This window comes from Chrysemys picta, chromosome 4 (assembly GCF_011386835.1).
Source record: "Chrysemys picta bellii isolate R12L10 chromosome 4, ASM1138683v2, whole genome shotgun sequence".
Taxonomy (NCBI): domain Eukaryota; kingdom Metazoa; phylum Chordata; order Testudines; family Emydidae; genus Chrysemys; species Chrysemys picta.
This window is the reverse complement of record NC_088794.1, coordinates 128,896,373-129,040,551: the sequence shown is the minus strand read 5'-3', so window position 1 is coordinate 129,040,551 and position 144,179 is coordinate 128,896,373. Positions and strand designations below refer to the sequence as shown.

At 41.3% G+C, this 144,179-nt stretch overlaps 1 protein-coding gene across 8 annotated transcripts; it reads right to left on the bottom strand.

Moving 5' to 3' along the window:
• Positions 1 to 60,284: 60,284 nt before the first annotated feature.
• PAPOLA (poly(A) polymerase alpha) lies at positions 60,285 to 143,045 on the bottom strand. 8 transcript variants are annotated; one of them, XM_005307015.5, is made up of 22 exons: positions 142,616 to 142,976; positions 124,502 to 124,675; positions 123,773 to 123,839; positions 121,576 to 121,657; positions 120,914 to 121,023; positions 120,462 to 120,515; positions 115,134 to 115,245; positions 112,466 to 112,555; positions 112,217 to 112,355; positions 110,295 to 110,367; positions 108,516 to 108,636; positions 107,452 to 107,536; positions 102,240 to 102,293; positions 101,240 to 101,359; positions 86,809 to 86,918; positions 75,450 to 75,571; positions 73,083 to 73,225; positions 71,826 to 71,926; positions 70,488 to 70,708; positions 66,912 to 66,974; positions 65,231 to 65,308; positions 60,285 to 62,484 (listed from the first exon to the last, which is right to left on the bottom strand). In XM_005307015.5, exons 1-22 carry the CDS (start codon positions 142,621 to 142,623, stop codon positions 62,389 to 62,391), a joined length of 2,223 nt encoding a protein of 740 aa, XP_005307072.2. In that variant the 5' UTR covers positions 142,624 to 142,976; the 3' UTR covers positions 60,285 to 62,388. The 8 variants fall into 8 exon arrangements, with proteins under 8 accessions (XP_005307072.2, XP_065449636.1, XP_042714621.2 ...); XM_065593564.1 differs by having other exon boundaries at positions 71,826 to 71,923; positions 142,616 to 142,887; XM_042858687.2 differs by lacking the exon at positions 142,616 to 142,976 and adding an exon at positions 140,769 to 141,688.
• Positions 143,046 to 144,179: the final 1,134 nt, after the last annotated feature.

Below are 144,179 nucleotides of genomic sequence, written 5' to 3'. Positions count from 1 at the left end.
CAATGCATGGAGCATTTCAGATCAAATACAGGGAAGAAAATACTTCTAAAAAATTACCAATTTCAGATTATTATTTTTTTGGGGAGGGAGTTTATTGGCCTGATTCTCCACTCCATCACTCGGTTTACACTGGTGAAAGTCCACTGGCTTAAAAGGAATAACAACAAAATAAAGCTGGTGTAACAGCATAGAATATCAGGGTTGGAATGGACCTCAGGTGGTCATCTAGTCTAACCCCCCGCTCAAAGCAGGACCAATTCCCAACTAAATCATCCCAGCCAGGGCTTTGTCAAGCCTGACCTTAAAAACCTCTAAGGAAGGAGATTCCACCACCTCCCTAGGTAACCTATTCCAGTGTTTCACCACCCTCCTAGTGAAATAATTTTTCCTAATATCCAACCTAAACCTCCCCCACTGCAACTTGAGACCATTACTCCTTGTTCTGTCATCTAGTACCACTGAGAACAGTCTAGATCCATCCTCTTTGGAACCCCCTTTCAGGTAGTTGAAAGCAGCTATCGAAGAGAACCAAGCTCAGTATCGCTGAAAGAGACTCACACCTAGATCCACTAGTAAAAGAATCCCCTATGCAGTCTAGCAAAATTCTACTTGCTCACTCATCCAGGGCAAGTGATTTTTTTTTTAAACAAGCAAGTGAAATACCATTTTTTTTCATAATCACTGGTCATCAGATTAAAGGGCAGATGAACGGATTTTGTGCCTGGGTTGTTACATTTTCAGTTTTACATAGGCAGCCCCGCAGTATCAGCCTCCCTGAAGCATATCTTCTATTCATACATACACACCAGATTCTGAGGGGAAGGACAGCTTTGCTAAGATTCATATAGTAGCAGCATATAGTAACAGGCATTTACCATCATGGTCAACTGTGCTTCAGTGGTGCTCTATTATATCCAGTTCTGAACGATTTTTCAAAAGACATAAATTAAACTTCAAAAACTCTCTAAAAGAAAAGTCTGCTTAAAAAAAGTTTGTTCCTGTTGCAGAGTATTATCTGTAAGTCCTCCAGCTAGTCTAAAAGCCTCTCCCACTGCTCCATGGGATTTCTAGTGAATTAATAATGTCACTGATGAATATTCAAAAGTAGGCAGCTATTGTGCCTCCAAGCACATAATTAATTATTCATTACACATTTTTATTCACTGAATTAAAAAACACAGGGTGCTCTGGGAAATGAAGTGTACTTCACTTCAGGGGCATGAAATTCTACACTGTCCCTTTAAGGATTATTACTCTGTATTTATAGTTGCCAAGCAACATAAATGCTGGGCAATTAGATCATGGGTTGTCCCTAAAGACTGATGGGATAATAAGCAGTAGTCAAGTATTAAGTTGACCCAGTAAGGGTCCCACATGAATAAACCTGGGGTAGGACCACAGCTGGCATCTTTCAAATGAAAATTTTACATTAAGACAGTACAAAAGGTGCTTCTTGTCAGGAATTTCACATAGGCAAAAATGCAAAGGCTGTGGAATGGGTTAACACCACTTTACGAGGCGGCAGGTTTAATGCATTTGTCCTTCAGACTAATCTTTGATTGCGAAGTTATGAGCATGCTGAGTCTGAGAAAGGCTTCAAAAACAGAGAGGAAGTCACTGGTTTACCTCCCAAGAGCTGCCTGCTCTCATGTTGACGTAAAATTCTACCCCTAATTATTCAACAACACTCATTAACAGGAAGAAAATACAGTTTTGTTCTTGGCTTTACAAAAAATCCGAAAGCATTGTTAAAAATTGTGAAGAGGTTACACTTCTCAACTGGAGATAAACAGGGCAGAGACAAAAGTGTCCTCAACAGAAAGACGGGGCAGAACAAACCTCTGAAAATTATTGCTTGCAATGGTGCCATAAGTAGCTATCGAATGGATCTCACTGGACAGTAATCCTGAAACATAGAACAAATGGGGTCAGAGTGATTTCCTTAACCAGCTCTTTCAGTTTTGTTGCAAACACAAACTTCAAATTGCTGCTGGCTACTAGCCATCTCTTTCTTCACAGAATTAATTTTTGCAAATCCTTCTACTTAATTTCAGACAATTCTCTTTTCTCTCAAAACTATTTTCAAGTAAAAAAAATCCATAAGAAAAAAACCCCTCACTCACTTCAATATTTTCCCATTAATATTTGTTATTTTTTTAAGCTAAATATGTTTCAGTATCCCCACTGGTGACACGAGATGATGGTTTTATTGTACTTTTAGATCATTAATTTTGTAGAGGAAAATGGGAAATCATAGCTTATCTCTGTCTGCAGACACTTTGCTATGCTAGAGCATGAAATAGTTCTCAGCTGGAAATACAGTAAGGCTTTCTAGAGTTTTGTAATACAAGGCAAAAAGTACAATTCCCAGGAAGTATCATACATCCCTTAGTGTAAGAGAAAAGAGAGTATGTGCATGTAAATTTAACCAAGCACACATCGATATACATCATGTTGCCCTAGACAGTCAGATGTGTGTGTGTGTGTGTGTGTGTGTGTGTGTGTGTGTGTGTGTGTGTGTGTGTGCGTGCGCTCATTCATTAAATTATGTTTATATATTGTATGCTTGATTAGTTTTGTAGTGAAAATATTTGGCAGAAAAGGCAAATGCACAAAAATAATTTTACTGACATGATATTATTTGCAAGGACACCCCAAAATTTTGCAAATGTTTTATTTTTGATGCTTTTAAGCATTTGAGGCAGAATTTGAACAGGAGATCAGAATAGATGTGAGCTCCAAAATAAATTAGGAGCATCACAAGTAATTCAATAGGTGATACCATTGACTATGCTCATTAATGGTTTGATCCTGCTCAATAATCTAGCCCCAGCTTAATAGAACCAATCATGTACTTGAACCTAAGCATGTGCTTAAGAGCAGTCACTGGATCAGAGCCAGAGAGTTCACCACCTTGCACAACTAAGCCCTAAAACTGTTCACAAAAATCTGTTTACAAGGATACCCCTAGAAATGGAAGAGGAAAAACAAATCTTATAAATATTGCAAAAAATAATTCAATGAATATTGCACTTAAAAGGGCACCTAAGGAAGAAGGAAAAAAGGAATGCGGGCAAGTGGGTGTGGCTCACCCATAAACACTCTCCCCTAATGTGTGGCTCATTCACCCAAGCAAGTGTTCCACCTGTGAGCTGGAATCAACTATATGTTTAGCATGACCAGCACAGCTCAGCTAGAGTGGTGTGAGTCATTTTGTTATCTGGCAGGAATGAGTTGTAGCCATGTGGGGCTCACCACCATCTAGTAGTGAAATCGCACATGGAGTCAGCCTGGCTTAGGGCACAATCTTAATGTTTCTTATATCACTTATCGTTGCATCCAGTGCATATTTCTCACTGACAAGTCAAGAGATGCCTGGGAATACTTCTAGGTGCTAGATTGTATTTTATATATGTATGCAGACGCTATATAATTGAAACTGTCTACTCTGAATTAATTTTGCTGCGTTCATCAATTTGAAAACTCAGCAAAAATTAATTTCCAGCAATTATTTTTAGCAACAGGTAAGTGGCACAAGAATAGGGGCGTGCAAAACTTGTATCCATTTGTTGGTTATACAAATGCAATAAACAGGGGAAAGTGGTTTTGGGGTATTGCAAAGTTTAGGACACCTTTAAGTAAAACTGTACATTCATTGTCTGTAATGTTCTGATATTGACATTCATAGATATCTACGGCCTCCAGCGCAGACTCATGGTTCCTCTGCTTGTGAGAGTTGCATGACCTCATGGCTTCGTTGATGGGTGAGCACTAGCAAGAAGAGTCCCGGGCACAAGCTCAGACACAACGGGATATGGATTTATTACTGGAAGAGGAGGCAGAGGCAGCTGCCCTCCTGCTGCTGATGCTGCAGATTGCAAGACACTTTCACTTTCCCTGGGCAGGTTCCACATCCAGGCGCCATCTTGAAGGGGTATGTCTTGGGTTAAGGATCCTTTCCCTCTGGAAGGAGATGCACTCTTTAGGGGCCATCTGTGCCACGCACACAGACCCAGCCAGCACAGTAACTGTTTCACTGCATTGGTTTGCCACCTAGGGTGACCAGATAGCAAGTGTGAAAAATCGGGACTAGGGTGAGGGGCTATAGGTGCCTATATAAGACAAAGCCCAGAATATCGGGACTGTCCCTATAAAATTGGGACATCTGGTCACCCTATGGCCCCATCTGGCTTGGGAATGGGGGTGGCGGGCTCTCCCTCTTTTCCCTGGGCAGACCTTCTGCCTGCAAATCAAGCCCATCAGCTGTTTTAGTTAATACTTATTTAGAAGTAACAACAGTGACCCCGCTTCCCCTGTGAGTCAGGTCAGACGTATCTCATCTTGACTGAAATCTCCTCAGGGCAGTCATGTTTGTTCTCTCTGCAGAGTGCCATGTACATCAAGGGAGTTCTATATCAATGCTAAATGACAATCATACCGCTGCGTGTACATGCCTGGGATTCAGAATTGTGATATTACACCCATGTTCTGCCATATTTTTCCCCTAGGGAAATAAAGAACATTCCAAAAGCCTGATATCCAAATTTAAGGGAAAATCCTGCCCCTCTTATGAGGATGCACAAGGCTCGAAGCACAGTGGAAGCAGCCCTGGCACTCGTGGAGACACAAGCCATAGAAAGACAACTCAGGGGGAATCTGCACTAGAGCAGAGCAGTAACTTTTTTTATGAAACATTTTTCCGTCTGAAAATCCTGATTCATCAAACACGGAAGTGTTTGTGGGAGTGCACTGGTTCAGAGGAACCTTTCCTCAGGAAGATTTCTTAGGTCCAGGATGGAATTCTTGTAGCTTGAGTGGGAAACCCTAATCCCTGTGTGGGAGCAAGGAATCTGCATTTTTTAAAGACATCATTTTAGTCACTGTATTTGGATGGAAGCCAAGTACTGGAATCAGCAAGAAGCTCTGCTGGGCCACTTAGCCCTGCTTCTGACCGCTGGGGAACTACTGCCCGCTGCCCATTTCCTGGAGTCAAGCTGTGCTGCTGGCAGAATTCTGAGAAAAAAAGTCAAGTTTTAGTTTGCATCAACAGATAAGGCGGTTGTAGAGGGCCAGTCACAAGACACACAGGATCAGAGGGAAGTACAGAGAATGGATGGCACTAAAAGGTAGTGCCTCTTGCTGTCCTTGGAGAGTTACCTCGAGAGGAGCCGTTTCCATGGCCACTGGTCCAGGAGATAAGAGGGACTCACCGATCATTTCTGCTAGGTCTGGAACAGGCTTGGGCTGCAGGGGCATCTGTAGTAGCTGAGCTGCTTCTGCATTGATAAAGTTGTCTGCTGCACCCAAATCAGTGAGGGCCTGCTGTGGAGGGAGTGGTTGGGGATGCCCCAGGATTCATAACTCAACTGGTGCTTGCAGGTGCAGTGCCAGTCAATGGGAACTGGTGCACATTCCAGTCAGAACCTCAGTTTGGGGTTTAAGGGGTTGCTCTGTCATGATGCCCAGCCTAGCCCCATTCTCCTAGCCTGGGCTAGATTCCTTTGGGCTGGGCTCCTCATGGGGCAACTGGAGATAGCATAGTCCAGCTCACCACAGTAGTAACACAGATTAAGGTATCACAGGCACTCTCTCCCTTCAGGGACAAGTTTCTGGTGGGCTACGTCTACCTTCATGGGCTCAGCGAATGGACTGGAATCTGAAAGCGGGGGAATGGTTGTGATGCCCCTCTTCTTTCTTCCCTTTGCTCGCTTAGATAACTGTTGATCTGGATAAGATCTACAAAAGCATCCAGATCTGCTGGTGTCTCAACTAGAGCCAGTTCATCCTGGACCTACCTCGTCCTGCAAGCCCGATAGGAATTGAAATAACTGGACCACCTCATTCCATTCGGTGGCTGATTTGAGACAGAAGAAGTGAGCTGCATAGGAAGTGGCAGTGCCCAATCCTGTTGGAGTTTCCTCGGGGCAGCCTCAGTGGAGATGGTGTGGCTGGGGTAATCATAGATGGTTGATATGCCCTGCTGAAAGGCATCTCAGCTCGACAGCACTGGACGATAGCTTCCAACTGTGGGGAGGCCCAGTTCAACACCTTTCCAAGTCAGCGTGTTGACTACCCGGCCTATCTTGGCCTGGTCGGAAGAGTATATCTGATGTCAAAGCAAGAACAAGTCTCCTGAAGCCTCAGAATTTGGAGCAACTTCCATCAAAGCAGTTAGGCAGAGGAATAGTGAGTCCCAGCTCAGATGACAGCATGGCTAGAGGGACCCAGAGCACAGCGTTCAGTGCTTGGAGTTGATAGGCTTGCTCCTGCAATGCCTGATTCTCAGCAGCCAGCTGTGTGTTCTGAGCCTGCAATGCCTGCCTGGAGTTGGATCGCCTGCTCGTGCAGTGCGAATGCCCCTTGTGGGGCAGGGAACTCCACTGGGGTCTATCCTCATTTGGGCTCCCTCGGAGGAGTAGTTAGGATCCGAGCAAGCTGTAAGGACTGGGGCATGAGTGGTCATGCCTAGTGGTTAGAGTTGGGAACTGGAGCTGGGAGTCAGAGATGGAAACAGTCAGGATTCAAGCCAAGGGTTGGAGCCAGAGTCGGGACAAATCAGGGAGTCAGAGTCAGGGCTGGGGTGCAAAAGCAGAGACCTGGAGTGATGCAGGAAAGCAGGTACCAGGGGCAGATGGGGATCTGGGATAGGGAGGGCAGGAACCAAGAGAAGACAGGGCTCAGGAGTCAAACAAGTAGGCAGGGTTGGCAATGGCAGCCAGTCAGGGATACACCTAGTTGCTTGGAGAACTTCCTGTGCCTGCCTCTAGCTGCAGTAGTGTGACCAAGTGAATCAGTGGGACCAGACATCTCCCCCAGTCAGGAGCTTTGTAGGCGGAGCCCCTGTTGAGCTAGAGAGCTGCTAGCCCCCTTCTCCACAGGTTCCACTGAGCTGCTGTCATAGCCACAGTCTGAGCACTGCCTGGGGACTCTCATGCTGGTCAGAAAACAAGAATTCAATTTCACAAAAAATGTCCAGGTTTGAAATGTGTTTTTGTGCCGCATTGGTATGAAACTTGACACCTTTTGGATTTTTTTTTTTTTTTTTTTGCAAAAAAAAACAAAACAAACCCCCCCATGAGACTGAGAGGCCTAAGGATAGTCAAGAGCATGTTGGTTAGGGCACTGGCCTGGGATGTGAGAGACTATGAGGCACCAATGTGATGCAGCCGTGAAAAAGGCAAATGCAATCCCAGTATGCATCAGGTGAGGTATTACCCATAGACATAACATAAGGAGATATTAATGCCATTGCACAAGGCACTGGTATGAGCTCATTTAGAATACTGTGTAGAATTCTGATCACCTATGTTCAAGAAAGATTAATTCAACCGGAACAGGTGCAGAGAAAGGCTACTAGGATAGTCAGGGGCCTGGGGAGCTGATTTTACAAGAGGAGACTAAAAGAGTTTGGCTTGTTTAGCCTAACAAAACAAAGGCTAAGAGGGAATATGACTGCTCTCTTGGAGCATATATATATGCCACATCTGAACCCGAACTAGCCACTCTGTGTACCTACTTTCAGCAGAACTTAGCCAAGGGCTTTATTTGTAAGTCCACCCACCCCCCCGCCCCTCCTCCCCCCCTTTTTTTTAAACAAACAGTCCACACATAGTTGGGATTAAATCTACCATCTGTTGGGCACTGAATCAGGTCACTATTAGATGCCAGTACCCATTGCCACTAATCCCCAAGCTAATGGACTGTGGGCACTGCTCGGGTATACACAAAGCTAGACCTCTGGGGGCGTACATCGTAGTACACATTAGAGCTGGGAACGAACAGAAGACTGCCTTTAGAACGCATAACAGTCATTCTGAGTATCTCACAATGTCTGTTAGCCTGACTAATGCACACACAACATTCCAACCTTTTATTAATGACGTACTCTAGGACATTCTGGAGCAATACGTGGTAGCTTTCCTGGAGGATGTACTTATTTTTTCAGACAATGCCAAACAACACATCAAGCATGTCCATTCCATCATGAAGAGGCCTCTGCACTACCTTAGAAAAACACACCTTTGATCAGTCTTCCATAGAATTCCTGGGGTTCATCCTATCCCCTGCTGGCATTGAAATAGACTCATGCAAGGTAAAGGCAATCCTCAAGTAGGCAGCACCCTGGAACATTCATGAACTACCCTTCCTGGGGTTCACAAACTTCTATCAGCAGGTCATCCCAAGGTTCTCAGAGTGGATCGCCCCTCTTACTGCCCTGCTCTGAAAAAACACCAGTTTCCTCTGGTCTCCAAAGGCCAGCAGCCTTTGAGTAATTAAAACTCATATTTACTACTGCTCCCATATTGCTCCACCCAGGCACCACACAAGCTTCCATCAAAGCAGATGCTTCCAACTTGCCGATTGGAGCAATGCTATCCCAAAGGCACGGTCCACAACAATTTGTACTTTCATGCACCTTATACTCCAGGAAACTCGCACCCATGGAACAAAATTACAAAATTTTGTACAAAGTACTCCTGGAAATTAAGACCACTTTTGAGGTTTGACACCACTATCCGGAAGGAGTCTGGTGCCCCTTCTGGGAGTACACTGATCATAAGAACCTGGAATATTTGCATAGGGTCAAAGCCCTCAACCAGTGACAACTTCAATGGGCCTATTCTTTTCACACTTTGATTTTGTAATCGCCTATTGTCCAGGAACCAAAAATAACAAGGCTGACGCTCTGTCCCAGAAGGAAGAATACTACTCTAATCTAAAGGACTTGAGCTCCAACCCTCCTGAATCCTCAAGCCTCTTAAGTTTCTGGGTGCAGCTCCCCAACAAGACCTGCTCACCCTCATACGATCAGCCTTGGTACGTGGGATCCCTCCTGACGAGCAGGGAGCCATAAGTAGAGAACCCCACAATGACTGAGACATGGTAACCTACAAGGGCATGTGTACGTTCCCCCTGTCTCTCTGAGGACTATAACCCTACAGGTATGCCATGATTCCTCCCTAGCAGTACATTTTCGCTGTGTTACACTCAACACTTAGTCTCTCATCTCTTCTGGTGGCCTTGTATGTGGGCCACAGCATGGGCCTATGTAGTCCCTTGCAACATATGCGCATGATCCAAGGTACCACACAATAAACCTCTTCAACTCTTGGAACCTCTCAAGACTCCACCCAGCCCCTGGACAGTGATTGCACTAGATTTTGTAGTAGAACTGCACAAATCCAATGGGTTCATTACCATTCTGACAGTCAGAGACCTCTTCACAAAGCTGGCATACTTCATCCTTTGCACTGGCTTACCTTCCCTCCCAGGAAACTGCATGGCTCTAAATGGATCAAGCCATCTGCCTCCATGGCCTCCTGGAGCACATCATCCCTGACCTCAGTGTGCAACTTATCTCCCACTTCTAGGAAGAAGCTCTCCAGAATTTGGCCATCTGCTCCTGTCTTTCTTCCACCTATCCTCCTCCACCCAGGCAAATGGTCAAGCAGAGAGAACCGACCACATCTTGAGTAGTATCTTTGATGCTACATAAACTTCCATCACAATGACTGATCCTTGCAGCAACACCAGGCAGACTTCACATACAATAACCAAGAACACACCTTTATGGGGAAAAGCCCCCCCCCTTTTTTTTATTAAACTGTAGGTTCCACCCTCAATTCTACCTGCAACTTCCCACAACCCAGCAGTCCTTGACTGCATACAATAAATATGTCAAACCCAAGAGGAACGAAAGGCTTACCTAGAGGACACTGAGAAATGCTACAAACAATATGGGGATCATCAACTACAGGAGAAGCCCACCTTTTCAGTAGGCAAACAGGAGGGGCCCACCCTTTCAGTAGGCAAGAGGCTATGGTTCTTGACAAAACATTTACACATAGACTACCAGTGCCTTGGTCCTAGCTAGCAAATTAACCCAGTCACTTTTGAACTTGACTTACTCCGTTCCCTCTGAATACACCCAGTTTTCCATATACCACCCCAGATCCCACACGTTCAGGACCTAATTCCCTCATTGCTCCCAACCACCACTGGTGCACTTTCAAGACCACGATGGTTATATTGTCCATGAGATCCTGGACACCAGAGTAAGACAGGATAGACTCTGGTATATTATGTATTAGGAAGGTTAGGGTCCTGAAGAGCGCTCCTGGGAACTGGCGGAGAAGATCCACGCCCCTGGCCTGATAAATACCTTCCACAAAAACCACCCTGCAAAACCCAGCCCACTACTACCTAGGGGGCTGTGATGTGAGGGATCACTGGTCTCAAACCCAGACCCATAGGTACCCAGGCAGTGGTCAGCCTGGCCATCATGAGCCAGCAGCTCATTGGAACTAGTGGAGAAGGAGGCTAGCAGAGTTCTCTCTCACCAAGGTCTCTGTCTACAAAGATCCTGATTGGGGGAGATGTCCGGCCCCACTGATTGGCCCAGAGACACTACTTAAATCAGAAGGCGGCATAGGAAGTTGTCTGAGCAATTAGGTGCATCCCTGGCTGGCTGCCACTGTGGAGCCTGCTTACTTGCCTCTTTCCTGAGCCCTGCCTTCTCTTGGTTCCTGCTTCCCAATCCATTTCTGTTCTCCTTATCCCAGATCCCCATCTGTCCCCAGTTCCTGCTTTCCTCCCTCACTCTAGGTCCCTGCTTCTATACCCTAACCTGACTGATTCTGGCTTGACCCCTTGCTCATCCCCCGACTCTGACTTCAGCCCTTGGCTTCACTCTTGACTACCTCCGGCTCTGATCCCTGGCTCCAGTTCCTGGCTCAAAACTCCAACTATTAGGGATAACTGCCCACACCCCAGTTCTTACAGCGAGTCCTGCCTCAGACCAGTACTTTGTAGTAGCTCTGTACATGGCAGCACAGTGGGAGGTTGTGTCCAGGCCAGGAAAAAAATAGAGGGAGTCTGTAAACTACATAGATTCACTGCTCAAACACACCATGTATGCGGAGTGTAGTGGGCCACAGTCGCTACTGCCACAGATTGTAGGGGGAAGGATTCCTTCTCCCTGAACTCTTACATAAGAGCCTCCAGAAAGCTCATTTCCCTCAGAGAGTCCAAAAGAAAGTGCATAGGGTTGGACATCAGGCTGTCCTGTGTTCTAATCCTGCCTCCACCACTAAATCACTGCAGGGCCTTGGGCACATCTCATCCCTCTTCCGGCTCAGTTTGCACACGAGACGGTAAAATGGGGGAAATAATACTTAACCACTATTCTCACAGGAATTATTAGTCCATGCCCGTACAGTGCTTTGAACATATAGAGTTAGACTCTCTAGTCTACTAAATACATTTTGCACTGTTTGAGAGGTGGATTAAACTGCCCATAAATGGCCAGTGAAGAATAACCCCTGGCTAGGGAACTCTCTGTTGGCAGAAAGCAGGCTGAGGTGGTGGCGCTGGTGTTGACTCCCCACTGTAAAGGGAAAGAGGGGAGGTGTCAGGGGCATGCCGAGGCTGGAGTGGGAGAAGGCTGGGGGTGGGAAGAGTCATGGCAGAGTAGAGCAGAGCTATGCCCCGTCCTCCACTGGTGTAAGATCACCGCTGGCTGTGGCACCCGTACGTTAGTGCTGCTCCTCAGCAGTTCTAACGTGTGACAACCATCTCCCTGCAGGCCCCACCCTCTCTACTCTGAGCAGAGCTCGGGCAGGGTGGAGAATCGAGCCCATCAAGTGCTAAGAACATGCTAAGCATTAATTACTATGACTTGGTCTTTGTGCAGGCGAAGCAGGTTTCGCCGTGATTTACCCGCTGAGTGAAAAGTGTGTAGGAGGTGGGTAGATAAAGCCCTTGTGGAGGATCTAAGGAATCTTGTCCTGGAAACGTGTTTCCAACATGACTGCCATTTGGTACAAGCTGATGATTCCAACAGCAAAAGGGAAACGCTCCCTGCAGAAGTGTCTGTTGTACTTCAGTCTCTACAGCATAAATGGTGTTAATTTCTAAGGGCCCTGCTCTCTCAGGAATTTTTCCCATAGATACAAAATAACCCTTGACTCCCTATTCACTAAAGAATTTTGAGAAAGACGTTAGTGGACTGGGGAAGGGGCAAGCTTAGAGAAAAGGGTCCTTCTGCCTTTAGTATTATTTTGCTAGGATTGTCAAGATCAAACCTGTTGAGAGGCTGAGATGGAGGGGAAATGAGAGATTGTGAGAGATGAGATGAGTGACAGTGTGTGAGATTTGATTTATCAATTATCTCTTTAAGTAGTAGACTCTGCTTCAGCAGCCTTTGCATGACCTGGACTGAGCAAGTAGCAAATACAGCATTTAGCAATAAAGCCAACCTACTTATCACAACAGGGGGGCAATTTTTCTCTCCTGGAGACCTCTGATGCTCCAGCTTGGTGAAAAGAATTCTGTCCTGTGTCTTACTGACTTGTCCCTCACATCTGTGCTACCTAGGTAGCATGGATCAGTGGATGAGCCTGGGACTGGAAGCCTGGCTTTGCTGATGGCAGTACATAAATGTAAAGGGTTATATCCATGCTAAATATCATTTGTCTGTTCAGAGGGCCTGGCCTCTTCTTTTCTCAGTGGCTGCTTGGCCACTGTATAATTGGTAATAATAGTAGATAACTAGACCCCCTGTTTGCCACAACTGAGTTTGGGCATCCAATTTGCTAAGCACTGTACCCAGAGATCGACCCATCCCCAAAGAGTTGCAATCTAAATAGACAAGATAGACGGGAGAAAGGAAGTATTATCATCTCCATTTTACCAATTTAGGAAGTAAGAAACCCAGATTAGGAGCCTTGCCCCACATCATACCGGGGATCAGTGGCAAAGCCAGGAATTGAATTCAAATCTTGTGGCCCTAGTTCAGTGCCATAACCACAAGACAAACCTTTACCCCCCTCGCATTGCTACAGCCTTCTGCAATATGCAAAGAGAACTCAACCTGTCAGCTTAGCTTTGGTTGTAGGCCCGTCAGCTTTGCCTCACTGAAGTCATCCTTGGTTTACAACAGCTGAGGATCTGGGGGGCCCTAAAACTATACTGGGAGTTTTCATTATCAATAAAAAAGGAAGGTAACAAGACAGTGGACACAACGACAGTCAGAGGGAGAAAGAAGGAGGCTTCTGAACAGGTATATCTGCCCCCAGGAGCAGGGCCGACTCCAGGCACCAGCTGAGCAAGCAGGTGCTTGGGGCGGCCAATGGGAAGGGGCGGCACGTTGGGCTCTTAGGCAGCGGGTCCCTGTCCCTCTCGGAGGGAAGGACCTGCCGCCGAATTGCCAGCAAAGAAGAAAGCGGCGCAGTGGAGACTGAAGGAAAAAGACAGCAAGGCTGACCCAAGAAGCAGTGGTGAGATGTCAAAGGAGGGCTGGTGACAGTCTATACTAGGAATTTACACTGACAAGCTACATCTCTCAGGGAGGTGAAAAAACCACACCGTTCAGAGTCATAGCTATGCCTTCCCAACCCCAGGTCCAGATAGTGCTAGGTTGATGGCAGAATTCTTCTGTCGACCTAGCTACCACCATGCTGATGGGAGACCGCTCCTGCTGGTGTAAGTAGTGTCTACACTGAAGCACTACAGTGGCACAGCTGCAGCACTGCATCTGTGCTGCAGTAGCATTTTAAGCATAGACATACCTGAAGACATGTTAGCGTGAGGTCTGATAGAGGATATGGCATTGAGCAGTGCGCTTTGAGGACTCGTAGAACGGACCCAAAGAAGTGCAGCTATACCAGAGGCTGGTAAAGCGAGAGGAGCTGAAAGCAAATGGCCTTTCTTATAACTCCCCGTCATGAATTATGACATACAGATAGACAGACAACAGAAAGACAGAGATAAAAGGGCGTACGTGCTTTCAAAGGGAACACAATTCCCTGGCTCTATAGAAAGTTCAGAGTTTTTGTACCAATAGAAGCTAGATAGTGATTCACAGAAAAGTGTTCACTTCACTGGAGGCTGCACACAGCATCTGACACAGAGGAAAGTTGTTCTGAATTCCTTCAGGCGAGTTGGAAGGCAGAGCTGACTTGAGTAATAAGAGGCCTGGGGGGCTTGCAGATGCCCTCTTTGCTGAAAACTTTTTTCTTAGAAAACAAACTTCATCTTCTCAACTTGTGTTTGGCAGAGAGGACAGGAATCCAGGCTTACCGTGCAAAATATTTCATTCTAGCATTAGTGGATGTAGCCCCAAAGAAATTAAGTTAATAGCCCCTTTCCTCCTTGGAGCCTTTCCTATCAAACTCTGCTAATCATCCACCCTACATTCCCATGACCTCCCTCTCACTCTGCCCACAACACTCAATCTCTTTCTCCCACCAACTCGTCTTCCATCTCCATCTTCCCACAATCTCTCTCTCTCTCCCCCCTCTTCTGATTCCCTGCAGATATTCTTCTCTGCCTTCAGGCAAAGCTGGTCAAGAAGACAAAAATTCCTTCTCTTCCCAATGTTGTGCCCAAGAAGGTTCAAGCTCATCTGTATGTGAGCAGAGATATGATAGCTGTCGAGATCACAGTGTGAGCCATGTACGCTTATTCAGAAACGTAAAAAGCTCATCAGGACAGGGAGCGTTTTTTCTTATGTATTTGTACAATGCCTGGCATTAATGGGATCCTATTTGAGACCTCTAGGCACTGTCCTACAAATAATTGTAAAGCACTTTTAGAAATTCAGTTGGTAGGACTGGAGCATCAGCATTAGGAATCTCTGGCTTTGCTAACAGGGTACTGATTGCATGACACCAATCACAGTCCACTCAAGATCAGTGCCAAGTTTCCGGTACTGGTTTTCAGTTGACTGAGACAATTTCTTTCAGTGCTGATATTAAAGGTCTGCTCTGTCATCATCTTAAGCCATGTCCATATTTTCTTTGGAGCAATAATTAAAATAACATATTCACCAGCTGTTTTTTTTCCCTAGATTTAATCTGCTCAGGCTCTGATTTACATATTAAAAACACTAATTAGCCCCTCAGAGTGTCTGAGCACGGATAGTGCAATAACTGGTCATGTAGTCACTGGAGACCTCTCCCTAGTGCTTTTGGTAAGATCTCATGTATACAGCCTCAGTCTCTGGATGGCAGTAATGGCCATGTGTAAAGGGTTGTCTGCTTTGTTTCACAGCATTGAGGGACTGTAATGCTGGATTGCTTCATTCTTGTATTTTTTCATCTCTTTGAAGTGTCGTGTTTGATCTGTCTGCCTGTCTGTCAATTTATCTTCCCCCGTTCCCTGCCTTTCCCCACCGAATCACGTGTCAGAGACAGAGAAAGGATGGACAGCCTTTGGCCAATGCAGATGCTGAAAATTCCAATCCAATCAAAGGCACAATGGTTTTTTCTCCTAGCTTTGATGCAGCATTCAAATAAATAAGAACTCTACTTTGAAAGAAAAAAAAAACCCCATCCAGTACGTCCTTTGAGTTATTCTTCCGGCTAAGGATATTTGAAGGAATAGTTTAATTTTCTTTGCATGTTTAAAAGTCATCTACAAAACTGTGTAATGCTGGCTCTGATTCAAATTGGCTCATTGGCCTGGAGGCAACACTAGGTAAGGGAGATAACCAGTTTGAATCCTGATTGTTCATTCCCCTATCTGGCTGGAGCTCTGAATCCAGTGGGGAACATAGAGTTCTGCACTTAGCTCCTAGGGTGCCTACCACAGCCACATCGGAGAACCGTGTTAAAACCAAAAATGCGCTCAAACTCCAAACTCTGGTTCCACATGTAATTTTGAACCCCAGCCAAGTTCCAGAGTGTACAGATCCAGAAGGGCCCATATCTTAAACAGATTAAAAACAAATCCGTGCCTTATTATGTAGCCAGTGTGTAGCATCAGGCATAATCCAGTGCGTAAAGTTAGCAGACTGAAACTGGGATTCTAATCCCAACTCTGTCATTCACTTACTGTATAAACCTGGGCACATCACTGCTGCCTATGATGACGTGTATGGCCCTCATTACCACAGTATCTGAGCATCTCACAGTTACTAATGTATTTATCCCCTCAGCACCCCTTAGGAGACACAGAACTTCTCCAATTCCCACCTTAGAGATGGGGAACTGAGGCACAAAGAGACTACGTGACTTGTGCAGGGTCACAAAAGGATTCACTAGCAGAGCATGAATTGAACCCAGGCAGGGGTGAAAGTAACTTCAAGGACTTACCGGTACGCCGGAGTCCTGAGTGGGGCCGTGGCCTCAACCGGAAGAGGCAGGGCCTTTAAATACCCAGGCCCTCTAAATCAAGATTTAAAGGCCCAGGGGATCCGGCTGCATCTGGGAGCCCCGAGGCCTTTAAATCACCCCCGGAGCTACCAGCTGCAGAGGTGGCTGGGAGCCCCAGGGCTCAGAGGTGATTTAAAGGGCCTGGGGCTCTGATCGCTGCTACCGCAGCGGAGCCCCGTGCCTTTTAAATCACCTCCGGAGCCCTGCCGCTGCTATCCCAGGACTCCGGCAGCGGGGCTCGAGCGGCGATTTAAAGGGCCCCGGGCTCCCCGCAGCAGCCGGAGCCCCGGGCCCTTTAAATCACCGCCGAAGCCCTGCCGCCGCTACCCCAGGGCTCCGGCAGCGGGGCTTGGGAGGCGATTTAAAGGGCCCAGGGCTCCGGCCGCTGTGGGGAGCCCTGGGCCCTTTAAATCACCAGCCTGGGGAAGCCAGTCCAGTCCAGCACGGCGTACTGGCTCTTGCTGGTATGCCGTACCGGACCGGCTTACTTTCACCTCTGAACCCAGGTGTCCCACAACTCAAGTTAGATCCATAGCCACAAGGCCATCCTTGCTCCTCTTCCAGTGATGTCGCCACTCTGTGCCTCATTTTCCCCCTTCTGTAATATGGGATTATTGATACTTGCCCACCTGTTACGGGGTGCTCTACTCACCACTGGAGCACCTCCTTCTGGCCACATCTGGGGATTAGCTCTGACAGTGTGACGTCCCTTCCTGAGTTTGCTCACTCCATCGCTCTCTCAGGATTCAACTGATCCTGCTTCGTGGTTTGGTCCTCCAGCCAGATCACCATAGTTTTCCCCTTCCAACAGTTGCGTGGGTATGGGTATATCAAAGTCTCTTGGGACTCACGGTCCCAGGCAGCCTTCTCTTACACTGCCTCTTAAAAGTGCCACTTCCCCAGTGGCTGGTAGGGGAACCCAGGCCCACCCTCTACACTGGGTTCCAGCCCAGGGACCCTGGAACAAGCAGTCAAGGTCTGCACAGTCCTAAACCTTACTGCTGTATTCCTGGACTGCTTCCTACCTTGTCTTCCCTCTTCCCTCACACTGAGTGACTGCAGCCTCTCTCTCTGCTGCCCCCTTCTGCTCTTAGCTACTGAGCATTATACAGGACCCCCCACCCGCCCTCGCTCCTGTCCAGTTGAGCTTCATCTCTAATTAGCCCTTGCTCCCTGGCTTCTTCTTAGGGTGACCAGATGTCCCGATTTTATAGGAATAGTCCCGATTTTTGGGTCTTTTTCTTATATAGGCTCCTATTACACCCCACCCCATCCCAATTTTTCACACTTGCTGTCTGGTCACCCTACTTCTCCTCCAGGTGCAGCCTAGGTAGTTAATTGGCCCACCTCACCACCTTAACCCCTTCAGCCCTTGTGTGGGGTGGACACCCCATCACACCTCCTTTGTAGAGTTTTGAGCTCTATGAATGAATAGCTTTTCATGGGGGAGCTAAGTATTATTAATAGCACCCACTGACTTCAATGATAGTTCCTCATATGCAGAGACTGCATAATCAGGTCCCAGATTTACAACAAACTACGGCTGGGGCTCTCTGGGATGTACCAGGGGGTCCACTCTACACCATGCTTTTTTAAAAAGTCTGTAGACGGCCTTGGTGAGACCAATACTGGAATACTGCCTACAGTTGTGGTGTCTACATTTACAGAGGCTGTAGAAAAATTGGAGAGGATGCAGAAAAGGGCCACAAATTGATCCAATGGCTGGAGAAAATACCTCATAGTGACAGATTTAAAGAGCGCAATCAGTTTAGCTTATCAAAAAGAAGATTGAGAGGTGATTTGATTGTGGTGTATAAGTACCATCATGGGGAGAAATACTGGGTACTAAAGGGCTCTTCATTCTAGTGAGGAAAGGCATAACAAGAACCAGTGGCTGGAAGCTGAAGCCTGACAAATTTAAACAGTAAGGGCAATTAACTATTGGAACAAACGATCCAGGGAATTGGTGGATTCTCCATATCTCAATACGTGTACCTCAAGACTGACTGCCTTTCTGAAAGATATGCTTTAGTCAAACACAAGTTATAGAACTCAATATGGGATAACTGGGTGAAATTTAATGTCCTGTGATATACAGGCAATCAGACTGGTTAATCTCTTGATCTCTTTTGGCCTTCAAATCTATGAATAAAACAGTTGCAACACAGGATTTAGATGGCTGAGGCCAATGGGCTCCAGGGCCAGCATTACAAGTAGGCTGCATAGGTGACCAGCTTGGCTTTGAATTTTTAGGTCATCCCCCATCCCCACCCGGCCTGCCAGGACTGCTATCAGCGTAGCAGTCTGTTTCTTTAAAGCACCAATTATCCTCACACTAGCAGGGGGTGAGAGCCACTACACCAACGTGGCTCTAGCCTGACTACCACCACCTCCACTCTCAGCCAGGATGACAGCTTTCAAGGCGGGGGCTTGTCTAGGCATCAAACTGTTGGATAGGACCGAGGAGGAGGAGGAGGAGGGTTACCGCACCAACACTCTACATAGACATCTGCTGGCTGGCCAAGGGGAATGAACATTGGTCAAAGCCAGAGGATGGTGATGAGTACACAAGGCATGTGTAGAAGAAAGCAAGACTGGGTGGAAGGGAAGAGGAGAAATACAGACTTCATGAAAAAGCAGTCCTGAGCAGAACGCACTGCTGTTCAAGTTACTGATTTTGATGGAGTTATGTTTCACCAGCCTGGAGGGGCCTCAGCACCTGGGAGGGATTGGGGGTGGGGGGGAGGAGGAGGGTTGTAATATCACAGAGGAAAGAGCCATATGGCTGTTATGTTGTAAGCACTAGAGGGTTTGGCCAAAAACCAAGGGGGAAGTTACCTTGGCTTTGACACCATCTTTTTGAGCTATTTACCTCCCTCTCGGACACTGTGTTTGTCCAATTTGATACAGAAGCTCCATTTTGTTACCTAGATCACAAAGCTCCCAGCAGCCAAAACTGCCAGGCAGCCTGAGAGCCTGTAAGTTTATGAACACGGCTGAGCTACTCTCTATTGGAGTTAAAGAACTGAAATGATTCAGCAGGACGTCAGAGCAGAGTGGTGCTCACCTGATGTCAGAGTGAGGCACCCTCCAATTCCAGCAGACACACACCTTGGGGGGCACTTTATAAACTTCATATGAAGCATGAAACATTAACAATGAAATTGAACCAGAGGTCAACAAAATTCATGTCATTTGAACTAAGTACTCCCCACTCTTCCACGGGTGTAACCAAATGGACTTGCCCCTTACTTGCACTGATGACTGAGGTAAGAGCTGCTTGCATGATGCTGGCACTGTGAGACTCCCTCTCTTCAAAATTTAGAGGGTGGAATGCTCTGCCAAACATCTGCTCTGATTAGCAGCTTTGTAATTACAACAAAGCCTTCATTATTTGACCTTCACCCATCCCAGATGCATTACTCAGGGACTTCAGGTAAGTGAGGCTCAGCTATGCAGCTGGCCAGCTTCCCCAAAATTGGTTGACTTAGCAGAAGTGTGGTCCTACTTCCCCTTCTTAGGAATGCTACAGCAGCAAACCTTCAGCTCCAAGCAGACCTTCTCTTTAGCTGGTGAGATGGCTGGGGAGAAGGAAGAAATCTGAGCAGAAGCTTATACTTCTCCCCCAAATCTTCACAAGTGAGGCTCTATTTACTTGGGTTAAAATAACTGAGAAGACTATAGGGTAGCCTGGGCTTGAACTCAAGCTGCTATCCCAAATTAAAAGTCAAGTTGCCATGTCTTCACTGCTATTTTAACCTGAGTTAGCTAACCCTGAGTTAAGATCATAAGAATATAAGAATGGCCCTTCTGGGTCAGACCAAAGGTCCATCTAGCCCACTATCCTGTCTTCTGACAGTGGCCAGTACCAGGTGCCCCAGAGGGAATGAACAGAACAGGTTATCATCAAATGATCCACCTCCTGTCGCCCATTCCCAGCTTCTGGCAAACAGAGGCTAGGGACACCCATCCTGGCTAATAGCCATTGACGGACCTATCCTCCATGAACGTACCTAATTCTTTTGGGAACCCTATTATAGTCTTGGCCTTCACAACATCCTCTGGCAAGGAGTTCCACAGGTTGACTGTGCGTTGTGTGAAGAAATACTTCCTTTTATTTGTTTTAAACCTGCTGCCTATTAATTTCATTTGGCCCCTTGTTCTTGTGTTATGAGAAGTAGTAAACACTTCCTTATCTACTTTCTTTACACCAGTCATGATTTTATAGACCTCAATCATATCTCCCCTTAGTGGTCTCATTTCCAAGCTGAAAAGTCCCAGTCTTATTAATTCCATACCCCTAATCATTTTTGTTGCCCTTTTCTGAACCTTTTCCAATGCCAATATATGTTTTTCGAGATGGGGCGACCACATCTGCACACAGTATTCAAGATATGGGCATACCATGGATTTATATAGAGACAACATGATATTTTCTGTCCAACAATCTATCCCTTTCTTAATTATTCCCAGCATTCTGTTCGCTTTTTTGACTGCTGCTGCACACTGAGTGGATGTTTTCAGAGAACTATCCATGATGACTCCAAGATCTCTTTCTTGAGTGGTAACAGCTAATTTACACCCACACCTTTTCTTGCAGTGTAGACATATCCTAGGATACACAGGAGCTCCATAGGAGCAGAGACCTTCATTCCTTCAATCAAGGGAACCATCCCTCATTTTCAAGCACCAAGTCCAAAGCCTGCTGTCCACCTCCCCTTATTATCTGAACCCCCAGTCCCCTGATCACTGGGGCCATACTGTACGTTTTGACACAGATTCTCCCAAATAAAGGGATTTGGCAGGAAATGCAACAGGAGCCAACACTTCCTGTCGACTGGAGACTGACAACCAATCATAGCCCATAACATTCAGATCCACCTTTAGGATTTGGGGTGACATGCAGTAAGATTGGTTTGGAGGGCTCCAAAGGTGTGATGCTACTTAACAACACAGTGGCTCCAAAACCCACACAAATAAATACCATTCAAGCTAATCAGACTTGCTCACTTTACAGGCTGTGTACAGTCTTAGGCGCTATTGAGTATAAATCATAAACAACTTAACCAGCCCCTAAAACAAGTACAGCCCACATGCAGAAGTACCCAGGTCATTACAGTCACTTGAAAGCCTTGGTTGGCTGTAAACATTACAGTTGGGTGAACGTAGGCGATATGGGACTGTAGGGGGTCGTAGGTGCATTGTCTCCTCTTGCACTTTGCATGGGAACGGCATCTTCTGGCATTACTTTGTATTTTACATTCCAGCCCTTCACTGTCGCTAACACCTCAGAACAAACCTCAGCTGCAGCCACAGAATCCCTACTGTTCCTGTGTCTAAGCCACGTAACACTGAGTTTTGAATGGACAGTTTCCTCCCAGAACCCATCAAGCAGCCCCAGATTCACACAGAAGGGTCGCAAACCCTTTCAGTGAAGCTGGCCTGAGTTTGAGGTTTGTAACAAAACTTAGATCCAGGTGAGTAGTGTACAGTTTGGCCATTGCTGTGAATACTTCCCCCAGCTCATCAGCTTTGTGGTCTCTCATGTTGTTTACCAGGGTCAATATTGTATTATGAGCATTGACATTTCTTATACTGTAGCTGATGAACATTTTAACAGCTTTCTTACCTAGGGAGTGAAATCTTGCTATCCATTGCACAGGCATAAATCCAGTGCAACTCCATTAACATCCACGGTGTAACCAAGTGCTGAATTTGGCCCAGAGTCTGTTATTCAGCTGTGAAGTTTTCTGCTTGATATTAATCTCAGAAGAACCCAATTCTTCCTCTTGAGCAGAGGCTGCTACTTGTACTGCATTGTGTGTTGGTTTTTTTAAATAATTTTTAAATTGCTACAGCTGCTAAGTGCAGGTTAAGAGGGGGCCTCGCAGTAATAAATAGGGCACATCTTTTCTCTTCCTGCAGCAGGCCTGATTCAATAGCTTGCATTTAGAATCAAGTCAATTTGCAAGCTCACAAAGCAGTCCTTACCAAGCAGGCCAAAGTCCACAGTTCTGCGTTTCAGTAGCAGAAAGATGTTGCTGAAAATAATTGGGCCTGGCAGCACTGGATTTGTTTCCAAAACCAGTCCAGGAGTTCCAAGGCTCCCTGAATCTTTGGTTGCTCTGTAAATCAGCCACATGCCTAGATATTGTGCCCAATTAATCTGGAATGAGTTTGACTATAATAACATACATTTGCAACAAGCTGCTTCTGTGGGGGACGTGGGGAGGGTGAGGGGAAGTGGCTCTAGTCCTTCTTTTCAGCCCAGCTCCACCCTTTTCCCTTTCTGTTGTCAGCAGCATGGCTGCCAGTGCCCACAGGGATTCCACAGGGATGTGGGAAGAGACAAAGCACAATTGGCCTAATGACAACGGAGAGCTGTCATGCTGTTAGCCATTGACTAGAGCACCGTATTGCTGGAATACATTCTCTCCAGAGAAAGCCATCCTCAGAACTCACTACTGGTGCTGAAATGTTCCCAGATCTCACTGCACTTCGGGGGTTTTCTTTTTAAAAACACATTCTGAGCACCAGGGAGCCAGGCGAGAATTGTGAGTTTAACATTGTTGGAAATAGCGCAATACACATGCCACTATATTCTCCCGCATTCACTTCTGGAGTGTTTTTTCTCCCCTTTGTGTTGCATCCCCATCACCACCAACATTAATTGGCACAGGCTGAGAAGGTTCCAAATTAATGGTTTGTCCTTCCATTTTAATTTAAGACATCACGCCCATGAGAGGAATGAACTGAATTCATCAGTCATGCAAACTCAGATAAATGCAACAGAGCCAGCATCTTATTGTTGTTTCCCAATGCCTTCTCTTTGCTTGCTCTAGTGTTCTCCAGCATGTGCTGCATTTAATCATGCCTTGCTCTGTTCCACTAGCATTAGATACACCACCTACCTCCATATTTGGAAGGGCAAGGAATGGCAAAGATATCCTTCCATTCTACCCAGCAGCATTCTACCTTCCTTAGAATCCAAGGACCACACTGGTTACACCAATGTAACTCCTGGGCCACTCCACTGAAGCCAATGGAATTAGTAACTCAGAGCAGAATATGGCTCCTCCTAACATCCAGCACAGTGGGCCGAACTGATGGCTAGCTTGCTGGCTAGCGTCCATCTCAGTTGTTTCTCTTTCCCAGGAATTGTTTGAAGAAGTGAGCTAGGACTCAGTGAAAACACCAGCACAAAAGATGGTCTCTGTGAAGAACACCCGCATCATAACTGTATGGCTGTGAGCAGCAGGGAGGTTGAGGTTTCAGCTATTTGCTTTTATTAAACTATTATAATGATAACATAACAGAAGAAATCAGATTTAGTGTCTTACTCAGAGACCCCAAACTCTGTCTCCATGTCTCTCTCTAATCTACTTTCCCTTGCCTTGTTAGCTACAAGTAGGGGCCACAAGATAGCACTACGCCACATGAATGGAGGTGAATTAGGGAAATAACACAAGAAAGAGTTAACGTCCTGTGCCTCATGGAGATTCACAGCTTTGTATTAGCATATGCAATACCCTCTTCTACTAGTTTTGTAGGAAAGGGGCTGTATTCAAACACAAGTGTGCAAGTACAAACAGCCAAGTCTCTGTTTCTGAGCGAGCATTATCCCCTCTCTTTCGATGCTTGAAGGCATCAGCTAGATTGTCTACTTCCAACTCCTTTTCCTGCTGAACAGCTCCCCTCCTTCCCTTCCAAGAGACAGCGTCTGGAACCGGGGGGGGGGGGGGGGGAGGGTTGGCGTCCATCTTTTGGCTCCCACCCCAGCCAAAAGAGACAATGCAGAGGGAGCACTTACCACCTGCTGGGGTCTTCTTCCCCTTCCCTAAGCCCCTCCCCAAACGGCGTATCATTCAACCCCCGAGGACAGCTCACATTTCTGACCAGATTGAGCACTGGGTTCCAACAGTCGCCTGGAAAGTCACTCCAGCAATTAAGTCTTGGTAGCAATCTTTTTTTTTTTTTTTTTTTTAAAGTATGAAGGATATGCCCCACTGTGCGGGGTATTGCAACCACCCTCCCTGTCAGGCCGTTTCACAGTAGTATTGTGGCGCCATGGAGAGGAGCTAATTGGATTTGTTGTCACCTCCCGAAGCTGCCAGGAGCTCACGTCTGCTCTGGTTACAGATGAAGACATCACGGTGACAGGCCTAGAGATGGCTCAGCTGGCATCCTAGGGCCACTAATAGAGCCATGTTGATTTAATGTCCGAGTGGAGAGGTGCGGACAAGCTGTTCAAGTTTTCTATTCCAAACAAAGCAGAGATCTGTTATCAGTTGTCTGCCGGATCAGTAAATAAACTTCCATGTGGCTCTCGCAGCACCTAACCGTTGCTACAGAAGAATGACAAAGTATTTTAACATTGAGATGGTGCTTTTAAATGAGAGCACTGTCTCTATGGTTTATATTGCCCTGAGGGAAATCAGTTAATTCCTTCATACATAAATTTTACTTAACTATGTAATTATGGATGAATCCTATTAGTCTTTAAATTGCTCACTAGTTAAAAGGTGTGTGTGTGTTTTCTATGTCTCTTTTTGTGGAATTTACAGATCATCTGCACTTATGAAGATTAAAAGCCTATTTGCGGGATGGGTTCCCCCCACACCCTTCTTCTTCCCAAAGGGAAAGCACAGAATTTATCCAAGGAACATCGCATGCTTCCCCTTACTGGGATACTGCTCTTTGCACCGAGTACCATTCAGGTTGTGTTTTCTTTATTTCTAGCTCTTTAGGCTTCTGTTGTTAAACATTCCTCTGGCCTGTAGCTAAATTATAGCTCTGGGGCCTGATTCTTTGCTGCCCTGTACCTACAACGGTCATTTACACCAGTACAACGTGGAGGTGAAAGGCAATGGCTCGGAATAGTATCCTTGTAAACCCACTTTGCAGTGCTCTAAAAGCCAAGTCTTCGACAGAGCTCGAGGCCAGGTGGTCAAGTGCTCGGCTCTCAAAACTGCACCAGATTGTCAACAGAGCTCCATTCCCACTTAGGCACCTACGGGGCCAAGTTTTCAAAAGTGGTTGAAATCCCGCAGCTCCCACTGTGACACATTATGGCCAGACTGTCCTAAGAGCTCACCACACTATGGCTCTGATTCAGGTGTCTAAATGGGAACTGGGTTCTTTTGAAAACTTAGTCCTAAATAACTGCACACGATGCCTTGGCGAATCAGGTCCATGGTTATTGGAAATAACATTTCTATAGCACCTTCCATTCAGCAATCTCAAAGTGCTGGTTAAGCCACATCCCCCAGGACAGGTTAGCAATAATTACTCTGCCTTTTTCCAGATGGGGGACACCAAGGGTTTAAACAAGTTACCCAAGGTCACATAGCAAGTCTGTGGTAGAACAGTAAGCAGCTCTCCTGAATCATTTCCCCTCCACATGGTGCTATAAAGGCTCCCAGTGTCTTAGAACAAAGCCCCATCTCTGCTCCAAGCAACATACATTACTACCTGGCAACACACAAAAATAAACATGTGAGGGGTTTTGTGCCCTCCTTATTTAATAACTACCTGACTATAGCATTTTTTACCCATAGGACTTAAACTGCTTTATCATGCTCCCCATTTTACAGATGGAACAGAAGTAAAGTGACTTCCCCAAGGTCACTGCAGGTCAGTAGCAGAGCCAGGAACAGAACCAGGGATCCCAGACCAGTGCCCTCTGCCCTAGACCACACTGCCTCCCCTTTAAACACGGTTAGTCCCAGCTCACTTTTATTTGAAGTGTGGACTGGACCTTTGCAATACATAGAGCACATTGCACAGTGAAAACAAAGCAAAAACTATCACCGAAGACTAAGCGCACAAAACCATTCTTACGGCATTCAGCTTCCCAGGTCTTCCTCCCCTGTGTGTGGGGGCTGGGAGCACTGTGGACCTAGCATGCTCTCAGTTCAGCCTTCAGGAACTCTAAAGGGAATGTTAGCCAGCCTTGATTGGGCAGAGGGGCCCACCATGCAAAAAAATCAAGACGTTTCTCAGCTAAAGGCTGGCACAGTCTCTTAACTGGCCCCGCTGTACGGGGCTTTGCAATGTGCCAGCTCAGTATGTCTAGTGACATGCTACAGCAATACATGTAAGACAAGTGAAGGATGGAGTGCAGGCCCTTACTCCCAGCTTCAGTGTTACCTACCTGGAGATTTGGGGGCATGGCTTCCAGGACTCAGCTGGAGGAGAATGGGGGTCGGGGGGGACGCACACAGGTGTCCTTGACCATGTATTAGTTGAATTCGGTGCTAATCAATCATGGTCCATGAATCATGAATGGTTTGCAGAAGCCTTCCTGGTGGCACAGACAAAGAAAGGGTTTTAGAGCCAAATGGCAGAGGCCTGAGGTATTGGGAAAGGAGGGAATTGTCCTCTTCTGGGAGCCGTCTCCTTCATATAGGGAAATTCTATTCTAGATAGGTTAACTCATCGCCGCAGCAGCCAAGTTGGAGGACAACTGGTTTGAGAAACCGAGGGAGATGACAGAGGGGTCCTCTTGTCACATATTCACAATCTGTGCCCTGGTTAATACTGTAGCCTAAGATTTTCAAAGGTGGCTCAGGGAGTTAGGAGCCCAAATATCACTAATTCAATGGGAGTTGGGCACGTGTCTCCCTTAGGAGCCTTTGAGAATTCCAGTCTTAGTGTCTAAGCATATGAAGAGTGAAATCCGTCCCAGAGGTGGAGGTGTTCTTGATAGGGAGGTGTATGGAGTCGGGGGGAGAATCATTTGTCCCTGGACAATCCCTCAGTGGTCTGAGTTGTTACAGCTCCAAAATTTTTTAAAACAATGCTTTAGACAGATTCACTTTGCTCTCATGTGAAAAATGTCCATCTCCTCTTCTAAGAAATCTCCTCCTTCCAGACCTCGCGGTGGCACAATGCACAGAACAACATTGTGCTGGCCTAACTCCTGGAGAGCAGTACTCTTTCTTCTCCTCAGCCTTTTGCCGATGAGCTTGGGTAATTTCGGTTTAATATTCAGGAGTGAAAGTAATATTAAACACTTACCGGTACAGGGCCCCGGCTCTAGGCCCCCCGAAGAGGCAGGGCCTCGGGCAGAAGGGGCAGGGCTGGGAGCCAGCCTCCCCAGCCAGCCCGCCCATCCGTGCTGCCTGGCCTGCGCCGCCCGGGGCTCCGGCGGCAATGTAAAAGGGCTGTTGCCATGGTAGTACTTTCACCCATTAATATTAGACACATTCTTGATCAGAAGACTACAGCTTAGTGGGCTTGATGAACTTTTCGGTCTCTTCATACTAGGCTCTGACTCCAGCTGCTTTCGATGTTCTCTCCAGAGGCTTTCAGGACAAATGATTCAAAGTGCATTTCTATTCACTCATACAAAATGAGCAAACTTGCTCACAATACACCTCCTGACCTAGTTAAAGAAAGCCACCCGGCTGGAAAAGCAGCTGCAGGACTCTGGGTTCTTCAAGCTGACCGCTTCGTATAACAATGAATTTTTGGATTGAGATCTTGATTAGCAGAATTAGAAGAGCTCTGATCCCCGAAGACTAGGTGTGAGGCTGCTTCTCCTCAGGGATGAGAGAAAGTGAAAGTTAAAAGAAAACAATATACAGAGTAACTAAATCCTGACTGAAGTAGCTGGAAGGAAGAACATGGCTAAATGCAGCACTTAAAGGCTAAATGACCACTCTAAATGCTGGCTGTCTAGCAGATTTAAAGGGCCAGCCAGGAGAGCTATTAATAGTGTAAACCTACCTGAGAAGTACAGTAGATGCCACGCAGTCAGTATGTAGTGGACTCTGAATTCAAATCTTTCTTTGGGCCAGGAATCTGTAAAAGAGTCAGATTTCCAGAACAGTAGCCTCCTCTAAGATATGTGAGCTAGTTGCATCTGTCTTGTTTTGTTCTGACAGACAAGTTAATACATATCCAATCCCTTTTGGGCATCAGTTGCTTCTTTTGATAGGGTCTCACCATCCCATTAATAGCTGGCATAAGAACAGCCATGCTGGGTCAGACCAAAAGTCCATCTAGCCCAGTATCCTGTCTTCTGACGGTGGCCAATGCCAGGTGCCCCAGAGGGAACGAACAGAACAGGTAATCATCAAGTGATCCATCCCGTCGCCCATTCCCAGCTTCTGGCAAACAGAGGATAGGGCAGTAGTCTCCAACCTTTTTACGGCCAAGATCACTTTTTGAATCTAAGTACAACTCAGGATCTACCCCGCCCCTTCCCCAAAGCCCCCCCCCATTCCCTCCCCCCGTCACTTGCTCTCCCCCCCTCACTCACTTTCACTGGGCTGGGGCAGGGTGTTGGGATTTGGGAGGGGGTGCGGGCTCTGGGATGGGGCTGAGGGGTTCGCAGTGTGAGAGGGGGCTCTGGTTGCAGGAGGGATTGAGAGGAGCAAGTGGGGGCTCTGGTCTGGGGCACAGTGTTGGGGAACAGGAGGGGGCTCCAGGCTGGGGCAAAGTTGGGGGTGCAGGACGGGGTACAGGGTGCTGGCTCTGGGAGGGGTATTGGGGTGCTGGCTCCGGAAGGGGGCTCAGAGCTGGGGTTTGGGGCGCAGGAGGGGGCTTGGGGTGCTGGCTCTGGGAGGGGGCTCAGGGATGGGGTGCGGCCTCCCGCCAGGCAGCACTTATCTCCAGTGGCTCCTGGTCTGTGGCAGGCGCAGTGAGGCTAAGGCAGGCTCCCTGCCTACCCTGCCCCCACACTGCTCCCAGAAGGTGCCAACATACCCCTGGGGTGGGGAGGGGGGGGCACGTGGCTCTGTGCGCTGCCCCTGTCTGCAAGCACTGCCACCACAGCTCCCTCAGCCAATGGGAGCTGCGCAGGCGGTGCTTGCAGGCAGGAGCAGTGCACATGGAGAGCTGCACTGGCCACATCCAGGAGCGGTGTGGGGACGGGGTAGCCTTAGTAGCAGCCACACTACACTGCCACTGGAGATCGCGTTCGACTGGGAGTTCCTCTAGGATCGACCAGTCGATCGCGATCCACAGGTTGGTGGCCACTGGGCTAGGGACTCCAACACTGCCTGATTAGTTCACTTTGGTCTATCAGAATACTCTTCATATTGGACAAGTGGCTAGCTTACTACCAGTTAGAGAAGGGCCAGATTTTGTTGTGTGTTATGCTGGCATGTGTGGAGTTGCACTGAGGTATGACTGGCGAGACTGAAATCAGAATCTGGCCTGAACTTTTCGACTTCAGAGAGAGAGAAAAATGAAGACTGAACACATCAAACTGGCGGGGTCTATAATTTGGTCTTTAACCAAACTGAAATGAAGATACCAGTAAGAAACCAGGGCATGAGGAACTGAATGCAAAAGAACATACATTCTCATATACAGTACTGTGTGTTGCATCATCACGTTTACTGTAATTATTGGGAGTGTCAGCTGTAAAAAGGGGCTGAGCAATCTGCAAACAAAACCCTACCCCTTTCCACTGGCTTTACAAAGTGGAAGGATGGGACAGATCCAAAGCTGAACTGGTAGCAATTCTCTCTTGTCAAATTTCCTACATTCCCCCCCCCCCCCCCCCCAGCTGGACTGTGTAGCTGTAGGGCTTTTCTAAAGGAATCAGTCTCAAAGAAGTTTGGTTTGGAATATGCGCTTTTATTTCCATTGGCAGGTGGGTTGCAAAGAATCAAATGCAGACTGTTCTACTCCCTGCTTCTGTGTTCTAGCCAGCAGCATTTGCCAAGAGGGCTCTAACAGCCAAGCTATTAGGATGCCCACTTAAAATTCCATATTCCCTCCCTCCATCTAGTTACCACTCTGTCCCTGCATTTCGAAGGCTAAGCAGTCTTTGCTGAGCCAGGGCCAAATCTGTACAGCGCATATTTGCTATTCACACATCCAGCTTAAATGAGCGAGCTGGGGTGTGTATTCACGCCCGAATTCAACAAACCCAACAGGGCACATGCATTCTGCAGATTTGGCTCTGGAAGGTTACTCTGGAGCCAGAAGTACTAAGAAGGCTGCTTCTTGTGAATAGTAACGTCTCCTCTGCCCCATCCTGCTGCCTCAGACTTAGGGCTTAATCCAGCAGCCACCAAAGCCAGTGGAAAGACTCACATTGACTTTAACAGGCATTGAATCAAGCCCTGAGAGGACTCTTCTAACAAACTTGGCCACGCATATGCAGACACCAAGGTAGTCAGTGAGGGAATCCAACCTGGGATTTTCAACACTCAAAGCACTCTAGCTATTGAGTTAATGCAGTACCTGTTAGCTGTGAACAAGAAGCAGGCTGTTACAGTCACTCAGAAAGAGGTGATCACTCATATTAAACCAGTGCATTATACACTCAAACCCCAACAGTTCATAATCTGGGAGTCCTCAAGATGGACTCAAATCCAGGTCTGCAAGTGGTGGTGGAAGGCCCTGCCTGTTGACCCATTAGGCTGTCCAAGTATAGGTGGGTTTGATAATAATGATGAGTGGCATTAAAATTGCACCTTTAATTTAAGATCCCAAATTGCTCAGCAAGCTGATTATTAAATTTTAAATACATATAATTCACCCATCACTGAAATGAAGTCACTAATGGTATGGAAGACCGGCAACCTTTGAACAAAGCAAATCAGCATGAATTAGCAGCTCAGAACAGACAGTGAAGATCACCATGTGCAACTGGAAACACAGGGGGAAGCTTTAGGTATGCAGAACACAGTTATCCAACCTGAAAGTGACCAGGAGAATAGAGTAAACATCCTTACTCTTTCAGATAGAACCATAGGCCCACAAGTGGTAAGGACTCTGGTTTCACACCTTACACCACTGTCAGCGGCTCCAGAGTCCCTCTTCACTATGATTAGGCAATATGGACACCGAGGGAAGAGTGCCTCCTACTGAGTCATCAAAACCAGTGGCTGCAATCTGGTTTTCCCTTGAAGTCGTTCTCTTGACTTGCCCTACTTTGTTTGTGAGAGGTGACCAGGTCATAACACGGGGCACTATCACTGCATCAAGTAAATTCCAGCTCAGGTTTCCTCCAGTGCAGACTTTCTATCCAGCCATTGTTAAAATGTTGATTTTTATCTCCTAAGAAATAAGTACAAATTCTTCACATTTGGAGGATTTAAATATAATTGAGTCATCAAATAATTTACATGCATTAGGAGGTGATAATGTTCAGAGCCAGCAACCCTGAAAGAATAGAAGAAAGACCTTATGCTGCTGCTGCTGTTTCTTTTTACAGAACACTTTTAGCAAAGTTCACTAATGACACTTCAAAGTGAAAAACACAGTGCTGGCATTAGCACTCTCGCCTCCGGACCAGAAGGTCCTACCTTCGCAATGGGCTCACACGCAGTGCTGACAGTGTAGTGACATACAAGATAAGTGCGGTACTCACCTTCACAGGGCCAACCTGAGAACATACAGGCCTCCTGTGAACATCAAAACAGTGGCCTTTTGCCTCCAGAAGAATACTCCGGGTTTCAAAGCCTGTTCTCAGTGAGGAGACCCTGCTAATTTGGAGCTGTGGGTATGCAGCTATGAAACCATGAAGGCTTTGTTTTCTGCATGCTCTTTGCACAGGGAGACAGAGCAAGGCCTTCTGTGGTTGCAGGACTCACAGGTGTGTCTGCTTTGGCTGACGTTAAACCAAGCTCTTCCCTGCCCAGCTCAGCTCTGCTGTCCAGGTGGAAGGACCCATCTCCCTTCTGGAAAAGGGCAGAGAGAACCCTGGTATCCTGCCCCAGCAGTTCCTCCCTCAGTAATCAAGTACTTTCCCAGAGAGACCAGCCTAACACAGCTGACTCTACCCTGCTAACTCCTCTCAGGCTTAATCAATGAAGGGGAAAAAACAGAACCTATTGCCTCTTCTTGTCCCAGGGAAAGTGGGTTCAGTTTTCTTCCCACTGTGAAAGCTTTTTTTAATTACATCACTCAGAATCTGCTTACTTTGCCCTGTGGGTCCAAATGCACTTCTGCAGCTCCTCAGATTGGTGATATTCACTCAGGTATGGAGGGCCCATGCAAGCACCCATACTGGAAATGCATGGAGACAGTGCTTGGGTGCAGAAACTATGCACCTGCTCTACACCACAGACAGGGTGTCAGCCTTGCATAGGCTGAGACACCAGCTATGTGGGTGGACCTAGATAGGAGCCATTTATATGCACGGACCCCAACATGCCACACAAGGCATGTAGAGCTCCAGCAGGTGCTATAGCCCATTGACTAGAATAGCAGCCATGCAGGGTACTGCACTGAAACCTTGCTTCTGGGTGGGGTGGAGGATGGATTTCACCTCCCTAAGGCCTGCACTTCAGACACACACCCCCCCAAATCCAACTAGCTCATTCCTTAGTAGGGTGAAATTAATGTCCCCTGGGGGTGCAAGCAAACCTGGGCTGATTTTAAGGGGATATCTAGGAAATTAATACAATAAAACCAAACTAATGTACTAACACATGAATTAACCCTCTCTCTCCCATATAGAACCATAGAAATGTAGGACTGGAAGGTACCTCAGTAGGTCATCTAGTCCTGTCCCCTGCACTGAGGCAGGACTGAGTATTATCCAGACCATCCCTGACAGGTGTTTGTCTAACCTGTTCTTAACATTTCCAATGATGGAGATTCCACAACCTCCCGAAGTAATTTGTTCCGGTGCTTAAACTACCCTTCTCTCCAGGAACATAATACTTCTGTTTATGCAGAGATTCCAGTTAACCATACACTATAAAGGTTTTGAATCAAACTCTTCCCTCAGCTGCAACTGTCAATGGAAAGCCACAGCTGTCAGGAACAAAATCTGACCCGGAATTCATTGAATGTGTTGATATTTGTAACTGTAAGTGAAACCCTTTTAAAGTAACAGCCCATCCAGCTGCCCCTGCTCTGCTGATACAATACCAGTTTTTCAGGGTTGGTACCAAGTACATTAGTAAATTCACCAGTTTCCCAGTAACCTCATGGTGGGTTCCTGACAAAGACTCCATTGCCTCTCTCCTCTAGTCCTTTATTAACTCTCCGGACCCTCCTTATCTTCCCAATGTTATTGACGTTCAGGGTTGTCCTATTTGAATTGCATCCATTTCTCTCTCCTGCTTGAATGCTGGAGGGTCTGGAGTAATTGCTATAAGCATTAAAGTTATCATGCAAATAAAACGTCTGCTGCAAAAGGCTTTCTCGTGCCTTCACTCTTCAGTGGGTTTCCCTCAGCTAGAGGAAGTGCTTTTGCTTTCAGTAGTACATATACTCTTGGCAAAGTTCTGTTTTCCATGCTTTGCTGAACTCCTGAACACAGATGTCCCATTTGTGTTTCATTAGTACATCAGCCTCTCTGAGGCTTTCGACCTCTGCACTAGGCAATAATTACCTGGCTCAGACCCATTCCCTCACCAGCTGGCCTGGGAGCTGCTCTGCTCAGACCAGGGCTCTCTCTGCTGTCAGCCCTTTCCAGTCAACTGGACAGCTCAATCAGCAGAAAATATCAAATATGGTCATTGTTTGAGCTCAGCCAGCATTGTTTCTGCTTGATCTGACAATGCATCTCCAAAGAAAGATTATGCTTCCCAAAGTCGAGACAAGGGAAAGTGGAACTGGGGCATCAAGAGCTGAGAGCGGTTTGCTGAATTTGGAAAACTGTTTCTTCAGGCAGCTTGTTTTAAACACCTCCTCCCTGACCACTTCCGCTTCCCTTCCCCCCTGTCCAAAGATATAAGATTCTAGACTGGAAGGAGCTCTTATTTCACTTTAGCAATGCCAGGAGAAATGGCTAACATGGGTGGCAAAAGACAGATGACAATATTTTTATTTCGTAAAGAGGATTGCAGGGAAAAAAGTCTGGAAAGAAACTAGTTGTAAGAGACCAGCATAGGTCACATTAACACTTTTCTTTGGGCTGCATTGATCACAGGCTGGGAAAGCCCGATTGGCAAGGTTTGATTTAAACAGTCACATTCTCAATGCGGGCTGCCAACTGCCAGCTGGCCTAAGAGACAAGGATTCTGTTCCTGACTTTGCTGCAGACTCACTGTGTCTCCTTGGACAAGTCACTTAACCCAGTTTCCCTATCTATAAAATGTGGATAAAATGCATCTCTACCTACTTCCCGGTGGCATTCTGAAGCTTAGTATTTGTAAAGGACTTTGAGATCCTTATAAAGACAGAACTGACGTTCATGTGGACAGCCACGTGGTATTGTTATTTTATACTTGCTTCTTCAAGGCAAAGAAAGAGGGCAGCAGCTCCTTCACCAAGACAACATAGAAGTCAGTAATTCTCAGCTCTGTGCCCAGAACGGGAAAGGATACTCCTGGTCTCTACACCCCAGGTTACTAGACAGTGCCTCCAGCTGAAGGGCTTCTGCTAACTTGTGCAAGCTCTGTTGGTGCAGATGACAGTGGACTTCAAATCGGGACCAATTTTCATGCAGATGAAATGCAGAGTCCCTGCAGTCGCTGTTCCAGCCTACAGACCCAAGTAGTGGCCATGGCCTCTTTACACCACTTGTGCAGGGTATTGGAGCCCCTGGAAAAATGTGACTCCTGGGACTTTCTCACCTCGCCCACCTTCTCTGTGCTGTCCCACGGCACAGGGCCACCATTTATGGCCTCACTGCTAACAGCTGCCTTCACATGCTCCCAAGTCAGGGGACACTAAGGGTGGGAGGATCTCATGCAGGCCAGAGCAAAATTCATCTTAGAAATCACCTTGATCGATGGTTCTTCAGCCCTCCTATAGATCGCGCCAATCACAACATGTCTTCTATTCTTCTTGTATCCTGGCCTTCCTTCTCCATGTGCAGCCATGTCTTTTCACGATGAAATCTTCCCATCTCTTTGGAGGTCAGCTGAATGGTCATTTCCGTTCCCGTGGGTACCACTCAGCGACAGCTGCAGTCCATTGATTGTCAGTGAGCCTCGCTATACGCCCGGCCTATCACATTTTATTGTACTGGCTTTCAACAACGATGTCCTGCACCCCACTCTGCTGTCTGATCACTTCATTGGGGACTCTGTCGTGGATTGAAATCCCCAGAATTCTTCTTTCCATCGCCCTCTCCATGACAGACTGTTGTTGCTCCTCTATCTTGGTCAGCGCCCATGTTTCGCTGCCATACAACATTGCCGGCAGTCCTGTTTAGTTGAAGAGGTTGGCGCGTGTTGCCTTGTTGATTTTTCCTTGGAGGATATCCTTGATTGAATTGAATGCTTATATCTTAGAAATGCTTAGGTTTAAAATCGATATAATAGAAACACACCTCAGTTACATTCTCCATATACAATAACTATCTTAATGAACCTACATTAAGGGCAACTGGAGTGTCTCACAAAGCAAAGGATGAAGGAGATAGAAGAATGTGGCAGGTAACAAAGAGGAAAATTTGGCTGTTCAAACCTAGATTTCGGCAAACACCCAAAAGCTATGCTGCTCATGAGTTAGAGGATGATCATAGTGAGAAGAAGCCACAGACAGAAGATCAACCAACTAGTGGTATAAAGACACGAGGATATGACCAGTGATCCGATTGCCAGGAGCGAGCAGCACAGTCCTGGATCTCTCTGATTTGGATAAAGAAAACAGCATGGTTGGTTGGTTCCTAAATCAATGGCAGATGTTAGAAGAAGAGCACCCAGATGCTCTGGAAGAATGCTGAGGAATTTCTATTTGTCAGAGTACTCTATAGTCCCATGTAGTCCCAGAAAGAAAGGGCATGAGTCGATGTATATGATAGAATGAGACTACTTTAGGAACCGGTAAAGAAAAGAGAAGATAGAGTTGACACTAACGATCCTGTAAGTGCCTTGGACAAATGAAGAAGCTAGAAAACTATTCTGGAGACCAAACAATGGTGGGGAATCATATATCATTGGAATGTCTTTTGTGATGAGGTAACTGCTTAGAGTGGATGGTTGCCACTTAAGCGGATGGAGTACCAGGTTGCTGGCTTCAAAAGCAGCATGCATCTAAAAGTGGGATTTCTTCTAGGTACAAAGGAGTGAGGTTCTCATCTCACTAAAAAAATCCTCCAGGGTCTTTACTTTTAAAAATGAGAAAAGATGTTCTGCAACAAATGATGAATAATAATTTTTGAAGGAATATTAACATACAGGATGCAAGTGCCTATTCACAAATGGAAGAATGTGGGAAATAAGCCAGAACAGCTATAAAGGATAGTGAGTGATGGATAATATGATCTTGTGGGCCTAATGGAAACTTGGTGGGATGAGTGTCATAATTGGAATGTCAGTATTGATGGGTTCAATCTATGCAGGATAAAACAACAACAATACTTAGCAATGGTACAGGGCTTTTCATCTTCAAAGCTCATTAACTAATTAATCTGCACAACACCATTGTGAGGCAGGTAAGTCTTATTGTTATTATCCTATAGGAGAAGGCAAGCACAGGAAGAAGAGGGGGAAGGTGGTACCATGAGCCAGAAGTGTTTACAAAACCAGTGAGCTGTAATTTGATATAATGGAGTGGGTGGGGGCAAAATCAATTCCGTGAATGCAGCACAAGGGATGGGGCATCCTAAAAGGCACCACAATTCAGGCACAACAAACTAATTCCACTCTAAATGGAAAAAATCCAGGAGTAAGAAATACAAGAGCAAGGAATTTGGTCCTCCTTCTAGATCAGAGGACAAATCAAGAACAGAAGGGATAAGGATCCAAGCAATAGACAGTGGGGTCTGGTTTGCATTAGAAAGAAAAGGGCAGCAAAAAAGCACAGCAGACTAAGTTAATTCCAGCCAAGTGGAGCTAAAAGGAATAAGATGGGATTTCACAAACATACCTGATAGGAAAACTCTACCAGAGAGATATAGCAGGCTTATGCACACATTGAAGCTAAGGGCCAGAGACCAGGGGCATTCATTCTAAAATGACTGAGCTATTAAATTGGACTTTAACAAGAAAAAATGAAGACCAGATCTATGGACAATTAAGAACTAGCAAAAACCTTGTCAGCAGAGCTAGTGATAAAATTTGGAATGCAAGGATGAAACTTGGATCAATTGTATATATAAATAGTGACTGGCTCATGTCACATGAACCCCTTGAACTTGAGTGAATCAGCTAAGGAAATTACTGAATTATTAGCTGTTACCTTTTAAGTGCCCAGCACTGCTGGAAATTTCATCTCAGGAGTTTCAAGTTGGAGCGTCAAAAATCCAGAATCATAAAATTATTGGGTATTTCAGAAGATGGTGACTGTAACCTTTCCATTTCTCCATCTGTAAAATGGGGGTACGCTCACACTTGTGAAAGGCCCTATACAACTGCAAAGTATTAAGTATTATTAGATAATAAATCTTGTTGAGATTCATATATAGACACAAGGATAATTTGTCCCTGAGCCCAGCCTATATTACAGAATAATGGCATTATAACAACATCTTTATAGTTTTATCTTCCAAAAGGGAAGCCAGGCAGATGATGGTAAGAAAGGCCAGTGGCAGAAGAACTAAAGGGAAATAATCAGGGGTGAGGAGCCTCGAAGGCTGTAAATTCTCTACCAGCTTGGGCCTAGATTTTGTGATAAAACTGTCCCCCATTTGGACCCTAAGTGGAGTTGCAGATTCTCTCTGTTTGGGAGTGTAGAGGTTCAGCTGTGAAGCATTTCTCAGAGAGCTGGCTTTGCATTTTTGGTTTGATCCACAAAAAACATTTTTTATCACCTTTCCCCTCCCAAATTTAGCAGTTTCCCTTCCCACCCCCACCCTGCATCACAACACTGTGGACAGAGGCAGCCTAAGAATTTTGGGGAAGATTAGCAAGCTGATGCTCGGGGATACACCCCACATGTAATAGATCTATTTTACACATGAATCATGTGTAATGACATTTTTGTGTTCTCCTCCGCCGGCTGCTTTGGAGGGGGAACCCACTTACTTGTACCTTTCAACCCTTGAAATCAGCTCTTACACTTGTTTATGTTTTCCGGGCTATTTTTGCAAGGAAAGGGGTGAGAAACTTGCTTTTGGATTTTAAATGAAAAGTGAGTCTCCTTTCCATGTCTAGTTCCCCCAAATCTGGGAGGAACTGGGGCCTGGGCTCTGTAGGGCTTGAGAGCTACCTCTGCTTTTGCAACACAAAATGAAAGCCGCTCCACAGAATTAGCCAATAGCATAGGATGTTTTCAAGATCCATGTGTTTTTTCTCACTGGAGTGACCTTTATGGAGCTACCAAAGCTGCTGCAAACTTGCTGCTGCAAGTGTCCCCTTCAACTACATTATAATTTCACACCGAGTCTGTCCATTATCAGCAGATAGCACACAAGGGATTGCCACAGCAATTACACAGATTTAAAAGGTGCATAAAAAGCATGCAACTTGTCCCCTGCTGCTTCCTCTGGGCTGCATGATGCATCCACTTGTGCTCTGTAGTATTTGGAAAACATTGTTGTATATCCATACAGAAGGTACTAAATCAGGAAGGGGAGTGTCTAATGCCATGTGAGGAGTTCTATGGCACAATTTGCCACCTTCTCTAACCTTGATAAATTGATGCTGTCTCAAGGGCAGTAGTATTCGGCCCCCTCTAACCATGATGGTAAATTGCACACACTGGGTGCTATAGACTCAGTCACATTACTTTCTGATACAATAAGACAGCCATGTTGGATAGATGCTTTCAAATAAAACATTGCATGCTGAAGTGTGTAGTCTTCCTCAAACCACACCTACACGAAAAATGAAGGCAGATACAAACTGGCCTGTTTTATACATATTAGGTATGGCCCTCACTGTGGCAAAGTGTGGACACCTGGATAGTTCCGATAGGAAAGAAAGCCCTCTTTGCCTTATTACATAATTGAGAAGTCTTTACTTACACATTATGGGAAAGGCTTATCAATTTAATAAACTGCTTCACTACTGTGGAAAAAAAAAATCAGATCTTCTCCTTGGGGAGAAAAATGCCTTTTCTGTGCTTTTCCTTGAGTGAACTGTATAGATGAACCATGTGTAGGTTGATCTGAGTAATCTTTAAAAAAAAAAAAAAAGATTGAGACCCGAATTTCAGAGTATGTGCTTTCGTGCTATTCAATACCACTGATACAGACGGGTAAGGTTGAAGTTCAAGGCCAGCATGCAGAAGTGTAATTTCTCCCTGCACAGTCACAACTAAAATAAGGTTCAGCTCTACAGGATTAAATTAATTAAAGATGGATCTTGTGCTTGATGGTAGTTGATAGAACTGGAGTTTGTAGTGCTTGTATCATGAACATAAGTGGACATCTCTAGTGGTTAGCTAGTATTTTCTTTATACTCCTGAGTGTTTGCTATGGCACACAAATGTTAACTGGTTTTATCACACAGTCATCATATCTCCTTTCTTTCTACTATTCAAGGTGTCGCTATTGCAAGATGATTTTACTATCAGCTCAAGATCCGATCTGCTTTATTGGGGGTGGTGTATGTGGAAGGCTAGCTCTCTGTTATCTATGCTGTTTACCGTTAGTCTCTCCAGTCCTCAAAACACCAGAATTTTTTTTTTTTTTTTAAAGCTGCATGTTAAAAATTGCAAGCAAGAAATAGCCACACATTTCCTTGAATAAACTGTGAACAGCTTGCAAGGAAATACATGCAGTGTGAGTGTTTATCTGGAAATTCAGACCTTATGACATGCACCATAAGATTAAGCAAAGAGTCTTCCAAAGGTGTCTTTAAAGTTGAAACCATAAGATTTAATCTAACCTAAAAATGAAACAATTTTCCCAAGAGCTGCAAAGTTTGTATTGCTGTTCAAAGCAAGGACATTTCCTCAAGCATGTTCTGAACACTAGTGTTTCCTATACAAGGGGGACTGGGGATACTGGAACCATACAAATAAATGCCTGTTAACTTTTCTTCTTCTCCCTTGTTTCTGAATAAATATTAAGAGAAAAAGATTTTTTCCTCCTTTTAAAATACAAGAATCCATTTGAGAGTTTCATTTGTAGCCTCACAGTGTTTAGTAACTAACATTAAGGGGGTCTGGCATTTGGAAGGTTAATTTTCTTATCAAAACTGTACGAAATCCTAATTTTGCAGAGTAGCAATTTGGAAAAAAAAATCAGCAATGGGAAAATGTTGGTTATGCAGCACTAGACATTCAGTACTCAGGGGATCAATTATAAAAACACTCATTCAGCTATTTCTATTCAAATGAACACCTGAAGAGGAGGTCTCAATGGTTTTAAAAGTGTGTGGATATTACTGGATAAATGTTAGTCCAATAAAAGAGATCATCATCTGCTATTTGTGTGCATTTAAGTTGACACTAAAAAGATCTTTGTGGAGTATTGCTGCTTCTTTTTCTTTTTGTGTGTGCATCTTTTATCTCATATTCCCTTAACACTTTATGAACTGAAGAAAACAGACCAAATGAGCTGTTCTTTAAGATTAAAGGGGCAGCATTTAGTTGAACACACCTGAATGTGGAAGGAGTCTGTTTCCCTCACACTTATGAATATGTAATGATGTGCTTGGAGGCACAGTCACGAACCCCTAATAAGAATTCACGAGTCTGTGTTTGAAAACAGGCATTTGCATTTGCCCTCTGGTCACAGTACATGGGTCATTCTTATTCAAAAATTTATTTGCCTTATTTTTACATTCTCAACTCCTTCTCTCTGCCACCTCAAACTATTTTCTCATTTCTAGGTTTTATTCTGAGCAAAATTAAGAAGATGGATAAAACCACCAGAACAGTCAATATTCAATTAGAGAGTGCTTATTCAGGAATGTATATATTTATACATGCAAGTGGAATGTATATTCCATTGTTTGCTTGCCTTGAAATGAGAATGTTTGTCTATTTCATGAAGCTTACAAAAATCTCTGAAAAGGGCTTAGGTAAAAAGCAACATGGGCACATAAAACACAGAATTTACCAAAAAACAAACAAACAAAGCCAAAAATAGAACTGTCAAGGAAATGATATAAATCAATCTAGACTTAGGATATACTTTTTAAATTTGTGTAAATACACTGAGAACAGTATCATCCAAAGACAAATCCACAGAGTATCATAAATGTTAACATAGTGTGCTAATATGTAATATACCAGGCTACCAGCTTTGAAGATATGGTAATCCAGGTGGGGGAATAGCAGGCTGTTAAGACTGGCACTTAATGAGAATATTGTATTTCAATTATAAATTTCTTGCATAAATAGCTTTCAATGTGTCATTGTGAAATATATACATGAAGGCATTATTTTGGTTTTTGCACTTTCAGGACCAACACATGATAGTTCTATAAGGGGATAGGGGAAGAAAGCTTGTTTAATTATTTGAAGCTGTAGGAATAGATTTAAGACATGTTTTTTTAATTATTGTTTTTTTCAATCCCCCCCCTTCCTCCCCTCTGCTTTCTAATAGAAATATGTTACCTATCATCTGATAGGCTTGATTCTTCTGTCAGAGTTCATATTGTATGTGTAAGTATGAGCCAAACACTATAAGAAAAGAATAGAATGTATTTGTATACAATCACATGACTGGGCTATTGTAAATTACTGTAAACAATTTCAGATGTTCAGTATCAAATCACCACGTTAATGTTTACACATTCTAACACCCTACTGCAGATTGCACCATCACTTTGCTAAGGGTCAGCAGATGTTAAATACCAATTCCAAATCAGGGGGGATTTTGAAACATTTTGTCTAAAAGTAGTACGTCTAACTACATTCAACTTTACTTGTAGAAATGCTGAGTTAGTGCCTGACATGTATTTATGTCTACTCATATATAAAACAATACACACACACACCCCATTTATCCATAGATATATAAGGAGGGGTCTAATTATAATTTTGTACATCTTGTAGACTTTGCATTGCTATCACAAGTATGACTTTGGTAGGAGAAAGATTCCATTGTGACAGCAATAGTTAAAGAGCAAACCTTTATTTCAAATCTAATAGTGACACCTGCAGTTGAGCCGAACACACTGACATGCAAACATCTTAAATTAAAAACATATAGACATATTCTGAATCAAACTGTTCCAGCCGTACACATCTCCTGCTTAATTACACTGATGTACCTAAAATTTGCCTCTCCCAATTGGCAGCACTATCAGCATCCACCAGCATGATTCAGCTTTTCTCCTGTAAAGCAAACAGCCTGCCATAATGTGTATAAATAGACTAAAAAACCTTCCCATGGCTGCTCAGGGGGAGGATAGCTACCCATGCACACACATACCCACAGATTCTTCCTGAAGAAACATTCATTTAAGAAACAGTCAATTGTATTCTCCACCTAAATTCACTGCCTATACAAACTAGACATTTAATCATCTTTTTGTGTAGTGCAATATAAAATGATTGTGTTTGGTCTGAAAAAGAACTGTGGGTTTTGATGACAAGATGATTCTCCTGCACTTACCCCCCGCCCTTATTTTTGGTGACAGTAGGGTGACCAGACAGCAACTGTGAAAAATCGGGATGGGGGTGCGGGGGTAATAGGCTTCTATATAAGAAAAAGCCTCAAATATCGGGACTGTCCCTATAAAATCGGGACATCTGGTCACCCTAGGTGACAGAAGCCCACCAGTGTCAGTAAGTGTGGCCTCTGTCTCTGCTCCCCTCCTCTTTCCCAGATGCTCCAAGGACAGTGGATTTTTACCCACTCACTCATTTCTTTTCCACCTATTGTTTAAAGTGTACAAGAAAGCTAAAAGGAAGAAAATCCTATTAAAGCTCTTATTTTTCATTGTTGTTTTAGAGACTATTGCTAAGGGGGCCTGGATTCACATATGAATAAAAACTAGAAGGTAAACCTTGATCTATTTGTTTTCCTCTTTCACTGTTGTTTATTATTATTCTGCTTCATCACAAAGCCTGTGATAGAGAACATGCACCTCTCTCAACAGCTTAAAAGCAGACATCGCAAGTGAAAGCAAAGCCTCCACTTTGCTACAGAATAAGCATATTCCTTTTTTACTATCAATCTTATTGACCCACTTTCACGCAACAGAAAGATTCTAACAAAGTTCAATATTCCCCCCCCCTCCAAAAAAAAACACTGTATGAATGAATTTGATTCTCTCCTTATGGATTTGCTTTACGGCTCTTATATCCATTTCTTCCTGCATGTAAATGTCTGCAAGTTTGTGTTTATGTGCGTGTGAGAATGAACAAAAAGATTTCTTTATAACTTTTCTCAATATTCTGCTGATTGCTAGTTCAGTAGCAGATGTGCTATGCTTAATGGTGCATATACAAGAAGCATTCCCTAATCCCTAAATGAACTTCTTATCTCTAAATAGATACAGGACAAGCTATATAAACTCAATTTAGTCACTAGGCTATTAAATCTACCAGAACTGAAAAGTGATAAAATATTGTTAAAGCCAAGCACCTGTTAGCAAATACTTAACATATTAATAAAATTAAACAAAACCTTGATGACCACAAGTCAAAACAAAGCAGTTACAAGCCCACAGATTCATTTCTACTATCATTTGCACCCCATTTACTAGTAACAGAAATGCATATATGCAGTTCCAAGCAAATTCTCCTGGGTTTGCTAGCGCCACAGTGTGTCAGTCATAATTCATTGCCAAAAAATGAACTGTCTTTAGATTAGCCTTCCTAGCTTTGCATGAATGCAGATGGGTCTATTACAGGATTTAAGAGAAATGCACAACGACAGGAAGCGTCATCTACTGGTTGGAGCTCAAAACTAGGAAGCCCAACTCTGATAATTCCAGCTGCGACACTGACTTTCTTTGTGACTTAGGGCAAGTCATTTAACATCTGCACATCTGTTTCCTTTAAGAATGAGAATATTCATCTACCTTATAGCGGTGCCCCCAAGATCTGTGCACAATGGTCTTTATCTCACAGAAGGATATGGTTTGCCTGTCAGACACACCTGCAACAACATTCCGTCCTTTCCCTGTACCCTGCAGAGGAGTAAGTAGCCCCAGGGCAGTGCCGGGAAATGCCTGTCATATTCCCCAATGGCCCTGCAAAGATTCCCTCAAAAAGATAATGAATCCCAGAACACTATCATATTGAGATTAGAAATGGCCCTTAACATGAGACCCCAAGGGTACCTGCCAGCTAGAGAAGCCCTATCAGCATGGTTCCAGTGGAGCCACAGCAGTAGAGAAGAGGGGACACCAGTGACCCCAGAGTTTCCACGCAGACAGCCCTGACCTATTGCTAGTCTCCCAGCATTACAGCTTATTCCATGGGTGGGGCACACTCCAATCCCGATGGAAGAACTGCAGGGAAGCTGTACGAAATAGAGATTTCCTCCTCTATAGTCCCCTTCCATAGATTTTTTTGCAGGAATGGTAAATCAGGTCCAGAGTATTGAAAGGCTGGATTCCTTAATCTTTGCACTGAGATCCAATACAAGGAGAGAGGCGTCCACTCAAAACATACACACACACCCTGTGTGCTCATCAGAAAATGAGCACTGCAGTCTTGTCTTGAACTCCATTGTTATGCCCTGTGCCATCTTGAGAGAGAGAAGGTGGTGGTTGTGGTGGGGGGGGAGGGATTAGCACTGACTTTTCCTATCATAAGAGTAGTTATAAACTAAGTTGTAAGAATATGCAGAGAGCACACAGTAATGGGTTAAACTTAAATGGGCCCCTTTGTTTAGACTGTATCTAGACCCCACTAAATAACAAATTCGTGTTCACAGCATTCCTGGTTCCTGATGCTACCTTCTCCCCAGTCTCCATGGCAGATTCCACCACACTGTCCCAGAAAAGGAGTCTCTGATTCAGGCTTTGTGGGTTCATAGACCCCTAGACCTGGATCTACTTTAATCAACGTGCAGGTAGTGAAGTAGCACTAGCAACTTTTATCAGTGCAGACCTGGGTTTGAAGGTGACCTAATTCCCAAGCGAAATTAGTTGATGGCTTCCCCGGAGACAACTGTGCATGTAACAAGCGAATCATGAAGATGACCACACCTCAGCACAAAAGGAAGGCCCCAGTGCTGGGACAGGAAGAGGGAGTTGCAGGTGAGTGCTGAGGTGCATGTTTAAGAGTATCACACAGCTCCTGCCCACATGATGCTCAGCTCTGGCCCATGTTAATGTCTTGTCACCTTGGCTAAACATTAAAAAAAACATTTAAAAGAAAAGTCTTATGCATATGCAAAATGGATTCAAATACTTTCAGATTACACCATAGAAAAGCTGTGGCCTAGTTTTTGAAATACACATTTCACTTTATGTTGCACACAGCTGGGTTTATATTGGCACTCACACTAATATGCAAAATGCAGTATCTTGTGTTCATAATGACTCTTTATAAAATGCCAGGAAGGCACCTGTCTTCTTTTAAGTCTACATCATGACAAATAAAAAGCATTTATTAATGGTCAACTTCCAGCTCTGACCATAGCCTAAGACGATATATGCCAGCTAGGTCTGAAAGAGTGTTTGAAGTAAGCACTGTCCCCTGGTCAAAAGGAGCTACATACACTTTGTGGAAAAAGAGACTTGTTAATTAGAAGCAGAGTGTTGGAGAGGGAGTGTTTGTCAAAGTTGACCGCGTATGGAGCAATTATGGAGAAGTGTATTCAAACTCATACACATAGTAGACACAGTTTGATCACCTGTGTGAAATGATATGAGGAGACTTGGTTCAATCAGATTAAGCATATAAACAAAAATTAATTGTATGCAGATCAACAGATGCAGCAAAACATCTGCATTCAGTGGTTATCGGTGTTCACATAGCTACCAAAAAAAAAAAAAAACAGGCAAATTACCATGAGTAACCTGGAAAAATTGGTAGGATTTCCTATCTTAAGAGTCAAATATTAAGTGTCTCATCCCAGTACTTTCAAAGGAAAAGAACTGGTAGCAAGGTATTTGACATGACGGGCCCTCATCATGGGAAATTACTCCACTCACCTTCCCATTTGATGGAGCCTGGATGTTTTTATCTTCAGGTCATGATACAAGGCTCATCAATTTTCCAGGATTTTTACTGAGAAGATGGGTTGCAGTATATGAAATAATTTGACAAAGAAAGCTGGTTTTTGAAAGCTTGATTAAATGGGCAATTTTTATTTTAAGAGATGGATTGAACAGCCAAGTCTCTGCAATGGGGGCATTTAACGTCTGGCTTTGTACACTGTTCAATGTTTGTACAAGCACCTAGAGCCACAGATAGTATATATTAATTTATTTTAAAAGCCCCTAACATTGCATCACCCGTAGCATACCAGCCAGTGTCTCTCAAAAGTGCAGTGCCTTTATCATTCATTTGATTTATTTCACAAGGTTTAGGAAGGCAGAGTTCTATTCTCCGGGATGAAGTATTTCTTTTGAAATTTATAATTATATTTGAATTGTAGTTAACCACTTTCAATGCCTGATGCTATTGGAGGCAGCCTCACTACGAGCAGCAGAATCAGGCTGCACCACTGTCCCATCTTTTGTCACATCTGAACAAGTACTTCACATTGGTAAATCACTTAGAGATAAAAGTCATCCATAGCAAGAGCTCTGCCTAGAAATATTTGCATACAAGAGAAATGCACAGCAACAGCACAGGAGAAGCGGGCCTCATATGTGGTATCTCAACAACTCCCCTCGCTAGCCTTTGTTCTTCCCTGAAGTTTGCCATCAGATCATTAATTGCTACCATAGCGCCTCTTCCTCTTTGCTTTTAATTCAGCATACTAAAGATATCAAATCATGGAAATCAAAGATGGAAAAGACCAAATAGGCCATGTAGAGACTGCAGTACAGGATTGTGCCATACAATGTGTTTTCTATCTTTTTTTATCTAAATTACTTTTAAAGGTTGCCCTTTAAAAAAAAATTATACTAACCAAGGACATTACAAGCTCAACTCCCAGCAGGATCAGCATAGACCACCATCCTTCCACAATAGGTAGGGTACCATAAGGTCAGGTAAGATCTTATGTTAACTCCTAGTTGTGCTTTAGTCAGGACATTAATGACCCCATCCAGGGCAATTTTCCCTCACTGCTGTGCAGCACTGTGTGCACTACTTGGCTGCCATACCAGAAATAAGTGACAGAGTCCTGTGGCACCTTATAGACCAGTGGTTCCCAAAGTGGGGTTCGCAGAACGTTTCAGGGGGTTCGCAAGAAAAGTTTCATTAATGGCGGCCAGAGGACTCTGCTGGGACCCGTTGCCGGGCAGACAGCCCGAGCCCCAGGGTGAGCGAGGCCGGGCAGTTTGAGCGGGCAGCCCAAGCCCCTCCCCTGTCAGTCAGGGAACCGGCAGCCCAAGCCTCGTGGAGCATGGGCACTTTGAGCCGGCAGCCCCAGCCCTCCCCTGTCAGCGGCGAAGCCAGCAGCCCCGAACCCCAGCACTCCATGCGGGGTGCAGGTGGCAACTCGGATCCCTGTCCTTGTCAGGCAGGGGAAGTTTGCATCCAGGGCAGTCAGCAGGGGGCCACGCTGAACGTGGGGGGTGGTCCAAGCTAATTTGTCCCTCCCAGGGCACCTTCCTCGGCGGAAGAAAAGCTGTTTGCGAGCCAAACCAGCCAGAAGCACGTTGTAGCCAGTGTAGGAGTGTTAAGGTGTCTCAGTAATTGTCCTTCTCTCTGGAGTGCTGATTTGCTTCAGTGAGTGAATCTTCTCAGTTTCTAGGTTGTTAGCAGTCTCTCTCTGTTATTTTTATTAGAACTTTTGTACACAAGTTCAATGGATAAGTGGCTGAAAAAGGAAAGTGTAAAGACACTGGAATCAGCTAGTGTTTCCTCAAGTCCACACTGTGGAAAATCTAAGTCTAGTGATCATGATGGTCCTGGAAAGTCACTTACAAAGAAAAGAAAATATGACGATTATATAAAATATGGCTTTACATGCATTGGTGATCAAGAACGTCCAAAACCACTGTGTGTGATTTGTGGTGACGTTCTAGCAAACAGCAGCCTCAAACCTTCTCTACTTCGGCGCCATTTAGAAACTAGGCATCCTGCACAACTCGACAAGCCTGTTGATTTTTTCAAGCGAAAATTAGCTGAGAAGAAAAGTGACATTACCAGTTTTATATCCAAAGCAAGTACTGATAATGAAAATGCACTTAAAGCATCATACCGCATGAGCTACCAAGTAGCAAAAGCATCAGAAGCCCATACCATAGCAGAGAGCTTGATTGGTCCATGTATAAAAGACGTAGTTCATTGCATGCTCTGAGAAAAGGCTGCAAAAAGGATTGACATGGTACCTTTGTCCAAAAATACGTTGTCACGAAGAATTAATGACATGTCAAATAATGTAGAGACCACAATTGTACATAGAGTGAAAAATAGTCCATATTATGCTATACAGTTGGATGAATCAACTGATGTAGCTAATCTAGCTATTTTGCTACTGTTTGTACGTTATGTGAATGAAGGTATGGTTGAAGACTACTTGTTGTTTTGCCGACCATTGGAAGAATGTACAACTGGAGAAGATATCTTCAATCTGACTAATGCATATTTTCAAGAAAAGGAAATAGATTGGTCTCGTTGCCTAGGCATTTGCACTGATGGGGCCACATCAATGACGGGGAAGTATACTGGATTTGTAGCTTGAACAAAAAAGGTTGCATCAAAAGTCTCTTGGACTCATTGCAGTATCCATAGACAAGCCCTTGCAACAAAACACATGCCAGAGGGACTGAAGAAAGTGCTGGACAATGTAGTGAAAATGGTGAATTTCATAAAATCATGGCCAACAAATTCCAGAATATTTCACATACTTTGTGACAAAATGGATAGTATACACGTCTGTGAGTTGACCCATACTGAAGTTAGATGGCTCTCAAGGGGTAAAATCCTTGAGCGCTTGTTTGAGGTTAGAATGGAAATCCTAGGTTTTTTTTGTTTTTTTTTCCCAACAGCCACCCTTTCCACCCTCCCAGCTGTATGGAAAATAATGTCTGGCTCCCGAGCCTCGCTTATTTAGCAGGTATTTCCTCAAAAATTAATGACCTAAATTTATCTCTTCAAGGCCTCAATATAACAGTTTTCAATGTGCAAGAGCGAGTTGAATCCCTGATAAAGAAGTTGCAGTTCTGGGGAAGTTGTTTGGAAAACAATCAAACTGAGTGTTTCAGTAATCTTCATGACTTCCTAGCAGAACATAAACCTTCAGTTGGATCAGTGCACTAAAACCAATATAACTGCACACCTAAAAGGACTTTGCACAACTTTCAGGGAATACTTTCCAGCTATGTCAGGCGATGACTGAATTCGCAACCCTTTTGATGATACCACTTTCTCAACACAGACATTAAACACCAAGGAAAAAGAACAGGAGTACTTGTGGCACCTTAGAGACTAACCAATTTATTAGACGAAAGCTTATGCTCTAATAAATTTGTTAGTCTCTAAGGTGCCACAAGTACTCCTGTTCTTTTTGCGGATACAGACTAACACGGCTGCTACTCTGAAACAAGGAAAAAGAGAAATTGATTGAGATCTCCTGTAATTACGAACTGAAAAGGAGTTTCAGAAATCTATCATTGATCAACTTTTAGCTGAGTTTAAGAAACGAATACCCTTCTGGCAGAAAAAGCTGCTGCAGTTTTGTTACCATTTTCAACAACATACTTCTGTGAGAAAGCATTTTCCTCGTATGCACATCTGAAAACCAAAATACAGAAACAGACTTGATGCTGAACCAGACCTGAGACTTTATCTTTCTCCAGTGGTTCCAGACTTCCAAGAGCTATGCAGAGCAAAGCAAGTGAATCCATCACACTGAGGAAATTTAAACTTAAATCCCTGGAAATATTCATTTTTAGGAGGGGGTTCACGAGATGTCACAATTTAGTGAAAGGGGTTCGCGGGCTGTTAAAGTTTGGGAATCACTGTTATAGACTAACACCTTATAGACTGTTAGTCTATAAGGTGCCACAGGACTCTTGTCGCTTTTTACAGATCCAGACTAACAGGGCTACCCCTCTGATACTTGATACCAGAAATAGCTGTATTTCACTAATGATTATTTATGTATATATAAATGATATAGTATGTATGTGTGTGTGTGTGTGTGTGTGTGTGTATATATACACACACACACACACATTATATATTGCCAAGTATCAAAACAAAAGAAGTCTGTCATCTTCTAAAAATGGAGAAGATCGTGTACAATCCTGATGTAAGGCAGCAACTGCTTGTGCAGTGTTATCTAATGTTCATTAAAGGAATCTCGCTGTGATCACACTATAACTGACACACTCATGTTTAATAAAATAAGCAACCTCAGGGCAGCTCTGGGACAAAGTCCCTGCCCTCAGGCCATGACCTGCTTCCTGGACCAAGGAAGGAACAGGATAGGTGAGAGGAGGTGGGACAGGATTGGTTGCAGGCAGCAACTCAGCAGCTTCTCTTACCAACTGTCACTGAACTCTCCTTTCTCATTGCCGCAATGCTTTACAGTGGCCTAACAGCCCAGATGTTAGCCAGTTTCCAGGTTATATTCCCTGTGTAGATCAGTGGGCATAAAAGCAATAACCAGAAGCTTTGTGGGGTTAATATAATAAGGCGCCTGGAAATTCCTGGGTAAAAGATGTAAGTAAAAAAAATGCATTTAATTCTACAATACTTACAAAAGCCTGCTTTAAAAGGGAACATGAGGAGACAGGAGATGTTAACAATTAGCTATAATCTAATAAAGGGTCTTTTGACATTGATGCAGGGAGTGTGAATTTTATGTTGATCAATTAGGCTAACTGTCTCGGTTAACCATTTTACTGATAACAAGAACAGTCAGGGTCAAAGCCTACAATGAGGGATATATAAAATATAATACCCCCCCCCCACCTCCAAAAAAAACTATTATGCTACAAGGACTCCCAAAAAGGAAGGATAAGATGAGGACTTTTAAGAAGGGCAGTGTGCTATAAAGGTGGTAGAGTAAAGATACTGCTTTAGTTTCATTTCGTAGTGAGCCATCATTCTGCTAAACGGGATGTGCTCTTTTTATAACTAACATATGACAAGGTCTGCCCAGTACAGAATTAGATACAGAACAAGAAAATTTCATATGTAAAACATCTGTTTAAACAACAACTATAGTCATCTTACATGGGCCTTCATTTTCCTATTTATTTCCCCCATTCCCAATTACTGCTAATCCAATTCCTGACTCAGATTATATTTAAATTGCAGTATCTCTCTTTTCTGCATTCAGTAAAGACAATAATCAGAAATAGAAGGGAGACTGTGCTGTCAAAAAACAGAATGCATCAAAACAAGAACGGTTTGCTCTTCCATTATAGTTGGTATATAAACTGGGTAAAACATGTGGGGTTGTTATTTTAACAGAGGCTACAAACAGCAAGGATTCACAGAGCTCTACATGATTAAGAGCTACATTCATTGCCAGCATTTGGACCACAGAAATTTGCTGATATGACTTTTCCCAATATGAACGACTGGTCATTGGCTGTAACAATCCAGGGGATATAAAAGATCTAGTGGTTAGAAATTAGGAGTAAGTGATCACTTATATTTTCAGCTCTACTGCTGAATCACTGGGTGACCTTGGGCAGGACATAACCTCTATCTTTATTTACCCATCTAATATATGCGTCTACTACTATATTTATTTAGCTCATAGGGGCGTCATGAGACTTAATGTCTGCTCAAAGCTTTGAGATCACCAGATGAAAGGTGCTTATATAAAATATTATAAAGACAATGAGAAAAATGGATCAGTGCCAAGGCAGTCAATTGGACAAACGGCTTCTCATATCAGCATTGTCCATATTTCAGTTTCTAGTTTATCAGTGGAAATATACATGGCTGTTTAAATAAAAACTCATACATATTCAACTGTGTACAGACCCAGTCACCACAGTTTATAGCTTGAAAATCATTAGAAAGCTTTAAGAGAACTGTTAGCAAGACATATATTGTACCTTGAGTCCTAGCCATAAATAGTCCATCTTACAGTTTGTACACACTAAGGGGAAATTTCCTATGGCAGCTACCAGCAGGTACGTGGGGTTTAAGTAAAGATTTTTTTTATATACTGTAATATTTGATCAATGAGCACTGGAATTGCTTTCCCTTGACTGTTTTATGGGCAAGAGCTTGAATTTAGTATCTGCCAAGCACATCACCAATGCCTAAATAAATAAGAATCTTTTACTTCTCCGAGGATACCCATGTCTTAGTATTGAGACTACAGGCATTAATCTTTTACCAAAGGACTGGAGGGAGGAACTCCTTTCAGTGCCTTAATGGGCTGGAGGGATCACTGATTAATGGAAGACCATCTCCTATGCTTCTCCCCCAATTTGGTGATGGGTAACCATAACTGATTAAACAGCATTCAAAGCCCCGCTGGTACTGTAATCCAAAACGCAGGCCATAAAATAGGTGAATCTCATGCCTGAACAGATGTAATATGGTTCTGACCCCTCAGTCCTTAGCAGAAATAGCCTCATGCCTCACTACTATAGATAGGGCTGGTTCAGCCAAAGGTGCCAAAACTGCAGCTGCAGGGGTCCTCCTATTTCTGGTATGATCACTGCTCATGCTCCCGTGGTACATGGGGCTAAGCATGAGCTACTTTTTACCCAATTCCAATGAGCTCTATAACATGGAAGTAGTTCCACTCACAACAGTGGAAAGATGATCTGTTGACAGCAACATATTTCCTTGTTTCTTCATTGCTGTCTTTTGTAAAATAAATACGTGGCTTTTTGTCCACAGATTTCAAAGTGCTCTACAACATAGTCAAAGATGATATTTACGGTACAGATAGGGAAACTGAAGTGCAGTCAGGTTAAGAGCCTGAAAACGTAATAGCAGATTTTTTTAAAAAATTGCTATGTAGTTGTGCTCCAGAACTAAACTTTTCCCAAAATTAAAGCAGTTACCGTACAAATGTGAACCATGTCCAGTAACACCTGCCTGAGGGCTTGTCTACACTTAAACCGCTATAGTGGCACAGCTGAATCGCTGTAGCACTTCAGCGTAGACAGTACCACGCCAACGGGAGAGATTCTCCCATCAGCGTAAGTAATCCACCTCCCCAACAGACAGTAGCTGGGTCATCGAAAGAATTCTTCCACCATTCTGCTGTCTACACTGGGAATTAGGTTGGTATTGCTACGTCTCTCAAGGGCATGGATTTTTCACACCCAAGACACATAGCTATATTGATGTAAATTACCAGTGTAGACCAGGCCTGAGTCTGCAGACAGCATGACACTTCAGCATTAAAACTCACTGGTTTCTGGACTGAGTTTTGCTTCTTCCTAGTCCTTTGGGGTAGGTCAACACAGCAAAGAAACCCCCCTAACTGGCACGGGCCAGCTGACTCAGGCTCAGGGACCCTGTAGGGTGGGAGGGTCCCACGCCTGGAAGTCTACACAGCAATGAAACAACCCTGTACCTTAGCCAGAGTCAACAGGCACAGGCCAGCCACAGGTTTTTCTTTGCTGTGTAGACATACCCCCAAGAGCCTAGATCAACATGACACCAAGCAAAAGTTTTGTACTAATGGGAAGCCATCCTCACTGCAGTCACTTACCAGACACTGCCCAAACTTCAGTATTTTTGACTTTCAGGAAAGTTACATTTACTTGACAACCAAGACAACATTCTACTCCCTTCAGCCCCTCACCATCCTCTTCAGTCTACAGAGTATACCTTGTAAATAGAAACTTGTCCTAATAAAGTGTGGCATAAAATAATTCCCCACCCATCCCTGTAAGGTCAGACCGATACCTTAAGAACAAAGCATCACCAAAAAGGAAATCTTAGATCCATCTGGGTGTTCATGGAGCTGGAAGAGTGGATTCACTATCTGGAATACAGCAGAAAGCCCTGCCTCCAGTACATTGAAAACTGTATGTCTCACCATGTAATACGTCTACAGAAGCATGATAGTTGTATACTCCAAATTAATTCTGAGAAGTACAATTAGTATATTGTACCATGCCAAAACCCCCACACTTTTATACATTGATGAAAACATGAGGAAAAACCTGCTTAGATGTGGTTTCACAATATAAAAATGTGATTTAAAATAATCTATATTTTATTACAGCAGCACCCCCAGTAAGGCTGAAATTTAAGATTACAGATACACAAAAGGAAGGAATACAACATCAGACTAAACAATTCAGGTGGTAATTGACTATAGTGGTAACTAAAAATTAACTAGTGTTATTTATCTAAAGAACTCTAGCTTAACTTCAAGATCTCACCTGAAAGGCGAAAACAGCCATGAGATACGGCTGAGCTGTGATTTAACGAACACCAAGGTAAAGCAGTACTGAATTGGCCAATCTCAGTTTTTATCTTCTCTGGGAGGATGTACCTATTATTCATATATCAGATGACACACACCTGAATTTACAGATACAAAACCAGGTAAATCTAAGACTACAGAGCCCCTACTGGTGTGTATTACATGTACAGTAGGGTTCAAATAATAATTTTACAGCATCTTCCTTATGAAGATTCTCAAAATGCTTCACAAATATTAGACCTCAACATTCTTGTGAGGAAGGTCTGAAACATTATTCTCATTTTACTGATGGAGAAACTGAGGAAAAAGATCAAGTGACCCAGTCAAGCTTATATGTTCGTGCCCATCTCCGGACTAGATTCCCCCCCCCCCCAATCTCCTGACGCAGTGTTGTGCACTGATCATTAGAAAATGCTGCTTCCCAGTGAAAGTAGGGAATCCAAAGAAATGTTTAAATTTTGATAGTACACACACATTTTAAGTCACTTTTGCCCCCAGATGTAAGGCATGGCATAGCATGGCATCCAACATATTTTGAACCCTGAAACAAAAATTTAACTTTTATTCACACAGAATTTGAACAATCAGCTACTTCTGAAGAGACTACACACATTTCTATAGACAAAACTGCATAAGAGGAAAGTTACACCGTGCAAAGAAAAGCTGACGCAGCTGAGAAATGTACAGAATTTTTGCTAAAACACTGACAATTAGTTGACTGCCCCATAGATAAAATTAAACACTTAACAAAATGTATCAATATAAATTATAGAAATTAAAAGTTACCCATATTTGGATATCAAGAGGTTTGAGTCCAGATTCTAAGTTTTAGCATCTACTATATGTATGACTAAATGAAACAAATAATGTGACAGAACCTAAATTAACACACAAAAACATAAGTTATAAACAAATAAGTAAATAAATTCCTCACTTTACATAAATAACCCCAAACTAGAAACTTATTTTTGAGAAAATACTCAATTTAATGTTAATCTTTTAATGACTGTTGGGCCAGACAGTAAAAGCAACTGTGCGCTGTGGCTGTAAAGACTCAAACTGTGAATTTCATGCATCATTATTTTTTTTAAATACACCCCACAGTAATCAAATCAAAGTATTCTCACTGCTCAAAAAGAAACCAATGGTGAGGAGACCAAACTTGCTGTTTAGACTTTATCTGCAAAAGGGAGAACATCTGGTGCACTTCTGGCTAGACAGGTTTTAGGGGCAACAACACTGGAGAATACAATGCAGATCCCAGATCTCCAAAGGACAGATAAGTGTACAAATGAGAATCATATAGCCACAATAGAAAAAATTCCTTGCGTTTCTTTAGTCTTATAGCAGGTGATTGGTAGAACCTCAGTAAGTAAAGCTGAGATTCTTGGGACTCAAACCTGTTTTCACATGCTCAAAGATTTCTGAAATGTTTTCTTGGAGCTAAGACTTCACATGATTGATCCTAGCCAAGATGTAAAATACAGAAACTTAAGAACGAAATCCTTTCAGCCATATTGAACTATTGCAAAAAGGAATTCATTGGGATTTTTCTGAGGACTAAAGAGAAAAATGTAAATTTTCTTTTTTGCCAGCCTATAAATCAAAAAAAGTACATGCTTCAAACTTTACGTGCACACAATCCTTTTGTAGAAATCGTAACTGTTAGCGGGTTAGGAAGAAGTGTACAAGGATGTAATTGCAAAAAATCACTTCTGGGCATGCTTAGTAGGAATCTACAGTTTTTTTTTTTTTAAGCAGACTACTAAATCTTTGCCCCCCTTTGTGCGATCATAATGTATATTTTCCAAGTCAGGGCTAGGCTCTCCTGTTAGGATAACATTAGAATACTTCTGTCTTATGTTATTTGTGCCATTCTGTCTCAAAGAATGAGTTTCCACCGCTCAAAGTAGGTTAGCACAAAAACCGGAAGAACATAAAGACGCTCCCTCCTGCAAACAAAAAAGACAACACACTAAATAAGATTGGAAGTGGGTATAATAACCCTTGACTAATTATTCCTGAAAATAAGGAAAGTAGATTTCTCCTCAGATGGTTACAATATATACTGTAAAAATATTCCTAGCAGAGACACTGCTTCTAGTAGTCAGAATAATTTGATCACGAATGAACACAAAGCCTGTGCCCTCCTCAGAGTGAAGATTAAGAACAGCTAGAAATACCATTAGTACACAAACATAAGGCTGCACAAACATGGACAAACTAGCAAATGTTATATCAGTCTTGCCATTCTTATATTGTGATGGATTAAAATTATTCACAATAAACTGTGGCTAAGACACTGAGCACATCCATCCATCATTCTAGGCTACTCTTATTCCAACCATGTCATCGAGTTGAATCAAGCTTATGACACATCTCGGCAGGGAGATTCCTAAGGAAGCTAATATCTAGATTGAGTACATGAATAATGCATTTTTCCATAAAAGCCCAAAATGTTGGCTTAAGCCTTAACAAGGTAACAGAGTTTTACTTCACTGAACAGGACCAAAATGGAAAATTCTTAAAGTCCTAACAGAGCAACCTCATATTTGAAACTAAATTTTCTCTCATGCCATTAAATAAAAACCAGTGTGTGAAAAATAGCCCAAATTAAAATGGATGCCAGAAAGTTAAAAGCTTGATAGAAATCCTGTAGTATAGCTGAAGATTCTTCTCTCCTCGTGCACCTAACAGTCTTGGCACAGTGTCCAGGCATGGCCGGCTCGCTGCTGGGGGCAGCATTCTTGGCTGTGAAGGTAGAGCATGCCCTCTGTCACTCATGAGGAGCAGTCCCATCCAACTGTCTCTTTTCAACAACTTTATCATCAATCTCTTTATTAACAGCTCCACTGCAGACTGAGAACATAAACAAGGACCAATGCTCATGCCATATTTCTGGAAGGCAAAGAGTACCAGGCACCATGCAATGTGCAAGTTTGTAAAGAGGGTATTTGAGCAGAAGAAACTGAATCCATTAAAAACTGCTTTTGTTTAATGTATTAAAAATATACATTTTATCATGCCGAAGGTCTTAATTTAGGAGCAATCTAAAATTGACTGATTTTGGAAAAAAAAATCAATTAAAGAATATTCCTCAACTTCAAACTCCAGAAACTTCCCTCAATTGATTTCATTTTGCAGCTCAAATTGAACTGTCATATTAGTCAGGGCTACATGATCTAATATACCTTTCAACTTTAATAATTCACCATTCATGCAAAGAAAGTATTTTATGTTTTAAATGCCTTAGGACTGCATATTATTACTATAGAAGCAAACTTATACCATAATATGAAGATAATTGTTTTCAGTGAACTCTAATAAATCTGTGTATCAATTAAAACAATTGAAGATTTTTTTTGAACTACATAAAATCTGACCCAGAGTAGCCTTATCAGGAAAAATTATTTTTAAAAGGACAAACGTAAAATGTATTCATAAAATGAGAACTGCTAGCTTGTAAATAAGACATACAAATTAGAGGAAAGAGGCAAATAAGATATGCTAGCTTGTGAGATGTCGTGTCTGTATGGGTCACTGGAATTATGGGGCTGTTTAAATGTACTGGCTATTTTTCTATGTTAAAAAAAAATATTCAGCTTACTTAGCCAACTAAGTCTGAATTTTTACCTTCATACATTAATAGCATTTTGCTTTATTATTCTTTTCCATTACAGCTGAAAGTCTCATCTGGGTACAAAGTCTTATTTAAAACAGTAATTTACTGGAACACTGAGTTTGAGAATATCTGCATATACCATTAAGCACAGTTTTTTCATCCATCAAGAGGTGGTTTTATTTGAATTAGTTCTCTCATTCAATATCTTTAAAAGCTTATTTTGTTAGTTTTTCATTAAAACACATGTAGGAGCTTCTTACTTTCACTTAGATAATTAGAAACATTTGACTACAATATTAGACGTATGTATATACAGACATGCAGAATAATTTTAGTGAATGTGACTTGACCCAATTTTCTAGATGTAAAACCTCCACCCAGCCCAAAAAACTGCATTATAGAATATAGTGAAAATAGAATATGACTAAACTTTATTAAAAAGCCATTAGTTTAAAGATCCAAACAAACAGATGGGACATTCAGCAGTTCACTGTATTGTTTTTTAAATAATAATGCATGCTCTCTGAAGTTTGATATCAAAGTTAACATTTTTTGGTGATGACAGTGACAGATGTTTGATGTTTATAGATATTTCAAATATTAGTTTGAACCTTGTACACATATGAAATTGCATCCGTCTCTATCAACAAATCCATGCTTTATTTTTAGTGAACAGTTAAAAAAATATTTAAAGATGATTAAATAAAAAATGGTTATTACTGCTATGTTCTATAGCCTGAACATTGGGATCCTATAGGGCGTATTCTTTATTATTTTTATGGAAGAGTGTAGAAGTGGAGATTTACTTAATTCCATGACTTCCAATGAATTGTTTGTTCACCTGTAGTAATGGTCACAAGATGCTTTTCAAGTGGACAACTCCAAGGAATTAAAATGATTAAGCTGTAGTGACCATTTGAACATATGAGAATTTTTATAAGTAGTCACATATTTTCCAAGAATGTAAAGGGAAGAAAATAAACTAAAGGAACAAATATTTACATACCAAAAAGCTATTTTCCTTTCACTGTTAAATTTAGTTGGGATTTGAGTATGGACAAGTGTAGCTTTTGGTTTAAAGTGAAATCCAGTGTACTCTCTCACAAGTTTGTTTTGTTATTTCAGCTGTAGAACTGTTCAGCCTTTTTTTTATTTAAACATAGCACTTACAATGAAGCACAAGAACAGTTAGATTTTTCAGGGTACATTTAGTTATTTTCTTTTTATATTCCGATTACTACTTGAAGCTACTGTTCACTTACCACCAGAGGCAATGCTTTGCAGTTCTTGGAGGAGCAAAAGGTGTGATAAGAAATAGTGTAAAATAGGGGTCTAGAGCACTCACTGATCCACAATATAAAAACAAAATTTTAGCCAACAATCACTAGTTCAGTGAAGCCTAACTCAAACTAACATACCCAAAAGCATACTAGCTGTGGAAATTAGGAGCTATTTTTATTAAAAGCACAGTAGTAACAGTACAAATTTAAGTCAAATTTTGGTCACATTTCTAAATGTTTGCTGGATTGGGCCCGCAAGCTAATAAGATCAATCAAGTGATGCACAGCTACTGGCACCTTTTGAATTTGTAGTTTCAGTGCATACTGGAGTCAGTGGAAGAAAAACAAGAGAAACAGTGCCATCTGCTGATCATTTATATAATGAACTGCTTCCAAGACAGGAAGCATGGTGAGTTTTACGGAGTATACCATGACTGTTTCAATTAATATTTTTACTTAGAGCAGTGATGGGCAACCTGCGGCCCATCAGCGTGCTGGCTGCCGCTTCCTACAGCTCTCATTGGCCCGGAACAGTGGACGGCACCCACTGGGAGCTGCGGGGGGCCATGCCAGGGGATGGTCAACATCAGTAAAATGTCTCGTGGCCTGCAATCAGGATTACCCTGATGGACCACATGTGGCCTGTAGGCTGCAGGTTGCCCACCACTACCTTAGAGGATAAAAAGTTAGATCAAGCTTTTAAAAAAAAAAATAATAGTCTACATAAACTGATTATATATGTTATTTTTCTAGCTTTGCCTACCCCAGTCTTTAAGATTTTGAGGCAGGCACCCAAGTCAGGGAACAAGAACAGGCTGCTATTCAAATGGATTTGTTCTTTTTAAAACTAAGCAACGACAGAAAATAGCAATTTACATTTTTCTTCTAAAAACAGACTAAAATTTAGCATGCTGCTAAATGCCATTTTTTAAATCCAGACAATTTAAAAGTGCATTGTTCTTTTCAGGCAGCATTGCATTCTATATCAGCAGAAACAATTAAGTAATTTAACTGACAAGTCTGGAATAAAAACAAACAGGAAAAGCAATTTTGGACATTTGAAGAAAATCAGGCAAATGTGGGATTGTGCTGTTTTTTATTGTGTTTTCAATGGAGAAATACATCATCTGTTTACAAAATAGCTCTTGAAAAATACAAGGAGTACAGATACTATAAAACAAAGCAAACTCCAGTCATGAGACACTACGTACATCATGCGAAAGCAACAGTCTGATCTCCAGGTTATGAAAACTAGAATTAAAAAGTCACTATACAGAAAGATTCCAAGTTCCCAGCTTGGCAAAACTTGGGTGCAGTTACATGAAATGTTTAATAAAATGAAAAAAAGATTTCCCAATGTGTAAACAAAATGACAAAACTAAATTTGTGCCTGGCAATTTCGATCTAAACTCCATAACTACACAAAATACACAGACACCTTGTACACTTCAATTGTTAGTATAACCTTTTTTGAGGTGGATGACAGCAGGCTGCACAGGGCAAGGGAAAGAGAAATATTGTATACTAGACATCTTAGACAAATGGCAAAAAGAAAAACCTCAGTTTTGCACAGCCTAAGAAAAAAAGTAAGCTACACTCTGACTTTGGAAAATTAATTTAGAAGGATATGGGGAGAGAGAGTGTAAGTAATTTAATTTTAACATGAAAGAAGCACATGTAGTAGGATGGTGCACAATGGGAGGAGGAAATTCATAAAACATGCTAATCAGAAAGTATGGGAAGGATGATTTTTACCATCCCAGTTATTTCAGACTAAGTAATAATAACAAAGTTTGTTATCTACATCCGGTATTATCACCAACATCCCTCATGTTTCCTAAACACTGATGTTCTGCTGCTTAATCATGAGAGATTCAGTTCTTTTAAAGAAAAGCTTTGCTGCTAATCCTTTTTTGCTAGGACTACAGAACAAAAAGTAGGAGGAGTAAAGAGAGCTTGCTAGATGTCAAGTGCTTTCTAGAAATATGATTGTTAAAAATTCAGTGTTGTTCAGTATGTAAAACTACTATTTTTGATAAGCCATCTAGAAATAAAAAAAGATTAAAATCGTTGGGGAATTTTTTTTGCCTTTATATTTAAAATTTGAAATGTTTTAATGCAGACAGGACTTTTATGGAGTGTACAAAAATTATCTTATATTTAGTGGTCAAAAGGCCATCAAGACAGGTGTTATGCTTCACAGGCACAGTTTATTCACTCTGAAGTTTTAGCCACAGGACAAAATTTGGTTTTTGTGCCTTTGGGCCCCGAAGTATTGGGTTTATCTAATATCATGAGTTTAGGTTCTTAAAAAAACAAAACAAAAAACAAAACAAAACAAAAACGTTTGTTTTTGATCTTTGTCCTATTTTGTGCATACAAGCTGCAAAAAACATTAAACACAAAAGCTTTTTCCAAGAAATATGGCAAGGGGATCAGCAAGGGAGTAAGGAGTTTGATTAGGTCAAAGGAAAGTGTATTTGCTGTTTGATCGCTGATCTGTATGCACCATAAAATAATCCTATAAATAAAAATAGATCACATCTTAATCATGTCCCATCAAATACCAAATGCTTCCCAATTATTTTCTCAACATATGTCATATAACCTCAAGATTTGACATTTTATTTTAAAGGTTTACTGCTGCTTGATGGTAATTTAACTAGATATACTGTACACTTTGTCTTCAATGCACAGTATATCATAGAATGTTATCCAATTCGCAGATTACTAGTACTGAAGAATCTCTTCAATAAAAATGAAAGAATATCAGTTGAATATCTAAAATTAGTCATACTCCAATAAAAAAAGGTACATAAAAGTGCATTCAAGGGATTCTTATGCCAGTTTTAGCTCAAAATTTTTAAACAATGCATCAAACATAAATCCAATCAGAATGTCAATTATGGCTACAAATAGTGTTCATGTTTGTTTTTAAAGGCAGTAATCCTTCGAAATATTTAATGCAACTGTTGCTAACACATTAAAAGTACTCCTGGCTTCACATACTAACCTGGACTTCCAAAGAGGTGGTGATTACAGCCCAGTCAGGGAAGTGCACAAAATATACCTAAATCCATTTGCAGTCATGTTCTAGTCTTGCACCCTCCATTCTCCTTTTTTAGCATTAGAAGACAACAGGTTGAGTTGGCAGATATTGTTTATGGACCCCTGAGGTTGTTTTTACCGATTCAATCTCAGTTTTATTGAATTCTTGATAACAGGAATAGGATTTGCAGGGAGAGCAGGGATATCTGAAAGGTCTGTACTGGGTGTTTTCTGACATGAAAGAGGAAAAAGGAAAAATGTTACATGTATTTTAAATTCTCCAAAAATATTAGTTTAACAAGAAGCAAATATCTGAGCACCAGGTTTTAAAGATTTATGTTGTAATATATTTTGATAAGAGTATTCAGAAATATGTACCAAAAATAACGTTAATTACAACTTTTAGCCAACAGAAAACGTGATAGTTAAGGAAAGAATGTTTATAATAGTCCCTCTCATAGCATGCATTTAGTTTTCTACAAGTTGATGAAATAGGAAAAATAGAGCTCAACAATAACACTTGAAAAATTCCCACACATAGGTTTATTGCACAAGTCCTACAAATGCTATCTGAATTTTCATTCTTCTTTAGGATGATTTTAAACTATTTGATATCTGAGATCCCATCTTGTGGAGGCGCAACGAAGTACAACTGTAACCTATTTATCATAATTTCCTATTTCAGAAATAGGAATCTACACAGCTGATACTGATAAAGTTACAGGATTTTGTAGTTTGTTCATGAAACCAAACTAAACTGCACACTTGAAAAATGCTCATACTGCGAGTAAGAATTTAAAAACGGTTTACATCTAAAAATTCTAATTGATTATATTGTGTCCATATTTAAAAGATTTGCCAAAAAGTTTGTGCTACCAACAACTGCCTAACATCAGTTAGGCTTTCCATATTTAAGAACTGCAAATAGTATACTACTGTTTGATGGCAATAAGAAAATTTCTAACGCTCAAAACTGGACTCAGAGAAAAAGATGAACCAAGTTGGCTTCTCCTCATTTGTGGGGAAAAAATGAAAAATATTAAAGAAAGTTAAAACTAATGCAGCACAACTCATTAGTATAAAACAAAACAAGGGAGCAAAACAAAGAACACGGGACTCCAAAGATTTATTATGAACAAAAAGGATACAAATTACCAATATGCTTAAGAAACCCTTTATTTTCTATACTTAATTGTCAAATTTTTATTTAAAATAATTTTCAGCTGCCCCTCTCCTGACCATATCGCTTTAGACATCATGGTGATCAAATTATTTTGTACTGCCTTTCAGAATTTATTAGGAAAGTTTATTTCTCATATGTACGGATGGTCAAAATTCACACAAGCTTTTTCGTGCACAGGGAAAAACAGTGCACAGTACGATGACTACTGTGTTTACTGACCTTCCCCTATAAATGAACTGAGGTAATAGTGATGGATATGGCAGTGAGTGTAACAGAAACAGAACTCAGACAGTACACAATAGCTGTTGTATCTTTATTCACTTCAAACATTTTCTTGTGCTTTTCCCTCAGTTTACTCCTATGTTCTGGCTCCTGGTAGCCAAACTTCTAGAGCTTTTGAATTATTGACAGGAATAAGCAGGAGCACACTTCTATGACTTACTCTGTGCAGATAAAACTGGGAAATGTGGTGACAGATGCAGCAAGACCTAGATCAGTGGTGGGAAACCTATGGCCCGCAGCCCGTCAGGGTAATCTGCTGGCGAGCCGCGAGACAGTTTGTTCACATTGATCATCCGCAGACACAGCGGTCCACAGCTCCCAGTGGCCGTGGTTTGCCATTCCCAGCCAATGCGAGATGCGGGAAGCGGCGGCCAGCATGTGACTGCGGCTCACGCTGCTTCCTGCAGGTCTTATTGGCCGCAAACCACGGCCACTGGATGCTACGGATAGCTGTGCCTGCGGATTGTCAACGTGAACAAACTGTCTCTCAGCCCGCCAGCGGATTACTTTGACAGGCCGCAGGTTGCCCACTACAGACCTAGATACAGCCCACCAGAATTTTGCAACATCCAAACTGCATCTCTGCCATGATTGCAACAAATCATTTTCTGAGATGTCAGAACTACAGAAACTTAATAAAGAACATAGGTCTTGGACAACTGAAACCTTTCGTTTATTTCAATATTTGTTACTAAGTGAGCTATAAAGATGCTGATTTCTGTGAAGCAAACCATTTTATCTTTTTTTGCTGAGCATCTATAATACATAAAACCTAGTTTGTAACAAATTATGTAGGTGCCAAGACTGTTTGTTTACTGCTTACCCCATTTCAAATCAAGTTAAGTGACCTATGCAGCAGTGCAGCTATTTAAAAAAGTACATGTCTACAAGAGGTTTGCCATGGTGCAGCTACATTAATGGAGTAACAATAGTGCATTAAAACCCCAGTGTAGACTAAGCCTTGTTTTAGAACTGAAATTCTGTATTATTTGTAAACAAAGGAAAAACTTAATTATGATGCTAGATAACTGTATAGTTGAAGACTCATTCTTTTCAGGGTATCTATTGAGAAGCAACATGGTAGAACATGTGAAGTTCTCTTTTTAACATATAGTTGAGAGCCTTAAGCAGCTATCTCTGAATAGCAATTCGTTAACTGACTTGTTTGGTTTTAAAACAGAAGTCCTCCCCCTCTTAGATTACATCATAAAGGGCAGAACAAAGAAAAAAAAGTGAGCCATACTTTAAGTTGTCAAACACAACTGAGAAAAGATAAGAGTTAGTCCAGCTTTTCTAACAAGCAACACAGGCACTAAGAAATAAAATACATATGTAAGATGTGAATGTTGTGAAGTAAGCACAAGCAACCTGCCATACAGATATCTATATGAAAATATTCCATTATATAGTTCTTTGCTGTCATTATTTTTAACATTTGTATTTACTTTAATCTCAGTATTAGGTCATCATGATTAGAATATTCACAATATGACACTTCTTTAATGTCAGTACCTGAGGAGCTTGCAGAGATGCCACTGTCTGAACAGTTTCTGTTTGAGAAGAAATATTTGCTTCTGCATCAAGTTGTTCCTTTGAAAAAAAACAAAAATAAAAAAACCAAATGCTCGTATATATCCCTTAGAAGCTACACAAACAACATTCTAAATATAGCCCAATGTATCCCAGAATGAGCTGCACACAGGCAGTCTCCACCAAAACCAGAGTGGCTCTGCACTGGTATAAGTATCTGTCTATGTACATCTCAGTGCAGGATCAGGCATATGTATATTATACAGAAGCAGATAGGACTATCCAGTGCATCACTAAACATTTTTGTACAACAAAAAAATTCATTGGTTACCTATTAGAATGCCCTGTAGCTCGCCTAATTTACATAGTTCCTGATTTGTCACTTACAACTTTTCCAGGAATCTTTCACATTTGGATCCATGTGGGTGGAAATCTTTAAACAAGAAATTATCTCAGCATTTTTTTGGTCCAACTCAAAATAAAGTGTTAAGGATTTTTTTTCCATATTCTATTTAGCATATCATAAAGCTCCTTGATCTGTAAAAAGTACACTATAAGCAAAGGAACATGTAAAGTCACAGCATTTGCCGCAGATTCTATTCTTTGCTCTAGCCCTTTTCCATTGAAGAGAAAACTTTAAAAACATTAACCAAATGTAAAACATGGCAGTATTATCTTCCAAAGTTTGCAAACAGGCTGAAATAATAGCTCTGAGATGTGAAATGTCCTCAATGGGAGAACTTTGAAAAATGGAGATGTTAGTTTCCATTGTAGTAGTAATACCAGTCAATATGCTTTCACCTCAACCCCAAACTATTGTACAAAATTCTAATAATTCCCTATCCACCCTGGTATCTTATGGTACAGTTATATATAGTCAATAAAAATCTTCAGCATGTTAAAAGAGAAAATTGGAGGACAGAATAAATTAATTTCAATTTATCATCAAAACAGGGTCTTCTGTACCAATTATTTAATCCATTAACGACCTTGATTTTTCACTTTAAATGAAGCATCTGAAGAACCTCCGATCTGACGTATAAGACTGCCAATGGAACGCAGGGGCCAAGAAACAGAGTTTAGACCAGTTTACTGTGGATTATATGGGAGCCTGGTTGTAAATCAAGTAAAGCATACATGCCACCTATATTGTCTGTTCCATTTATGATGCAAAACATTTTAAAAATTCCAACTTGAAGTCACAAATTACACTGTGTACAGCCAGTTGTTGGCACAGAACCATGGAACCAGCTAGTCCTAATACCTAATAGACTAAGCAACACTGGCATCTGAATGAAAATCAACATGTACTGCCATGTCAGAATTAAATGGAACAAAATGTAAGAGGCAGCTTTAGGGCTAGGTGGTGCAATGAGTTATTTATATTGCAGTAGCAGAGTTTTCAGCCGTAACTGAAAGGTGTTTGAATTTAACTTAGACTAAAGTGGAATATTAAAAATATAACGCAATTGAAAATTAGTGCAATATCAGCATTTGCTTGCAAGCAACCCAGGAGCTTTTAAATGAACACTGCCTTATGGAAGAAGCCTGCACAACACCACCTGCCAACACTAACAGCAATGGCTAGAAATATGCATAGTCTAACTTGTATGGGCAACACAATATATTCCACTCTGTTAAAAAATTTAAGAGTCATATATACCTTAGTTTCCATTTTATCATGATCACTCGTATCAAGACAACTAGCATCTTCATTTATTTCATCCTGTTAAAACAAAACCTTTTAGTAAAGTACATTAAAATAGGCAGAAAAATAAAGTGACAAGAAGAAAACTTAACGGAACTCAAGATAAACTAGTTTCACAAGCAGAATTTACAAACACCGGTGGTAAAATTGTGTGTTCTTAAAGACAAAGTGTGGCATGTGTTTAGTATGTGTGTTATTGTTTGGTGTATAACAAATGACCTAAGAAATTTTTGGCTTCAAACAATTCTGATTTCACTACTGTTGATTTCGGATTCTGTGACTATCTAGGTCTCCATGTCCCTTCCCGAGAACATCTAGTCCACTCTGTCACACTGAGGCAGGATTATGCACATCTAGACTGCCCCTGACAGATGTTTGTCTAGCCTGCTCTTAAAAACCTGTAATTATGGACATTCCACAACCTCCCTTGGCAACCTGTACCATTCCTGAACTATTCTTATAGCTAGAAAGTTTTTCCTAATATCTCACCTAACTCTTTCTTGCTGTAAATTAAGGCAATTACTTCTTGTCCTACCCTCAATGGACAAGGAGAACAATTAACCACTGTCCTCTTCATGAGGACTTTTTACTTATTTGAAGACTTGTCTCCCCCTCAATCTTGCCTCCTCTAGACTAAACATGCACAATTTTTTCAACCTTTCCTCCTGGGTCATACTTTCTAAACCCTTTGTCACTGTTGTTGTTCTCTAAACTCTCTCAGATTTGTCCACATCTTTCTTCAATTGTGGTGCCCAAAACTGAACACAGTACTCCACTTGAGACCTCACCAGTGCCAACTAGAGCAGAACAATTACCTCCCATGTCTTTCATCTGACAGTCCTGTTAATACATCACTGAATGATGTATTGCCCTTTTTGCACTAGCACATTGTTGACTCATGCAATTTGTGATCCACTCTATCCCCAGACCCTTTACTACAGTATCACTGCCAAACCAGTTATTCCACACTTTGTATTTGTGCATTTAATTTTTCCTTCCTGGAGTGCAGTACTTCGCACTTGTCTTTATTGAATTTCATCTTGTTGATTTCAGACCAAGTCTCCAATCTGTCAATATCTTTTTGAACTCTAATCCCATCCTCAAAAGTGCTTGTAACCCCTCCGCAGTTTGGTGACATCTGAAAATGTTATAAGTGTACTCTTCACTCCATCTTCCAAATCGTTAATGAAAATATTGAATAGTACCAGACCCAGAACAGACTCCTGCAAGACACCACTTGAAATGCCTTCCCTGTTTGACAACAAACCATTGATAACTACTCTAAATATAGTTTTTCCTCTTGTGTACCCACCTTACAGAAATTTCATCTAGACCAGTGGGGTTTCAAGGGGTCCTCCAAGCAGGGCCAGCGTTAGACTCACTGCAGCTGAAGCTAAAGCCTGAGCAACTTACCTTCACGGGGGCCCCTGTGGCATAGAGCCTCAGGCAATTGCCGCGCTTGCCTAATGCTGGCCCTGGCTTTTATATGCAGAAAACCAGTTATAGTGGCACAGATGGGCCGTGGAGTTTTTATAGCATCTTGGGGAGCCTCAGAAAAAGGTTGAGAACCCCTGATCTAGACCACATTTCCTTAGTTTGCTTATGAGAATGTCATGTGGGACTGTGTCAACAGCCTTATTAAAATCAAGATGCATCACATGTACAGCTTCCCCTCCCATCCACTAGGCCAGTAACTGTATTAAAGAAAGAAATTAGGCTGGTTCAGCAAGATTTGTTCTTAACAAATCTATGTTGGCTATTACTTATCACCCGATTATCCTCAAAGTGCTTAGAAATTGATTGTTTAATCATTTGTTCTATCATCTTTCTGGATATGGAAGTTACCATGACTGGTCTGTAATTCCCTGGATCTTCCTTTCTCTTCTTTACAATGTAATCTCCCCCAAACCATCAAGGCTAATGAACACTATACCCCAATGGACAGATATAATTCTCCACTTTCAATGGGGGTACAGAATTTGATCCTAGGCCTGGAAAGTCTCAAGCCATCAGACCTGCAATTTCTGAAGTTCTTTCCAAAGGTCCTGTATAATTAGAATCATGGTAAAGGCAGTCTGGTTAACAGGTAGAGGGAGATAAAACTGCTGTTGATACTTCTTCCTCAAATAAGTAAAATGTTTGAAAAACATTTTCTATAGAATATGTCACATACACCTCTACCTCGATATAACGCTGTCCTCGGGAGCCAAAAAATCTTACCGCGTTATAGGTGAAACCACGTTATATTGAACTTGCTTTGACCCACCAGAGTACGCAGCCGCCCCCCGAGCACTGCTTTACCACGTTATATCCGCATTTGTGTTACATCGGGTTGCGTTATATCGGGGTAGAGGTGTATATAGCATGTTTGAAGGGATAGTATAAGAGATTTATTAGCAATTGCATGGGATGACTTCACTCATAGCTCTGCCACTTGTAGGTAATGGGGACACCCCAAACTTATGCAGATACCACCTTTAACATACAAATGTATTCTATTGACAAAATAAATTATTCAGTTACATTTGGTGCCCTTTGCCATAGCGTTGAAGCCCCATGCAAAGTTTAAAAAAAACCAGACTTTAAAATGGGTGAAATCTTGCACAAAATTATCACATTTAAATTTCTTTTGTCCTTAAATATTTATTCCCTTACACTGAGATTTTCAAAAGACCCAAGCAGGTATAGGCATCCAAATCTCACTGAAATGCAGAGCTAACTCCCTTAGGCTCTTTTGAAAATCTCTGCCTTAATTCTTAAAATAGGCAGTAAACAGGATGTTAAAACTCTTGATAACTGCACTCCTAAAAATGTAGAAAGTGTCTCTCTTACTTTGGAAACAACAAAAGTGTGTTTGTTCATGCATTCGTAAGTATATTTTAAACTACTGACTTAACAATTAAGAATAATAGTCAATAAAAGTGATAGTTGCATGGCAAAGTTCAGTTTATTATTTAACTTTAAACAAAGTAATTAAGAAAATTACTTAGAACTTTTTTAGGTAATTCCTTTTCTGTCAATGTTGCTTATCTTTTAAAAAAAGATTTTGTTGAACTATTTTCTGTCAAATTGCAGAAATAAGCTAAATACATTTTGACCAATCATATAAAGTCTGTGTAATGGGTAATAAAAAATGAACTCAAGACTGAGTATGCTTTTAAGTTATCACAATTCAAATCTGCAACTCACTATTGTCAGAATCGCAAAATGCAGGGCCGGATTCAACTGATTACCTTCTATCCTTTACCCTTGGTTCTGTTTTTATTGTGAAGTGCCTTGAAATACATTAGCATAAAGTACATGTATGAAACAAGTTCTTCAAGTTCATTTAACACTAACACCATAAAGATGGCCTTCCGACACTTAACAGAACTGATTTATTTTACATGTTCTTATTAAGGGTTATCCAGCCAGAGCAGAAAGATGAACACAATTTAACAAGATGTCTCACATGTACCAACTCTCTGAGCTGGCAACGATAATACTAATATTTCTTATGCATGGATACAATTACGATCAAGGATAAAATACCTCTTCTGTTTTTATTTTCTTGGGAGACTCTTCTTTATGAGGGGAAGATGTCCTCTTCACCCCTACGACAGGGCTAGGTATTTTTGTTGCTGTGTTCCCTGATGGTCTTGGTGATTGGTTTGCCAGACGTGTTGAGGAAACAACTCTAGAAATGGTAGGCTTTGGTGGTGGAGAAATGGCTGGCTGTGTGGCAGTTTGAGGAATGCTTTCACTTGAAGTACCTATGAAATGAATAGGATACATTTTAAAATAGTTTCAACGTTTACATTTAAGTTAGACATCAGTTCCACAGTAGTTTGTTTTCTTGATTTCTGTATCTGACCCCACTGGCACTGAGTGAGTTGAACAAATAGCTTGGTGTCTGAGCATCAGATTTGGAACACAGACTACCTGAAACCACAGGTTTAAAATCAAAGCCTAATTAAAATTTTGACTTTATCAGTCTAACTAGATAAATTGAACATCCTGCAGTTTACTGTGTCTGAGTTTGGAGAAAACCTTAAAGGAGACTGGAAGGTCTCTGTTGTGTAAGAACATTACGAGTAGGCATTCATGAGAAAAAAAATGCCCCTTTCTCTCAGTGTTGTATCACATGCAGTGAACTAATTAGCTGACTCAATCTGATAACCAAAGATGGTTGCACATATGCAGTTGGTGTAGCTCTCTGGGCATCTTTAGAATGACAAGCTAAGTATAAAATTATAAGAGTGACTGCTCATCGGCATGAATGGGTCACACCACATAGCTGATTGAGATGCGTGAATTAGCAAATCAGGACTGTTCTTGTTTAGATCTTTTTTCAAAATCCAGAGTAGCGTCACACCGACTAGCTCTAGCACTGGCTAAAGCCAAGGTTGCTTACATTGGAGGCAATTGTGATTTATGACGCAGGAAAAAGTGGTGAAGTCAGGTCATCCTCATTCAAGTTTTAATTGTACTAGGGAGTAGAAGTACCCAAGAAAGTGGCACTGTTAGGGCTTTAGCCAGTACCTAGCCATTCTCTCCTTCACTGGTATAACTGGGAGCACAGCCATCATCTATACTGGGTTTGCCCTGAGCAAACTGTGTCGCTATTATGAACAGCGAACGTGAATCTCCATTTTTAGAGGATTTGCAACTGACAAATGTAGATTACTGAAATTCTAGTACATTATGGCTATTTTGATCATTATATCAAAATATCCTGAATCCTACAGGACATGGTTAATGTGAAATCAGTTCAATGAAATAAGGATACAACATGCAGTAAATTTAAATCTTCCAAATTACGATGATACATCTTTAGTAAGATACTCTCTAGAAATCAATGCTAACAATATAGTATGGAATTTTCCCTACCCCCTGAGCTTTCACTGGAAATGGTTGGTGGCACAGTGACTTCAGAAGCCTGTATGTTGGTCACGGATGCTGCTGTTACAGCTGGAGCAGGACTGCTTCTGCTAAAACATTGAAAAGGGCAAAATGGATAACACTGACAATTAAAATATGCATATGGTATCATACTATTCGCTTTTCATCATATAGCATCAGCACTGCCAAAGACTTGCATTGACATGATTTAGCCAATAGCATCATCACTACCATGTTAGAAAAGGCCAAACTATATCATTGCAATTTTATGAAATATAATGTGAGGATAAGCAAAACAGTGTTAGCAACATTACTGTTATAAACCTGTTCTATGTGAAATACTACAGGAGATGGATTATTTCATATAAAATTAATCAAGTTTCAATTAAGTTTTAAAGCTATTTGAAAGGGAAGAAAAAAAATAATGCCCTCCAAATTTTTTTTTTTTAAATCTATCATCCCCTTTATCTTCACAATAGAGCAAGCCAAGTGGAGAAGGCTGGCATGATAAGCATGTGTTAACATCCCATATCATCACATGCACATCATCATTACAAACTCAGTCCATGGATTGCCTAATCAAGAAATTGGGATTTTAGCAGGACTGCAGCCTTGGTTTTGGCATTATAATGAATTTTGCTATGTCGAAAAGGATGGGGGCATGATGTGTTAAAAACCAAAATTTAGGCTACATTAGATTTCAGCCCTGAGAACCATGACAGTATGCTTAACTATACACTTTCTCCCCCCCCCCCCCCCCCTTCAAGAAGAGTGCTCAGTAATGTAGAAATCCTGGGAATAGTTTAACAAATGAGAATGATTAAAGAGCAGCTGTCCCAGGCATTAAGAAAAGCTACCTACTTTTTTTCTAAATCATACTCAATGTTTTACAATTCAATTTGTATATTGCATAGCTGTAGAGAGTCCACATTATCATCAGATATTTTGCAAATTAACATAAGGATATGAAAGTGACCATGTTGTCAAACAAAAAGCAAGAGACTGGAAAAGAGTGTATCATTAGAAATGGAATCTAACAGAGCAAATGAAAAAGCTTTTTATTAGCTGTAGACATGAAGACATAGTGCAGTGATATTTCCCTCCCCCCCCACAGATAAGTTAAGTCTAAGATAAACAATGATAATATGTCCTCTTGTAACATACATGGTAAACACACGTTCTAACTTATGTAACTTTCAGAGGATCATAAACTCGAATATCGAAGGTTAAGATTAAAATCATTACCCCTGAGAGCTTCCAGAACTGTTCAATGGACTTGTCTTCATAGCACTAGTAGGAGAAGGCACAGACGTGCTGTTATCACTGTCCATAGATAAGTCTAAGCTGCTGTCATTCAGGACTGTCAGTCTGACCCCTTCTGTTGAATGCTACAGCCAATCAGACAATAAATCACAGGTGTTACTTATCCCATTAAAGACTGAGAATCAGTTGCAAGTCAATGAAGCAGTATTTCAATTATACTGATAATTTTGTGAAAATTAATTAGCTTGAGCTCAAACTGACGATATCTAAAAAAAATGTAAGATTAATTGTCTTGACATCAGTTGTATAGATAAAGAGCATTTTTAGAGAAAAATAGCATTGATAAGTTCTAGAAGGCACACGAAAGAAGCAAACCAAAACCAACTACATTGAGTGGCTTGAACCTAAAATACAAAGGCTTCTAAAAGTCATACAAAATAGAGATGTGCAGAGTCCTCAGACTTTTCTACATGCAAAGGTTCCACTGGCCTGCTACCAGAACCTCTTAATTCCTATGTTCAAAATGAAGGCCAGAACTTGAATGATCCATCACCTGCGCCCAGATAATGTAACATACAAGACCAATTTTTCCTGTACTACCTGTGTATCTAGAATTCCAGCTTCATTTCAAGTTTCTTTGATTTTGTGGAATGATAATATCTCAGTTTCAATCAATACAAGTGTACAGAATCAAGAACTCAAAGAAATTAGGAAGTTGACCTGTGGTCTGGGTCATTTTTATCTATCAACAAGGCTATCAATCCTCATGCTGATCACCAAGTTTCTGTTCATGCTCCAGAACTGCCTAATTAGATGCATTGTGTGAGGTTTATATTTTCCTCTGAAGCAGCCAGCATTGGCTAATGTTGGAGACAAGATACCAACCAACTAGATTCCTACTGGATTTGTTTCAGTCTACCATATGCAAACTTTGCTACACAATTTAAAGAGATTTTTAAATGGTGACAATGGCTTTAAAGGATACGAATCGTATATTGGGTTATTTATATGAATGCAGACAAGAAAACAGCAATACATAACCATGACATGCATGTTTCCAAAAAGACTTATTTTCAAGTCAGCTTTAATATACGATTGCTCTTAGACTACATTCAAAGAATGAGGCAGGGACTTTTTTGCATTAGTTACTTGGCCCATAAACACTCTTTCCTGTTGCAATTAATCATGCTCAAACTAACCAAATAGCTTGATCTTAAATTGCTGCTGCCCTTCATGAAATGCTGTTTTGCAGGCTGCCCTTCTTCTGATATATGATCACATAGGATTGCCATGCATTTAAGGGGAAAACAACTTTAGACAGAAAACAGCTCCTTACTAAAAATTTGCTGTACAAGTATAGCAGCCAATTTTCAAGATTCATTAACTGTCATTTAAATCTTTCCCATCCAGGAGTAAAAGGTTATATCTAAGACAGAAAAAACTGTCAAGTGGAGACCCTTTTCAAGTTTTAGGCCAGAGCATATAGTCAGTCACATTAACTGTTGAAAGCATTCTCTAACCCACAGCTTTAGTTATACGAACAAATATGTGTATGTTAGCTACAAAGGGCAGCAGCAAAGCATTCAACATTCTACTGAGTCATAAGAGTAATTTAGTAATTGTGTACACGCCATAAAATCTCAAAACTATTAGTACAACAGGGAGATGTTAGAAAACAAACCAAATTCTTAAATTTGTGTGCATCAGATAATCTTTGTTAATCATGGAAGTGCTGTGTTATAAATATTTCCCTAATTTGGCTTCCAAATCACACTAGCAAAATAGCTTTGAATTCTCTAAATCAGTGTTTCCCAAACATGGGATGCCACTTGTGTAGGGAAAGCCCCTGGCAGGCCGGGACGGTTTACCTTCCCTGTCTGCAGGTCCGGCCGATCGCAGCTCCCACTGGCCACGGTTCGCTGCTCCAGGCCAATGGGAGCTGCTGGAAGCGGCACGGGCCGCCAGGTGCTTTCCCTACACAAGCGGCGTCCTAAGTTTGGGAAACACTGCTCTAAATTAATCAAACTTAAAAATCTGTTTAATCTAGTATATCAAAAAAAAATCATCATGTCATACCTGCATGATTTTAAGGAGATGAGATGAAATCAGAAGCAGATACTTTCAGGAGGTAGGAAGAAAGACATGCACGAAACATATGTACAAATAATACAGTATTAATTGTACCAGATAGTTAGAAAGTTTCTGTAGGTTACACAAGTAAAACTGCTCTTTTAAAGTGGGTTTTAGTTATTTTGTTAGCACACCAAAGACCTTTGGGAATCACTAAATTATAATGTAATTAATTATATTATAACATTAGTTATGTTTGTCAGTAATTTGTAGGTTTACCTTTTTCTTTTTCTGAAGCACATGATTAGGTAGTAGTTGATGAAGTTGCTTTCGTTTTACATGCATTGCAGCAATTTTCATATCCATCTCAAACATCTTGCTGTTTATTGCTTGCCTATAAACTACACAATTAGAAGAATAAGACGACATATTGAAACATTGTGGAAAATGCTGTTACGTGCCCTGGAAGAAAGGACTGGCATTCCAGAGTATCACTTAACAAGAAGGCTAATATTTCCTCAGTCTTGAGAAAAAACAACAGCCCTTCCTCCTGCACTGACAATTGCATCACATCTGATAAGAAAGTAAAGTATTTGAGTTTGCTTATTTTTAAAAAAAGGAAAATCCATTAAAATGTAAATTTCCTCTCTGAAATATGGGACTGAAAAAGTATTTTAAAAGTATGTGAGCTCCTTATTGAATTTATGGAAGAATAAATTCAAAGATGGAACCAAGTAGAGTCAAGAGGTTTCTCGTCTAACTAGATATGAATTAAAGTTAAGACATTTATTTTGCTCTTCATATTGTTATTGTGTTTGTATCAGTGCCTGATACTGATGGGCCTTGATAAATGATCGGGGCCATTAGGTGCTGCTGTGATTATTGGGCCTAAAAATTTACCCTAATTGTAAGTTCAACTGTAAAAAGTATGTGAAAGTTCATAAGATGTCACAATAATAAATTTTTGCCTGCTTGGGAATTAACCATGAAAAATAGATCAAGCTGTTTTCAGTAATGAATGCTATGAACAAGTGCAAGAAAACCAGACAGACTGAATTAGTCCAAACAAAAAGAGGCCTACTGACATGATTCAAGGACTGTGCTGAGGTTGAACTTAATAAACAAGAGATATTGGTCCTGAAATTAATGGACCAAAATTGTTATAGCAGATAGTAGGCCTAATTGATGGACAAAATAATGAAGGGATGAAATAAGACGCCCATGTTTTTTAAAAATCTCAAAAGAGTCGAGACATTCCCCCCCCCTCCCCCCCGCTCCAACTCAATGCATCCCAGAGCTCTCATCTTGTTCCATCTCATCAATGCACCTCATCTTCCCCAACCCCAAGACAGAGGGAACAAACCTGACAGAAAGATTCATTCCCAAGGAAGCAGGCTGTGATGGGGAGGCCACCTTACACTGGTGGGGTTAACAAAGCCCTACAGAGAATGTGCAGGAAGCAGCCAATAAAAGAGAGGCTGTGAGAAGCAGCCAAATCAAGGCCCAGCAGGCTCATATAAAACAAGCAGCAGGCCAGAGCAGGGTCAGTTACTCCCTGGAACTCAAGGAGGGAGGAACTGAGTGCCTTGCAGGCACAAGGAAGCTAGCACCCTGGACAGAGAAGTGCTGGACAGGAACAGGGGAGCCAGAGGAAGCTCCTGGCAGGCTGCTAGGACTGGCAGGCTGAAGGCCCTAAGGCAAGGGTGAAGAATGTACTGGAACCATGGGAAAGTGGTACAGGTAAATATACTGAAGAGTTGGAGGGGATGCGGTACGTGGCTAACCCCTACAAGGTCCTTGGCCTAGTACCTGGACTAGTGGGCGGGCCCGGGTATCCCCCACACTTGCCACTCAGTGTATTTTCTGAAATGTACCCAAATCAGGATCTTAAACATGAGATCCTCTCTCTACTCTTCCAATCATCTACCTTACTGACTATCCATCCTATGCATTCAATAAGGGAAGGGTCCTATAGAACAAATTCTTTAATTACATGGTCACAGTATTAAAATGGATATTTATAAAGGGGCTGAAATTAAAGTTGTATATTGAGGGGGATGACTGTAGTGCTCCACTAATTCTTGGCTATGGAGAAGCCCATATGCTGTTGTGTAAGCATGGCTCTAATGTATGCAGCCTATCTTATTCCAAGGGCTGCACTGGTCCCTGAAGTAGCCCAAATTCTAGGAGACACAAAGTTTGCCTACAGCCATTTGCAACCCCTCCTCCCACTCTCCTCCTGTGAGGTGTAGTACAGAGTCTGGCTTCTGGATTCTATTGCTTTACTAGAAGTGAACTTTTGCAACCCTGCTGTTACCTCATCTATTAAAAGAATTGGAAGGAATGACATTCTCCCACCTCTAGATTAAGGTTATTACATCTTGCATAACAAGTGCTAAGAAGTGCACTGAATTACTAACACCAGTTCGTGGAAGAGAGACTAGAACTAGATAAGTTCATGGAGGATAGGTCCATCAATGGCTATTCGCTCGTATGGGCAGGGATGGTGTCCCTAGCCTCTATTTACCAGAAGCTGGGAATGGGCGAAGGGGATGGATCACCTGATGATTACCTGTTCAGTCATTCCCTCTGGGGCACCTCGCATTGGCTACTGTCGGAAGACAGGATATTGGGCTAGATGGACCTTTGGTCTGACCCAGTATGGCCGTTATGTTCCCCACTGATCAAAGCAGATAAACACAAGTGGAAGCAGTTAAGGAGGCGAGGGAGCTGCAAAGGCGTACTGCTCTCCCAAACCTGGGAGAAGGGAAGGAGCTCTTTCTCTGCTTTTAGTAGAGGAGGGGAAACTGAGCTCCTCTTTAATATATGCCTTCTCTTAGGCTAATCTTTCACCTAGGTAAAGGTGTGATTGCAGCAGTTGCTGCTACTGTTGCTTCATCATCCTGTCCGTAAGGATCTCTAGCTGTGCTTAGGAACATGCATAATGAGGCTGGCACTAGGGAAATTCACTGGGGTGGAGCATGCTCAGTGCAGATGGACTCTTCAGAGGTTCAGCAGAAGTCACTAACAAGCTCTGAGCATATGCAAATAGCAATTTTTAGTGGCTTATAACTTGGTCATATGTAGGTGTATTTTCATAAGAAAAGCAAAAAGGACCTCCTGACACCACGACTATGTCCCTCACAAATTTCAATTCCAAATCCTGAGCTCTTCAAATAATATTTTATATATATTAAACACTGCAAAACCTACCTATTTCCCTCTAACCTCATTCCTGGAAATAGCTGAACTTTTTTTTTTTTTTTTTTTTAAAGTTTAAAGCAAAAAGAGGCAGAGAGCAAGCATAGAAAGTTCCAGCAAAAATGGTTGTGTGGCAAAGTTATAACAACCAAAGATAGTGGTTTATAACAAAATGTCACAATCTTAACATTAGGCTCAGTAATGATGATGTCGTCCGGGGAAGGATTTGATGATACCCTTAGATTCCTGGGTGAATTGTGGTGTGAGATAGTCTTATAGCAGGTAGTGTTGGAGTGATGTTGTTTGGCCTCATTAATGTAATGTCACGGTTGAGAACTATGATGGCATCCCCTTTGTCTGCTGGTTTGATCAGTAGCTGGTGGTTGATTTCAGGGACTCTCAGCAGTGGAGCAATTGCGCCGGATGTGATGTTTGTTAAGGATTTCACTGTTGATTTTTTCCCCTGAAGTAATCAACGTAATGATCAAATGTGTGGCTTTTTCCACTGTGGGATGTTCAGTAAGATGATTCTTTTTTCTTATGACTGTCGGTGGGGACTTGGTAGTTGTGGGTGGCGAATTCATTGTTGTGAAAGAATTATTCGAAGCAGAGTTGGTAAAAGAATCTTCTAGTTCAGTATGGTAGTATGGTATCAGGTTCTGTGCAGCAGTTCAATCCCTGGGACCGTACAGATAATTCAGCTCTGGTTAAGAGTAGTCTTGACAAATTGATGATGCTGGGGTGTGCGTAGTGTCCATGTGGTAAGGTCCTTGTGAAATGGTTTCTCCTGGGGATTGTGGTAGTTAGTTCCACTTTTTGATTCTGGATTGAATGGCTGTCAGATTTTTTTGTTTTGTTTGTTTTTAAAATAGTTGTTTTGGGTTTCTTGAATGATCTCCAGGTAGGTTTCCTGATTTTTTCCTTCCGGTGTGTGGGACTTTGTGGCTCCCTTTTTGAGAACTTGAGGTACAGAAAATAGTTCCTCGGTTTTTCTGAAATCCTCCTTCAGAGCTGTTTGGCATGTATGGAGTTTTATGTAGTGGTCAGAAAGTTATAGAGCGAGAGTATTCTGGGGATGTTTTATTTCTTGCATTTGCTCAGGAAGCAGATGTCGCTGGTAAGTTTTTCCTCCTTTCTCTTCATGTTGTGGAGTTGCTATTTCAGATGGCAAAATAGGATATCCTCCATTGTTGTTTGCAGTTTTGTTGTACCCATGTTGGCCACAGGATATTAGAAAGAGAAGGTGGGTGAAGCAATACCTTTTATTGGACCAATTTCTACTGGGGAAAGAGACAAGCTTTCAAGCTACACAGAGCTCTTCATGTTTGGGAAAGGTACTCAGCGAGTCAGATAAATGCTAGGTGGAACAGATTGTTTTCCAGTAAGTAGTTTACACATACTGTAACAGACCACTGAAGTGGCCAGTTAACACCTCTATAGTCATCGAACAAAAAACGGAAGTTAGGTGGGTTAAGGATTGTTGTAGTAAGACATTAATCCTATGTCTTTATTAAGACCATGATTTTTAGTGTCTAGCGAAGTTATAAATTTAAGCACCCAACTTCATCTTTTGAAGGTGTTGTGCAGGTTTCCTTTGAGATGAGGACTGAAAGATCAGATATAAAGTGATTGTTTTGTGAAAGGTGTGTGCCCACAGGTGATATGATGTTTCCAAATTGTCCATTTACTTTTAAAATGTTTTTTTTGTGGTGGCTCATATCTGCAAAATGTTTTTACTTCCGAACTCCAGATTTGTTTTGTTTGCTTTGTTGAGTGCCATTTAATTTTTTTTTCGGGGGTGGGGTGGGGTGGGGGAGGAAGGGGATGGCAGCTAATGGTTGATTGATAAAAGTTTATACAAACATATAGAGCGATGTTTAAAAAAGTATAAATATCTGCAAACAGCAATATTTATAAAAAATCCTATTGGTAGCACCAGGGAGCTGGTGTAAGGTAGAGGGGTCTGGGGTTTTATTTGGGAGGGTGTGTAGGGAGTGTTGACAAAGGAGATGGACTGATGAATGGGAGCACTGGTAGGAAACCGGGAGAGAGAGAAAAAAGTCAAGAAGCAGGAGTTCATGGCATAGGAGAGCATGGAGACATTCTCCCTAGTCTGACAATGGGGGAAGGGGCAAAGGTTATGGACAGTATACTAGTAGAGTCTTTTCTATAATAGAGATTTAAGTGTTTGAAAAAATTCAAGAAAAAATTCAAGTGCTTAAAATTTTACAGATGGATATAAAACTACCTCTTCCACGCCAAACAAATTTAATTCCCATCCTCCCATAGGCTTGTTTAAGTCTACAGGAGTGGCCCCCTGCTTCAGTGAGCCTCACTGTGTGTGTTTGCAAGGGTAGCCAATGAGGCTCTTTTACAGTTAAAGTGCAGCTCGCAGAGCCCTCCATGCCTCGCCCCCATTCTTCACCTACCAGACTTGGGGTGAGAGTGGAAGCTTGGGGCTTCTATCCTGCGGCAGGAAGGTGACGCTAGGGGCTTCTGCCCAATGGGGAGGAGGGGGTCCTCAGGCGCCTCCCATGGGGCAGAATTCTCTAGCCCCACCACCCTGCTGTAGAGCTGAAGCTCTGAACCCTGACAGGCACGCCTGACTCTCGAACTGCTGAAGATTATTGTATGTGGCTCAGAGGGTCGGTAAGTTTGACCTGGTGTATTGAAGAGGGTTCCCCTTCTGCAGACCTTAATGAAAACCTAATTTAAACTTCTGGTGCTCCTTCAAAAGACAAAGGAAACACCACAAAAGAAAAAATATTCTAAAAAAAAGAGTTAAGCTTGAGAGTATATTACATTATTGTCCAGCTAAAAACCCTCCCAAATTACACTTTGACAAGGAGTCTACAGCTTCAGAAAAAAAAAAATATATATATATTAGAAGCCATGGTAATTAACAGTTTAGGGATCCAGTATAGTAGGAGTTGGGCATGACGGACCATATAAGTATAGGCAGCAATGTGGCCTAGCAACCTTAGGCAAGTGCAGGCAATGGTGAGCGGGTGGCCCCTTACATGGGAAGTTACATCTGACATGGCTCAGAAACGGGCCTCCAGAAGGAATGCCCTGTCCTGCATGGAATCAAGGACCACTCTGATGAACTCTATCCATTGCACTGGTATGAGGCTCAATTTCTTTTTGTTCACTAACAGGCCTAGGGAGCAGCAGGTAGAACATACCAGATCTAGGCTGCTCGGCCCTTGATCCTGCCATCTGCCCTTGATAAGTCAATCGTCAAGATAAGGATAAACCTGGACTCCCCGATGCCTCAGGTAAGTAGCTACTAGGGTCATACATTTTGTAAATACCTGCTGGACTGAGGAGAGGCCAAAGGGAAGTGCCGTGAACTGGAAATGGCGCTGGCCACCATAAAATGGAGGAACTGTTTGTGTCCTTGGAAAATAGAGATATGGAAATAAGCGTCTTTCAAGTCGAGAGTGGCGTACCAGTCTCCCGGATCCAAGGAGGGGATGATGGAGGCCAGTGAAACCATGCGAAACTTCAACTTCTTAAGTCGTCACAGGTCCAGAATGGGTCTTAGACCCCCTTTTGCTTTTGGGATCAGGAAACAATGGGAGTAGAAACCTTACCCTGTCATTTCCTGAGGGACCTCCTCTACTGCCCCCAGCTGTAGGAGGTTGTCTACCTTCTGAATGAGGAGTTGCTCATAAGAAGGGTCCCTGAAGAGGGATGGGAAAGAGGCGGGGGATGGGAAGGAGGGTGGCTGAAAACTGGAGGGTGTAGCCCAGTGACAATCTCTAGCACCCAGTGGTCCGAGGTGACTCTTGACTAGGCCGAATGGTAGGGACGGAAGTGGTTGAGAAAAAGATGGGGCAGATCCGGGGAGGTGACCAGGGTGTTGCTCTCAAGCGCACCCTCAAAACGCCCGCTTCTGGTCCCCGTGGTGTCTCGCTGGGCCAGGCTGCGCAGGTGACCGGGAGGAGGAAGGGCAGAGGTGACTAAAACCAGTGTCCCTTCTTGTAGTAGATACTTGCTGAGGCTGCCAAGGCTTTGGCGGCGGGGGCAGCCAGAATTGCTTCCTCACTAACAGACGTATGCAACCCCAAGTGTCCTTCAGACTGTGCAACCTTGCACCCCATTTGTTCTGCAAACAGCCCAACTTCATCAAACAGGAGATCTTGTATCGAGGACTACATCTCCTGGAATAGGCCTGCGGTCTGAAGCCAGGAACTGCACCTCATGTCCACTGCTGAGGTGACCACCGAATTGGCCGCATCTCAGGCAGAGATGGGGGCATCAGCATAACCGGCGCGCCCCAGGCATTCCAGTAAGACCATTGCGCTGGACGCTGGCCCTGCTGCGAGGATGGCATCACTGAGGTGGATGCAACTTCAAGAGCCCAGTCTCGACGGTGCTGTTTTATGAGGGGCTGGACTCCCTCTCCATGCCAGAAGAATCCTCCTCCGGTGACCAGGGCAGGTGAGTAGGGGGAGCGGCACTCTATTGGGGAGTGTCCCTGAGGTCCGGTGACAGTGATTGTCGGTGTGGAGAGGGTCTGCGCAAAGTTGACTGGTGCCGACTATATGGCGACCGGCGCTTCCCTCTGGGCGTGACTTGATGCGAGGGCGGAAACTGGGAGTGCAGTGCTGGCGATCTGTGGCAGTGAACCGGTGACCTGGGCTAATGCAGAGACCAGAGATGTGGTGACAAAGGGCTCTGCCTCGGCTCCGGAGACCGGCAGGGCTCACTCGCCTTCTGGGAGGTTTTCAGGGCTGGCTTGCCCTTGTAGGGAGCCTTTGCTGGGTCCATCGCTGATGCGGTGCCGGCTGCAGTGGGAGAGTCCTTTGCTCTCTGGGCGCTGGGAAGACGTTGACTCCGACATCAGTCTGGATCCCCTACCACTCCCCGAAGTCGGTGGCGGATCCCTTAGGGGGGTAGGAGGTCCCCTTGGGGATGTGCCCCCTTTCAGCTCTGGCGTGGGCAGGTGGCCCTGGCAGGATCCTTTGTACAATGCCCCTTGGTCCATCTTGCTCGGTGCCAGGTCCCACTTCTTGGTCATCAGCGAAGGGGATTGGTGTGGGGTAGAGCCTAGTGCTGGGGGTGTGCTACACACTGAGGCCTAAGTGTTGGGCGTTGTGTCTGGCCAGGCTGGCTCCGAGGCTGGCCGAAGAACAGCCTCCATGAGGAGGGCCCTCAAGTAAATGTCATGTTCCTTCTGTGTCCTGGGACGAAAGTTCTTACAGATGCGACACTTAACGTGGGATTCCCCCAGGCACTTCAGACAGCTACCATGCGGGTCACTAACAGGCATAGGCCTATTACAGTCAGCGCAGGGCTTAAAACTCGCGACCAGGGCATGTCCTGCCTGGGGCAAAGTCCCTGCTGGAACCCTAACTGACTAACTACAGTACTTAACAGCTACTTACTAACTAATCTACAATAAAACAAAACTATTTACAGATGGAACACCAAGTTCGAACAGGAAAGAAACCACTGACCACTTGTGATGCAAGGGAGAGAGATGCGCCGACCAACCACCACGCGCAGTAAGAAGGAACTGAGAGAGGGCTTAGGGCCGGTGGTGCCTGATATACTGACGCATGAGTGCGGCACAAAAGGGGGTGCCACAGCCAACCCTACGGATACTGTTAAGGCAAAAGTCTCTGACAACTGTGCATGTGGGTGCACATGCACCTAGAATGGAATCAACATGAGTAAACGCTCGAAGAAGAATGTATCTTTAGTCTGTATTCCTATCAAAAATAATGTAAAAGTTACATAAAATCAATATACACCCAATAGCATATTACCAACAGATAATAAGAAAGGAATAAATTCAAAGCTGAAATTGGTAGTGTATGTCAGGTGGGATGAGTACTGAAAGTAAGCACAGAAAGGTTATACAGCAATGGGGAGCTGGATGTCTCTCTTTGCTGTTCATTTCCAGATTAACATCTGGTTAAAAATCCCCATACCTAGGAAAGGAACATTTTTGGAGATATTTGTTAAAATGCTAACTAAAAGTTTTGATTTGGATATAGTCTATAAATTCTACATATAGACCTCCATGTTTGACACCTGAGATATTCAGAGAACATTCAGAAATGTAAGTCTTGAATGCTGTTTTCATAGCGATAAGAATTTAGGATCTATTTGTAAAGAGTATGTTTGCCATTCCAGTTGAGGGCAGAGCTTTTAGATTAGTTTTTAGATTGTAAAGCAAGAAAATTAAAAACTCAAAGTAGGAAGAGTGCTAATCAGCCTGTCTACATTCTCTAGTCAAATCAAACAAGTGTAGCATTCGCTATCTTTAATCAAGTAGGTTATATTCACTGGTTTGGGAGAGCAAAAGTAATTTCCTTTTGATTGAGAACAGATGTTACCTGCACATAGAAGCACCAAGATTTTCAAACAACTCCCTTCAAAAAATGTATGAAATCTAAATAAAATTGCTCATTTTTTTTTTAAAAGGAGGAAGGACAGGGAAACAAAGGGAAGAGTAATTAAGGGATTACAGAACGCAAGTCATTACACAAATATCTCAAATCAAACTAGTTTAATGTTTAAACTAGAGATTTTAAACATTTTTATGTTGGACTGGGAGAAACATCCAGAGGTACATTTACAAATGGCTGAATCTTACATTTCATATTGGGGTGTGTGGCTTCTCTCCCTCCCACATTTAAGACAACTTCATTACATTATTTTAGTCCAGTTTAAGATATTTTTCCACATTTTATATTTAACACTCACTGAAACTATATTACTGTATGCCAAACTCATAGTATTCACTAAATAAGCCTCAACTTGGGAACCCATAGACAGAAGTTTGTTAAGAAATGCTTTATCGCACACACCATGGAAGTTGTGAAACTATACTTAAATCTTTGTCATATTGCTTCAAAATAACACTGTCAATACATCTAATCAGTCTTCCACAGAACACTGCCATATTCTTAATTTTACTCTCCAGATGTTATGTTGCAAATTTCCACCAATGTTGTCCTTTTTGGTTTGTTAAAAGTATTTTAAATAGATTGTGAAGTTAGCATGTCTTGTTTATTTGTGTTGTGTAACATCTCTGAATATAGTCATACAACACTAGGAATGAATTAAACTTACTAGTTAGTATGAGCTCCAACATATTGGATTAACCGCAGCAATGCACAAGGTATATTGCCTAGGTTCTACTATTAATCTGTTTTCAGTAACAGATATAAACACGGAAAAAGATTTAGACTGAGGGCTTGTCTATACTTACCGCGCTGGTTCGGCGGCAGGCAATCGAACTTCTGGGTTCGATTTATCGCGTCTAGTCTGGACGCGCTAAATCGAACTCAGAAGTGCTCCCCGTTGTTGCGGAGTGTGGGGGAGTCAGGGCCCTGCACCCCTCTTCCTGAGATTCACTGCGACTCTCAACCAGCCAGTAAAGCAGAAGGTTTATTCAAGGACAGGAACACAGTCTCAAGCAGAGCGTGTAGGTACGACCAGACCCCCTCAATTAGGTCCCTCTGGGAAGTTCAGGGAGCTTAGACCCCAGCTTGGGGTTCCCTGTGTTGCACCACCCAGCCCAACCTGAAACTAAAACTCAAAACTCCTCCTGCAGCTCCTCTCTTCCCCCTCCCCCCAGCTCCTCCTCTCCTTTGTTCAGTCTCCCGGGCAGAAGGTGTTAATTCTCCCCCCCCCCCCCCCCCTTCCTGGCTCAGGTTACAGCTCAGGTAGCTTCCTTCAAGGGAAGTCCCACATCCCCACTGCAACCCCCCTGCAACATTCCCAGGTCAAATCTGCCCTGCTCCCTGCTCCGTCACACCCGTTGACTCCGGTAATCGTGCTCGCCGCGAGGAGTACGCGGAGTCGACGGGGCAGCCTGCCTGCCGGGTCTGGACGGCGGTAAGTTCGAACTAAGGTACGTCGACTTCAGCTACGTTATTCACGTAGCTGAAGTTGCCTACCTTAGTTCGATTTGGGGGTTTAGTGTAGACCAAGCCTGAAACATACTTTTTCCATTAGATTGTAACATACTCAGGTCACATGTGTTGATAAAGTATAAATGTTTATACTATCGCTTAAGGCCATGTAATTTACTATGTTGAATAAGAAACATTAAAAAAGTTATAGGTATTTAATAAAAGTTTTACCTTTTTCAGTGAAAAGTATGTTGCAAATTATGCCTTAAATGAGGTACAGTTTCTGAAAAATGTAAAATTCTTATGACCAAATTGGTCAGTTATGTCCCAAATGTAAAGGTGCCTAGTTGATTGTCCTGCCAAATGTCTCCAGAATTAACATACTGAAGCCATTCATACAAAAGTTCTGCTACTAATTTTCTATACATCCAATAAGCAAGAAAAACACCAATATTATATCCTTCCATCTAGACCCATGGCAGAATATTTTGAAACAAAGGCTACATAATCATATATTCAGCACAAATGAATTAATTTCAAGCTTTTAGAGAAGCCAAGCTTACCTGTGTCAGTGAAAGACTGGATGTCGTATGTAAGATCGACACTCAGATTTTCAGAATTTTCTGTCTTCTTAAACACTAAACCAATCACCCACATTGTACGAAATTCTTCCCTGAAAAGTATTATAAAAAGAATAATGTAATATTGGAAGAACGAATTTAAGTTACTTAATCTAAAACTCAGATGATGTGATTTGTAACACTGCTGCAAAATTTGATAATGTGGTTGGTTACATTTTAGCTCAACTGGCATGAAATAAGATTAAAGTACCCAGAGATCCAACTATTCAGAACTCCGACTAAACCATAACAGTAAACAAAAAGGTCAATTTCATACTACACCTCTACCTCGATATAACGCTGTCCTCAGGAGCCAAAAATTCTTACCGCGTTATAGGTGACAACGCGTTATATTGAACTTGATTTGATCCATTGGAGTGCACAGCCCCGCACCCCCCGGAGCACTGCTTTACCGTGTTATATCTGAATTCGTGTTATATCGAGTGGTATTATAACGAGATAGCGGTGTACCTACTAATCAGCGTCATTAACCATATTTTAAAAGGTATAATGCTAATACAAAACACTAAGATTTGTTTTTTCAGTTTCAAGTTTAGTCTGTTTACACAAAAGACTTCAGACTTACTTGCCTTTAATTGTAGTTTGCCTACACAGTTTTTCACTTAAGATTTTCACTACATGCTTTGGCATGTAAGCTCAGAATCCTCTAGCAAAGGGCAACTGGTAGGAGCAATGCATGCACTTGTGTGGATCCACACATCGAAGTAGAGGTACATAAAGGACCTTGGGTCCAACTGTTCTCATTTTTTTCCCCATTAATGTTTAAAGAGCTTAAATTCCAGAGAAGGAAGGTGCTGTCATGGGTCTATCTGCAATCTATTCAAAGAACTACAGTCACAAGTAAGGCTACATCTACACTACCACTTACGTTGGCAAAATTTATGTCGCTCGGGGATATGAATATTCCACCCCCCAGAGTGACACAAATCATGCAGGTGTCGGAGAAAAACAAAATTCTCGCTCTCTTTGGTTGGGTGCAGAAAAGCGCACATTTTCTGCCACTCACCGGGGTGGTTTTTAAGGCTTATGAGAGAGCTCTCCCGTTGGCATAGAACGTCTTCACTATACGTGCTGCAGTGATATGGCTGTATAGTGTACACATGCCCTAAGTAACCTCTTTTCAAGCACTGCTTATATATATTCTCCCACTCTTGGTAGAGTGATTAGTCATTACAATCCTCAAATGATATGGGTCTAAACTATTTAACAAAAGAATGCAGGGACTGCTCTTCCAAACTGGACATCAGACCTAAAAGACAAATTAAAAGAGCAATACAGATACAAATTGACCAATGCACGAGATAAGTCACATTTTCAATGATGTTTCCACATCCAAATTTGTGATAGAAATTTATTAAATATGCTGTATTGAATTCTTTGAATACTGTAGAATGCTTTGATCTTTAAGGTTCTGAAATATCCCTGAGGGTTGACTATAAAGTGTAATACATTTGGATAGCCTGGAAATTTGTAAACTGAACTAGTCTTAGAAGGCTCCCCATCACTTCAAGAAGCCTCTTTACTTTGTCAAGTATGAAATCTAGAAAGAGACACTGGCAGACTGATAAGGACTGGTTCACAGCAAGGTCAGATCCAATTGATTTCAAAGGAATTTAGGAGCAAAATTTTAGGAATCCAGGTTTGAAAGTTGTGGCTCATATTTAGGGCCCTACCAAATTCACGGCTATGAAAAACGCATCACAGACCATGAAATCTGGTCTCCCACTGTGAAATCAGGTGTTTTGTCTGCTTTTACCCTATACTATACAGATTTCACAGGGGAGACCAGCATTTCTCAAATTGGGGGTCCTGACCCAAAAGGGAGTTGCCGGGGGGGGGGGGGGAGAGGGAGGTGTCACAGTATCCCTACCCTTACTTCTGTGCTGCCTTCAGAGCTACGTGGCTGGAGAGCAATGGCTGTTGGCTGGGCACCCAGCTCTGAAGGAAGTACCCTGCCAGCAGCAGCACAAAAGTAAGGGTGGCAATACCATACCATGCCACCCTTCTGCACTGCAGCCTTCAGAGTTGGGCAGCTAGGGAGTGGCGGCTGCTGACTGAGGGCCCAACTCTGCAGGCAGCAATACCATATTATGCCATCCATCTGCGCGGCTGCTGGTGGTGGCGCTGCCTTCAGAGCTGGTTCCCAGCCAGCAGCTTCCTCTCCAGCTGCTCAGCGCCGCCACCAGCAGCACAGACAGAAGTAAGGGTAGCAGTACCACCACCCCTCCTAGGATATCTTTGCAATCCCCCTACAACTCCTTTTTTTGGGTCAGGACCCCTACAGTTACACCATAAAATTTCAGATTTAAATAACTGAAATCATGAAATTTTCAAAATCCTATGACCGAGAAATTGACCAAAATGGACTGTGAATTTGGTAGGGCCCGACTCAGTTGTATAAACTTTGTTTACACTTGGAAATTAACCCACTGGTAGAAAAGTTTGTCAACAGTAAGTCCCCTAAAACCAGCACTGAACACGGTTTAACTATTAGGTCTGGTTTACACTACACAGTTAGGTTGATGCAAGGTAGCTTACATCAACCTAGTTGTGCATATGTCTGCATTAGTCTCCCACCGCTGTACTGACCCTTACACCAACACAGTATCACCACCTCCCCGAGTGGCATAGAGTCAATGTATTTAGGTCAACACAGGGTGAGTCTAGACACAGCATTCGTTACGTCGACCCAGCATTCGTTATGTTGGCCCAAACTGTCCCACAATGACCCGCACTAACTGCTCTGGTCACCATTGTGAACTCCACTGCCCAAGGAGTCATGGAGATCAGAAGTTCCCTCCCCTTTAAAAACCTGCAAATTTTTGAAATTCCTTTCCCTACTTGCACACCTAGCAGCTCTCCACTGTTTGTGCAACTGCCTAGCTGACCATGCTGGTTACGCACTTCTGACATGGCCCTGCCTGGGGTAGACAGGAGTTATTGGATCTCCTGGGCCTGTGGGGAGAAGAGGCTGTGAAACAGCCATAGAAATGTTGACATCGAAGAGCAGATTGCTCAGGGGATGCAAGAGAAGAAGTATGACAGTGACCAGCTGCAGTGCAACATAGAAGGAGCTGTGGCAGGCATACCAGGTGGCTAGGGAGATCAACAAGCTGGTGCCAAGCTGCAGACCTGCTGCTTTTACAAAGAGCTGCATGCCATACTCTGAAGAGATTCCACCCACCCACAGCACCGTGGAGATCTCCAAGAAGCCCGAGTCACAAGCCCCTACTGTGAATAGTGAGGAAGGTACGATAGTGGACAAGGAAGAGGTTTATGGGGAACAGGTGACTGGGGGCTCCAGCGGTGCAGCAAGCCAGATTCTGACAGACCATCACAGACCACCCAGTCAAGCACAGGTAAGCCCAAGGCATGGAAGGCATCTTAGGTAAGAGTATGTAGATAAATATTAAATTATATGGATGGCACCCCCAAAGTAGCAGAGCATAGTATTTTGACTATTTATTCATTTCCTTATGCTAGAAGTAGTAGTTCAACCAAGAGGGGGAGAATTGCTACCAGCTTTTTCATTCCCCTGTAGAGTTGGTGGAGGGGCATGCCATGTAGGGCAGTTTGTTTATATACACAGGGATGTCCTTGAATGCTCCTGAGAGTTCTCAATGAAACTTCCATGGAGGTATTCTGTAATCCTCTGTCAAAGGGTTAGAGGGAGGGCTGCCTTATTTCTTGCTCCATGGTAGAACTCTTTCATACGCCACTCAGTAATAACTTCAGCAGGCACTACTGTAGTACACAGGCTACCAGCATATAAGCCTGGGAAGCTTCGGGACACCAGCAGCAGCTGTGCTGTCTCTGCCTTTGTTACCCTCAGGAGTTAGATATCAGCTAAAATCACCATCATCTCTGGAAAATGGTGCCAGTATTCAGTGTCATTGTCTTCTGCTACTAGAATCATACAACCAAGCAATTCCCTCATTTCCCCAACCTCTGGCAGCCATACTCATCATGGGTAGTGCAGTGACGGGTGCCATGCACACGCAGTCCCAAAGAGAAGTGAAAATCTAGTGCTTAAAACTTTAGGGAAGCAAGAGGAGTGAGTTCAGCATCTTAAGTTTTGCTTTCTGTAGTGAATACACTAACAATGGTACCTCTTTGTGGCCTTCCGGGTCTCCCCCTCCACACCTGTGGAACTCCTGAACCAGATACGGAAGAGGCGGCGAAAGAAGGGGATTCAGGATGACATGTTCAATGAGATCCTGCAAGCCAGTACTGCAAGGGACAATGAACACAGGACCTGGAGAATGAACACTGAGGATAGCCTGGAGAAGGAACAAGTGGAGAGGAGAAAGGTCCAAGAGTCCCAGCAGGAAAAGGAGAAGATGCACCAGGACATAATGGGGCTTCTCAGGCAGCAAACAGATGCTATAGACACTGGTGAACCTGCAGGTTCAACAGTCCTGAGCTTGCCTCCCCCTGCAACCCATTGAGAACTCAATATAAGAAAATCCCAATAACCCCTTCCCCCCAGCATTCCATGTGGCAACATAGTTTGCAGAACTACTCTTACCACTCCACCCCGCGGGACATTAAAGACATAAAAGCTTCATATATACAGACACATGAAAGCCTTGGTTGGTGTATATATAGCTGTAGTGGACATGAATTCTTTCCCTTTCATAAGTTCAGTGGCGATCTTGACTTCTCAGGTCCGAAGCAGAAACAACTTGCAGATCGAACACCGTGCCATGATCTGAGTCTCGCTGAGGCAACAGACACCCCTCTGGTGTTTGTTGCTCAGAGAAGGAGAGCAGGCAGGATACAGAGTTCTTGAACCCTGGGACAGAGGCATAATCCCCAAGGGAAGGGGCGGTCTCTGAACAGGGATGACTAGCTAATTTACCACTAACTACTACCAACGCTACAACTACTAACTACGAGAAGAACTGCAAAGAACTATGAACAACTATATACAACAGAAGAAGTCACTCTCTTAGTGAAAACTAAGAGCGCAAAGGAACAGGGCTTCTGACTCAGGCCATGCAGCAGTAATAAAGAATTGGAGAGGTGTCAACTTGCATGGCCTATTATGCCCTCGACTGTGAACACGAGGAGATGCACGACGTATGTGTGGGTCAACGGACACTGGTAGGGAAAACCTTCTGGCTCTGGTGCATGTACAACTACGTTTGGAATACATATAGGGACCATCACTTGAAGAAATCTGGCTGTTCTCAATTCACTGAGCTTTATTAAGTTTTTAATGTATTTGTTTTAAAATTGCATGGGTTTTTTTGGCAACGATTTTGTTAGGAAATAAAATTCTATTAATAATCTTTATTAGTTCACAGCATACGCTACTGAGAGCTCAGCAGTTCTGAAAGAAATCAATTATCTGCACAGTGTCATACAACTCAGAAGATCATTCACAAACAAAACAAATAGGTGCACTGATAATGTTACATTCCTACATGTACAGCAACCACCACACAATTCGTACAAGGCCACAAAAGGGCAGGGGCCAGGTAGAATATACCACACACTACTCTCTCACTGTTAAAATGGTCTTTCAAAGCCTCCATGAGCCATATAGTGCTGCACTAAGCTCTTATAATAGTCCTTGTATCCGGCTGTTCAAATTCAGCAGGCAGCATAAGAACATAAGAACGGCCATACTGGGTCAGACCAAAGGTCCATCTAGCCCAGTATCCTGTCTACCAACAGTGGCCAATGTCAGGTGCCCCAGAGGGAGTGAACCTAACAGGTAATGATCAAGTGATCTCTCTCTCCTGCCATCCATCTCCACCCTCTGACAAACAGAGGCTAGGGACACCATTCCTTATCCGTCCTGGCTAATAGCCATTAATGGACTTAACCTCCATGAATTTATCCAGTTCTCTTTTAAACGCTGTTATAGTCCTAGCCTTCACAACCTACTCAGGTAAGGAGTTCCACAAGTTGACTGTGCGCTGTGTGAAGAAGAACTTCCTTTTATTTGTTTTAAACCTGCTGCCCATTAATTTCATTTGGTGGCCCCTAGTTCTTGTATTATAGAAACAAATAAATAACTTTTCATTATCTACTTTCTCCGAATCACTCAATTTTATATACCTCTATCATATCCCCCCCTTAGTCTCCTCTTTTCCAAGCTGAAAAGTCCTAGGCCTCTAATCTCTCCTCATATGGGACCCGTTCCAAACCCCTAATGATTTTAGTTGCCCTTCTCTGAACCTTTTCTAGTGCCAGTATATCTTTTTTGAGATGAGGAGACCACAGCTGTATGCAGTATTCAAGATGTGGGCATACCATTGATTTATATAAGGGCAATAATATATTCTCCATCTTATTCTCTATCCCCTTTTTTATGATTCCTAACACTCAGTTTGCTTTTTTGACTGACTCTTTTGACTGCATGGACGTCTTCAGAGAACTATCCACAATAACGCCAAGATCTTTTCCCTGATTTGTTGTAGCTAAATTAGCCCCCATCATATTGTATGTATAGTTGGGGTTATTTTTTCCAATGTGCATTACTTTACATTTATCCACATTAAATTTCATTTGCCATTTTGTTGCCCAATCACTTAGTTTTGTGAGATCTTTTTGGAGTTCTTCACAGTCTGCTTTGGTCTTAACTATCTTGAGCAGTTTAGTATCATCTGCAAACTTTGCCACCTCACTTTTTACTCCTTTCTCCAGATCATTTATGAATAAGTTGAATAGGATTGGTCCTAGGACTGACCCTTGGGAACACCACTAGTTACCCCTCTCCATTCTGAGAATTTACCATTAATTCCTACCCTTTGTTCCCTGTCTTTTAACCAGTTCTCAACCCATGAAAGGACCTTCCCTTTTATCCCATGACAACTTAATTTATGTAAGAGCCTTTGGTGAGGGACCTTGTCAAAGGCTTTCTGGAAATCTAAGTACACTATGTCCACTGGATTCCCCCTTGTCCACATGTTTGTTGACCCCTTCAAAGAACTCTAATAGATTAGTAAGACACGATTTCCCTTTACAGAAACCATGTTGACTTTTGCCCAACAATTTATGTTCTTTTATGTGTCTGACAATTTTATTCTTTACTATTGTTTCGACTAATCTGCCCAATACTGACTACAGACTGGTAAGTCTAACATTGCCGGGATCACCTCTAGAGCCCTTTTTAAATATTGGTGTTACATTAGCTATCTTCCAGTCGTTGGGTACAGTAGCCGATTTAAAGAATAGTTTACAAACCTTAGTTAATAGTTCCGCAATTTCACACTTGAGTTCTTTCAGAACTCTTGGGTGAACGCCATCCGGTCCCGGTGACTTGTTAATGTTAAGTTTATCAATTAATTCCAAAACCTCCTCTAGTGACACTTCAATCTGTGACAGTTCCTCAGATTTGTCACCTACAAAAGCCGGCTCAGGTTTGGGAATCTCCCTAACATCCTCAGCCTCTTCACACTGCCCTCCATCTGGATGGCAACTTCTCCCCCTTAGCTTCACATATATTATGCAGGACATAGCACACAGCTATAATCATTGGGATATTTTTCTCACTGAGATCCAATCTTCTGAGTAAACAACGCCAGCGACTCTTCAAAAGCACATTGCGCTGTCATTCTTCATTTGCTGAGCCAGTAGTTGAATTGTTCCTTGGTGGTGTCGAGATGGCCAGCATATGGTTTCATGAGCCAGGGGTAGGTTGGGTCCCCCAGGATCACTACTGGCATTTCAATATTCCCAATGGTAATCCACCAGCTGGGAAAGGAAGTCTTCACTTGTAGTTTTCTGAACAGTCCCCTATTCTTGAGGATGAGAGCACACCATACACCTTCCCTGACCAGTCCACACTGACATCAGTGAGGCATCCCCAGGGATCAAGCAATGCTCGCACAACCATAAAAGCGTAGCCCTTTCACTTGATGTACTCAGTGGCAAGGTGATCTGGCGCCAAAATAGGGGTGTGTGCTGTCTACTGCCCCACCACAGTTCGGGAACTCCACTGCTGTAAATCCTCCTATGTCCTGCACATTGCTCAGAGCAACAGTCCTGCGTAGTAGGAAGTGATTAATGCCTCTTCACATTTGCCCCAATGGCCTTGCAGTGGATTTCCCGACCCCAAATTGACTCCTGCCTGACCATTAGCAAACTGACTTTGCACATTTCCACAATGTGATAACCACTCGCTTCTCCACTGTCAGTACAGCTCTCATTTTCATGTCCCTGTGCTGAGAGGCTGGGGCGAGCTTAGTACACAGATTTAGGAACGTGGCCTTGTGCATCCAAAAGTTTTGCAGCCACTGCTTTTCATCCCAAATCTGCATTATGATGCCATCCCGCCAACCAGTGCTTGTTTCTCAGACCCAGAAATGGTGCTCCACCAACTACAGCTGCTCCACGAACTCCATCAACAATCTTGAATTGATCATCACTATGCCCCATAGCAATTGTCCGCAAGGAAATGTCATGATCCCCGTTGATTCAGTTCTTCTTGAAGCTCTGCAAATACTCAAGGATCATATGCCCTGTGCTTGCAACGCTCACAATGATAATAAAGAGTTGTGCAGGCTCTATGCTTCTGTCAGAGACAGTGGACAATGAGGAGGGCCATGCAGGTTTGTGAGATTTTGAAAAAAGGTACAAAACTATGAGATACAGATAACATTATGGGATGGACACAGCTACAAACTGGGAAGTTGACCCCTTGCTCCCAGTCATCCCTTGGGTGATTCATTTTGGCCCTACCATGCATTGCCAAATTTTCCCAAAGGACAGTGCACTGGATGATGGCAGGTTGCACAATGGGATACCTACCCATGATGCACTACACTCCGCATCAAAACAAACATTCCTGGCGAGTACACGCACTGCCAACAAAAGAAGCCAAGTATGCATGTGCACAAGTGACGTACTAACTGGGCGCCTGTATGCAGACATAACTTGAGTTGACCTAAGTTTGTAGTATGGACATGGCCTTAGTGTAGGCAGAGCAAAACTAATTTCAAATACGCTTTCTTAAGTGAAAATGATTTTGTCACGTTTACAGCATTAGTCAGACCATTTTCAGCCCTGTTTCAAGAGGATGTTAGTAACTACTTTGAACAGGTAATTTCTAGGGCTGTCAGTTAACTGCCATCAACGCGTATGATTAACGCACAGCATAAATAACACGTTAATCTTTTTAACGCGCATTAATCGCAGACAATGGGGGGGCAGCATCAGCTGTTCTGAAGAACCTACCTCAGGTCAGGCGCAGTAACGCAAGCCACCACCAGAGGGTGGGCAGAAAGAGAAGAGGCTACAGAAAGACATGGTTTTCATGCTGGCTCCAGTAAAGAAGTATTTTTTAAAAGTAAAAACAGGACGGCCAGGGACTCACCTGAGCCACCCCCACAGTTGCAGAGCTCGCCCCAGGCACCTGGCCCATGCCTCCACCAACCCTTTGCCACCCGCATCTGGGGTTGAACGCCACCCCCCCATCCCAAGCTCTGCCTTGTGCCGCCTGGACACCCCACCCCTGTGCCGCCCGCAGCTGGGGATGACCCCGCCTCTCCAAGTTTGGGAACTCACCCCCCTCCTGAGCCCCATGCCATCTGAAGCTGCCTGGGGCTGAGGTTGAGCCTGAGCCTCCCCGCCCCCGAGCGCCGCACTGCCCATGGTGGGGTCTTCCCCACGCCAGCCCTGTGCCGTCCAGAGCTTGGGGTGGGGCTGACCTCCACTCTCGAGCCCCATGCCCCGGAACCTGACCCCACCCCCACCTGCAGCTGGGGCTGACCTCGCCTCTCCAAGTTTGGGAGCTCACCCCCCTCCTGAGCCTCATGCCGCCCGCAGCTGGGGCTGACCCTCACCCCCATGTCTGCTGAGCTCTGTGCCGCCTGCAGTTGGGGCTGAATCCCCGCCTCCCCAGCTCTGCACCTCCTCTGGCTGAGGATGATTCCCTCCCTCCCCCAGGCCAGCCCTGTGCTATGCAGGGGTCAGCTCTGAAGCCAGCACTGACTACCAGCAGCAAATTTCTCTGCTTTCCTGTTGGCGGGCAGTGCTGCCTTCAGCTGGCCCCCGTGCAGAAGCTGTCACTCTCTGCTCTGCCTTGCAGCCAGGACAAATGCAGAGTTTTGGTGAAAAAGTAGGGATGGCCGGGACAGAGCTGAGAAAGAGAACTGTCCTGGCCAAAACGGGACATATTGTCACCCTGTTGTGCCTGGCCAGCTCCTCACTTGTGGGACCAACCCCCGAGTCGTGCCCCATTGCCCGTAGCCGGCCGCTCACTCCAGGGGTACCTCATAGAGAACATGGGCCTGGCGAGCTCAGCCTCCCTGCACCAGCCTCTCCTTCCCTGTAGTATGATGAGTCCCTGAGGTAAAAATCAACCCTTCCTTACAAACAAGGGCTCACTCAGCTGAAGGGAGCCCACCTAGCTCAGTAAAAGGAGGTGAGCCCAGTACCAGAAGCTACCTTTCCAGAAGCAGCAGCAGCAAGATGCTCCCTCAGCCTCCTCCTGCACAAGTTATTTTGTGAGCTCTTCCCCGTTGTGACCCCCTGTCCTCCCAGACCCTCCTCCTGCACAAGTCTTTGGTTACTTCCCCCCTCCCCTATCCTCCTCCAACACTGAATGAAATTTCTAAGATGAAACTCTCTTTGGATAGGAGGTGAACCTGGTGAGCTCAGAAACCAAACCCAACCCAACCCAACCGAAGCAGCATCAAGAATTCACCTTTCTCCTGCATAACTCACACCCTCTCATCTCCAGAGTACTAACTTTCTGAGATTAAAAAAAAAAAAAAATCTTACCCCTTCAAAAAGCCAAGGCTCCTCTAAAGACACATACAAAAGGCTAACCCAGCAGCAGTGAGAGAGAGAGAGAAAAAAAAAGCCTCCTGGCACAATTCACTCCCCTACTGAATGTTAACCCTGATGTAAAATCTTTCCATATCCATGGCAAGGACTCTTTTGAACAGGACACAAATTTATTGATTATATAGAAGAATTTATTGAATTATTCCAGACACTGATACAGTTCTACTGTGTTTTCATGATCTGGAGCGATATATCAGAAAAAGTTAATGGAGCAAACAGCAACAGTTCAGGTCTTTTGAATGGGAAGTTTATGTTTAAAATACTTCCAGATGGTTTTTTGTCTAAAAAGACTTATCTGTAGGTATCGCACGGCTGAGTCCCAATACCATAGAAGCACTTCAAGTCTGCAGTACCATCTATGGTTCTAAGCATGCTTTTGCTTCCGGATCTTGTGCTACAGATAACACACCACCAGCAAATGAATCCAGCCAACCATGACAGTACAATTACAGAGTTTCAGGATTGCTACAAGCCCATGGATCAAACAAAGTACAACACCTTAACCAATATTATTGCAAAGTGGATAGCTATGGACTGCAGACCACTCAACATTGTAAATATCAGAGGGCTAAAAGATATTATTCAAATTGCATCTTCCAATCAGTCATACACTTTGCCCTCCTGAGGAACCATTGCATCACAAATAAATGACTTGTATGAAAACGAGAAGACTACAAAGTTGGAGCTTCTGAAAAATGCACTGGGTGTTGCTTTGACTGGTGATCACCGGACATCCTTGAGTAATCATAACTATCTTGATGTCATGGCACACCTTATTGATGCTGCCTGGACACAGCAGTTGTTTGCTGTAACAGTAACTCATACTGAAGAGAGACATCATGCTGAAGCATGTGCAGAGCGTTTCATGGATGTTGCGAAAGAATGGAATATTCAAGGAAAGGTAACAATTAGTACTGACAGTGCACGTAAAACGGTAGCAGCAGCCAGACGCTTGCCTTTTGAACACATGATATGCATTGATCACAGTCTGCAGCGATCCATTACAGTGGCGCTCAGTGATGGTGGTTTTGAGAACGTGGTAAAATGTAGAAAACTTGTAGGCCATTTCAAACACAGTCCAGATAACAGTACAGAGCTAGGAATACAACAAGCTACAAATGGACAGAAACAAGAGCCTCTTGTACAAGGTATTTCAACCAGGTGGAACTCCACATTGGCTATGATTCAGCGCCTGCTTTGCAATAAAGCCGCTATCACATCCACATTAGCTCTTCAAAAGCACAATCTATCAGTGCCGACATAAGGATTTTGAAAAACTGCAAAAAATAGAAACACTACTTGAGCCCTGCAGGTTTGTGACTGAACTCCTGGGGGGAGGGGAGGGGGAGAGAAGGGGGGAAGAAGAAGAGAGAATTGTATATCTCCTGCTCCGTGGTTTTACCCATATTCCACCTTATGGCAGTCTCTGATGATGACCCAGCACATGCTGTTCGATTTAAGACTACTTTCACGAGAGATTTTACAAAACGCAAAGAAGGTACCAATCTGAGATTTCTAAAAATAGCTACAGCACTAGACACAAGATTTAAGAATCTTAAGTGCCTTCCAAAATCTGAAAGGAACGAAGTGCGGAGCATGCTGTCAGAAGTCTTAACAGAGCAACACTCTGATGTGGAAACTATAAAACCCGAACCACCAAAAGAAAAGAGAGAATCAACTTTCTGCATCTGACGCAGATGACGAAAATGACCGGTCGGTCCCCACTGCTTTGGATCATTATTGAGCAGAACAGGTCATCAGCATGGACGTATGTCCTCTGGAATGGTGGCCAAAGCATGAAGGGGCACATAAATATTTAGCACATCTGGTACAAATATCTTGTGACGCCGGCTACAACAATGTCATGCCAACACCTGTTTTCACTTTTAGGTGACATTGTAAACAAGAAGTGGGCAGCATTACCTCCCACCAATGTAAACAAACTTGTTTGTCTGAGTGATTGGCTGAACAAGAAGTAGGACTGAGTGGACTTGTAGGCTCTAAAGTTTTACATTGTTTTATTGCTAAGTGCAGTTATTCTTTTTTACATAATTCTACATTTGTAAGATCAACTTTCATGGTAAAGAGATTGTACTACAGTACTTCAATAAGGTGAATTAATTTTTTCTAGTGCAAATGTTTGTAATAAAAAAATAAAGTGAGCACTGTTCACTTCGTATGTGATGTTGTAATTGAAATAAAATATTTGAAAATGTAGAAAACATCCAAACTATTTAAAGAAATGGTATTCTATTATTGCTTAATCATGCAATTAATCACAATTTTTTATCTAGTAATTTCTTATTTTAGACAGAGCTATAAATACTCTTGTCCAAATTCACTTTTTGGGCATGCAACTAAATTATGCTTATAGCAGCCACCAATGGGCCCAATCCAAGAAGCCACTGCCTTGCTGAATAGCCTATGTAGAAGGTCACATGGACTTTCTGTAGATATTTCATAATGAAATAGAGCACTGATTTTAAAGCTAAATTCAATATGAAAATGCTTTACATGCTACAGACAACACATAAAAGTCAAAATGTTACACCTGCAAAAATACACATTAGAACTGTTCACAAAAATTTATTTCCCAACCTCAGACTTGACATAAATAACCTCTCACTAATCTGGCTATGGCAATTGATACATAGAAAATACCAAGTCAAGTGCAGTTTTCTGGCCAACAAAACACACACAAAACAAACCCCAAAACACATTCCTAACAGTCTGAAAAGCAAAATAATAGAACCAGAACTTGCCAAACGTCCTAATGTCAGTTTTGAAACATGCACTTGCTTTCTTCATACAGATACCAGACATTAGTGTTTCCTAAAACATTAAATCACTGGCAAGTTAAAGCACAAAAACTATTAGCTATAGATGTATTTTAAAACTCCAAATCTAACTAAGCTGTCATTTAGACTGATAATGAAATCAATAAGAGACTGAGTCTGTGACTCTTGCTTGACTCTCCTTGCTACTAATAAAAGCATAACAACAGACTTTGGTAATAGTTGGAGGGGAGGGATAGCTCAGTGGTTTGAGCATTGGCCTGCTAAACCCAGGGTTGTGAGTTCAATCCTTGAGGGAGCCATTTAGGAATCTGGAGCAAAGATCTGTCTAGGGATTGATCCTGCTTTAAGCAGGGGGTTGGACTAGATGACCTCCTGAGGTCCCTTCCAACCCTGATATTCTATGACCCCCTCTAAGAGTCACTCAGACAATTGCAGCACAAGAGGGGAATACCCAGGTTAGTATTATGGCAACTTTGCACAGTATATACTGTGCTAATTAGCAAAGTTGTATCACTCCATTAAGGTATTCCTACTGCTACAAAAGTATCTGTCTGCAAGCCAAGTGATTTTCACGTAAGGGGATGCCAAGTTTTACAATAACTGCTGACAACGTAAGTCATTCGTTAACTTTACTTTTAATTAAATGTTCATCCATTTCAGTAAATGATTTGAATAACGTAAATTGTAAATTTACAGTTATCTGGATAAAATGTCCTTCAATTATTGCATGAAGGAGCGAGGATTTGGCTTACTTGTCAGGATTCTCCTTGGGTGCTGGGAATGACTGAGGATTCACGTGAGCCAGTGTAATGAACTCATTCTTTTCCAAGCTTCCAACTAGAATACGGATTTTTGACTCCACCAAGCCCACCCTGAATGAATAAAAAAAACTTAATAAGTGGCAATTTAAAAATACCTGAAATACAACACACTTCTGGGAGGAAAAAAGCCAAATTGTTCTGATTAAACCAATATCTGGAAATACCAAGTAACTAAATACTGGGCCAGACAAGCTCACTCCAGACCAATATTCTAATATTACTTTCCAACAAAGCCACGTAGCTTTGTTCAGTGGAATTCCACATCATCTTGTCTTGGAGTTATGATGACCTTGTCCAAACTGCCTGTGCCCAAAATGACACTAACAATGAAAGATTTTGCTGGGTGTAGTAATTAAGATACTATGCATTGGTAAGTCTTCAGAAATCAAATATTACCCTAACCAGGAAAGGCCGAAGGCAGAAAATTGAGAGAGGAATGAATTTATATTCAGATGAAGTTTTTTTTTTTTTTTAAAACAGCTATTTTACTCTAACGCCTAAACATGTGAGAAAAAGATATATTTGTTGAAGATTCAACACCTCTGCCGTTTCAACTAAGGTGAGAGAACTCAAATATCTGAGAACCCCAAATAAAAACCAGGGGAGAGGGAATGAGATCTAGCTATTCAGGCCTTCGCCATACATCATAAAACTCAAGGTAATATCTTTTTAAACCTTTGCAGGTTCTTTCAAATAGAGTACTGCAGCCAATAATATTCTCCTTCATTCTGTTTCCTTAATGAATTTCTGGATTAATGAAAGATGAGCAACAACATTAATTGTCTTCATCTATTTAATTCTGGAACACAATCTTCACTTATTTTACAAAAAAAATTATGTATTACTTGTTCATTTACATCCCACGTTGGTTGGATAAAATTATTTTGAAATTTAATAAAATTAATAAAAAAACAGCATGCATGATACTCACCATTCTAGTCGCTGTTTTTCTGTTGGTGCACTTGCTAGAAGTACAATGTAATGCCTTTGGAGATAAAGATAACAGACTATTCTATGTATGTCTGACACTGGACATTCACAGTTATTAACATCCTTATTAGTTTAAGCTACAAACCCAGACAGAAGAATAAAATAAACAGTTAAAAATAATATGCACCTTATAATAAAGAGCTTAAACAATCTACAAAAGGCTGCAGAGGAGTCTGGTATTACATTTTTTTTTTTCCAAAAAAATTTCAACTCACATTGATGTCCACAGCTGCATTAATATCAACAAAAGGGTAATAAATGCATGGAAATACAGTAGCACTTAAGCCAAAATCTCAACTGAGACTATGACTTAAATTGCCAATTGCAGAAGGCTACTCATGTTGTGCAAGCAAAACTAATAAAAGTAAAAAACAAATATTCAGAGTTCAACCATAGGGAAGTCTGGTGTTTTAGTCACAATTACCTTATTTCTCAAGACATAGCTAGATGACTGATTTGATACACTAGTTTGAATATTTTATCAAAAAGGTAAATATAGCCATGAAATGTAATATAAGTAGTGTCAACTTTAAGAGTTTTTCCAAACAATTTTTCCTGAAGCTTCCTGAAGAGTCTTTCCTCTCCCCATTAATCTGAGACTTCAGGATTTACTCTAGAATAATCTACTATATTTACAGGTTTTCAATATATTGAGTCAAAAATCTCTAACTGCATAAAACTCCAAAATATTTTTAATGAAGGAAAAACTAGAACAGTTAAGCTCAAGGGAGGTGGATGGGCAAGGGAACCTCACTTAAAGACAAGGATTGAATTAAATTTTTTTTTTTTTTTTTTTAAGATTAATGGAATAATAATTTCAAGATGATCTTGTAAAATGGTCTCAAAAGCTCCACCCTACATGCCTAAGACCTGAACCTGCAAAAATTTAGACACGTAAATTTATACACTGAATAGGTTTACTCACACTGTGTAAAATTAATGCATGCCTAAATCTTTTCCAGATTGGGGCCTAATTTTTTTAAGCCAGTAAAATGTGGGGCTCTCATAGTATATTTCATGGTTACACATACTGATTTTTTTTTTAAGTTAGTGGATAAATAAGACTGTCCAGAAAATTGCGACGTCAATAATAGTGAAATGTGATACTATTCCACAAAATCTTGGGAAAACTTGCAGGTCCACAAGTCACTATAAAAGTAACTCAAAACCAACAGATCAATCAATATGCACACACATACCTTACATTGGTCTAAGGGGGAAAATGGGCTAAAAGTATTCTGGACTAATAGAATTCAAAGGCTTGTACTTTAAGAAACAAAAGGGGGCATGGAGGAAGAAATTTATTCTCTTTTTAAAGTGGCTAAAATGAAATTTTACTATAAGATTCATTTGGTTATGTTAGTATTATCATGAAGCACTTGATGCTAAGAAATGTTTTTAGTAAAACAATGTTATCAGTTTTTAAAAACATACTTGTGAGTAACCACTAATAAGCCGTTTAAATCCCACAGAACTAAAACACTACTTAGAAATGTGCAGCGTCACAGTTACAGATAACTGATCCTTTTCGGAGTGCTATTCCATGAATTCAGCAATGTTATTGCACGAAAATTCATGCACCTGAAGCAGAAAATGAGGTTCTTTTAAATATTACTACTATGTTATCTGACTTTATACTGTTATGTAATTTTAATACCAACTCTTCTTAATGAGTACTAGATTTTTTAAATTGTTCTACTTGACACACCAACAGGATCTCTCACAATGGGAAATGAACCTTACTAGTAATAGATTTTTATAGTGAAGTGGACATATTTCCAGGTATTTAAAAACACTCAGTTTCCAGTGGTATGTTGGAAGCTGCTCTTTAAAGGAGCTTTAAAGGCCTTTAAGAACAACTCTATGAAAACAGCTTGATAAATCTAAAATCCTTGACTGGTTAGAGAAGGATGCTTCATATTCTGATTATAAATCTCTTAAATAATTAAACCACAGTTACTGAAATCCAGATTTTAAATAAACTCAAGTCTATTAACAATCCTTGTTTAGACAGGGTCAGTGAACACAGGTTGGAATTGAGGAGGAGAAGGAAGGGAAAAATCAAGATAACCAGATTTTGTGATTAAGGTAGGATTTTGTGTTGCATAGCAGGGTGAGAAATAATTTCATCACAGGATATCTAGTATTTCCAGCTTTCCAGTGAGAAAGTATTAGCTTCTAGCCACTGGTGCTTCACAAAACATTGGACCTTAAAAGTTGTCATGGGTCCTATGACTAATAGCAAGTAACATCTTATTGTAATTTTCAATCCCTGATATTCTTACATAATTCTTTTAACTTTACAATATCTTTGTTGCTTTACCATGATGTCAGAAGAAAATAATAATCCAGCTATTACAATATTTTTTTAGCAGTGTGACCACTACTGGGAAGTACAGTATACTCCTTTCAGAAACATTTGAGTTTTCTTCCATTATGTCTCTTCCTGAACAATTTTTTAAAAATCAAGACTACTGAATGAATATATCCATAATCACATAAAAAGCCAAAAGCCATACATCCTATTATGCCCCTTTCATTCAGAATGTTTTGGAAAAAATATTGTAATGAACAATTGAGGGTACCCATCCGGACTTGCCTACTTTAAATAAGGTTTCTCCAAATCTAGGTTTAGTTATATTTAGTTAATAAATGTAAGTCCTATTATGTGCACAAGATACATTAATAAGTAAAGTACCCCTTTAAAGTTTTCTATATTTTTTATTTACTACAACTGATATTGTTTACTGAAGTTTGTACAATGTGTTTAAAGTCATTGTATATGGAGAGTATTTTATTACCATACACTTTTTATTTCTAAACTCTAATATGGAAAGAGTCCGAACCATTTCACTTTGTCATGTAACTGCAGTCAGATGTTATACCATGCTGGTAACTTTTTGTTTGTTAATTTTTGTACAGGCACACAGTCCAGATGTGATGTTTTCTGTTGTCTCCTTAACATAGTTCACCCATCTAGAAAATGGAAACAGTAACAAGTGCAAACAGCCTGAGCTCTGGCCTCTCAAATTTGAAGCAAGTATTGTGAACTAGTCAGACAAATCAGACAATCTTTTCTATTTTGAAACCCCTGCAATTCAGGATATATAGTAACCCCCAAAGTTCTCTAGACCATTTGGAATTCACTTAAATTAAAAATTCATTTGGGAGAAATTAACTGTCTATTCTGCTGCTGACGTATTGTTTAGCAAGGCAATTCTCATTAATAGTGATACACGTATTTAAATTATGCGTTTATGGGGTAAGAGTCAAACAGGTTTGAGAAATTATTTTAAAAGGTGAACTTCAAGGCAGGAACCAGGTCATCTTGTGTCTTGTACAGCACCAAACATTTTTAAGTTTCAGCAATAAGAGGTTTGAACCGTACAAGGATAAAAACAAGGTTGAAAAAAAATCTAGTTTTCAGATCAAAAGGTTTGGCCAAAGTAGCCCAAGTTTCTTATTATTATTGATAATGCATTTTTATTTAGCGTTATTAAAAGTGACTAATCAAAGTTTTAAAAGACCAATAAATCTCTTCTATACATTGTAATTATTACTTTCAAAGTCCTCCCAATTCTGAATATTAATAGGCTTCCGTGTACCACTCCATACTCAAGAAATTGGAAAGTCAGTCATTTTAAGTAGAACCTACAAAGCTTGTGCACTCACTGATTGCAGTGACTAGTCCATTGCAGTGCTGCTGTAATTACTGATGCTGGTGCACATGCCAGGATATAAAACTATATTAAATGGGTCTTATTTCAAGTGAACTCAGCCCTGTTAGCGTCTGTTACTTTCAAAACTGGGAGAGAGCATTTGACAAACTGGAAGGGCATGTACTTTCAGCGTTTTTAGAGGGTAGTGCTAACAACGGAGTGCAAAAAAAATTCACGTTATAAAAAAATGAAATCACCTTAATGAAATCCATTAAAAAGTTTTCAAACTGAATCTCCAAGATACAACATAAAAGCTGTTCAGGTGTTTTAAAGCTTTTATCATGCAAAAGATACAGAAACAAAACACAGACACATTATGATGGTCATCAGTCTTTTTTTAATGGGGGAAAACTGTATATTTCAATCTTGTTTAGATTAATACATAACCACCCAAAACAGGAACAGAATTATAGAAAATATTTAATCTTAATTCCAAAAGTGGGTCTCCAACAAAACTGAGGGCAAATAAAATGTAGTCCATATATTTTAATAATTTGTATTTATTATAAATTACATTTTTTCAGCAAATCCAGTATACATTTAAACAAGCTTCTCCCCTACAACCACAACATACCAGTAGGAACCCTTAAAATGTCTGTTAGGCCTCAAGAACTCATTTCCTAGATTTCTCTTAAAAATAAATGTTTAAGGATAAAAATTCTGCACGTCTTTTCCTTAATGTAAAGGCATTACATGGCAGTTAGAAATAAACTAGCTGCAATAAGTATTAATATATTCTGAAGCCTTGATGAGCTTTATTTCTTACTGAGGAAAAAACTAGTAAAAACTTGAGTCCGTTGAGCTGCCAGATGTACTAAAGGATATATTGTATTATTAAAATTTATGTTGTTTACCATTATGGTAAAAGAAATACATCTTTCTAGTGGAACAGTCTTAAATATCTACTTTACAGGGCTAATTTCCTCAAAAAAATATTTTGTTTGTGGGGAGGCAGACTTCATTTTACTTTACTTGATTTTGGGAATCTCTCTATCGACAATAGCAGCTCATTACCACCACTTAGAACATTTCAACAATTGGTCAAACTAACTTCTAACTCAAGTATCCTAGTTTTAACATACTAATTCTATAGCTCTCCAGTAACATTCTGCATATCTGATCATCATCTATCAGCGTGATTAATTATACTATGGAAAAGAAGAAAAGCAGTATAATCATGTTATTTAAGTTTCTTATCAAAAATTGAAGTAAGAGAGGCAAAACTCAACCAGGAGAAATACCCTCCAACAAAACGGAGAACTTTCAGGGTTTTTTTTTTTTTTTTATAAAAGATATAACACTTTAAAGGTTTCTAATGGAAGTGTTCAACCATACTTAATGCTACTGATGCAAGTGCCTGTCTATAAAGTACCATTAATTTTGTTTGTAAATGATAAAAACTTAAACATGTCTGCCATGCCATGAAATACATACTTGTACTTTTGAAAGAAGTTTGGAGCTTCAAAAAGTTTGGACCACTCTGCCTTACTCAGCAAAATTTCATCTGTGATAGCAAGACCTGAATTATAAAAACACATTTAAATCTTTTTCACACAGTTGATCCACACCAAGTATCCACAAAAACAGTCCATAAACTAAACAAAGGTTATTTCAAGTTAACTGCTAATTTGCTCTTTTTTAATCCAATGGTCTTCTCTTCCAACAACCTTTGCTCCCAGTGATATTTTGTATATATGGTCATCAGCTACTCAGTGTGTGTTGTTACAAATTTTCTTACAAGGTTAATTGGACCAGACTATTGTATTGCAAAGCTCTTCTACACCACCAGAGAATTTTATTCTCTCCTGGTTCTTGTTCACTTTCTTGGAATAAGGCTGAACATGCCACAGAGGAAATGTGCTAAACCCAGAAAGGAGAGGAAAAGGTTTTCCTTATAGGGCTTAAATGCTCTTCGGGATGAGGGTTATGTGTTGCGACAGATGACTATTAGAAATGGGAGAGTGAGCACAACACCCTGATGAGAATTATCAGTATTTCCCCATGTGCATCAAGGCCTTGCCTGGCCAAGACTGTCTCAGTAAATGTCCTTTGACTGTTAGAAGGTTTAACTCAACTGAGGCAAGGTACCATTCTCCCAATTTTCTTAAAGAGCTAAGCATACTGCCTCTTTAGCACCACTAGCACCTGCCAGCAAAGATGACAGAATTTCACTGTAGTCTTCCACATGGTAATGCAGACTGTAAGACCCCTGAAACAGCCTAGAAAGAACCAATTGTTAGGCTATGATTCCCACTTACAGAGAATGCTACTTTCCAATTAATAATGATCAATTTCTGGAAGGAAGAAATAGGAATTTTTATAAATATTCTATTAAATTTCAAAGTTACAGACAAAATATGAAGCAAAGACAACTGACTGAATCAGCTGCTTTAGGAAGGATGCCTGTTGCCAACTAATTATTCCAAAACAATGTTGTGCCTATGATGGAATTATTTTAAAGTCTTTTGGAATATATAAGAGCATAAGATAATACTTACCTTGTTTAAACTCCTCAACCATGACCATCCGTGTAGAAACGGACACATTGTAGGTAGAGTTCTGCTGTGGGTATGCTGGTGTAATTATAGGCATAAGATGGTACCTATCACTGGGATTTACCTATATATAACAACAGCCAATCAGTTTTCTTCAAGCACACACAAAATAAAAAAATTTGGAATTCTCTCTTTGCTAAAATGAATCTTAAATTCCAACGTAACAAATGAGATCTTAGTATACAAATTAGACTGAACAACTGTGCACAGAAGTTGAGAATACTCAAGGATAACATCTTGTCTGCATATTCCTACAGGTAAACTATATTGTGGAAGTTATTCCAGACTCAAATAGAACAGGGAAGATCATAAACTATCAGCATGCCTCACTGTTGATACTGGGTAGTTTTTAAAGCTAAAAACACCAACTGAAATAGATTAGTGGTGAATTTATTACTATTATTACATCTGCAATGGAAGCTGTGATCATACTGAAACACGGGTACCTCGTTACCACTTGAGCACCTTGGACACCTTCAGAGAAACAGCTGTCTTGAAACCCTTTGAAATAGGATGTTTGATTTATACCTATAACACTACTGAAAATAAAGAGCCAGTCTAAGAGGAAAGGCTCTGTGCATCCTGAGGGAAGCAGCACTTGTGTTAATATATCCTTTGTTAAAAACCAGCACATGGGGAAATAAAAGAAGGAAACAGCAAAGACAAAACTACATTTAAATAATGTTAAGCTAGTGATCTTGTGTTTTGTCAGGTTGTAAATTTAAAGTTAAGGCTGAAACCCTGTCCTTAACTTACCCTGTTTTGTTTAGCTACTACAGCACATATGGTTCGTAACATCACACACTGACCTCAAACCCCTACAACAGGAACAATAGGGTGACTTAAGAACATTGTTTTAATCTTACTTTACATCACAACCCAGACGTTATTTAAATGTAGACTTTTGTCAAAGCAAGCAGAAAATATATTTAAAAACATAGGTCATGCAGTACAGCCTTCAAGCCTATTGTGCTCACACTGGTCCCCCCACTCTAAGATGAACCCTAAGAACATTTCACGATTGGTGAAATAGTACATCTCCCATTTGTCAATACCCCCCTATTTACACCTTAAATAATAATAGTTTTAATTTTAGCATAGGATGTTATTCTGAGTCCTTGCATGTTTTTCATCTTTTAAAGTGAAAAATATATTGATGGAGATGCTACGAAGTAGAGAGGTCAAAATTATGGTAACTGAAAGAAAGGCAAAGTTAGTTTAGTTTTGTTTTGTTTTTTTAATATTTGTATTCCCCTTTGGTCCAAACCACAAAGGACATATTATTGCAAAATTTACAACAAATACACCACAGCAGTTAAAACACAATTTTGAAAATAAGTTAATTAATCACCCAGAAAGTGAAATGTCGTAAAGAAGTGTGATCAATGTTCTAATAAATTGCTTTAGTGTATCCATCTATTTATATAAAAATTGTACAGGGAGCATTTAGCAAGCATTTATTTAGATCACGTACTGCTGAAGTTGGACAAGAAGTATAGTTACTGAGAAATCTGGAGTTTAAACGTAGTTTACAGAATGTAAACTCATTATGTTCTGCGCAATATAGAAGAATTATAGATGAAGTTACCAAAAAGAAAATGTAATATCCACACATTAAGTTCATTTATAATCTAAAAATAAAGTTTCCCTGGGTTTCTTTAAGCAGTTGATTTTACTCTACTATACAGTGTAATTTATAGGGGGAAAAAATAATACACTAACCCTTGGGTCCCATACAGGCAAATTAAGATTGCATTCTTCTGGCTGTTTCAATAGCACTGGATTTGGCCATTCCCTGTTTAAAAAGATTGTAGCACTGAATAAGACTAATGGACATAATGACTTATTTCGTAAAACATACAATACGTTTGAATGTGATTCTTCTTCATTTTGCCCTCCTGGCACAGCATCAGATGACTTTTTTTTCCCCTTGAAGTCAAGTCAGTCTACTGTCGGTTTTTAGTCGCTGAGCTAGAGACTTTACATGGATTTATAACAATTTGCTCCAACACATCAGCACAAAGCACTTTGAGCCTCTTAATTAAGGGAATGAAAAAAACAAGTAGCTGTAAAGCAAACTTCTTTAAATTGCTCTTCAAATATACTCAGACTAAGTCAGAAGGGACCATCCTGATCATTTAGTCTGACCTCCTGAACATTGCAGGCCACAGAACCTTGAGCACTCTTGTAATAGACGCATAACCTCTGGCTGAATTACTGAAAGAATCACCTCTGAAAAGATGTACTACTAATTCTGTCTTCATGCTAGTTCTGTTCATCGACAATCTAGGGAAGAAACTATCAGTTGTGACTATGGTACACTGCTGTATGATTAGTTATTATGAACTACATGCACTAAATTTAAAGGTTTTTCCATCCAGATTATTAAAGAAAAAGCATGCTGAATGAAACACTTTTTAAATGAAATGCAACACTTCTTCTCTTCAAGATGCCCTTAACCCTATAGAGCACCGCCAATTAAGAAGTACATTTAATAGTCTAATAGCCACCAATTAGGTTTTTTTAAAATTATTATAAAAATGACTATTACCTGCAATGGGGTTTCTCAATATTTGTGCATTATGCTCTTTGGCAATGCACATGATTAACAGTTTTTAAAGTCCTCAGATAAAACTGGCAATGCATATACTTTGAGTGTACAATACCCTATAAACAGGGGGTTTCAACCAATCTGCTGAATCAGTATCATGTGACATGAGGTCAACAACTTGCTACTTAGAAATCAAACCCCTAAAAACACCAGGGCCATCAGACGCTATGAAGCCACTGGACTTTCAGATAAAGTGAACTGTAATAATGGACTTCATGTTAGCAAGTTAAAGCACACATGCTGAACTTAGTATCTAGTTGTCATTTTGTACAAGGATTTTAGAAAGTTTCCCTCAACATCTCTCACGAGGGAACATACAGCTCAGATACAATCCTTCAGGGAAATTGTAGCCAACTATTTTCTGCAAGTTACATGTTTTGCCAAATTTACTGTGCATTTTAATGAACAATCCCCTTGCACACTACCATCATTCCTTAATGTCTCAGAATATACAATAATTCTTGAACATTTTCATGCTCTTTTGGATTTAGGACTATGCAAGGGTCACATCTGAAAAGTGACAGAGGTCCTGAGTTACCACAAATATTTTAAAACCTTCCAGTTAAAAACCTGCAAAATTTTGTTTTGTGTTTGTGGTTTTTTTAAAAGGCTAAATACAGGCGAGTCATCTTACGCTGGGGTTACGTTCCGCTGTCAGCGCGTAAAACGAAAATCGCGTATAGTCAAAATTACATTGAGTGTAATGGCGGGAGGAATCACCCTACACTACAGGTACAGTATTTAAATTGTTATTTTTCTTTTTTTGTTTTTGCTGACCGCACAAAGCTGAATTCACACATGTTAAATGTGCATAAGATGAGACTCTCCTGTAGTAGTATGTCATATAACCTTTAACAAAAGGCTGTATTTTCTACCTCACCATATAACACAATTCACTAAAACAGAGGCAGCAATATACTTCGTAAACTACCAACTTAACCTGATACCAGCTGAAGAAATGCCATAGAAACAAGACTAAAATTCAGTGTCTACAAACAATTTTATTTTAGTGTAATCTAAAATTAAAACATACCATTTAGAAAATACCAAGAAAAATTTATGTACAAGAGTTGATGCTATTGCATTTGGATAAAGCTGGCAAGTTCTTGCTACTAACATAGCCCAGGAAACACCACCAAGGAAACCTAGTATATTGGAATAGATGTTGTGGCCTGTTGATGCAGGGGGGAAAAGACAGAAGAAGAGAGTTAGTCATCATCATCATCATCAGTCACCACTGATAAGAATTTATTGAGAACCTGTTTTCTGAGACTAAACTTACGTTTTGCCCACAGTTTGATAGCTCTCAGTGTTAACCTGAAGTTGTCGATGTTTGGTACTAGATGTAAAATTTCATCGGTTACCCTGCAACCTGGCCAACAGAAAGCACCTGTTACCTCCAATGGTTAACAATAAAGAATCTGCCCTCACCCCACCTTCAAATCTACTAAAGATTAGCACAAGAAATTAAGTTTCACACTTGGCTCACTTATGTTTTGAATGTGAAAAGGGTGTTTGCTTTTAATACATTTTCATATGCTTTTTATTATGTTGTACAGCAGCAGCATTTTGGGGAAGAAAGGATAATTCATATAAGACTTAGGGCTGTCAATCGCAGTTAACTCATGATTAATCACAGTTGTAATCTCACTTTTAAACAATAGAATACCAACTGAAATTTATTAAATATTTTGATTTTTTTTTACATTTTCAAATATATTGATTTCAATTACAACCCAGAATACAAAGTGTACAGTGCTCACTTTATATTTTTATTTGCACTGTAAAAATGATAAACAAAAGAAATAGTGTTATTCAATTCACCTCATGCAAGTACTGTAGTGCAATCTCTTTATCATGAAAGTGCAACTTACAAATGTAGATTTCTTTTCCTTCCATAACTGCACTCAAAACCAAAACATTGTAAGACTTTAGAACCTATCAGTCTACTCATTCCTACTTCTCGTTCAGCCAATCGCTCAGACAAACAAGTTTGTTTGCATTTGCAGGAGATAATGCTGCCTACTTCTTGTTCACAATGTCACCATAAAGTGAGAACAGGCGTTCGCATGGGAGTTCTGTAGCCGGCATTGCAAGATATTTACGTGCCAGATAAGCATGAAGGGACATCTGAATGTTTAGCGTATCTGGCACATATATACCTTGCAATGCCGCTACAGAACTCTATGCGAATGCCTGTTCTCACTTTATGGTGACATTGTGAACAAGAAGCAGGCAGCATTATCTCCTGCAAATGCAAACAAACTTGTTCAGCCAACCGCTCAGACAAACAAGAAATAGGACTGAGTGGACTTATAAGCTTTAAAGTTTTACATTGTTTTATTTTTGAATGCAGTTATTTTTTGTATATAATTCTAATTCAACTTTCATGATAAAGAGTCTGTACTACAGTACCTGTGTTAGGTGAATTGAAAAAATACTATTTTGATTTTTACAGTGAAAATATTTGTAATAAAAATAAATATAAAGTGAGCACTGTACACTTTATATTCTGTGTTGTAACTGAAATCAATATCTTTAAAATGTTAAAAAAATCCAAAAAATATTTAAATTGTATTCTATTAACAGTGCGATTTATTGCATGATTAATTTTTTTAATTGCTTGACAGCCCTAATAAAAATTAAAACATACAAAAGGGAGGTACCTGCATAACAGCAGTATACAAACAACAGAAATATGAAGAGCAGAGATGTCGCACCCTGACTTCTTATAACTAGGGCCAGATTTTTAAGCAATTTCATTGCTATGAAATTTGACATAAAATTGGACTGCAGAATATAAACAATCATGTTGAAAAATTAAGCTTATAGCCCTCATGGCTGTTCCTTTGCTTATAGCCCTCATGGCTGTTCCTTTGCAAATTCACCTGCAGTGGTGAATTTGCAAAGGAACAGCCTCAAACAACAGCTCTGAGAGATATAAACTATACATTAACTCAATGGAGTACCAACTCTGAAGCTCACAGATGCATTATAGTACTAACTTTAACTGCTTCACCAATTTTAGCAAAACTCCTCTAGTTAATGTATGGTGGCAACTATTGCTGTTAAACTCAGGGAGACAGCTAGTTGGTGGGAGCCAGGAGTTCAAGGCGCCTTAACCAAGACATTTCACACAAGCAGAAGGCACAATGGTGCTGAAAATTTGAAGGCCAAATAAAATTGACTTTAATAGAACAAAGAATACTGTCCTGATTACATTTTTATTCCATATTTAACCTAATAAAATGCCTATTTTTTTAAATTTACTTGAAGCAGTCAGAAGTTCCAATTTGCCACAGAAACCAAAGAGCCCTCACTTCAGATTTTATGCCTATTTTGTGACAAAACATGTGACCCCGGCTACAGAGTTGCAGCACTGTTGCATTATATAAAAATGCAATTTTCATCTACACTTACATTTTGATAAGTCAATGAAAATGCTTATTTCACACCTCAGAAGTTAGATCAACTATAAAAACTTTGCCAAATTTATTGAGGGTCTGACAGGACCTGGCAAGTAATCCTGATATTAGGTAGGCCTCAAATCAGTAGTGTTTTGACATTCCTAATTTGCCATGGAAGAGACTGCTATATCTATATATCTCTCTCTATATATATTTATTTATTTCATGAATAAGTAGCTTGTGTGCTAGGTGAGACCTCCACAACCAACCCAATTTGAAGTTTCTAGGCTTCAATGTTCAATACATGATTTGACAAGAAGGCATAAGAATCTAACAGAAAGAACAGCCAATTTTTCAAAATGCCATATCATAGTATTGGCTTGCACAAGTTACTTTAAATCTAGGCAAGTTGAGCCACCATGAGTTCACTTAAACTTTGCAACTCAACTACATACTTATTGTACTGCCTCTCTCCCCCACACCCCATTAGACACTAACTTGACAGAGAAACTGATACTTAAAAATCCAAAGTTTTATACATACCGTTAAGACTTCGTATGCATCTAATGTCTAAATTTTTAAGTAGGCTATCATCTCGAAGGTCCAAATCCTCAGGAATAGTTTGCAGTGCTAATCTTGCAAACAAAATATCAATCTAAAAAAAAATCCAAAAAAACCACAAATTTACTTTTAACCCTCAATCAAGTTATTTAGTGCATTATTTTAATCAAGTTTTCTATCATGACAAAAAAGCACTTATTCCCTTTAGGGTAACTAATCTCTTTCCACAAACTAAATGGCCTAAGCCTGAATGCGTTTACCCCTAATAAGTGTTAAAGAAATGCTCTCAGCATCCGCCCTGCTTCCTATGATATTACCTCTAAGTCGACTCTAGGATGCAAGAAACGACCCAATTCATCTAACCTGAGGTTGAATAGGGAAACCAGTCTGAGACAATTTTCCTTGCAAATATCATTGAATTGCAGAAAAGTAGTAAATAATTTGCCTGGCACTGAACTTGCTGAAGCTTACATGTTACTAATTAAGACTATTGATTTGTCATGGCTACAACTCCTGTGACTTTTAAACTTTTTTTGTTTGTTTAAACAGAAAAAAAGTCACGGTCTGAAATCCTGGCAAACCATCAAATGGGTAAGTGCTCTGCATGGTTTGTTTAAAAAGACACGAATTTGGCACTAATATGTATACAGTGTAGTGACATACAGTTTAAACACACTGAAAACATGTAAGTATTATTAAATGGTTTTGAACAGTTTTTAGTGTAAAATGAAAGATTTTACTTCCCCCACTTTTAAAACACTTATTCATCAGGGCATCATGAATTTTCTTTTTAAAAAGGAATGACTTCTGCATATTTTCCATAAGTTTCTCCCTTTTTTGCCATAACAAGCATCATTATTAATCGTAGCTTCCAGATGGCAACTGGATCCAAAAGGGCAGACCTCTGCAATCACATGCAATCAGAACCAGAGTATACGTATATATGTCTCTAAGTGTTATATAGGACAAATATCATTCGCTGATGTTACAAGGCAACTAAGGAGGGAGGAAAGTTTGCATTTCCAACCTCAGACTGGATGAGCCAAGTCAACACAACAAGGATTTAAACATAGACCAGAAGCGCATCTCTGACACATCAAGTTTCACCTGCCCAGACTGTGCTTTTAATTCTTCCATGCCGTCTGACAATAAGTTTATTCTGGCTGGTAAAAAGGTTCAGTCCTCCTAGGAGCATCACACAGAGCCAAGGAAAGAATAGAAAGCCAAAGACGTTCAGTGACAGCAGCTTCAAAACATCTACAACAAGTTCTGGCCCCAATAAATGAATTATGAAACAGGAAAAAAGTCTATCACGCATAGGCTGACAAAGGACATTTCCTATATATTCTGAAGAATGTGCTTTAAAAATAAATTCTCAATATACAAAGCTGAAAATTTAAAATTCTGCTCATCCCTGGTGGCTGGAATTTCAGTGTACTGTGCTAAAAGTATCAGCTTCGATTAAGCTGCGAATTCTGCTTTCAAACTAACAACTTCAAAATGCAGTTTCACACTGAGCCTGGAAGTTGACATGGAAGCTGAACATAGATTTTTTTAAAAAGACTGAACAAAAATCTCTCTCAAATAAAATATTAAAGGATAGATGAAGTTAATATAGTAAGAGACAGTATTTTTACAAGTACCAGCCTATAGTTTTCATCTCCGTGAATGAAAAGTCAGAAGTGAGGAAGACCCCTTTTATTTTATTTCACTGGAAAAGATCTCAACATAAAAGGCAAGATGTAAGAGGAAACAAGTGTGACAAGGAAGACCAGTGGCCCCACTGGCATTTGGGACAGCAGACTAAAGCACACTTTCACCATATCCGAGACTGTATTTTCTCTTTTTTTCCTTAGGGAGGAAGATTCGCTCAGCACCTAGAGCATAGGAGTTCCACTTCCTCCTGTCCTTATGCCTCAGGATATAGAGGAAAACCAAAGCCTCCTGGTATTCTGGATACAACAGATCTGATGAAGGCCTGGCAACAGACACACACAAAATCTTCTTTGACATTTTCAGAACTAAAAATACTTGCAGCACTAGATGGATGATACTGGCAGATTCAGAAGGCAGCATGTGCTGACTCTCCAGCACTTACACCAGGGGTTCTCAAACTGGGGGTCAGAACCCCACAGGGGGTTGCAAGGTTATTGCAAGGAGGGTCGCAAGCTATCCGTCTACACCACAAACCCCGTTTTGCCTCCAGCATTTATAATGGTGTTAAATATATAAACAAGTGTTATTAATTTATAAGGGGGGGAGGGGTCGCACTCAGAGGCTTGCTATGTGAAAAGGGTCACCAGTACAAAACTTTGAGAACCACTGACTTACACTTACATGAAATGCCTCTGAAGTAGGATATTATGGAGCCCTTGAAACGGACCAGGACACTGCTGGTCTGAGCACCAACTTTTTTGATCTGCCTTTTTGGGCCTTGCACTGATGCCAAGCCCTTTCCCTTCAAGAAGAAAGTCTGGGGGTAGTTCTGTCTATTCTTCCACGTCTAGGATGTGAATGACAGACACTAGTAGTATTGGTATGTTGAATAACTCTCCCCAAGATAGACTGAGCACCAACTCTATGACATGGTACCCAGACAAAAGCTGAGAATGGACCCAGACAAAAACTACATTAATGGTTATCCAAAGTACTATAATTAAATTATTAAGGGCTCATCTACATAGAAGTGCTACAGTGGTGCAGCTTCACCACTATAGCATGTCTGGTGAAGACACTCTCTGCTGATGGGATACAGCTCTCTCCAAGAGGTGGCAGCTATGTCGGAAGGACATAGCACTGTCCACACCGGTGCTTAGGTTGGTGTAACTTATACTGCTCAGGGGGATGGCTTATTCACATCCCTGAGTGACATAAGTTATATTGACATAGCACTGTAGTATAGACAGCCCCCACAATTATCTAACACATAAAAGGAAGGTTAAGGGTTTTAACCATGCATCAAGGATCCTGCATAGAGAGCTAGTTGTGGAAAAAACTGAGTTGGCTGGGGGAACTGCATGTCCCTTATATAACCACAGTCCTGTAAGTGTGCCACTACAAGTTTGTGTGTCTGTGGCATCCAAACACTACTCTTGTAGAAGCTTCAAGTCTTGTGGTGCCCAGGGTATATAACTGAAAATGGAAAAAATACAGAAGCCACCTTGTTAGTGTTACATGAGGGTAATTCTACATTACTCATTTTTAAAATAAATCTCAAGTGCAGTTACAAGTGGACACAAACTGTTTTAAATTATTCTGATACTGTGACAAAGGAGCTATGGTCTAAGTTTATTTTTTTGGAGAAGGGAAATTAATAGGAAAATTAAAAATGGGTCACATATCTCAGCTATCTGTGCCCAGCAGAGATAGACACGTGGTGTTGCATATATGCTACTAATTCAGACAATGGTGCTTGTGTCTTGCTGACCTTTGACTAGCATAAAGGCATGAAAACCCTGCTGGGAGTGGGAGGTCAAATTAATGGGGAATTTTTCCAGAGATGGTGACATAGAAGGACAGAACATAGAGCAGTCAAACCACATGTGGTACTGTCAAACCAGACACTATGAGAGAATCACCTATGCCAAAAAGTTCCAAGACTAAAACCATTTGCCATGCTACCGGCACAAAACTCTAGAGAGGCTTGGAGATGTTGCGTCAATTGTGTAGGCTTTACCTCTTTAGGTATTAATGCAAAATGAAACAAGTCAGACTAATCCAGAGGCAAGCTAAATTGTGGTCAGGAACACAATTCCTGGGAGGAGGGATAGCTCAGTGGTTTGAGCATTGGCTTGCTAAACCCAGGGTTGTGAGTTCAATCCTTGAGGGGGCCACTTAGGGATCTGGGGCAAAGTCAGTACTTGGTCCTGCTAGTGAAGGCAGGGGGCTGGACTCAATGACCTTTCAAGGCCCCTTCCAGTTCTAGGAGATGGGATATCTCCATTAATTTTTATTTATTTATTTATTTATTTATAACACCTTTCTACAGAGACTCATGCTGTCGAACATTTGTCAAGGAAACGCAAATAAAAGAGGCTGGGAAGGAGAAAGAGAAATAACCCAATCCCCCACCCACAGTCCAAACCAAAATAGCATCTGTAAAGAAATACAGAAGCCAGAGTCAACAGCAGGAGTGTCAATACCAGTACCCCAACCTGCAGCAGCTATTGGGATCTCTGACTCACAACCCCAACTCTCAATACATAAGAGACCGGGAAAGGGAGAGGAAAATCTTTCCAGATGCGGGAGGAGGAATTTTCTCCATGGAGGAAATCACTCTCTTCCTGTACTCATAACAAGAGGTAGGAGACAGACCTGACTAGAAGGGATACAGGATGAAGAAGCATAACTCAGAGCTAAACCTGGGGGAGGAGTTGTGATTCAAAAGAGCAAAAGATGAGAGAGTATTCCCATGCAAAGAATTCTGAACCTCCTAAACTACCTGCCAGTGGATAACCTAACCCAGTCAAAGGGATTTGATAAGAGATCTGGAGGCACAGAGTTGGCATATTATCAACAAAGGAAACTAATGGATTGATAGGTGGTCAGAGAGACTACTTTTAAGAGATGTAAACCACTCACTTCTGTTTTTTCAGTAACTAAGCTGAAAATACCATACCTAAAATGTAAAATCTAGATATAAATCTAGCAAACTATCTTTTACTATTTTCTCAGTTTTTAATAAATCTTATCTTGAGTTCAATTGCTCGTGTCCATACAACAACATCCCCTAACAAACAAACAAAAAAAAAAAAGTCCTGTAATTTGTAAGGAATGGTGCTGAAAGGCAATGAATTTCTGGAAACCCCCACCATCTCTGTTAAGAGGCCTAGAAAAAGGCAACCACCACTTGCAAAAAGTTGTGTTTCATTGAAATAGGTAAGCAGAAAGGGAGAAGCTAAAAGACCAAGGCGAAGACAGAAGCTGGCAGTATTGTTAGTTAGAGATGTTAACTGGAGTTTGAAAATATTCGGACCAAAAGGATCACCTTGTTCTCTTTTAGCAACAGATTTAATTTTTGAAGTAATTTTGAGTTTGAAGACTGGACAATTAGGTGTTAATTTTTGCTAGAACTAGTTAAAAAAAAACCGTAAGAATTTGTCATTGACTTGCAGACAAAAAGTACTCTATTAGTACTAATACTTGCAACATTCAAAAGGCAGCCTTGTGTGATCAGCAGTTCACACAAGCAGTCCCCTTGACATATACCTCTAATAGGAATTACACACATCATGGGGAACCCTAGATGTGTTAATGTTTTGATTATGATTATAGTAAAATAAGACTCAAAGACAGCTGGCTAAACCTTACCTCTATCCCATCAAAACACAGTTTGATAACTGGGACAAACGCCTCTTCAACAGCCTGGAAAAATAAAATGTTCAGTATTATTTTCAACATGGAAAAGAGTATCCACAAATAACACAATGACAAATTTAAATGATTACTAGGACATTAGAATTTATATTGACATTTCTTCTCCTTCAGACTCAAAATGATTGCAATAAATAGAAGTAACTGACATAAATCTTAATACACAGTAGAAGTTAGACGCTACCATTTTATTAGATAAGTTACAGTTATTTTCAGTTTATGTCAACTAAAACCGTGGTGTGAATCCTGTGGGATTTGACTGCAGTCTTTCCTACTCTTAACAGATGTAAACCACTTTTGCCTTACTTATTTATTCTGTACTTTTTCTGTTCACTAATTTTACATCATCATTTGTGTCCTAACAACTCTTTGGTAGAGGACCAACATACCCTTAAGTCTTTTACTTCTTCCTGTAGTTTCAGTTTTTCATAAAATGAGGTGAAAAAGTCACTCCTGTCAACATGCCTTGGTGCAACACACAATGCATCAATATCAGCTCCTAAAACACATGTTCATAAACACCATGAGGCTACAGACACTATACAAATACACAGAGAATACCAGCAATAGCCTACAACATAACATTCTATCAACAAAGGAAAATGCAATAGTCATCCTTCATACAGCTATAATCTAAGTATAATATATTTCAAGATGTGCTCCAAAAGTAACAATTAATGTGTCTTTACAACCACTGGACATATTGAAAATACCTACATCTCTCTCTTTGGTAAGGGAGGTTTACAACAATTTTCAGTAACTGTACATTAAAGTCCTGAGAATCCAGATATACCCATTCCTCATATAATTTTTTGTATGCATCTGTGACTTAGACCTTCTACCTCCCAGACCTTGAACAGAAAGGATTCCAGGATCTTACTTTGAACTGACTCTCCCTCCTTAAGGCATCAAATGAAATCATATACTTACCATGGCCACATGATACTTCAAAGCCAACGTAACTTTTCCAATGTCTTACATATGACATTTTATAAATACTTCATTAGGTCAGATATATAATTTTTTTCATAAGCAGCAAGGTAAATTTTACCTTTTGTGTGCACTCCTAGTCGGTAGGATCCAAACGTAAAAATTTTTCCTCCAACATTTTCTATTACAGATTGTGGAAGATTCTAATGGAGCAAATATACACAACTAGTTATTTTATAAGCAAAGTACATTCAGACAATGGACAACAGTTACAAGAGAAAACATAACAATGCAAACAAAAGTAATTCAGAAAATAGATGTTAAATTGCATATATTAAAGCTTATTCCTGTTATGATAGTTCGTTCTAATTTTAAATAAATACACCAATAGCCAGAAGTTATCCAATTATCAATGCTAGGTCACAATAATGAAATTTGGTGGCAGACAGGAGGTAATAATTTGATACTCAGGAACTATGTATATAACGTGACAAATACATACTATAGTGCTAGAAATTCGATGACACTAGTTGTAACCATTCTATTACTTGGGATTTAACAGTCGAAAGACGGTTTGTGGACACAGTGTTCTGCTTAAGCTTGCTGTAGTAACGTATTTAGCACATCTGAGACAGACAGGAACTTAGTCTATTGCATAAAAACTAAGGTGTATCTGATCTAGTATAGATTAACCATGAATTATGTTTACAACATTACACAGTTATTTCTTTCAACTGTGATTTACTTCTAAGAAACTTACTAAATATAAATGTATCCAAGACAAAAATCAACAAGATGGGCAAGTATAGTATTTAAAACTACGAACCTAAGCCCCAACTTGCCAATTTTGGTTTTACATTCATTTTTCACTTTTATTTTAAGGGTTTTCCTCTTCTATTTAATGTTTGAGTAGACATTCACACAAAGAAAACCAACTATACAGAGAAAACAGTAAAATCAATTACACACAAAGTAAGTTGAAAAAAGGCTTTTAGTTATAGTCATCTTTGGTCTTAAATATATTACATAAAAATTCACACACGAATGTGATTTTCAAGTTCATATCTCTAAGAACTAGAAAATGAGAGTGGCTTAAAAAGTATGGCCTGACAATTTCAAAGAGCGTTGTAAAAAAATTTTTAAAAGCCATTACTGCACTAAGAAAGTAACAATGAAAATAGTAATTAGGTGCCAATTTAAATAAGTTCCTATGAAGTTTAACTCTTCAGAAAAGTTAAAATAGCTCAATGTAAACAATAAAATCTTATATTTTGCTCTATCACATAATATATTTATCCCAAAAAGAACAGGAGTACTTGTGGCACCTTAGAGACTAACAAATTTATTTGAGCATAAGCTTTCGTGGGCTACAGCCCACTTCTTCGGATGCATAGAATGGAACATATATTGAGGAGATATATATATACACATACAGAGAGCATGAAAAGATGGGAGTTGCCTTACCAACTCTGAAAGGCAAATTAAGTAAGAGAAAAAATATGATATGCAAACTAGATACAGTCAACTAAGGCTTGAATAGAGACTGGGAATGACTGAGCCATTACAAACATTGAATCTATCTCCCCATGTAAGTATTCTCACACTTCTTATCAAACTGTCTGTACTGGGCTATCTTGATTATCACTTCAAAAGTTTTTTCCTCTTACTTAATTGGCCTCTCAGAGTTGGTAAGACAACTCCCACCTTTTCATGCTCTCTGTATGTGTATATATTTTGAGGAGATATATTTATATATGTTCCATTCTATGCATCCGAAGAAGTGGGCTGTAGCCCACGAAAGCTTATGCTCAAATAAATTTGCTAGTCTCTAAGGTGCCACAAGTAGTCCTGTTCTTTTTGCAGATACAGACTAACACGGCTGCTACTCTGAAATCTGTATTTATCTCAGTCTCAAAAGAACTTTATTACTCCCTACCACCAGTTCAAATGATCAGATAAAACTGTGTTGATAATTTTAAGCATGAAGTTAAAATCCAGTTTTTAATAAGAATATGTAATAAATTCCAATTCCACTTGAGTAGATGAATAGCTGCCCCCTCCGATTTGAAAATTAAGCAACAGCTAAAAATAAAATGTCTCAACATCCATTAACACAGAAGTTTCAGTCTTGCACACCTATCTAGTAAGTGTTTAATAGAAGTGAAATCAAGAACATTAATCTTACTTTTATTTTCTAGTGAGATACGACTCAACAGATTAAGTGAAATACATCTCTTGAACTAGGAATACATGATGGAATTATCTTGTATGCAAGAAATTTTAATACAAGTAACTCTATAAGGAAAATACATCCATACCTTGATTTCACTGATTTCCTGTATCCATTCCTTTACCAGATTATTTAACTTCCCCAAAATTAGAATCCTGTTGATACAACATCAGAATTCACAAATAATAAAATTATAGCAAACTAATGAGCTTTACTAAGATTTTGATCACCGTTACATAAAAAGGTAAATAAATAGAGTACACTGGAAGTTAATAGCAGATCTTATCTGTTTTAATACAACTACAGAAATGAATACAGTCTTCAAATATTTCCACTATTTTTTTACTCTAGTTGAATAAACAAATATTTCAGTAATTTGAGCCAATAAGGGCTCTTTGGGATACACATATGCATGAGCTGTACACACATTTTTAAGTGTGTGCATACCAAAGATGTGAACTTTCTATCATTTGCTCAGGTTCACAGGTTTCCTGCAGTAATGAACAGTAGAAAGACGCAAGTTTCAGAAAGTTTTAACAGGAAAACTATAGAGGAAAGTAAATGGGACTAATACTAGAAGAGGGAATACATAAACTTACACTTCCAAATACAAAGACTAGCTTTAACTTAGGGACACTAAAAAACTGTTAGAGCTCTGCATTCTGAGGGATTTTTCACTGATTCCTACTGTTGAGAAGAAAGAGTCTAGAATCTTTCAATAATGTTGTTAATTTTGAAAACTAAATTTAAATATGATTTTTCATTTCACTGAAATACACTTTAACATTAGAAAGCAACTATTGTAACATTCACTCACCTGCGCTGCAGTTCCTCCTCTTCTTCAAACACACCGAAGGGCTTTAGGGTATCAATTAATTTCTGGGTAAGTATACAGTCAATCTCCTTGGGGGCAGCCAAACTGATCGGTGAGGTAATGCCATAATGCTTCTGTAGTTGCTGTGTTTGTTGTGATCCCTGGTTTGTAACTGGACTAGAAGATAATTAGATAAAATTACTGTCAGAAACATGACAATTTCTATTTTCTTTCATCATCGAATAATCAACACAAAGACAGATGAAGGAAAAATCAGGATAAATCTTATTTGCAGCTATTAGACCCCATAACCAGATTAAGTTGTCACTTTAAGGTGAGTTTATGTAATAATTTTAATCTACTCTTGATCAAGGAGTGATTATTACTGTGAAAAGTTACTATAAAATGTCACCTTACGCAGATCTGCTCCCTAAATACTTTACGTTTAAAGTACTTTTGAAATCAACATCAACTAGTTGTAAACCAATGTACATGTCCACCAGTATAATTAAATTGATTTTAAAACAACTGTAATTAAACCAGTGCAATTTGTGTGCATGGACAAGGCCTCAATGATAAGAATGAGAGAACTTTGCCATCAGGAACAGTTTTAAGATAGACAAATAAGGGCAAATGTGGTTGACCATATATTTCAGAATCGGGAAAAAAATACAACTTCAAAAGAATTCTACAAAACAAAATCAAGAACCAATTAATTAAATTTGAGCTGATTATGTAGAACAGTTTATTATTATTTTAAAAGAAGATCAAGTTTTATTACATAATACAGAAATTGTTTGGTAATTGGCCTATAAAGAAAATCCTGAAATATATAACCATCCTTGAGCGCAGATGACTGAAGTTCCTTAAAAACAATAGTCACTCAGATTAAAATTAGTGAACAGAATTAATATTTTTGACCCAAAACTGTCATATCTAAAGAACAGAACAATGAGCAGTGAAAAGATGTTTTGACTAAAAGATTATTCTCAGGAACATATATGAGCAACAGGGTGGATAAAAATAAATCATTTAATAAAAAAAATCAATTTTTAAAATTTCAATCAGTTTTTTTTTTTGATAAAATGCTTTTTCAGGAAAAAAAACCTATCTAAAGATAGTTTTAATTAAGATATCTTTGAGCTATAATGTACCTCATCATGGAATAGGGATTATAAATTCTAATTCTATAGTATGAGACAATATATTCATGTAATGAGTAAGAAAAGTTTTGTAAATGAGTTCCAATAGTTCATGGATTAGGGAGCCAATCTTATGGAGTTCCAGGGGCTTCTGGAAAGATTCACCTAAATAATCTATACATCTACCCAATGGGACTCAGTGCTCAGTCTAGAAGATACCACCAGAGATGCTTAGTTTTGCAGTTCTCAAACTATGGATTTGTGTCTCCAGAGATAACATGCTTGTTAACAGGAATAGAGAGATAGAGACAGACCTCAACCCTATTGTCCCTCTGCAAATTTGTGTACACAGAGTCAATCCCTTACCTCTCTCAAAGTGCAAAGTTTCAAAAAGTTCAATGAATAGAAGATTGTTGGAGGCGGAATAGAACTGGACAAGGAGAAGAAGTCTGGAGATAAATGTGAGAAGGGAGGGACAGATAGAAACAAAAGTGAAACTGTTTGAACAGCATATTCCAGAAGTCTTGAGGTCTTTCTGAGTGTAGCCTTCATTGATTTGAGATCTACCATACCATTCTCTCACTAGAAGGGAAAATCTATAATTGCAGCAGGCCGTTAAAGAGACCCAGTTTGGGAATAAGAATCATTCAAGAAATATATGTTTGCTGATGATGTTTTAAAGAAATTCACACAGTGAACTGGCGGAAATCACTTAAGCACTTGGATTCAGAGACTGTTGAAGTGATAATCTCACTTTTAACAGCAGTAGCTTCTTCTGCCAGCATAGAACGAATATTTTCTTCCTTTGGATTAATTCATTCCAAATTAAGAAATCGTTTGGGACCTGGAAAAGCAGGAAAGCTTGCTTTTCTTTTCCAAATTATGAACAAACAGGAAAATGAAGGTGAAGACGACTGAGTTAGCTGCAAAACCCAATATTTTAAGTTTCTCATGTTGACCTAGCTGACAGTCTATTTTAATTTTAGGTTGTTTTTTTTTTAAATATTTCATTTAACTATTTTAGTTAAACAATTTTTTAAATCAGATTTGTTTTTGGTAAAAATTTGAATGTTTAACTAAATTAAAAAATTAATATGCTTGTTTCGTTAAAATATATGTTTGCTGTTGAAGAAAAAAATCCAAAATAAACAATGTTGTTGTTTTAGTTAAATAAAACAATTTAAATGTCTGTCTGGTGATGTTCTCCTCCTAATACAGCATGGCAAGAAAATCCTCTAATATTAATGATTAACCTGCTGAATTGGAGATAGTTCACGTCCAACTGACTTCATAAATATCTTCTTCAATTACCTTTGGTGACTGAAATAACCAATCATTCATTTCCTGATATAGCTGTAAAACTAATCTGAAAATTTTTCAAAATAAATCACTGTTTAAAAATGTATAGTGTGTACCTTCTAAAAATGAAACCTACATCTATCTCTGAGTTGTGAAGAATATGTATTAAGGTTATAACAAGAATGCACTTTTACGTAAAAATCCATGATTGAATTGAGTCTTCCTGACTAGTTATTTAAATCACTATTTAAATCAAATACACCCTGATGAGCAAGACAAACAGCAGCTCAACAGCAGACTTCAGGGACTCTTATTTAGAAGCCACAAAGTTGACAGGCTACAAGAGGTAAACTAATATTTTTGTTAAGTATTTAGCCATCAAATTTCTCTGGATCTGATTAACTTCTTCTGGCTTATATTACAGCAAAATTGACAGCATCCACTAAAGTTAAGTTGCAATATGTTTTCCCTTACAGCCCAGCCCCCATGTTTCCTCCTTTTCCAATTGCTCATAACTTGAGAAATGAACGTTTGCACTGAAAGTTTTCCTTGGTTCACTTCAGCACAAGTTAATTTTTGAAACAGTAAGCCAAATGTTTGAGAAATGTTGTTATACAGGTAGAACTCAAACAGCTTCATCAAATGTTTTACAGATGCATAACCAGACAATGACCACAAGTTTGATCAAAATTGATTTGTACAGATCTCAATGAAATCTAAGAAAGAAGCCCACCTTGAAGGAAACTGTGGTTTTGAAGTTATGAGCATCGAAAGTTTACTCACATATGCATACAGAATTTTCATATAGGACTATTTGCTTCGTCTACGGTTTCAAACAAGGATTTTCAATCTATGCCACCATGCACAACCCTACAACCAGCCATACGTTTTTGCTGCCAATTACATATCCCTTTGTGATCACATTCCAAAATCATTTGCAGCCACAATTTCTAATTTTATAAATCTAAAATATAAATTAACAGTTTAAAAAAATGTAACTACTGATAGGTTGGGCGATGAGGAGAACAAAGAACAAACAGCAGTGCATGCAGGCAAAAAAGAGGCATGAAGAATTATAACGGGGCTAGAAACAGTAGCAAGAAGAAAGCCAGAGTCTGCTTGAAGTGGGTACTGTCAGCAGAGGACCTCCACACACAAAAGTCCTCTCCTAAATCATCATCTTTACCAGGTATCAAAGGGGTAGCCGTGTTAGTCTGGATCTGTAAAAGGAGCAAAGAGTCCTGTGGCACCTTACAGACATACACAGGAACAAATCAACATACCCTTAGAACCCCGACCGGGGTTATTCTATCTACTACCCAAGATCCACAAACCTGGAAATCCTGGACGCCCCATCATCTTGGGCATTGGCACTCTCACTGAAGAACTGTCTGGATATGTGGACTCTCTACTCAGACCCTATGCCACCAGCACTCCCAGCTATCTCCATGACACCACTGATTTCCTGAGAAAACTACAATGCATTGGTGACCTTCCAGAAAACACCATCCTAGTCACCATGGATGTAGAGGCTCTCTACACAAACATTCCACACACAGATGGAATACAAGATGTCAGGAACAGTATCCCTGATGATGCCACAGCACAACTGGTTGCTGAGCTCTGTGACTTTCTCCTCACACACAACTATTTCAAATTTGATGACAATATATACCTCCAAACCAGTGGCACCGATATGGGCACCCGCATGGCCCCACAATATGCCAACATTTTTATGGCTGACCTGGAACAATGCTTCCTCAGCTCTCGTCCACTCACGCCCTTTCTCTACCTACGCTACATTGATGACATCATCATCATCTGGACCCATGGGAAGGAGACTCTGGAAAAACTCCACCCCACCATCAACCTCAGCCTGGACCAATCTACACGGAAGGTCCACTTCCTAGACCCCACGGTGCAAATAAGGGACGGTCACATTAACACCACCCTATACCGAAAACCCACCGACAGCTATGCCTACCTTCATGCCTCCAGCTTCCATCCCGGACACACCACACGATCCATTGTCTACAGCCAAGCACTGAGGTACAACCGCATCTGCTCCACCCCTCGGACAGAGACCAACACCTACAAAATCTTCACCAAGCATTCTCAAAACTACGATACCCGCACGAGGAAATAAGGAAACAGATCAACAAAGCCAGACGTGTACCCAGAAGCCTCCTACTGCAAGACAAGCCCAAGAAAGAAACCAACAGAACTCCACTGGCCATCACATACACAGGGCCGGCTCCAGGGTTTTGGCCACCCCAAGCAGCCAAAAAAAAAAAAAAAGCTGCGATCACAATCTGCTGCAGCAATTCGGCGGGAGGTCCTTCGCACTGAGCGGGAGTGAGGGACCGTCCGCCGAATTGCCGAATAGCTGGACCTGCCGCCCCTTTCTAGAGCGGCCGCCCCAAGCACCTGCTTGCCAGGCTGGTGCCTGGAGCCGGCCCTGCACATACAGTCCACAGCTAAAACCTCTCCAATGCATCATCAGTGATCTACAACCCATTCTGGACAACGATCCCTCACTTTCACAGGCCTTGGGTGGCAGGCCAGTCCTCGCCCACAGACAAACCGCCAACCTGAAGCATATTCTCACCAGTAACTACACACCGCACTATAGTAACTCTAACTCAGGAACCAATTCATGCAACAAACCTTGATGCCAACTTTGCCCACATGTCTACACCAGTGACACCATCACAGGACCTAACCAGATCAGCCACATCATCACCAGTTCATTCACCTGCACGTCCACCAATGTAATATACGCCATCATATGCCAACAATGCCCCTCTGCTATGTACATCGGCCAAACTGGACAGTCCCTACGTAAAAGGATAAATGGACACAAACCAGATATTAGGAATGGCAATATACAAAAACCTGTAGGAGAACACTTACATCTCCCTGGACACACAATAGCAGATTTAAAGGTAGCCATCCTGCAGCAAAAAAAAACAAAACTTCAGTACCAGACTTCAAAGAGAAACTGCTGAGCTTCAGTTCATCTGCAAATTTGACACCATCAGTTCAGGATTAAACAAAGACTGTGAATGGCTGGCCAACTATAAAAGCAGTTTCTCCTCCCTTGGTGTTCACACCTCAACTGCTAGAAGAGGGCCTCATCCCCCCTGATTGAACTAACCTCATTGTCTCTAGCCTGACTCACTCTTGCTTGCATATTTATACCTGCCTCTGGAAATTTCCACTACATGCATCCGACGAAGTGGGTATTCACCCACGAAAGCTCATGCTCCAATACGTCTGTTAGTCTATAAGGTGCCACAGGACTCTTTGCTGCAGTATATACTTGGTCCACCCTCAGCGCAGGGAGCTGGACTTGATCACCTCTCAAGGTACCTTCCACCCCAAAATTTCTATGATTTTAGTAACAAATTTTACCACTGAACTCTACTCAAGCAGTCCTAAGTTCCACTCTCACGCCCAATCATAATGAAGTTAAATAAAAGCTAGCATTAGCACAGCTCAAATGACTGCAACCAGAAATTTCCATTTGTTAAAACTAGGGCTGTCAATCACAGTTAACTCAAAAAAAAAAAAAAAAAAAAAAGATCGCAATTAAAAAAATTAATAGCGATTAATCACAGTTTTAATCACACTGTTAAACAACAGAATATCAATTGAAATTTAATAAATATTTTTGGATGTTTTTCTAAATTTTCAAATATATTATTTCAATTACAACACAGAATACAAAGTGTACATTGCTCACTATTTTTTTATTACAAATATTTGCACCGTAAAAATGATAAAAGAAATAGTTTTCAATTAATCTCATAGAAGTACTGTATTGCAATCTCTATCATGAAAGCAACTTGGAAAAAAATCGACATTTGTGTTACATAGCTGCACTCAAAAACAAAACATTGTAAAACTTTAGAGCCTACAAGTCCACTCAGTCATACTTCTTGTTCAGCCAATTGCTCAAACAAATTTGCTTGCATTTGCAGGTGATAATGTTGCCCGCTTCTCGTTCACAATGTCACCTGAAAGTGAGAACAGGCATTCGCATGGGACTTTTGTAGCCAGAATTTTAAGGTATTTACATGCCAGATATGCTAAACATTCGTATGTCCCTTCATGCTTCGGCCACCATTCCAGAGGACATGCTTCTCGTTAAAAAAATAATGTATTAATTAAATTTGTGAATGAACTCCCAAGAGGAGAACTGTATGTCTTCAACTCTGTTATACCGGCATTCTGTCATATATTTCATGTTATAGTAATCTTGGATGATGACTCAGCATACGTTGTTCGTTTTAAAAACACTTTCGCTGTAGATTTGAAAAAAAGACAAAGAAGGTACCAATGTGAGATTTCTAAAGATAGCTTCAGCACTCAACCCAAGGTTTAAGAATCTGAAGTGCCTTCCAAAATCTGAGGGGGACGAGGTGTGGAGCATGCTTTCGGAAGTCTTAAAAGAGCAACCCTCAGGGTATGCCTACACTTACCATTTAAAGCGCAAAAACTCCCTTTTTTGCGCTAAAACCGCAGGTGTGTCTATACTTGTTAATGACTTTTTGTGGTGAAACTCAGAAGTTTCACCACAAAAAGAAAACCACCTTCACGAGAGGCATACAGCTCTTACCGCTGTTCTTTTTGCGGTGCTGTGCAAGTGAAGACACGTTCTAGCAGTGTAAAACACCTTTTGGCCTCCAGAGGATATCCCACAGTTCCAAAAGCGACCAGCATTTCTGCTGCTCTGACACACGGACGTCCGCCCCTCCCCCTGTAAGCCCCGGGAAGTTTGAAGCTCCCTTTCCCTTTGTTTGTAGATGTGGCGGGGAAAGCAGCCAGACAGCAGGAGGTTTTAAAAAAGATGCCACAGAAGAAACAAGGAAGTAATGGGGCTCCTGAGACAGGAAGCAGGGCAGCACGGGGCACTGAGCAGGGATCCAGAATGCCTTCTGCCCACCTCCCTTCCCATAGGGCCTATCGAGAGAGCTGCACTGTGGGATAGCTGCCCTACAGCACTGCTTTCAGTGATGGAAGTGCTGGTAGTGTAAACACTCTCTGACACCTGAGGAATTGAGTGAGTACACAAACCAGTGCTTTACTTTCACCGGTTCCCTATCACAGGTGAAACTTACAGCGCAAAAACTCTAAGTGTAGACATACCCTCAGATGTGGAAACTACAGAACCTGAACAACCAAAGTCAACCTTTTGCTGGTGGAATCTGACTCAGATGATGAAAATGAACATGCGTCGGTCCGCACTGCTTTAGATTGTTATCGAGCAGAACCCGTCATCAATATGGACGCATGTCCTCTGGAATGGTGGTTGAAGCATAAAGGGACATATGAACCTTTAGCGCATCTGGCATGTAAATATCTTGTGATACTGGCTACAATAGTGCCATGCAAAAGCCTGTTCTCACTTTCAGGTGACATTGTGAATGAGAAGTGGACAGCATTATCTCCTGCAAATGTAAACAAACTTATTTGAGCGATTGGCTGAACAAGAAGTACGACTGAGTGGACTTGTAGGCTCTAAAGTTTTACATTGTTTTATTTTTGAGTATAGTTATTTTTTTGTACATAATTCTATATTTGTAAGTTCAACTTTCATGACAAAGATTGCACTACAGTACTTGTATTAGGTGAATTGAAAAATACTATTTCTTTTGTTTTTTATAGTGCAAATATTTGTAATAAAAATATAAAGTGAGCATTGTACACTTTGTATTCAGTATTGTAACTGAAATCAATATATTTGAAAATGTAGAAAACATCAACAATATTTAAATAAATGGTATTCTATTATTGTTAAACAGTGTGATTAATCAAGATTAATTTTTTTTAATCGTTCATCAGCCCTAGTTAAAACAAAATATTCTCAGGCATATTTCTTTACACCATTAGTCCATCCTCCCATTGGGACTGTTTTCATTCATTGTGTTACACGTATCAACAAGTTTGTAAGCTCTCTGGGATAGGGTTCGTCTCTTATTTTATGCTTGTGAAGTGCCTTCCACTTACGGTGCTACATAAGTAAAAGTAATCTTTTTATGAGGAGTACACTGTATTACCTATACAACATTCAGACACTTACTATGAGTAAGTGAGATGGCTAAAAGCAAATACCTAATTAAAAACAGCAAAAAATAGGAAACAGAAATCCACGTGAGCATCATTTTAGCTAATATAGTTAAAAATCCCTCTGTCATTAACTCATAATGAAAAAAGCAATTATTAGTTGACATTCTCTATCAATTCATGTACTTAATGCCGCTTATTCAATACCCCAGTTTACTAAAAAGTATGATATTCTTGCTTGTGTGAGGAATTTCAGGACTCTGTTCACTGGTTTTTCATGAAGGCAGCTCGAAAAAAGGAGAGATTTCAAGTCTTTATAAAAAGCCATGCTAATTTAACTAGATAAATTAACACTTGCTTTATAAAATTCAAAAAAACTGATGTGTAATTTTAAAATATATAATAAAAAAGTAAATCTGTAGAGAAAAAACAGACTCGAAAAATCCCATGAAAAAGGAAAATCCTGTGCAGCCTTAACCATGGAGCTGCTATCTGTGCCTCCATAATTATAGCAGAGCAACAACTCTGCTAAAGTTATGGTGCAGCATCACTTTCTGCTTAAAGGTGAATTATTCATGGTGCCTTAAAACCCACACATTGAGGCAGATTGTCTTGAAATTTGCTGTGCCTCATGGCGGTAGTGAGCAGAGCTAATGGTCCAAACATCTAAAATACAGCCTCCGTTATAAAACACAAACAAAAAAAACCCCAAACCAGTATTTTATAAAATCATGTATTTTTTGGCTGCACACCTGAGCCTCCAATTATGGCTCTCATCCTCCCCAAACAGAACTCAATTGCTTTGGGTTTATTTAGTGTATGGCACCTACTGCACTTTTGGGGAAGCAAGACTGAAAGGAAAAAGCAAAGTTTGTAACTCAAGGCTGGAGCATGCCAAATTGATGTGTCCAAAAGACCACAATGCAGGTGTATAGGCAAGACTAGGCTGGCTCTGTTGAAGCAAGAGGGTTCACAGGGAATATGCTACCATAGTAATTGGGTGGCTCAAAGTGACATGCTGTGGTCATTGAACCTGAGCTGCATGCATGTGCTCTGAGCTATTCTTAGCAGCTTTCAGAAAAGTTGACTTGTGCATATTCCTTGCTCTCTGCCTGCATTTAGCAGGGGCTCCTTCTGGAAGTTTAGCCCTGAGACCAAAATTTCTAGTTTAAGAGACGTATTTTTCCAGTGCTCTAAAAAGCATATGCAGACTCAGATTTACTTAAGTACTGCCAAGGAAATTAGCATTAATTGAACAGAGGGAAGAAGAAAGACTCTTGTAAGCAGTTAGAATACTGTAATCATGCTTCCTGAACAAGGGGACCAATGGTGATCAAAGGAAAGCAAGCTGTTGGGTTGGCTGGTCAAACAGTTACTGATACACAGATCCTCTTAACATGAGCTGCTCATAACATTTTCAAGCTAGGGGAGAGGAAATGATGTAGCTGGGGATTCGGCGCAGGAGGCCTATCACCTCCACATTCTCCCCTCCCATTTGAAGTCACCACCCCTTCCTCAGCCCCACTCCATTTTTCCTGACTGAGCATTGGGGAAAGATACCTCCCAGTAGGGTGACCAGACAGCAAATGTGAAAAAGAGGGACAGGGGTTGGGGGTAATAGCAGCCTAAATAAGAAAAAGACCCAAAAATTGGGACTGTCCCTATAAAATCGGGACATCTGGTCACCCTACCTCCCATTCACAGCTGCATCCCTCAGGGCAGTGACCACAGAGGGTCTCGCCTCATGCACAGGGTGGGGGAATGAGACAGCAGTGACTGGGTGAGAGCAAGGATCCTCCCCCTGTGTGAGCTAGTATCCTGGGGGCTCTGCTTTTCTGGGGAATCCTCACCCCCTTGTGTGCTAGCTATATAAATCCATGATACGCCCATATCTCGAATACTGCGTGCAAATGTGGTCGCCCCATCTCAAAACAGATATATTGGAATTGGAAAAGGTTCAGAAAAGGGCAACAAAATGATTAAGGGTATGGAACGGCTGCCATATGAGAAGAGATTAATAAGATGGACTTTTCAGCTTGGAAAAGAGACAACTAAGGGGGAATATGATAGAGATCTATAAAATCATGACTGGTGTGGAGAAAGTAAATAAGGAAGTGTTATTTACTCCTTCTCATAACACAAGAACTGGGGGGGGGGGGGGGTGTCACCAAATGAAATTAATAGGCAGCAGGTTTAAAACAAACAAAAGGAAGTTTTTCTTCACACAATGCACAGTCAACCTGTGGAACTCCTTGCCAGAGGATATTGTGAAGGCCAAGACTATAACAGGGTTCAAAAAAAAAAAAAGTAGGTAGTTCATTGAAGATAGGTCCATCAATGGTTATTAGCCTAGTGTCCCTAGTCTCTGTTTGCCAGAAGCTGGGAATGGGCAACAGGGGATGGATCACTTGATTACCTGTTCTGTTCATTCCCTCTGGGGCACCTGGCATTGGCCACTGTCAGAAGACAGGATACTGGGCTAGATAGACCTTTGGTCTGACCCAGTATGGCCATTCTTCTGTTCGTACGTACATGCACCCTTGCAATACAACTCTGCCTCCTTTAAGCGATGCCCCAAAATGCCACACCACATGTACTACCACTCTATCCTCACAGACACTGCAGAAGACTTTGGGAACAGAGCACAGGAGTACTGTAGGACAAAGTCTAACCTCTCTCTTTATTAAGCCAAACCTTCAAGTTTAGGTGAGATGCAGTAAACAGAAGCTACCTATACCTACCCTGCACTCAAATGACGACTTATTCCACACAAGTGACTTCAGTGTTACCAACCCTTCACACACCCTTTCACTGAAGATTCCTTCTGAGACATTACTCTTAACTAAGCCCTGGAGACTACTGTCACATATGCAGTCAGGTTACTGACAATTCCGTCAAAAAAACACCACCATGCTTGTGCACCCCTACTGATGCAAATTTAAAAAATTCAGTTCAGAAGTGAGGCATACTTTCTCTCTCAAGGTATACATGCACATGCCAAGATGCTTCAACTTATCGCTCCAACAATCAATACAGCTATACCTAACAGTGAACACAGCTGGAGTGCATGCAGATAAATGCTGGAATTCAAAGCTGTGGAATACAACACAACAGCACATTCTTTGAGGCTTTCTTCATATCTACTTACTGTAGATTCACAGATTTTAAAGTGACTCCTATACTGAGCTTTGTAATTTGTGACTGACTAAGGCATCTTCCAGTAACGTATCCAATCTTGATTTGACGACACCAAGTGATGGAAAAATCTACCACTTCCCTTGGTGGTTTGCAAACTTTTTCATCACCTTTACTGAACCATTCCTAGTGGCTTTTGCCAGCTCCTGGCGGAAGTAGGCAGAATTAAAGTTGCATTGCAGGTGTGGCATGCCCTAGTTTTCAGATGTTTACGTTTAGCCACATTATATTCTGGAACGGCACAAGGCCCCACTGGGCAACCTTAACACTGCAGTAAGCAAGTTTTGGGGTATTTATCACACCCATTACAAGATACCAGGTTGCATTCCTGCTAAGAGCAGTGTTATAAGCTCCAGGGGAAAAAAACTCTGTCAAACTTCTAGGGAACTCTGCATGTGTCATCTGAATCAAAATGACATTGTCTCTAAGCTAATATGATACTATCACTGGTTTGGTGTCCATGTACAAGTGACAGAGCATTAGAGAACGCTTTCTGTTTGCTAAAAGGTGATAGCTGTAGTAGAATTGAGCTGGATAGAAGCTCTACGAGTCCAACTCATAAACTGGAGTATGCAGCTTAAGAAGGACTTAGCAAGAGAGATATTGCAACAGTATTTTCCTTCACACTCACAAGATTATCTTTGGAACAATAAGGACTAGAAACCGGATTTAAAACATTATGTTCTTCAGAACGCTATTTCCCCTAGGAACATTTCCTACTTGGCACAATTACATAGAATTTGAAAATTCCCCTTAACATTACCATATTAAAAAGTTACTACAGGATGGACTGAAATTGATACATTAAGAAGAAAACTATTCTTCCGGGGGAGGGAGGGGGGGGAAGAGAGACGGGACAATAGTGCAATTGCTCTGCGCTGTGACTATGGTATAATCCTCAGTACAAAGACTAGGAAGATAATGATGAACAATTGATTTTAAAATTTTATTCTTAATGAGAAATAAAGCTTGCCCATTGAGATAAGACACTTGAACAAAAACAAACAATTGCGTAAATACAAAACTGGTAAGTACTCTCCAACACACATACCATAATTCATAAAACCCTGATTTCAGCCCATTCACAAATGCAAAATTCTTCCACGCCCAATAAATTCAAACTAGTTTGAATGTGACCTTAACTTACTCATATCATAATTACAAGCCCTTGATTTTTTAATAAAAACCACTACAGAACTATACCTTTTTGTACCTGACCGGTTTAGAAATGATCTTTTGTTTAGGTAGTTAGATATTATCGTGACCAGAATGGCATAAAAACCTTAGATTTCTGGAAATATTAAATTAATAAAGTTGAGTTTTAAGTACAAATAACTTAATTCCAAAACTTAACTTGAATCAGGTGAAGTCTGATGCAAACAAAGGGTCAGACACTGCCCTCAACCCAAAATGGAGCTCACATTGACAGCAAGGAACATGTACATGTGGACAGTATATATTTGCATTTTTATAGCACTCTCAGTAGCTAAGAGTGACCAGATAGCCCAATGTATTTCTCTGTCATTTTGTCTACTTCTGGTGATTTTATCTATTACAATAAAAACATCTTTTTTGACAACTTTTTTGATCATGTAAACATTCATAGGCCAACTTATATTATTAAAAGTGAAAGAATTCTACAAATCCAGTTTAATAGCCATTATTCACAGTCCATTCACTCTTTGTATCTCTCATTAAGGACAATAAAAATGAGGCCAACTCGACACCCAGAGATTGCATCAATTTAGAAGCATTTTTATACTGCAATTTCTCTGTGCAGGCCACCCCTAAAGAAGCGTGTCTCCAGTTTACAGTTAGTTGCAGGTTCTTACTATCCCAATGTTTCCATTTCAGACAATCCAGAGGCATTCATGTTTGTAAATAGCATTTCATAATAATATTTTTTTTAATTGTGGAAACATCTAATGCTCTTCAGTTTTATAAAAGCTCTCAACAAAATTTAAGTTGAATGCATTCCTTTAAATGGCTTTCACCTTCCACCCCAGAAACAGTATCACAAAAATGATGGATTAAGTGACAGCCATATATCCCTTAAACACAAGTGTTTGTGAGGCTTAATTAAATGCTTATGAGGCTGGATCATCAAATCAAAGGGGCTATATAACTTTCAGCTAATAGTATTGCAAACAGAATCCCAGTTTGTATCTTGGTGTTTGAGAATGCCTTAAAATAAAAATAAAAACGTGTCAGACTGCTAACATTCTTTATGTTGAGTTTTTGTTTACTGAATTTTGTTTTTTTAGTATTACAAGCTTTTGTATGCTCTCAATAGAAAGAGTGATAACTCTTGGGACAGGGGAAAGTCTTGTGTCTGGTTGTATAGGGCTTCCCGGAATGGAAGCAAAATCCTGATTGGGATCTCCAGGCACTATCATACAAAACTAAAAGAAGATCTACAAGAAGTTCATAGAAAAGTTAGGGTGACTCTAGCTACATATAGTGTCAAGCATCAGGGGGTAGCCATGTTAGTCTGTTTCCACAAAAACAACAAGGAGTCCGATAGCACCTTAAAGACTAACCGATTTATTTGGGCATAAGCATTCGTGGGTAAAAAACCTCACTTCTTCAGATGTAGAAGTGAGGGGTTTTTTACCCACGAATGCTTATGCCCAAATAAATCTGTTAGTCTTTAAGGTGCCACCGGACTTCTTCTTGTTTTTCTAGCTACACACATTCTTAAAGTGGACTGAGGGTACATCTACACTTACCGGAGGGTCCGGCGGCAGGCAATCGATGTTCTGGGATCGATTTATCGCATCTGGTTTAGACGCGATAAATCGACCCCGGATCGATCCCGGAAGTGCTCGACGTCGAAGCCGGTACTCCAGCTCGGCGAGAGGAGTACGCGGCATCGACGGGGGAGCCTCCCTGCCGCGTCTGGACCTGCAGTAAGTTCGGACTAAGGTACTTCGAATTCAGCTACGTTATTAACGTAGCTGAATTTGCTTACCTTAGTCCGAAGTGGGGGGTTAGTGGGGACCAGACCTGAGTAGCAGTGACTGAGCCAGTGGTATATGTATGTGCGTGTGTGTAAGAAAATGTTTACTTGCATTTAACATTAGTAGATTTATTTTCCACTTGGAACCCATTAAACCCTATTTAACCCATTAAATAGGTTAATGCCTGTTTGCATCCAACAGGAGGAAAGCATAAGTATTAAGGGGAAAGTAGCATGCTAATTTTTCAAAATAGTGAGAGATTTTAACTAATGCCACTACTGATCTAAAAGAAGTTGAAGGTATCACTTCATAAATTAATTAACATTATTGATTGCTTATATTGTACCAGTTTGTTTGAAGTCATGGCTGTCTAATGAATTTTAAATTCCCAGTAATTGCACAGTCATACAAAGCACTACTACAGGGATTTTTAATAAATAAAACTTGTCAGTCTTTTCTAAGTAGATAGAGTAACAAGTTCATTTAAAAAAAGACCAGGAGTACTTGTGGCACCTTGAGACTAACGAATTCATTTGAGCATAAGCTTTCGTGGGCTACAGCCTACTTCATCGGATGCATAGAATGGAACACACAGAAAGAAGATATTTATACATACAGAGAACATGAAAAGGTGGGAGTTGCCATACCAACTGTAAGAGGCCAATCAATTGAGATGAGCTATCATCAGCAGGAGAGAGAAAAAACCTCTGAAGTGATAATCGAGATGACCCATAGAAGGTGTGAGAATATTTTAACATATTTTAACATGAGGAAATAGATTCAATTAGTGTAATGACCCAACCATTCCCAGTCTCTGTTCAAACCTAAGTTAATTGTATCTAATTTGCATATTAATTCAAGTTCAGCAGTCTCTCTTTGGAGTCTGTTTTTGAAGTTTTGTTGTTGCAAAATTGCCACCTTCAGGTCTGTCACTGAGTGGTTAGAGAGACTGAAGTATTCTCCCACTGGTTTTTGAAAGGTTTCAGAGTAAGTTGGTAAGACAACTCCCACCTGTTTATGCTCTCTGTATGTGTGTATATATATCTCCTCAATATATGTTCCATTCTATATGCATCCGAAGAAGTGGGCTGTAGTCCACGAAAGCTTATGCTCTAATAAATTTGTTAGTCTCTAAGGTGCCACAAGTACTCCTGTTCTTTTTTGGTTTTTGAAAGTTGATTCCTGATGTCAGATTTGTGTCCGTTTATTCTTTTGTGTAGAGACTGTTCGGTTTGGCCAATGTATATGGCAGAGGGGCATTGCTGGCGCATGATGGCATATATCAGATGTGCAGGTGAATGAGCCCCTGATGGCGTGGCTGATGTGATTAGGTCCTATGAAGGTATCACTTGAATAGATATGTGGACAGAGTTGGCATCGGGCTTTGTTGCAAGGATAGGTTCCTGGGTTAGTGTTTATGTTGTATGGTGTGCGGTTGCTGGTGAGTTTTTGCTTCAGGTTGGGGGGCTGTCTGTAAGCGAGGACTGGTCTGTCTCCCATTTAAGAGATCAACAGTGCAAGTTTTTAAAATTATGATTTGTAAAATTACTAACACTTCCTAAACAAACTATAAAATAATATAATGTTACAGCAGACCAACTGTACCATGCAATGGATTCCTTCATTTTCTATTTCAAAAAAGTTCTCAGGATGGAAATCTGTATGACAAGTTCAATCTGGAAAAGACTTTACAATTTTGGAGTTAAACTCTATAAATCAAGAAAACCATGGTAATAACCTAATAACGTATATAATCTCAAACTTGTACTATATGTAAAAGAGTTTGGGACTCACCTACCCACAGGCCTACATGTGCAATGGTGCAACTTTAGAATGGAGCCACAAATGGAAAAGTACGTACAAAAAGAATTACTCCCCTTAATTTCATTTTCTCAAGATATAAAACCCATTATGGAATTATCTACTGGATATGAGACCCATGCTTTTTTGCAGTCTTTATAAAAGCCTTGCAAAAAAAATCTTATATACACCTCCAACCAAATATAGTCAGCCACTCTTATCACAATGATAGTAATGAAAAAAACTGAATATTAACTCAAAAAATGTATATCCACGCCAACCAAATAGTAAAAAATAGCCTTGATGTGTTCTGTTACCTCACTGAACCCCCCTTCGTTTATTCACATCGTATACTGTCAAAATCCTAGATGACTTTGAGCTCTGTGGGGCATGGATTGTCTGTGTATTATGTTGTGTTTGTTCATTGTGCACAAGGGGGGTTCTGGTTTACGACTGGGGCTCTTAGTTTTATTATTTACTTGTATTATGGTAGTGCCTAACATTTGTATAGTGCTTAGCACAGTGGGATCTCCTGATTGGGGTCTTTAGATGTTACTACAATCAAATTAATGTCACAGGAATACAGTGTTGCTCTTTTGAAAAAACATTCTTGGGATTTAAAAAGACAGTGCATGTAGTTCCTTATTTAAGTTTGAATCATGTGTCTTTAAAATCTTTTGTAAACCAACATGCCAGAACTTTCAAAAATATTTAATTAGCCACCCATATCCAGGTGTCCACTAAATTTAGACAACAGTAATGGGCCTATGCCAAACAAGAGCCTTCAAATTGCTAAAAGAAAAAGGAATTGCAAAACTTCATCTGTCTCTTACACTGCCCCATCATTAAGCAAGGGTGCCAAACTTGCTGCAAAGAAAGATACCCAGAGCACCAGTCCTAGTTCTTCCAAAGAATTGTAGCCAAGAGAGGCAAAACGCCACTGTTTTTTGGAGCTGGAAGGGTGGTGGGAAGTGGAGAGAGAAAAGTACGATGGACTACTAGCTACTAGCTTCCACAGGGCAGGGGGCGCTAATGTCATAGGTTTACAGAGTAACCTGAACAGAACTGCTTCTTTCCAGTCTAGTAAAGGGATTGGAGAAACATTTGCAGGACAACAGCTTAGTCCGAAAGAATCACACATTAGAAATAGAGGTAAAAGAGCAGCCCTTCCACGTGCATCGTTTCTGTGGAAGAGGCTCCCTGAAGGCCGCGCTTAACTCCTCATTGTGTGCGGGGGAGGCAGGCAGGCAGGCGTGAGGCCCCCGCCGCGCGGCTGCCTGAGCACGGAGGCCGCGCGGCCCCTCACAGTGGAAAGGAGGCCGGCTACAGGGAGCCCTGGCAGAACGACGCACGGGCTCTTCCAGAGTCTGGCAGGTGGCCGGTGCTGCACGGCTCCTTCAGCCCTCCCATCCTATCATAGGGGGCCTCAGAAAGATCAGGGGCCGCGGGGAGCGAAGCCCGGGAAGCTGCGAATCCGCGGCCCCTCAGGCTGCGGCACCGGAAGAGTCTGGTGGCCTGGGGAGGGGGAAAGCCCAAAGTCCCGCTACGCAGAGGAAGGGCTTGGGGGAGCGAGCCAGCCCCCAAGCTAGGGAAGAAGGCTAAGGGGAAACAAGGCCCAAGCCTTCAAGACACCCTGCCGGGTTCCAACTTACAACGGCATCGTCTCTCCAGCTCCCCCGCTGCCGCCGCCTCTTCTTCGTCCCCCTCCTCCTCCCCCGCTGCCGCCTCCGGACCGGTTACTCGTCCCGCCGGGAAGCGGAAGCCGTGAGCATGATATGGGCCGGAGTAGGGCCCTAGAGGGAGGAGGGAGCTGTTCGCTGGGCCGAGCCGCTGCCGCCGCTTCTTCCTCTTTCCCTTCGGCCTCCTCCTAACATGGCGCCCGGGCGCTACCACAGCAACGTTCTAGAACGGGGGCCTACGCAACGACGCGCCCCCTCGTACGCACGGCACGCAGAGCCGCCGGCGCATGCCTACTAAACGCGCGGCTGGCCGGCAACATGGGATTTGTAGTTCTAGGCAGGGAAAGCGGTGGTGGGTTTTGAAAACAAAGTTCTAACGGCCGCCAGGAAGTCCTGCGCACGCGCAGAAGAGTCAGAGAACGCAGCTTTGTGGGAGATTCATGTGGGGGCGGGGGGAGCTCCCGGAGAGGCTGTCGTTTTGTTCCCTTTGAGGACAGTGTTGCACCACCCCCCCCTCCCCCCCCCCCCCGGCAGGGAAGCCCTCTCAGGGCAGAGCCTGTGCTGTTGTGGAGCGGCGTTGTGCCTGCCTCCCCGCGTGACGGTAGCCGGACAGGCTCGCCCTGACCACGGGGGTAGGAGAGCGCTCGGCGTGGAGGGAACAGGCTTCCAGGCAGCCCGTTGTAGGCAGTTTATAGTGAGCTCCCTGGCCCCGGGTGATTGGCAGAGCTGCAGCCAGCTCTAGGTAGCAAGGGGGCAGTCTGTGCCTAGCGCTCCTCCTGCAGCGTGTCGGGATTTACACATCAGACCGCCTTCCCGCTTCGTAGCACCCGAAACTGAACACCCACGAGATTCCTATCCTCTCTGGGGAGTAAGTAAGTGACGGTCTGATGGGACACGCTTTACACATAGGTAAACAAGGCAAATTCACAGTTTGAGAGGGAGTCATTGTCTGATTCAAAACGAGGACTCCAGACATCCATCCTGCTTTTCATGCCGGTGCTCAGCCTACTCGGTTTCTCTTTTTATACTCCACCCAGAGGAAAGTTTATATGGTCATGCCATATGGAAGGTCCACCGAGCATATGTTGCATGGAACTCCGTTTTTCTACCTGGGAAAGTTGAAGGAGCGAGTTCTCTCTTTTTTTTAAAAAAAAAAACCCTCCTAGATTTCTAACGTTTCAGCAGCAATGAGGTTAATACAGTTTAAGAGAATTTAGTGGTATGGTATGAAACGTTATTTTATTCACATAAACAAATCCTAATAAACGTGGACTGCATAAGGAAGAAAGAAAATTCAGTTTATTGTCCAAATCAGCTATTAGTCTCTTTAGGGATTTATGCAGTAAAATTTCTGCTGGGAAGAAGAATCACTCTCAGTAAAGACCACACCAAAATCCACTTTTGATCAAGTTTCCTATCAACCACAGGTCTCTTGCATTATGAGATTGTCTGAATGGTGCTAAAGACTTATTAAATATGAGATACTTTAAAAATTGTCTCCAAATGAATCCCAGATGAATAATTAGATTGGCTGTCA

Bases quoted from the DNA above. Each gene is read 5' to 3' on its own strand.
- PAPOLA (XM_042858687.2), bottom strand. From the start codon at position 140,788: ATGAAGGAATCCATTGCATG. The intron at 70,709-71,825 runs GTAGGGAAAATT...TTCATTTCATAG, and splicing joins TTCCAGTGAAAGCTCAGGGG to GTACTTCAAGTGAAAGCATT. The intron at 65,309-66,911 runs GTATATATGACT...TTTTTTTCAAAG, and splicing joins ATGATAAAATGGAAACTAAG to GAACAACTTGATGCAGAAGC.